This window comes from Phalacrocorax carbo, chromosome 4, assembly GCF_963921805.1.
Source record: "Phalacrocorax carbo chromosome 4, bPhaCar2.1, whole genome shotgun sequence".
Classification (NCBI taxonomy): domain Eukaryota; kingdom Metazoa; phylum Chordata; class Aves; order Suliformes; family Phalacrocoracidae; genus Phalacrocorax; species Phalacrocorax carbo.
In genome coordinates this window covers 40,979,484-41,123,662 of record NC_087516.1, presented here as the reverse complement: position 1 = coordinate 41,123,662, position 144,179 = coordinate 40,979,484, and the positions used below count along the sequence as shown (strand labels likewise).

Sequence of the window (144,179 nt, the reverse complement as noted above, 5' to 3'; positions counted from 1 at the left end):
TCCATCACTGCAGAGGCCAATCATTCCTTATTCTAGACAATGGAACCAGACCAGAAACTATTCTTTGATTTCATCTGTGTATATGAATCCCATTAACAGCAGTAACTTCCATCAGAATGTCATATGTCTGCTGAGGGACAAGAGGGGGTCTTAAGTATTTTTTACATTATTGTATTTTCACACAATCTTTTGCCCCCAAACTGAGACAGTAGAAAACCCAACAGATAAAAGTAATAATGTTTGTTCAGAAAGGCAGGCAATAAACCTCTAACAAACAATGTCACTGTAACCCTTAAATAGTAATTGTACTGCCTAAGGCATCTGATAAAGGATTCTAGTGTTCTTGCTATATTGTGTCAGGCAGATGCATCAATCAACCTCCATAATGGACTAAATTGGGAAATAGGGTACTGGGAATAAACAGTTCTAAAAAGAGGTGAAACTTTGTGACAAGCAGCCTTAACAGACCAATCTTGATTCTAAACATAGAAGCAATTTTAGGGCTTCTCTGGAGGCTGAGGACAATTATTGCCTAAACAAATAAACTAGTGTCTCAGTACCTCAGGCATTCATGAAAGTTAGTTTGAAACACAGTTTTCAGATCTACTAGTGGAGTTTCAGGGACGTTGTAGCTTGACCCATTAACTTTTATTGAACTGTATATGGACATCCTTTCAGATAATCCATAAACTAAACTGGACTAGAATGAGAAAACCGGAATGTGTTATGATTTTAGCACTAATTCTGCTGCCAACAAAAATAACTAGGTCTTAGCTAAGATTGAATATATGTCAGGCTCTGAATTTGAATCCACATGAGCACCGCATGCCTAAGTTTCTTAAGTTCAATAAAAGACATGAACTTCAGCTTCTATTTGGAGTGTTTATTTAAATCTGTATGGCAAGCTGGCAGCAAATTTGACTGTTAAAAAAAAAAAAAAGGCTTATCTGGCCATTTATACTATATTGTGCTGAGTGCCTCAGTGCCTTGTAGGTGAGTATGGAGCCCAGTGCCTACAGATTCATGCTTGCATTCATACTTGCACCATTTACTTAATGGTATCATACTACAACAGAGGAAAAATGTTTCCCAAGAGCTTTTCCTCCATGGACAGTGGTTATTCAGACTCTGAAAACAGTTTCAAATGTCACAGGGATTTAGGTTTCTCTGAAATAGTTTAGCTTGTGGTTGAATTTTACTGACACCCTCTCCCAGGATTAGCTGAAGAGATTTTCTGTAAGGATTAACTGCAATACAAAATTCAAATAAACTCTTTATGTGAATATAATCAGCATTGTCTCATGGCATTATGATTTTAATGAAGTCTTGAAGCTAATGCATAATCTTGTTTATGTTGCACCACCACCCTGTGGCATTCCATCTAATGTGATTTTATTTCAAATGCAAGGCTACATCAGCATGTATTGTGGAGCAACTGCAGTGTTTTTGACGCAGTATCATACTACTCCAGTGGTATGATTTGGTGCTTTTGCTTCTGCGAACAACCTGGCTGATAAGGAGCTGCTCAGTTCTGATGTTGTTCTTTATCAGAAGATTTAAAAATAGTTCCCCAACTCACAATGTAGCACCCTTTCTAAACATTTACATCTGCCTGAAGAGATGCTGCCCATTGTAATACTATTTCCCATACATACACCATTATGTTTTGTGTGCACAAACATACAGTACAGATGGAAAACCAGGACCATTATCTTCCCTCTCTGCCAACCAAAGTGTGGGTAGGTGGCTTCTCGTAACTGAATTTTATTAGTCTTTGGACTTTTCTGATTTCTTGTTTGCTGATCCAAGTGCAGTGGTGTTTTCTTGGAGGTTTCCTTCTTCCTTCTTTGTGTTTGTTCTGGCATTAATGCCATGAACTCTTTATTTAGTTTCCTTAGATACTTCCAGTGTTTCTTTTGCCATTCAGCAGAGATGCTTCTATGTCTTACTGTCACTGTGTCATTGTAGTATTTTGTGTAATTCACGGAATGCAAATTTCCTTTTATTTTATTTCCTTTATTTTTACTTTCTGGTTTGGTTGGTTTTATTTTCTTACTAGCATTGCTCTGACACTTCAGGTCTACATCTCCCTACTGCTCGTTCTTCCTGTACATCTGATCATACTTTCTCTGTCCTTATTTAAAAAAAAAAAAATGTATTAACATGACTAGGCTGAGGGGACATTATTTATATGAATGAGCACCTTTTCTGTATACATTTCTGTTGGATTTCCATTGAGTGAGTACACCTGTACTTCTTTAATAAAAAAAAAAAATTAAATGCTGCTGGTTTTATTTTTTTCAACTCTAGGAAATATCCACCCACATTAAAACCGGAAAGGATCGCGCTGTACTAGAATTATGAAGCAGTACCATACTCTAAGACTGGAGAAAGAAGCCATACTAGATCAAAACAAGACCCATGCAATGCCATATTCTGTCTCCAACAGTGACCAAAATCAGAAAAGAAAAGAGTATGAAAATGTCCAGGTGATATTTCACCCAAGTACTTTCTCAGTCATTTGTGGCTCCCCCAGCAGCTCAGTTAAAAAGGTTTAAAATTTGTAATAGAGGGGAAATCCAAGTTTTCACTTAAAATGCTTTTTAGTGCACTTCTGATAAAATCGCCTATATTTAATTTTGGTATAAACACAAAAAGAGAAAAGCCAGCTATGCAAGGTAATTTATCTGTAGACTAAAACACTGTTTACTTTAATAATCTAGACATAGGATGTTTTCTAAACTCCATTACTTATAGATGAGAAAGGTTTTTGTTAGACAAAGTTTTGTTTGATTAGAATGTGGATTTGAACAGTTTGGAGCTATTTCAAAATTAAGTTTTCATAAGTTGTTTTGACATTTCTTTTCACAGAGTTTGAAGGTACAAAGGCATGTAGCAACCAGAAAGGGAAAAAAGTTTACCTCATGTGTAATCTCATGAGTTTTTAAAGTTTTTTTTTAAGGGAAGTTAGGCTGGTTCTAATTTTATTGTTCATCCCTAACATTACTTACTTAAAGATCTACATGAATAGGTAGCAGCATTGTATTCCTCTCCTACATATAGCTTGTCTTTCCTTCTATGTGACAGTATCTAATATTGTACTACCATCCTGTGAAGTGTTACTGCAACAGGACAAAAAGTCTCCTGTTACTTGGAAAGGGTAGAGCTAAGGAATGCATCATGAATTTAAAAATTAGTTTTGGTGTGAATTTTGCTAAAGCATTCATACGTCTGATGTGTACTGATTCTTCTTATCAGTCATTTAATTGATCTGGCATGAAGAAGGTTAACATTTCCACCTAACCATGATCACTTAAATCTTTCATGCAGCTATGCAGACCAAGCAGTCTGGGAAACCCTGTGGCAAAACTGTCATTGGTGCCAGACTGATAAAGCATTTAGCATTTGTCAGTTACTGGAGAAAAACTGGATAACAGTATATAAATCAAGCACAATATTTTGGCCTGAAAATACTCAATGGAATTCAGTCACATTACTTCTTTTTTTCTTTTTCAAAAATAACACTATTAAACAAATTTTGACAAAGATTAAACAGAAAAACAGGAACTTCATCTCAAGCATTGTAATGTGTCTTTACACTTTATTTCAGAAGTCCTCAGACTATATAAAGTAATTTTTTTTTTCCAGTTGAATCTTGTCATTTCTTTTACACTCTTGTTCTTGAAAATCTTGCAGTGGCTACTAGATGAAGTGGTAAATTACATACATGCATTCAGTACATTTCTTTGGAGCTTCTTCATATCCCATTTTTCTTTAAATTTCTGTTGTAATTTCTGAAACACTTCCAAACAGCTCCTGACAAGTCCTGAATATCATCAGATTGATCATTTTTTAAACCAATTTTCTGTCAATCAGTATCCCGCATTAGTGTAAATCTGCCCATTATAAGCAATGAATTGTGGATTATTTGCTTAGTTGAGCCAAGGACCCACATTTCATGAAGAAACTGGCTGATGGTGTACTGCAGAATCGTATTTTATTCACACATCTCGTTTCCAATCCTAGAAACTTTGCCTACGCTCCCCTTACCTGATGTCTGTGCAGGGGTACAAAGGCATACCTCTCACTTATTTCACATGTAGTAACTTCAGGAAGGTTTTCTCCTTTTGCAATCATTGCTATTTTAATGTCTCTGCCAAATACAATGCAGTTTAGGGAACACCTCCACCCATATCTATGGCCACCAAGTTAGCTATGGAATGGAAGAGACCCTCTATTCCCTTGATAGGTGCTTTCTTGCTGTGGTTATGTACTGGGTGGCTGGGGACAACACACTGCAAAGGACAAGTGAAATTCTTCAGTGGAAAGGTCAAAAAAAAAAAAAAAAAAAAAAGGACTGCTAAAAGAGAGGCATTTTCTTCACCTTGTCTGCAAGGCCTTTCCCCCCTTGCAGACTACACAGAGTCTCCCACCCCCGCTTTCTTCAATGAATGAAGCAGAAGTCTTATGGGCATGGGAGGGAAGCTCAGAAACATGTGGAAAGTAGAGGAGCTGAGTACCCAGACCCCTGCATTTCATGCCAGAATAGGTAGCTGAGCTGGAGGTGTGGAGGATTATTGTCAAGATTGGGGGATCCCATGGAGGCATCAGGGCAGGGCCTGGCAGCCAGGACTCATCCCACCACCCCAGCTAGGAGCAGAGCAGCAAGGGGACAGCCCAGGGCAGCTGGGGTAGCCCCAGCCCTGGGCATCAGGCACCTCCCTGGGGACAGGGATGGGCTGAGGCTGGGCCATTGGCCTGCAGGGTTGCGGGGAGCTGGAGACTGACACTGCTGTGGTGTTGCTGGGACAGGGACTGATGGCCATGGGGGGCTGAAATAGGGTCCTGCACCCTGGGTAGGTGGGGGGAGGTCCTGGAGAGGCTGGGAAGGGACAGTCAAGGCTGTTGGTGCCCTCAGGGACATGACACTTATGTTACCTTACCCCTGCCAGACAGCTGTTTTTCACTTCACATCCCTAGGCCTTCGCATCAAATCCTGCTTGCATTCAACTTCTTCCTCTTTTCTGCTGCCCTTGTCCTGCTATCTTCTCAACTACACCCTATTTCTAGTGCCTGTACTTCTTAACCTGCTTTTCTTGCTCCCTTCTTCCCAAGTTTTATCCAGTCATTGTGCACCTTTCTTTCACTTTCTCCTCTCCCACTCCAGATCCCCATAAAAGTTGCCAGAAAAAAACCCCACAGGATTTGGGAAATCAAATTAAGAGCACTGATGATACATGCTCATTTGCTTTTGGTGTTCTTCAGTCTTTTTTGACCCCCTAAACATTTTCCATTGGCTATACAGACAGACCTGGCTAACAACTTTAATCTTGGTGTCAAACAGCTGGCTTTTCTCAGTTCCCTCATCTCTTACAAGTTATTGAAGACACAGTCACTCCTCTGTCAGCTTTTGTGGAGAAGCTTGGCTCTCTCAGGCTATGCTCATGTTAGCAAATAGTCAGTCAGATCAAACGGGAACAGAGATGAGGATAAAGGTATTTAATGCATACACTGTTTGTGCAAGTTTACCTTAGACTAGCTCTAACCTAGGAAATGAGGAGAGCCCTGGCAGAGTTGGGAACCTCTCCTCCAAGGAAGCACAGACAGTTCCTTTCGCCCACTGTAATAGCTCATGTCACATTCAAACCTTCTGTCTGCATTATAAGAGTTAAAAAAAGCTTGAAACATTAGCTGTGCTTCAACAGTGGGAGAAGAAAGTACACCATTCCTGGGTCCTCCCATTCATCTGAGTGTTAAGAAGCCTAAAATTTCTCCTGAACCCCAGGTCAAAAAGGGAGGAGAAAACACTGCATTTCTGTCCTTAAGAGACAGAAGATTGGGGATGGGGGTGATAACTGAAGGCAGGCAGAGTGGGAAGTAGTGCAAGCACTTCAGAGAGTTCTGAAGGGCTGAGGACTGTGGTAAGAAAGTGGTTCCATACCTCTACCTCGTCCCAGCTTTCACTATATGCTCTCATTTTCTAGACACCTGACTCAAGTCTCTGAAGTCCCCTTTGCTGAAGTGGGAAGTGCTCACAACTGCTCCTGAAGCTGATGGGAGTTTGTCTTTGAAGGTGCAAACTTCAGTGCATGTTACTTTTCCTACCTTAGGAAATGGGGAAAACTTCAGCTAGGTTGTTCATATATGCAGCAGCTGTCTATACATTCTTCTTAAAATCAAATAGCTGAGAACCAAAATATTTTAGTTTAGACAGTCAGCCACAATATCTTAAAGGAACTGTATTTTGATTTTTTTTTTTCTTGCTTAGTACCTCTTCATGGGCTGAACTCTCCAGCCAGGCTCTGCGTTCTTCAACACTGTAATCAGGGACTGCATAATAAAGCAACCTCTTTGAACTGCTTTTGTTTTGCTCAGAAAGCCTGTGCTACAGAGAATGGGAATATTAAGGTTATGAACTACAGCTGCCTGAGGTTGTATGGTAGTATTTCATTACTGAAGTATTTTAATTGTGAGCCAAAATATTTCAGATTTTGTTTACTTTTGAAGTTGAAATTTTCCACTGTTTAATTTCCCTAAATAGCTTTAATGCTATGCAGTCTGAAAATGGTCCTAGGTATCTCACACTGGACACCCAAAATTAATGAAGCTTTTTTTCCTTAGTCTCCCCATGTTACTGGTCTTAACAATAGACATAATAATACAACATCACCATTAAGAAGAGTTGCAAAATTAATGTTAAAGCATGTGATAATAGAGCATAAACTCTGAAAAATGTTTGTAAAAGGAATGGGTTCAAATAAGATTGCTGGAGGATCATAATTCTGGAATCAAGCAGGATTTTGGTTAGAATTTATGTAGTTATTTAATTTACTAAAACTTTGAGTTCATACTACAGACATATTAGGATTCTGTAAAGCTGCTGAAAGAGCACTGCAAATGGAATACAAGTACTACTTCTGAAAACATTGTAGAGCATCTTTATTTAGGAACTCTCTTTTTAGTAAGCATAAACAAAGTTTTCAGCATGCTTCTTGTACCAGAATACAATTGTTCTTTACATATACATTAGTATGGTATTGATACCAACTTACGGTATCAGTATTTGCTAATAATAAGTGTGAACTTTAACAAGCTTATATCTGCATTTCACTGTTTCCAAGGAGGTGGTGGGGAGGAAGAAATATTCTTACCAGCTACGATCTTCAGCCTTTTTTAGTGCTGTCAGGTCAGAAATATTCACCCATTGCTCTTCTTTAGGAGATGAAAATCTGGTGGTGATGCTGATGTGCTCTCAGGTTTGGATTGCACAGACAATCACACTGTGTTCCTATGAGTTTATGGGCGATGTCATACCTGTTCATACGCAAGCAACGTAACCCACCCAAGATACCCCTGGTGACTCAGGAACTTTAAAGTTTGATGATGATGTAACTCAACTTTGGAAACACCACTATTTTTAATAGTGGCACATGCTAGTCTGTTACTGTCGTGTATTAATGACATGAATTGCTTTGTCAGAATTGCCTTAAACATGTCTGTAAGGGATCATTACTGTATGTGTTTACAGTGCTTGCTCCTTGTCAATTGGAGGAGACACTATGGCTTAGTAGGCTCATGCACAGTTTTTATAGGATGTCAGAACAAAATGATTTTTTATTGAGGAAGGGTCAAACAAGTTGTGCTTTTTGTTGTGTCACACTAAACAATATAAGAAGCACGTTAAAAAAGCTCAGGGCTCTTACTAGAAGGCAAAGGCTATGAGAAATGATTTAAAGCTACATTATCCTGTTTCTAATTCCTTTTCTTTCTTCCTGCGGAAATGTAATTGCAAGAGGCTGGGAGAAGGGATTGGAGCATTCGCTTCTATGTCAGCCTTGAAGAGAGTCATAAAGTCTCTTTTATGGGCTTCTCTCTAGCCTAGTTCTACTTTTCCAAATTAGAGGAGACAGTATGACAATCTTAGCTAGCTCTGATCTTACATCTTAATTTGCAAACTCAGCAGCAATATCAGTGTCTAACTTCAGTGGATATGAGGAAATATTTTTGAATTTAAACAATTTTCTATTGACATGTAGTAAAGACCTGTTTTACAATTGTCTGCACATTGCTTTAAAGAACTCCTGCCCCCAAATTTAATAGGTTTTGATAATAAATATTCTGGATGGATATCTAACGTCTGTCTCAGTTAAGATGTCTGTTAGATCTTAGATATAGAAGTCAAATATGCAGCTGGAAGATTCAAACAATAATTTAATTGTGCTGAAATTTTTCTGAATTAGAGCACAACAAACATAGACAGTAAAAATATATAATTCTGTGAAGCGGTTGAGATTTTTTCATAGTAATCTGCTGACAACTGGCTCAGATTGTTTTATGTATTTTGAATAATTTTTAACTACTGTCGCTATGTATAAGCACCCAACAACATTACAGTACCCTGTTATTATCTATTCCTTCACATTTCCTGGCATCACAAAAAAATACTTGAAGCTGCAGCATTCTGCTGCTGCTGTTGGTGTACCTTGGTCATGACCTGGAAGGACCACCCACTCCTGCAAAGAGAGGGTAAGTCTGTCTCTATGCTAATTTGATTTTAGACCTCCTTTGAAGAAAAAGTACATGTATCCTTCAGGCAGCTTCAGTCTGGGCTGAGCTACTTCTGTGATGCAAATTTTGGTCTGCAGAAGCCATTTATAGCTGTGTGCATAAGGCAGAGACTGTTTTGTGTGTTTACGTGTGAAGGAGCAAGGAAACCTTTATCAGTACTTTTGTTTCTTTTCCACTTGAAGAAAACCCAGATATTTTTTTACTTGTATTTGAAAAAATGTCCAAGAAAAATAAAAGCATTAATATTAACCAAAGTGAATCTTTAGTTAATGAGATGTGATTGATCACTCTGAAAGGAAAAAAGTAATATCCTATGACATATAAATCTAAACGTATTGCTTAAAGATCTAAATCATTTTATTTGCCACAAAAGAAGCACTTGTAATTAGGAATGAAAATGCAGTAAGCCAATGAAGAGAAAATAAATTTATTGAAGTGATTTTGCAAATCACAGTTAATTGAGCCACAAACAAAGCAGCAAATAAAGGAAATAATGTGGTAATTGGAACCCTCATCCCTTATTGGCATACATTATGGGTTGCTATCTTTTAGCAGTATTAAATCATTGCATGTGAATGTTGCCAAAAAACCTCTTCATTTCCTTTTAGTGACTTCTTACTGCCCTCAGTTGAAGTTTAATAGAAAAGGAAGGACATGATGTAGTTTTAATGACAGGAAACCCATGGCTTCCAAATGAATAAATTCCATCACTGGCTGCCACAAAGTGTGCTAATTATTTCCTTTGATAAATTAAAAGCCGTAAAAGTCCAAAGTATATAGCATGTGGTTTACAGTTATAGTCTGCCTGTCTGCATTATTGAAAGTTCATATAAACCTCATTATTTTAATTTAATAAACATTATAATTATTTTTTACACCAGTAGGCTCTATAGAAAGCATATGTCAAAGACAAACTTGTCTGACAGAAGGGTAGATAGCCCACAAACTGAATAAGCAAGGAACATGGTGTGTCACGTTGTGATAGCTCAGGTTTTTAATGGTACTTTTGAATAAGCAGATGCTTATTCCTTTACCTTTAAACAAGAGACTAGTGACTGCCTTTATCCTGCAAACGGGTATTTAATTCTGCAAAGTGTGCTTTGATGAACGATACAATCCCTTGTGTTTTAGAACAGAGGCTGAGAGAACTTGGGAAAAATTTAGGGAATTGTGGAGAGGAAAATGGAGACTGTATAATAAACGTTGTAAGGCAAAAAATAAAATCCTATTCTATCTGAAGGAATGAAACAGATATCCTACAGTGATGTAAATAACCAGAACTGTTTTTTCGGTTTGGGTTTGTTTAATTATTTTTCATCCAAAGAAGACCATATCCAGGGAGGGTCTGAATAATTTTAATGACTATTGTACTAACGACATTCAGGCCTGCTCAGTACCTCATGGGATTAGACCTTAACCTTAATAGAAAAAAAATAAAAGTCTGAAGAATATGAAGCAAAAGCAGTTCTCATAGGTTATGGAAATTCATCTTGGGTTATTATTCTAAAACTTGTTAAAAGGCAAATACTTTACTTTCAGGTTCGCCAGACAATCCAGTAAAAGAAGTCTGTTACAGTGCCAAATCTTTTGCTGTGTTCCTGATCGAATGCACCTGACTCCAACTGTAAACTAACTCAAATACGCTCTTAAAATAAAAGAAGAAATTAGCTGGGCTGCATGACTAATTTTGCTAAGTGTATTTTTTCGGTAATGAGACTAGGAGTTTCTGGAGACATGAGACGGCAACAGCGTGCCAGAACAGAAGGCATAGGATCACACAGCAGATCTCTGGAAACAGCAGGAAGATGACCAGAACTAGGTCTGGCAGGACCAGGAAAAGGCAAAATGCCCCTTTAACTTAAAATGCATATTATAAAAAACAATCACAGATACTGTTTACAATTACAGGAATTAAAGTATTTACTGTTTTTACATGGTACCTGACCAAATGTGTTGCAGAGGTGGGTATGCACAGACGTCTGTGTTCTACTGCTGGGGAGCTGCACCCCCCAAACAACTGGATCAATCTCATCAAATGGGTAATGCTACAGCTCATATTGGGGAGCCTCTCTGTGCTGCTTGTTGGACTATGTTTGTCCCTAGCACAAGTCAAACCCTACTGAGTAATAAAAATGTACAGCCAGTCTGATTTGCTTGTGCTAGAGATCAGCTTTCCTGCAAATATATAGGGAATATTGAGACTGCCTGCTATGTATGTGTATGACCAATTAATTTAGTAGCTCAGTATAAAACTAAGGATGTATTTCCTTGTTCTTAGAAGTATATGCCTAAACTTTATGGAGCAAATTCAGACTTGCATGTGCTACAGGGCTGAAGTCAATGGAATTATACCTAGTTGTAACAATGCTGACTTGGTCCTATAACGACTTGATATATCAGCTAGAATTTATCAGCTTTAGAGAGACTGACACCGCAGTGTTATGGGGAAATGTGTTATCCTCTGAAAGAAAAATAAAGGGGAAAAAAAGCATCTGACTTTATGAGAAAGTGCCTGAGTCAACTTCTGAGAGACATTATTCTGCCTTTTGGCAAACTGAAATGGAAACATATTTCACTTTTTGTTTCATGTGCCATACCAGCACCTTTCTGTCACTTATTGTTACATGGTAACAAGAAAATTATTCTGAGGGAAGTAGATAGGGCAAGAAGTTTTCTGAATCTTTTAAGCTGAAAGGAAGTTTGAAAGAGAACTGGGGGAGGTGTTCTAGTATTATTGCAGAAGTAATTGGTGTTGCAAGAAACTGTAGGAGGGTGAATTCTTCCACATTGCAGCATACTACATCCTCAGGAGTACTGAAATATACCATACATTCTAGTTGAAGTATACTTAATTGCAAAGAGTTAAATAAAGTAAATGAAAAATGCCAAATCTCTAGTAATGCTTGCAAGAATATCGCCTTGAAGAACAGGAAGCTCCCTTTACTTTTAGATGTCACTACTCCTCATTATTAATAAACCTATGAAAAAGGGAATAAAGGGCTATAAATAGCATAGTAATGTCAAATCAGCTACAAAATAAACATATCATAGTAAACTGCCACAAGATTCTAGTGTACAAATGACGGCTGTCTAACAATTGAGGGAGACCTGTCACAGACTTGTTTGGTCTGTTGTATGGAATTTGGGAGAGTCATGGTAGTACATTTTTATTTTGGTTATAAAGACATTAGTGTTTGCTTGGAAAATGCAGACACACTTTGAACGTGCAAAGGAATTCTGTTCCCTTTCCCTTCCTTTTTCTTTTTTCATCCTTTCTTTAATTAATGGGAGGAAGATAATATTACTGCTTCTTAAGAGATTGTTCTTGATTTTTCCTTCTGCAGTCATAAGAAATCTGTAAGCTGCAAATGACTTGCATAACATCTATGTTTATTCTCACCGTATTTTACTTGAAAGAATAATTAACTTTTTAATTAACACTGTTGTGAAACTAGCTGTAGAGACCAAAATATATTGTAAGAATTTTCTATAAAATGTTAGTGGGACTTATTAATATTAGCAGCATGGAGTAGAAATATTTTGTTTTAAAGAGCTTCATTATCTCTTTATTTCTTCTCATAGTTGTTCTTCAGATAATGTGTATTTTGTGTCTTTTATAGGCATTGATTTTTCTTTTTGATAACACATTATAATATTTAGAGAGAGCTACGTGAACAGCATTTACATCATGTGCAGAAAAACTCTTGCCTGTAAGTTGTGTGGAAATATAGATAAACCAAGGCTTCTGCACAGTCTTGTAGTTCAAAGGCAACTGCGATGGACATGATATTAAAGGAGCAGATAGAAGGGGAAAGGCGGTTGCTGTGATAATCCTTCCATCTTACCATTTGTCAGGGGTTAAAGAAGGACCTAAGGGAGCTGAACAGGACTATGATCAAGTGGGTAGTCTGTCTCTGGCTGGATTTTCAGTCAAAAGCAAATAGGGGTTACCTCTCTGTGAAAAGTTATTTCAGCGGACTATGAGAAACAGGAGGAGGAGGGGCTGTGGTTTCTTTCTATACCTGCAGGAGGTCAATGTAAGTGACGGTGATGAAATTCTCTCCTTGATTTTTCTGGGCTGTTTACAGCTCATGTGGTACAACACCACAGCATGTGTGAATGAGGATACAACACAAGATCTCTCTGATGTTCTGGGATAGTATAAATGCATGTTCAAATGTTTTCTTTTGTTTAGGCACTAGAAGAGTTCTTCATTTAAAGGCTATAAATCAAACACTATTCCATACTCTAAACACGTCACTGGCATTCCCTGGAGAGTAAGTTGGGGCTTCTTGGTTTCAGGTTAGGAGGAAGCGGCAATTTTTTTCTGGGCAGTGTGACGACTACTGCTCTATCCAGAGGAGCACAGAGCAGGGAGATCATGAGACTCTGGTGTGTTCTGCGACACAGGTCTACCTTCAAAGTATGGTGTGTATTTACCTGTTTAACTCATCCTGCATATCTTATTTTCTGGTCATCCGTAATTATGAGGAAAGAAAGGTTATTTTTTTAAATGGGGATCATGGTATTCCTGCTTTACAACAACAGTGGTCAACTTGAACCATGGGTGTCTTCTAGAGTAATCTGAGTTTGATTTACGTAAACCTGTATCACACTGGTAGTGAGGCTGTGTTAACACAGGAGCTCTGCAGTCATCCTGACACCCATTTTAAGTGAACTGAGACTTAGGACCTGCCTGCAATACTAGCCAAGACCCATACTGTGGCAGGGCAGAAGGGTTCCTGGAGAGCCCCTTTGAACTAGTGTGTCCCTCCTCCCCTCAGTTTCCTGAGAGAGGTGGTGCATAGAACCCAGTCCTAGGAAACTTTTTATGTGTAGCTCATAAAGATTAGCCAGCTTTATACAGGGAGGTTGTTTTGTTTTTGTGTTTTTTTTTCCCCCTGAGATTCTTTACCAGTTGTTTTTCCCACGAACTTGCTTAGTGGTCTCTTATGAAGAAAATCTAATCCTCCATCTGATTTGGGTCTATGCAAAATGGCTGAGGCACAGAAAGAGAGGTTTATTTTGAAGCTGGGACTTCACGCATTGTTGCTGATTGGCAGAATAGGATGTATAGTTAGCACACTATTTTCTCATTTCCAGATGCCACAGCCCACACAGGCCGGTGTAAAGCTGTAGATGTAATTACCACTAGAAAAATGTTAGATGGCTGCATTTGCTGAAACATGGGGTTTCCTATTGTCACAAACTTTTTATCTGCTTTTATCTGGTTTCTGTCCGTATCAAGTGAGCAAGCTACAATAATATTATGCTATGATATATAATGTTTCCGTTGCCATGAGGTGGAAAAGCAAGAGGGTTAAATATCAAATGGTTTGCTTGAAGCTCTAATTTGAAATCCCATCAGGGTCACTTGTTTACTAGCACTAATAGTTAACTAGTGCACAGCCTTTAAATTACTGCTTATTACAGCAGTGCTGTTCACACCACTGTGCTTAAGGACCTGTCAGCATTTCCAGTGGAAAACTCTGTTTTCAAAGGCTTATGACTTTGTCATGAATATTTGCTCTGAAACTTGCCAAATGTCATCTCAGGCTAGAAACAGTTTATATCCTTTATTGGAGACTACTTGACTTGAGTGGGGCATAAATCAGCTTTCAAACTATTTTGAACATAAGAAGAGCTGACTGAAATGTTTCCCCACCACAATTGTCTACTGTATTTAAAATAATGTAAATGAGCACGGTTCTGGGACTCTGGGCTAATGAAGGGGCAATGCAGTGAAAAGAATGAATGTAAAAGTACCTAGACTTCTTGTAGCTTCACAGTGAGTTCTGTCATGGTAACAATACACATTGGCAAATTTCTCTCGCTTTTGCATAAAATTGCCAAGGCTTTGGCCACTAAAACTCAGATTTTCGTCAGTGCGTTGATCCTTCAATTTATTCCTTTATATTGACCTTTTTATTCCCACCTATTAGACCTAACAACACTCGGGCTGAGGTGACTTGGGTTTGATTCTTAGCCGTCTATAGACTTTTTTGTAGCCTCAGACATGTAATAGAGACAAACTTGTATCTCATTCGCCCCATCAGTAATGCTATCCCACAGCTACCTTCCAAACCCTAGTGCCTGGTCAGATGCTAAGGTGCAAGTACTGCTTCAAGACCTCAGCTTCAGTGCTGTAAATGGCACTCAGAATCCTCAAATTGGAGTGGTATTATTTTTGCAGGATTTCCTCTTGTCTTTCAGAAAACAGATACTTCTTTATGCTTTTATTTGCTACTGATCAGTATTCAAGGAATATTTTTTTCTCCAGAACACAAGTCAGAGCTTTTAACGGTGAATTGCACAACTTTCATTTTTCTGTTGACATGGTGGAGGAATTTTCTTCTGTGTTTTTGCTTTTGTTTCTTAATTTTCCTTGGAAAAAAAATGTAACTAGACTCCTAGGTTTTAAACTTTGCTAAATTTTGTTGACTTTTTTTGGTTTGAGTTATTGGAATACTTCATGAATCGAATTAGTGTCTTCCTTGATGACAGGTGTTACACTGTGCTAAAACTGGGCAGATAGCAGCTTCACACTTTCAAAGCTCTTTAAAGTACTTCTTTGTTAAAACTGATGTTTCCAAATCTTTCACGTTGCACTCAAGCACATACACAAAGATTACTGTTTTGGAGATTTCGTTGCACGTTTTTGAGAAACCTCAAAAACCTGTCAGGAAATAGCTAAGTATGCAACAGTGCCATACAGTTAGCTTCAGCTCCATGGTTTGGGATGCATTTTCTGCTGGCCAGCCTTCAGGTTTCAAGGTACAATATTCCCACAACATTACTGTTCATGCTTTCTTGTTCACAGCTACATTGTGTCCTATTCAGCACGCTTATGTCTCTTGCTGTCTACTTGTAGGGCTTTGCCAGGTAAAAGGATGCATATGCTAATAGATTATTTTTCTTGAAGGAAAATAATACAAGCATAAATTTCATCAAATTGTGTTTTACTTATAAAGGGAAAGCCAGCACCTAATGCAAGTAAATATAATTTTATCTATATTTTGCAAAGGATTTAAAGAAGTTACTGGAATAAATATGCATGCAACTGCACCAAATAGTCACTCAGAAAATTGGGTGAGACCACAGTGTGAAGCAAGGCCTAGGGGAAAGTAAATATGACAGCTCTAAAATTAGTTTTGAGATCTGATAGGAATTGGTATACAAGCTGGGGAAAGGCAAGGTCAGATTCCAAATGGGGCAGTAAGAAGAGACTGAGCTGGCAGGCCCATAGCCCTGAATATGTTGGATTTTTTGACATTAGGGTCACTGCAGGAGCAGGAAGATAAGTGAGCAGATTTCAAGAGCTATTTGTTATTTTTCATGCAATAATATATGTAAGAACTAGAAAGTAGGTAGAAAATGCAAAATTGTTCTTCCAGGTTATCCATGCAATCTTTAAACTGAAGAGGGGTATTCCATGCTTGTGGTAAACAGTAGCTTTCATCCACCAAGTTTATTGTGGGTCACATGTAGAGTGATTGAAGTTGAAAAGCTGGATAAAAATTAATTGCAGTGCCATTGCAATGGAAGCTTAAAAGGAGAGGGTGAAAGACCATTCCAAGGTAAAGATGCTCTGAAGTGTCAGGGCTATCGGTGAAGAACACTATCGTTCATCAGTAGTATAAACTAGGATTGCAGGAATATTATTTTAACCCCTTGGCTTTGCCATGAACATCTGTGTAGAATTCATCCACTGAGCTTCTAACACATCATGCACACTCATGTCTCAACTGATCTGAGTGCAATGCTAACAACATTGATTCATTGTTGTGATTATACTCAATGCAGAAAAAAATTAACCTTGAAAAACAGTAAATTTACTTTCCTTCGAAATCTTTGTACCCCATGCAGATGTTAATTATTTCCTATACTATTTCTGTCATTTAGGTGAAGGATCCATGTGTGCTTTCCATGACCCCAACTAGGTTGTTAGCTGCAACAGAGAAACAAGACTTCAGAGGCAGTTGCTAACCTTCACTGAATAGCCTGTCAGCCAGAGAATGATACAGAGCACCTTCAAAAGGTCCCCTAAGTAATGAGCACTAAGGAGGGTTATAATGGGCCCATCATTAGCTCCAGCTAATATTTTGACCTAATGCCCACATATACTACAGGTGTCATGCAGGGCCACCATAGGATTAATCTGCAGGATGTTTTGTGGCTATATGATGACAACACATTTCTTCAGCATGTTTCCCAACTTGTAAGCCTTTATATGTATTTTGTATAATGCAAGTAAATTATGACCTCTTGCTTATATTTTTTACTTTTTTTCCTCAAGCTCAGTCACCCACAGTGACCAATGAGTCAAGCACATAGCCATGCAAAAGAGAAAAATAAATAGGAAGGCACTAAAATCTTGCCCTCTGACAAGCATGTAACAAGATGTAAATACAGTTACTAGGACAACTAGTCCTTCCTCCTATTGTGTGGTCTTTCAACTGATTCCCCCCCCCCGCCCCCCCCAATCGTGGTACTACTTACAATTTTGAAAAAGATGACTTCTGTACTCCAGTTTTGTGTATGTTTTTATGGGTCTCCTGTAAACTCATACACTGCCATCTAAGGACGTCTTGCTTTCACGATAAGTAATTAATTTTGTTCTTTCCATTGGTGTGTTTGTTTCCCACTTTATCAAACTTATTCACTTATTCACTCAAGAAGCTGGACATTCTTGCCTTCGTACTTGATGGTTAAGGATCTTAATTGTTATAGCTGTTAAGGATTCACCTCCTCAGAAGCTACATCTTTTCTTGCTTTTGTGTTAGTAGGTCCTTTATATCACTTCCTAAAGAATGGCGGTCATTTTGTAAGCTGAACTGAGCAAATGCTAATACTATTTCATATTTCTCAACCAGATTTAGGGACAACTTCATCTGACTCCATTTGTTTGCACTTGTCTCCGTTTGGTGTAGACATTTATATTTTATCAACTCATGCAGTCAAACAGCTGAGTGAATTTCATGTGACTGTAATCTGGCTGTCATATTGCAGAAGGCAGCAATTGTAAAAAGACAATTCAAACATCTTTTTGCCCAGTAATACCAAATAGACATCAGAAGTTTATGATCAGCTCATTTAGTAATAGGATATTTAATATAAGAAGGAGGCAATATTTGACTGAAGAGTGTCCACTTTTAAATTCTTTGCACGCACAACAAACTCCAATAAGATTTTTGTATTCTTTTATCATTTACAATAAAAACATGTGTACCCAAAATGCTGGGTGTTATTTAAACCTACAAAGATGAAGAAACAGAGAGTTTGAGCTCATGTTCCAACATCAGTTTATTAAAGCAAAAACATCTAATAAGATGGTAAAAACATATGTTCTTTACAGATTACACAAATTGAAATAAAATTTCAGCTTAGCTTGTAAATGGAAAGCTTATTTTCAGCTTCACTCAAATACAGAGTGCAGGCTAGATGTTTGTGTGTGCACTCATACAGAACGTTTTTCTTTAGGTAACTGTAGATGAACACAAGTTGGTTTCCTTTCTATTCAGGATCTTACTAAGAGACAAGTACATAGTTAATGAAGAAATCTTAGCTGTTGGTTTAAATTCAGTATTACCAAAGCTTACTGTATTTCTGAAAACCTTTATAATGAACATTTAGGTTAACTATGCACATTTGATGCTGAAATACTTGCTAGAAATGGATTCTGCATAGTTCTGCCAATTTAGATAACTTATTAAAGGCTCTATTATTTCGAGGGGTTGGATAATGTTAAGCTCCAAAAGGCCATTGCAAATAATTTCATTCATTGAGAGACAGCACTTACCAGAGAAGAGAAAAGAAAGTATTTTGGATGACATTTAACTTGACTTCATTTGGGCACGAGACCTTGAAATTCTCATATGGGCTTACTGAGTACAAATTAATGTTTTGTTAGTGTTTTCTTTTTCTTTCTTTCTTTTTTTTTTCCTTTCTCAGTTGAGTTATTTTCAGGGACATTCAACCACTATCAGTGAAGCCTTTTTTTCTTAAAAAAAAAAAAATAATCAAAAGAATGAAAACTTTTCTTGAGACCAAACTATTCAGTGCTTAAAATGATAAAATCTGGTCAACCCATGTTTGTTGTTTCTTTCTCTATAGCCACTAAAAATAAATCCTTCAGGAGAACATTTCTTTAGCTCACTTTTTCATTATTTCCAGAGGCAAAAGCTGGCAAGGCAATTTATAATTCAATTTTTGCTAAATCCACAACACCTAATATATATGTCAGGCATTTCAACGGCAGGGTACTTTGGGGATAGGTGATAAATTGTACTGATTATAAGTGCAAGCTGTTCTTCCAAAACATCATATCAAAAAGAAGGCAAGTATTATTAGGAGAATGTAATGTATCTTTAGAATGTCCAGAAACATAAGAGATAATCACTTCATGTGAATATATTCTCCCTTGAGTTTTACAGCTCAATATTAAGGTCTTACCATGTTTTTGATAGCACTCATCTGGAGGGAGGGACCATCATGGGTTGGTAGTCTTTCAGCAGCCACATAGCTCTGAGGCCTGCAATAATTCATTTCTTCCAAAAAAAGGGCTTACTATGAAACCTGAAACATGGTCATAATAATTTTCTGACTATCCTGGGGTATGTGAAAGTATAAATATTATTTTATAATATAATCTTCCCTGATCTTTTAAACATCCTTTCAATGTTTCCATGTATTTTCCTGTGAGATACATGTGACTTTATCTGTTTATCAATACTTCTGAGCAAAACAAAAATGTTCTTCAGATTCAGCTTGGTTGTCAAGCTAATGGGAAAACAAGGAAAAAGAGAATATGTCTTGGGATCTTTCCTCTTAGTTTCTGCTTATTTGAAGTAAAACCTCATGGAAGAAATCTGTTGATCTTCTAAAGATGAGATTGACATATCCACTATGGATAGTTAGAACCAAAAAACAGGGAAATGAAACTGGAGAGTTGAGATTAGTGAGGGTGGTGCAAACCTTTTCACCTTTTTGTCGTTGGTCTGAATTTAGCTTGGCTGGTTTTGACTTGGCTGCTCAGTGGATGCTCCTTGTTTATCTTGCCAACCATAATCTGTATCCTGTTCAGACTTTCTGAGGAACTAACTGTTTTTGTGACTATGGTATTGATTTAGGACCCATCCTATACTATCATGCCATTTTAGGCATATTTCCTTCTCTTTAGCGCCTCAGGAAATTATTTTCTTACTTTAAGGGTGGGAACCCTTATTAATTTTTCTGAAACAGATAAAATTCAGCTTAAGGGCAAGAAAATAAATTTACAAAGTTTATGTACATCTAAAATTAAATAAAGCATCAGTAATAAAAGCAATAAGGTTTAGAGCAGAAAAAGACAGATCCAACAACTCCTGTTCTATTTGCTACTTTTATTTCTCCGTTTCTTCCAGATTGTGTCCTAAGCCTTCTCAGAAGTTCTCCTTATTGTGGATAATATCTGAAATGTTTTGTAGATTCAAGTCAGTATTCCAGGTGATAACGAACACTCTCTGCCAAAATCTTTTTCAATCTTCCACTCTTTGTGGAAGAAGGAGGATTTTCACTGTAAAATAAAAGTCCCCCCTCAGTTGCTGCCAGCTGAAAAAAAAAAAAGTGAAACTTCTCAACATGTTTCAAAATTTTAAAAATATCAGTTTTCTTTCACACTTGTAATGAAAACATAGAATACCTTCTTGTATATTTTAGTCAGTATTACCTGACACAATGAGCCCACTTTTAAACCGAGCCTTGCATAAAAGAATACAGCAATGAAAATGAGGACTGAAATTGAATGGAGGAAAAACTATTGCCCTCTTTCTGAAAGAGAATTTCATATCAGCAACTTAAGGCAGCTGAGTACAAAGAAGATTTTTTTTTCTTTCTCTCTTTTGCATCAATCCCCATCACCCTCAAACTCTCAGTTTTGTCCTTTTGCATCACCTAAACTCATTTAATGAAGAAGATGAACAAAAGTGGAAAACAAATGATGACTCATGAACCAGACCAGCTTAGTATGCACACTTGTCTGAAAGACTGATGAGATAATACCTGCAAAAGAATGGTCTGCTCTGACAGGAAAAGGAGAACCAATGTATCCAGAACACCCAATAGTTCATCTGGCAGTAAATGAGGGGTCAAAATGTCAATCTTCCAGTCCTGCCCCTTGCAGTGTTAGAAATCTATTAAAGAAGTCCTAACGTCTATTCAGGAGTATTATAGGCATTCTTATAGCATGGATGGGAAATTAAAAGTAGGTGGAATTATGGATGGCAAAGAGGTACTCTCAAAGGAAAAATGAAACAAAGTTGGAGAAAGATTGAAAAATACACTGCAAAACAAGTTACTGCAAAATAGAAGGTCTCTGGCAAAAGGCAGGGCAAAAGATGCTTGAAGATATCTGAAGAAATAGCAAGAATAAAGTAAGGAAGAATCATGAAGGTGTTTGCCCTCCTATTTTAGTCTTTCACTTTGAAACTCAAAAATAATTCTGTAAAAAATGCAGAAAAATGTAGGTGAGAATTGCCTGCTCATGACTGATGATACCAGGCAGGCACGGTTTCTGTTTGGCTACATTTCTTGGGCACAGAAGCACACACTGTTATAATACCCTGCTAGATAAAGACATGCTGAAATTCGTAAGGCTGTTTGTTGAACCTAATCTCACACTGGCAGAAGCTGTTACTACAGCAAGCCAGATTGAATCAGCTATTAATAATGCAAAGATGTTGTTGCTTCCCAAAAGAGATTCTTAGCACAGCTTGTAGGAGAGATTAATATTATTCATGTTATTAGAAGCAGACCTAAAGAGGGACATTGTCTACTGTATGAGTAGAAAGGTTTTTCTTTTTCCTGAGGAGCCTTTAAAAGAGCAAAGAAAGAATCCAGAGCAGAGGAGTTAAACTATGCTGTATTTTCTCATTAGTTTCCATTAGAAAAAATAAAATCTGGTCTTCCACTTATACAAAATTTAATTATGGATAAATTCTTGGCCTTGAAGAACGTGGTGGAGAAGGAGGTAATTTTTTTAGAGTGAATGTTTACTTCTGGACATATTTGCTTATGCCCTGATGACACATTATGTGCTAATTAGAGACCCTATGACATTAATGGGACAGGATTGAGGCTGGCGTAAATATACTCAAGCCAGTGTAAAAAGCATAGTTCTCAACCTTCTGGAAAAAGGGAAGTTTTGGTGCAGATGTAAATGTTATTACTTCTTTTTTTTCTTATTCCTGATATTCTTTTTTTTTTTGGTCAGGGAGGGCTCATTAATTAGTCAGTGGACTTTGGATATTTTAAATCTTCTACTCTTCTGTGGGAATTTCTGTACAAAAATCCAGAATCTGGACCGCTGGCAAAATATTTCAAAGAATTTTCTAGCTGAAAAGGTTGAAGAAGACAGCAAGGTTGTATGTTTTTATTAGTCTGACAGTCCTTGAAGCCAGGCAAAGCATAAACTTGATATTGAGACACAAACAATTATTTTCAAAACAAATATAACTGTAACTGCTCCTGATTAGGATAATTGTTAAGCAGAGTGTTAAAAATGTTGCTAGCTCTTTATCTGTGAGATTAAGAGAAAGACAATTTCAACCCTCACGCACGGGCCCCTTCAGCCACTTCAGCCAGTCCCCTAGCTATGAGAGTCTGTTTCTGTACACTCCATAAACCAAGAAAAAACAAATAAAGATCCAGTCCCTTTCTCTCCTCTTCATAGAAATGAAGACAGTGTAGCACTGACCTTCAAAGATTTTACTGAAACATTCTGTGGGTTGCATGTGTACCTTTAAGAGGTGCTGATAGAGCGTAGGAAGCAGTGGGTGAATAAAACAAGATGAGCAGCCCTGAGCAGCATCTGAGTGGTATGATGTAAATGCTGAGATGTTGCTAAGGTGGCTCTTGGGCCTTTAAATGCTTCTCTGATAGAAAAGAATGGACATAGAGTCTGGATGAGCCTAATGATCTCTAAATCTGGGCAGAGGTAAATCTCATCTCAACAAGTTTGATGAGATTTTTAATGATTGAAAGCTCCTCAGGTAATGTCACAGGCCTGAAAAAGAGGTAGGATCAAAAAAGTACAATGGAAGGTCTTCTAAAATTACTTCAATGTAAATGTGATTTGGTTTTTAGTTAGTTCTGTGAGATGTATTCCTCCTAGCTTTCCTTTCACTACCAAATGTTGAGGGGAAAATAGGCACATTTGAGTATGGAACAGCAGGTATTTCCATATAAGATGGTCTCCCTGTTTCACTGTAAAAAACAAGTATTTAGGGCTGAGATTTTTGTAAGAAACATTACAGAGACTGCTCTCATTGAGGGGGTGCAATCAGGGAAAGATAACAGGGCTGCAATTAATTTTATAATGCTGAGGGAATTTTAGTGAAGTTAAAATAAATAAAGTTCTTGGTCACATGGAAGTCAAACTTTCAATTACTCTAAAATAGATTCCGGCTCATTCGATCGAGATGACACTTTGATGTGTTTAAATCTTTGCAGACACTACGTAAGAACTGAGTCAAGGCCAACTACACCCCCTCTATTCTTGCAAATGCAAAAGCAATGGTATCTAAACAGTAAGAAGACCAGCTCTTTCAAGAAGGAAATTTGTAGAGATAACATGAACAGTGGCTGTCATTAAAAGTCAAATGACTACTTTTAGATGTGGTTGGCAAGGGTTATCAGAAGGAAAATATGGCACATTAGATTATGCAACCTACCTCCAGGGTTTTGCTGTGTTTTCTTGTCTTAAGAAGAGAATCTTGTGCTTTCAGACACAAAGAAAATGTTGCAAAAGATCTGATTCAGCAAAACCAGAAAAAAGGTAATATGAGTTGTATTCATCTTACTGTACTTCAACAGTAGTTCCATAATCAGAAATATCTTTGAAAGTATAAACATTTCCCATTCTACAGTTAATATCCTAAAACTGTACACTCATAACTGTACTTTTAGAGTAAGCAACAAATCACATTATTTTTCTATAGTGGTATTTACAAGATACCACTAAAAGCAAAGTTAGTGCTCTCAACAACTTTTTCTGTTCTGAACTGGACATGAAAATGTCAGGAAACATGAGGCAACCCAAAGACAGTATAATTCTAACACTTGGTTTTAATTAAAAACTTTTTCTAGACCTTCTGCCACATGTTACTTGTATATATTATGAGGATACAGGACTGGATAGGAATTTCATTAAGGCTTGTTAACCCAATATTCAAGGCAGTCCAATGTAGAGAAGGAGACCAAACAGACAATAAATAGGGAAGGCTGTGAAGTGCAGGTGAGATTCTTTCAGTGAAGCCAGAGTGATGGCCCTTCATAACATCAGATTCCAGAAAACGATCGAAGACTCTGTAAGGGTAATTTATCCTTTATTTAGTTTCATAACATATTCTTCTGAATGTATAAACCATCAGGAACAGCTGTTTACTAGATCTAAAAAGCTGTCAAACAATTAAAAATTAAACCTTTCCTGAAGAAAAAAAGTTAGCTATTCCCCAAATGAAAGTCCTATGAGTATCTTGGAGTATTTTTTCCATTGCATTTCACCAATGAAGTTCTGTGTTAGTATCCTAAGCTGAATTTCCTGATTGCAAAGTAAGTAATTAAAAAAAATAATTTTGTGTTTCACCTCAGGCTGGTGAATATCATGACATTCTAACTCATTCTATAAATATTCCAGTATATGATGCAGGACTGTAGCAAAAAAAAGTGCTCACTGATGGATTTGTAAGTAGATAGGAAGGTGGATCAGCAGAAAAAAGTTGTTATCTGAGAAAGGATTGACTTCCAAGGCTGCCTGTGAAATAGCTTTAGCCATGAAATATGTGCTAGAACAAGAAAGGAAAACCACCAGATGACAAAATGGGATGGATAAAGTGCATGACACAACAAAACAAAAAGCTTTCCTTAAAACTCCATTGTCATAACATATTCCTCCACTGGGTCCGTGAACAAAACACTTCCCAGGAAGTGCAATGCAAGAGCAGGAGGTCGGCAAAAGTTATAGACGGGGAAGCAAATGCAGCTGCTGCAGATAGAAAATGAGAGGTTCAGAATGGGGTATAGAGCACAGAGCCTGAACAATGTGCTGAGCGCAGGACGGGAAAGTGCATAGGAACGAGCATATTCTGGGGCTAAGCTGAGCTGGGTATAATTGGAGAGTTCTTACAGACGAGCTACTTTAAGAAAAAAATGATGTCACTCTTTCTACATCGCAAAAATGTAGTCTAGCATACCCTCGTGATGGGGAGTGCAGATACAGCGATAGGGCTAGAAGAGCTATGCTTGAGGTTAACTGAATGCCTAACATGTGTGTCCAAGTGGGAGGAAGCTGTGGTGAGACAAGAAATGAGAGAAATAATTCATTTAGTGTCTGGCATGATGACTGTGAATTTCTTTAAAGGCAATTTCTGTGTATTGTGTAGGTTTGTGGGCTTTTGCGTCTGTCTTTATTGCTGCTACAGAGAAGTACATCTCTTTGCTAGGACTAAATTATGATCTCTTTAGTTTTGTGACTATTAATCAAGAGAAGGCATTTGCAAGCCTTTCCCAGCCACATATCCTTTAAGGGTTTTGAAAGCTATAGAATGCAGTTTGTTATCTGTCATTGCGAGGCTGTGCCAAGTTCCATGATGCAGTGAAAGCAAAGTCATATGCTGCAGCTGACACTTTCCCACTGACCTCAGCTTGTTGCACTGCATAAACAGAAGCTATTACAAGTCAACATGGTTCTTGGAGCAGGGTTACTCTGAAAGGAGCACAAGAAAGTTTTCCACGTTTCTGCAAGGTTCAAAGTAGATGATATGCTTTCTCTGTCACATCGGCAGACGAGGCTGTCATATCCTCAGTTCACCTCATAAATAACAGGCACAGAGGATGGTTGTATAAGGCTGCAGTTCAAAAGGATTGAAAACCGGCAGTAGACACTGCCTGTCCTCAACATGCTCACCTTTAGCCATGCTTAATGGTGGGTATATTTCAATTTAATACATGCCTGTTTGCTTGGTGAATCGGCACCCAGCCTTGTGGACAAAGGCTTGCAAGTGGAAGCCACTGGGGCACCGTTTCTGAGAGCATACGCAGACCTGGGAGCAGGTCGACAGGCTTGAGGACCCAGGCAAACCTTGCCAGGGTTGATGGCATTGGTCAGGGAAGGGCATCAAGAGGAATTGGCTGTGGGTTCTGGGGAGCTGCCAGTGATCTGGAGATGGTGGTGGCCGGGGGGGTTGTTTTGATTCTTCCCCCCATCCCTGGAAGTAAATGTGAAGGATTGGAAAAATAAAGCAGGGATTTATTGACAGGGAGCAGATTTACTAGGATAAGGTGGGCAAGGGAGCACTAACCTTCTGCTCCTTCTCCAAGCTGATCTAATTGAAGGGCGCAAAGCTCTTCTCCCTGCCTCTCTTTCTCTCAGGGTCCACAAAACAGACGGTGGGGCCATGGCACCCTGTGCTGGGGCATTTCATTTCCTCCCTTCCCCCCGTGATCTGCCAATGTAAACAACTCCCTACGTTTACCTAAACTGAAAACCAGATCTGCCTCTAATCACGTTGGGTGACTGTTGACATATGTAGAGTTTGATATTTTGATAATATTATATGTCTGTGATAATACTCCATTACAGTTATGTCCTTGGCTATAATTCTTTCAACACAGTCACTTTTGTACAGCCCTTTGAGTTACAGGAAAGCATTGTAAGGCCAAGTTTTGCTCTGATGGTCACATTACAATTCAGAAGATTTAGAATTAATCAGCATTTGATATACCTCCGAGAAAGAGTGGACCATTTATTTCTCTCGCATTTTCTTCTAGAGGAAATTGTGTGTGTGTTTGGAGGAAAGGGGAGAAGACTTTATAATATTTTTTTTTTCCCTGTCCAGCTTTGTTTGTAATTTGAAACACGTACTGATGTGTTGTCATATAATATTATACTCCTCCATTTTACAGATTTTCTGTTATTTCCGTCATCACTTACCTAGGCCGAGAGGAGAACATTAAACCATAACTTGCAAATTACTATGCTGATCAACAGTCCATATTAAGAATCTGTGGTTTTTTTTTCTCTGTATGGAGGAAAATACATATTAGATTGTGTTTGCAGTTTAATTTCTACAAAGTAAGCTGTCCTGTGATTTGAACATCAGGAACTTGTTCTTATATTTTGAGTAATCAAAACCAGTAGCCTACCATATCTTTCGCAAAAGGTAACATCTCTACCTATGACCTGTCTACAGTCTGCAAGTTCACAAATGCTATAGAGGAGGTAATACAATATTTTATCACCTGCCAAAACAAAAGTTTAGACCTGGTTTGAAAATGTATTTTGTGACCTGTAAAATATTTAAGAATATTTCCAATATTTTCTTGAAGTAAAATTTTCCTTTGGGTCAATCAAAACAATTTCATTTATATATGCATGAAATGTGTTGAGGTTTTCCAGTTTTAAAAAATCATATCAAGTAAATTTAAAGTGGCTTTAGAAATAAAACATCCTGACTCTTGAAAATATTTCCACTATTTCTGAGACCAAGATAGTAATTGTGTTTGCAAAGTCATCCAGTGTTTTCTAGAAATGTGTTCTGAAGATCATGGGGATAAACTGTTAACTGTGCCTTTGGTTTGAATCCTAAAAATAGCAAGTAACACCAATAAATATTTCTAATCTGCAAAGAAGGTAAGGAATGAGTGCTTTTTCAGAAGATCTTTTGCCCAGACTAAAATGCAGTTTCTGTAGTTGAATCTAATTCCTAGAAAATTTTCAGGAAGAAGCACCTGACATCTCTCCAGTGTCCAGCATTTTCAAAAGATGCATAGTTTGAGTCTGCCAAAGCATACATTTGATGCATCTCCCTGTCCATAATCCTGAGCCCATAGGATTCTGGGCAATCCAAATGTGCCTTCTTTCCTGCTTGCCCTAATGGGAGATGGAGGTGAACAAACCTACACAGGAGCAACTGGGAGTGTGGTGACTTAATCCTTAATGAGAATTGTTAAGAATGTTTTTCTTATGCAATCTTATCATTAGACTGTCATCAGTAGTCAAGACACCACCATAATCCTTTTAGAGGTAATCAGGATTATGCCCTTTCTTGGTTCATTTAGATTCACTTTACTATTGATGTTTGGCCTCAAGGCAGGGTTATTTCAATGCCTCCAGATGGTACAGTGTCTGCAAACCCACAGAGCACACAAATTCAAGTATCTCCTTGTGTCCAGTTTGGCTTCAATCATCATCATGCAAACAGTATTCACATATATTATAATGCTCATGCTTCTGTTTTCCAACAGGATGGTGGGAGCTCTTCCCTGATCATGTGTAAATGTCTCTCCCGTGCAGGTTTGTATCTGAATTCTCACTATGGTCTATATGGAGGTATTTATTTCAGATCTAAAGTAGGTCTGAGGATGCATGCCCGAACATTATCCATTTCTCCAAAATATCTCTACAACAAGGAGATCCCTGTAAACACCTAAATGCAGGTGAGGTGAATGCCTCTACAGTACTACTACAGTTTGCACTGTCAAAAACTACCTGCAGGTTTGAGATAAAGTTGCAGGCTTCTTATTTCTTATATTGGCCTGACTTATCTTATCTTTTTGTTTAAATTTCTTGTTGTTTTATGGGGAGTGGGAGAGGGCTGTAAAGACAGGTACTGACTGCAGATTTAGGAGCTCAGATACACGTTTTGGAAGCGTAGGACACAAGGACTGAGAGCACAACCTCAGAACAGCTTCTCCTCTTCTTCTTGTCAGCCCACTTAGTGTTTAACCAAAGTGGAAAAGAGTTGACATAAGAGCCAGGCAGGAACTAGACCCAACTGCTGTCTGTCTTCCCATGAGTACCCAAGCCACTGAGATTTTTGGGGAAGTCTCCCTCCCATTTTAATTTTAGCCAGGTCATCCATCTTGGGCCTGAATTTTTCTCCCAGCAGATGTTAAATCAAAACCAACATTTGCTTGCAAGAAGCTTTGTTTTAATGATTCAGCATAGCCTAAAAAAAAAAAAAAGAAAATGTCCCCAATCAGCTTAGTTAGATAAACAAAGAATAAAGCCGTGTTGGGAGAAGGTAATTGACAGAATAGTAACCTGGCTGATTACAACGTCAGCTGCTGGTGTTTCACTTACTAAATTAAATAGTCACAATCTCTTTTTCACTTAGGTGTTCAAACTATAGATGGATCTTTTATTTCTCAATGAACCTTTCATCCTTTTACTGACATTTATTCCTATTTTTATTCAATTAACCCAGAAAGAAAGCTTCTGGCAAGGCAAGTCATCTGTTGTCTGCGGAAAAGAGACATACAAATCTTGTCACATAGCTTTTATTTTTATGGTCAGGAACCCTCGGGCCTAGTATTAAGGCAACTTAGGCTTGTGTGGAACTTTACTGTCTCCTGCACGCTCTGAAATAAGATTACATGATGGAGAAGATCAATTTACTGAGGACATTTAGGCCCAGAATATTAAGCTTTTTGTGCAATCACATCTCCTCTCTAGCTGTGTGGCAGAAAAGCTAGCCACAAGATCCTTGACAAATTAGATATTACCACATCTAACTGTGTATATTTAAGCTTATCAAACTGAATCGTTGCATTGTAACTGTGCTCTTATGCAGACAAGGACTCCATTTAATAAATGCAGTGCCATTTAATAGTAATTAATCACCCAACTAAAATGTCACATTAAGGTCAAAGAGACCAGAAGACAAAAAGAAGAGAACATTAAATTCAGCTGACAAACATAGGAAAGGAGAATATAGAGCCAAAGAAAGTTCTGGGATACTGGCACTGGTAAAACATTTAATCCAAACTTCTTAACTTTCCATTCAGTTCAGAAGTAATCACATTCACTTGGTTCAAAGACAGGTCATTTCTGTAACTTTTAAATGAAGTTTCCTCTTTGCATGTGCAGTGACAGCCCACTGCAAGCTTGGAACTGTTGGTGCATTTTACAGATGTGTTCTCAGTATTTGCTATTTCCTTCCTCCCTGTTCTTATGATATTCTTCATTTGGGTGGAATTTTCCTCAACGTATCCTGAAATAGAAACAGTTTGGAAATGTAGCCTTTCTGAGGTGGAATGAAATAAGTACAGAGAAGGAAAGAATTAAACATCGTCTTCAGTCATGTGCTTTACTAATTTGAGAAGTAATTTAAGAATAAACTCTACCTAAGATTTGCAAATTGTGGCAAAGTTCAAAAGCATGTTGCAGAAGTTTTTGATACAACTGCTGTTGGTCCTAGAGCTAACGACCAGCATCTTAGAAAGCATCTAAGCATCTTAGAAAGTCTGAGGTTTATGGAGTATATAATACAGAATTCAGTTTTGTGTTACAACTGTGTAATATTTTAGCATTCAATAGCAAAAAAAAAATAAATTGAGTTGAATAAAAAGAACATTTGTGAACAACATTCTTAGAAACACTATATAGGGGGCTCTGTTGCAGAGGAAGTGCATTTATCACCTGAATAATTAAAAATGCATGGAGTTCCTTGTACTAAAGTTATGGAAGATTGCAGAAAAGGTAAATATCCATTGTTAACCCCAATTCTTCATGATGGTGTTTATCAACTTCAGTATAAGTGTATGAATAGGTTTATATATGTTTGCATTCTCTCTCACACTGTCCCTTTGCTTTCTTTCATAAACTGTAGAAGTAAGCAAGTGCTATCCACTTTTAAATGATATATTTTGAAATGCCATGGGCTAAATAGACTACTTTCTGTGCATGAAGAAATAAGCTAGTAAAATAGTCAAGCATGAAAATGTATTATTGTCAGCATGTTACAGAATTCAGACAAACTGCTTCTAAATAGACTAGTTCTTTAAAGCATCTATCATTTCTCCTTCCTGTTCCAGAGTTCCCAGCTTCATGTCCAAGAATTTTTGTATTAGTATTGTGAAAAAGAGTAATTCTTCAAAAATTACTCTACACTTGGCAAGTTCTATCTTTATAACATCTGCGTCAGTCCAAAGAATTTTGGCCTTTCCAAAGGTTAAATATTATCTTTCAAAATTGTGTAACTCTGGCTTTGTCAGGAAATGTGTCCATTTTCTAAAATAACCTTTTCTTTCATTACCTTTTACATGGAAAATTTATAATGGGCCAAGTAATTATAAATTATTTGTTCACCTATGAAAGCCCAAACTCACGATATTGAATTATTTGGCATTAATTTCTCACACTTTGCTGCATGAAAGATTTTGCCTTAGTACTGGTCATGGCTGTGACACATCCAGGGAGATATTTTCATGCGTAAAGTTGAACCACAGTTTATACTGCTGGTTACCACGCATAGTTGTACATTTCAGTTTTTAACGAAGGTTTTGATGATGCAAAATTTGAGAGTTCTGTTGTTGGCATCTGAATGACCTCTACAGTTTTTGTAGGTATAAAAATACCACTCTCTTTGGGTTATCTGTGTTTGTGCTGATTTCTGGAAGAGTATACGTCACTGTATTTCCACTCAGTTTCTGCGGGAATCCTACAGACAAGACTGTACCTCTTACTCAGCCCTGACAGTCCTACAATAAAAGCTCTCCTTTGTATGTTTCACAGTATAGATTAAAAGATTATTGTGTTTATTTTATAATCCAGTAGTTTCCAAACTGTGGTCTGCATTCCAACCTAGTGGGCCATCTTTAGTGGTGCTTGGCTGGCTTGTGATCTGCAGCAGATCCTGTGCTCTGGAGGGGCTCCATGAGGGACTACATCCTTCGGCTGCAGTGCAGCACCACAGCCTCTTCCAAACTGTGTGACCCATAGCACCTGAAACACAACACGGTCCTACGTTAGACCTTGCACATGTATGAATGGGCTGCGTTGGGGAAAAAACAATGGGGACCTGTTCTCATGAAACGTGAATAAGTGAGAGGAATTAAAGTCACCTGACAACCTGAACACTAGACATGCATAACATTGGGTGGTCGCTTCTGAAATATAATTCCACTTTTTGTGCTTTTTTTAAAAAACAAACAACCAAACCCCCCCATCTCAGAGTCAGTTCTGTCACATGGAATGGTGTAAAGCACCAACAGATATCACAGGCAGTTGATTGTTCTCAAAACCTAGTTTGTGCTTTCTTTGAACAAACAAACATTTGGCTATATAGCAATTGATAGCTGTGGTAGTAAGTGATCTACCCTTTTTAGTCTGTTTTCAGCAGCTAGAAGACGGCTAGTCATTTTTGTAAGCACATTTCACAGATTATAGCAGAGGCAGTTTAGGAACTTTGAACTAAAGTAGAAGAGTCACTGACATTTACAACTTTTCAGCTCTTCAGCATCTCTGTAATGACTCTCTCTTTCCCTCTACCTCTGCATGCTTCTTGCATTCATCCTCTCATACACTGTGGCTCTGGCCCTTCTCTTTTTCTCTGACTTTGCCTTTGATTGGTTTGATTTCTGCCTTTGATTTCCTTCCCACCCTATTTCCTGCCCTCTCAATCTTTCCAGCTCTTATAAAAGTTTTGCGTCTCCAAATATGCCTTCCATTTCTCCTGGCATTGCAGACCAGTCCATTTCCTCCATTGCCTCTCTGCATGGAGTGCACTTGGAGTGGAAGGGCTTTTGCTCTCACCTCTGTCCTTTCCGGAGACCACTCTCTCACTATCTGTTCCCTCAAGAAAAACTTTGTTCAGCTCCTTGTAGCTCTAAATTGAAACATGCTCTTCTGACAGACTTCTTGGGGAGTAACTAATTCTTGTATGTACACTCTGAGCATGTACGATATGAGGTTTTGTGGAGACTTTTGGTTAAATATGGGTGGAAGTATGTTGCTGTTGCTTGGGTAACCTTGGTGAAGTAAACTGTTAAACAAGTACACAAAAAGAAAGTTGGAATGGGATACCTGCTGTAGGAAAAAATTTAGCTCAGTGGTGAAGTTTAGCAATGCTATAAGCAAAGGTTGTGATGGGAAGCTTTTGCCTTTGCCTTATTGGTTCCAGCAATTCCATCTGTGGAAAGGCAGAGAGATGAGCTCTGCGCGTGTGTTATTTGTTACGAATGGCTTCCTTCCTAAAGCATGCATGTCTGAACACGTGGCAGGGAATAGATGCTTCTTTCTTCATATCCTATGTACTTGAAGCACTTTTAGAAAATCTTTCTTTGCAAAGAAGACTTATTAAGCAAAAATTCTCATTATAAAATGTATCTTCTTCGTTTGCCAGAATGTTTGGCTCTGATGCACGTAACAGTGTGTTGTCTGCACGTTTTGCATTTTCTTGCACAACAGTATGGCTGTGACATGGTGTCTTCACTTTCTGCCTATGATTTGCCTGTGCTCTGCCTGTCTTTTTCATGGAGTTGTTGCCAGAAGCTGGGGCTTCCTAAATCCCAAGAAATACAGAGTATTTATTATTAGTTTATTATATATTATATTAGAAGTTAGTTATTTCTAAATAAAATGTTGTAGCTTGACTGCTACTTTTCTATAACCAAATGTGACTGTGACAGGAAAAAATAAACACTTTTAAAATGAATTCAAGTTTAGTTTAAAAAAAAAAGTCTTGAGCTAGAATCTGTCAGACTTGCCTGCATTTGACATTCTTTCTGACAGTGGCATAAACCCACTGTACAGTTACATCACATTAAATTCCCAGGAAGTTATTTGCTACAGTAGATCTTGGTGTAGAAACAAACAACTGATCCAAATGCTAATTTAGTCTTCACTAAGTGTTTGCACGAGGGCGATTATGTCAGTGCCTTCCCAGAACTAGCAAAAACTGGAGCACTCCCCTATCAGAACTCCCACCCTCCCCATGAGCAAGGCCCAATTTAATTGGGTTTTCCAAGCTAAGATTAATGCAAAATCTGACCATGATGTCATGAATCAGGACAAATACTTTTTAAATCCCTACATGTCCAGCAACCTATTTGTAATGCGGGGAAAGAAGTCTGCTGGCTTGCAACGGGGGATGAATATGCCCTCAGTGGAGTCCCCTCCTGATCCTCAGGGTGACACTGAAGCCTTTGAAAGATGTGCCCCCACAGCATCTGTGATTGGGTTTGAAGGGAGCCTGAGCAAATGCTGTACATATACATGCATCTATGTATATATGTAAACACTGTACATATATACAGTCATGGTATGAGGGAAGCAGGCGGGTGCACTTGCACTGCCAGCAAGGTCCCTCTCTTTCTGAGGCGGTCGTCCGTGTCCCGACCCCTGCTGTAAGGACCGTTCCTTGCTGAGGGCTCCTCACCCCCTCAAGGGACGGTGTTCCCCAGCCTGTGCTTGCACTGGGGCACACTGGGTGTCTTTTATTTGTTTTCTTTCCCAGCAATACTACCCCTCTCGGGGCAGGCACTTTAGTGAGATGGATCGCACTCAGGTAACCGGCAGTTCAAGGAAGTCCTTCCCTGGGTTGTTTACACCAAGGCGTTTTAGAGCAGCCATTTAGCTTCCACCCCGTCCCACCCCGCTGACCAGCTGTAAGTGTAAAGGCCGCCAGCGGGCCCGCGGGTCGCTGATAAACTAAACCCCCATTTGGCAGGCAAGGAAGCCAGGATGATAAGGATGTTGATTTATGTTTTATCTGTCACTACATTTTCAGTAAAGCTGGGCAGCCAGCCTTAACGGAGCGAGGGCTGTTATCACCTCTCCTTAGCCCTTTAAGTGCAGCAGGCTCTTTGGTGTCTCTCGCTGAACGCCGCTTCGTTAATTGCGAGGGTAAACAGGACACACAGCGCCAGCCCTCGCTGCGCTTTGCTCAGGCGGCACTTAGCACAAAACTGGCAGATTTGGGGAAAGGGTCTGCGTTTGGGAGGGACACACGCATGAGAGAGTTCCTAGAAGTATTTGGCATTTCCTAGACTTGTTTCTATCATTTAAAATGTGTGGCATACCTTGAAACAAATGTAATGGCTGGCTTAATTGGAGATAACTTCACCGAAGTGGCCAGAGTTAGCTTTTATGTCAGCAGCGAATGTGCCCTTTAACGCCGTGCGCCTCAGGTATGACTATTCAACGCAGGAAAAATCTGACAACATTAATTACCGGGGAAGTAAATGTTGTGAATTATATGTATGATTATGCACCATTTTCCCCTCATTTTGGAGGTGAGTGTTATTTTTCTGAAAGCATTGTAAGATTTTACACATTATATTTAATGGCAAACACATTTTTAGTTTTGAGAAGTACTGCATGCCTTTTGGGGCCAGTAGAAGTGCCCGCACAGAAGAGGGTGGAATGAGCTGGGATGGAAATGGGAGCATTAAAATACCAAAGTATTCCGGCAAAACCAGAACATGGAAAATCTGAAAAAAACCCAAACCCTAAGCAATTCTTGTTACATCCTATGCTAAATGTTAAAGATACAGCTCTTTCTTTTCCCTCATCCCCTTCTGATTTCTCTTTCCTTTATTTCTCTCCCTCTCCCCAAATATTTCATCTTATCTTTCAAGTCTGTCATTATATTTTTTCCTAAACACAGCTAGAAAGACAAAAAGAAGCTAGTTCCTGCTTGAGGTCAGTGGGAACTTTGCCATTGACTTTAAATAGGTCCAGAAGTGGGCCCAACAGAGCATTTTATAGCTTCCTTTATTTATCTTAGGTTTTATTTTGAGCAATGTGTCTTTTGTATGACTGCATTATTTCCACAGTGAACACCATAATGACCTCGTATACATTATTATATACACACGTACTGAACAAAGCATTATTGATAGTTATACTCTTTTAAACAAGAGTAAAAGACAATTATAAAAGTATAAACAGGAATACTGCTGGTTACTGAGAGACAGGTGATTCAGAGAAAGGCAGTATTTAACGCTTTAGTCAAGGAAGCCCAGGCTGCCATTTCTTTGGTATTGTGATGCCCATAGCCAATCTATTCTTCGTGATGAGAAATAGGGGAAAAAGTAACCATTCGCCAGACTAGAATACAGTAGGAACCATACTGAAATGTTTGAGCTTAGTATCATTAGGCTGGTAGGCCAAGGATAACTGCGAAGTTTGGCAGAAATTTGGCTGATACCCAGGGATATCAGCTGTGGAGCGTGCTGGCCATTTGTTAGACATGATTCAGAGGCACAAATGATGGTAGGGACTATTTCTGTTTCTTGTTGACAGTTATGAATCTTGAGTTCATCTGAAAACTGTGTCCAAGGAATCCCCAAAGAGCCATCTCATGCATAGCGATAATTTATCACAATTACAAGTGCAGTGTATTACAATCATGAGTAGAATAACCAACAGCACAAATAAAGAGATGGCAGCGGTTTGCTGCAAATGTGGCTGCAGCCGTGAATCAGACCAACCAGCCTTTCTCTGTCTTGTCAAAAAGTAAGGTAGACCCCTAGCTGGATAAAGGCTTCAGCTCACAAAGATTAGGCAATGAAGAGGGATCAAAAGCATGTTTTTCTCTTTCAGTCCTCACGAGGGATCAGCTGTACTCAGGACACAGTGGTCTGAGAGAGCTGTGCTTCTACTTTCACCCCAGCCAAAACAGCCAGCTGAACTTATCTATGTGCAGGTACATTGCAGGAACAAGATAAAGTCACTGTTGTGCCCATTCCCTTCAGCTAGCTGAAGTGAAAAATCAATTTTCCTTCCAGTTAGTATGGTTACATTACTTGTAGGGCAGCTTCAATGCTGCTGGGTTTGTCTTCCACAATAAATTACAGCAGCTGCCTGGAGAACATATAACCCATTTATGTCTGGTTGTCACAGTAAAAAACCTACTGATAGGCAAAACAGAAGCATTTATGGAAACCCATTGGTGAGTAGAGGCCACAGAGCCTGGGGCTTAGAGCAGCTGTAGTCCTTCCCTATGAACAGGGGCACAAAGACACTGTCCGGCACCCAAGGAGGATGCCAACATGTCACAACAAATGCAGTAGGATTGGTGACACTGTTTTGCACCCGAATATGTTTCCAGGGATGAAAACAAAATGAAGTCATTAGTTACCACAAAAATATACTGTTAGCAATTAAATGTCACTCTAGAAACCTCAAGGGAAGGAACAACTGTCTTGCTGGGAGAGCAGCCCTGCGTAGTATATTTGTTACACTGGAGCTAGTAAGAAATTTTAGAATATAGTCTAATTTTTTAAATTGATTAATTTCTCAAAAACCATCATGGCTGCTCTCCAGTGTATTTGTTTTCCCAGGTATTTGCTGAAAGCTTTCTGCAAACATATCTTTAGTGTTCATAAATTTGCCTGAATGCATAGTTTTCTAGTGTTTTTATAATTTATTTGTGGCAGAACAAATGCATCTCTTAGAATTTGGATCTTATAATAAATACATAGTCTGGAAATGCCATATATTCTCACAAGAGGCTTTAGTTTCTGTTTTTCCAAGCTTTGCTACCAGTAAACTGAATATTCATGGAAAACGGATTGACAAAGGGTGTCAGCAACATGGAAATAAATCCAGTGTTTTATTCAACTGATTATCCAGCAACATTTTTGGGCCACTTTCCCAATTTCTATTAAAAATAATAAAAAAAGAGAGAAACAAGTCCTCCCATCCATTTATGAGTTAAGCCATTTTAAAAGTCGCTGTATTCCATTACACAGTCCCACACCCACTTGTTTGCCAAAATACAGTTTGCTACTAGCTGGATCCAGAGCAGCCGCCTTGCCCCAGAACAGCTGCTGGTGCTCTATATTTGCAGCTTCCTCTTGCTCTCTGATACTCTATAAAAGTGTTTATATTCACTGTAAAAGTATTTTCACTCTGTTTGCTTAGTGACCATGCACCACAAATATTCTCTTTACCACTAACAATCATGAAATGAAAATGTTTACTAAACTTTATTTAGTGCCAGTACCTAATAAACTATAGAAATGCTCTGAAGTGAATGTGCGCACGCGTGTGCACACTTGCGCATGAACAAAGTATTTGCCTAATTTTTCTGTGCAGCAGGAAGGTGACGATGTACTTTTACTAGGACTACTCTGAGATTGCATGCATTTGGTGTCTGCTGCCTGTTTTTATAACTCTTTGAAGCTTATTTATGGCCTGTGGAAGAACTGACATGTGAACTAGGCTAACTATTTTTGAAGATTTTTTTTTGGAGCCTTGGCCATATCTATTCAAGATCATGTGTTTATGCTGCATCAAAGTGAAGTTGTTGTTTCTCCTACCTCAGATCAGGTATTTGAGCTCGTTTGTCCTGCACTGCTTTAATGCTACCCATCATAAACTGTTTACACATTTCTCCCTGCATTGTCGTAACCTGATGTGTTCTGAAAGAGGAATTGGCCCATAGCTTTTATTATGGTGACACACTTGAAAAAATTTGCTTCAATATTTGGAGGGCAAGTATTTGCCTTCAAAGGAACTCTGCTCCATAAGAGGGAATCATACAGCACATTTTAGTTCATTGAGTTAATTTCCACTACCCTGAGAGTCTGAGACAGACTTGCTGTTCGCTGTTCTGCTTGCAGCTGACTGGTGTTTCTCAGACGATACACAGGATGGCTGAGCAACACTTGGTAGCTTTCATCCGTTCCTTTGCTACTTTCATTTAGTATCTCACACACAGTATGTATTTCCAATGCCAAATCCTCTTTATCACACTCTCAAAACCAGGCTGTGATGTGTTGCCAGCGGGAACAATATGCAAAGGGGTAAACTCTTGGAAAGTAAAACTTTGCTGCTGCACAAAAACTACTCAGATCCAGCAGCAAAAGGATTTATTCTCTAGCTGATCTGTTTTTGAGGCAGGGTGGGATTTAGGCAGAAGAATAGCGATACCCTGTCTCTCTGAACTTCAGGGACGGAGAATCTGATTTTTTACCTATCATTTTGGGTATTTTTAAGCATGTAGTTTCGCTTGGAGTATTTATTCCTTTTCTTGTGACCCTGAAACTCATGACTACTGCCAACACAGTAGTTGGATTTCTTTTATGTTCCCATAGTTTGTGTATGTAACAGATTCTTTGGTTTGGTGCTTTCCATTCATGTATAAGTGAAGAGTAATTGGTATACGGATTCCGTATTTTCATACTTTCTGATAATCTTGCAAATGAAATACATTGGGATTTCTTTCATTATTATGATTTTTGTTATTTTATTAATTTATTTACCGCTGCTAACCAAGTAACTAACTCAGGAACCTTCAGTTGCATTTATGGGTTCAGTTCCTTTTCCTGCTCTCATCAAGTGCAGGAACCAACACTACAAAGGGACAGACTGGGAAATTTTTGTTTCACAAATACACCTCTGTTGCTTCCTGCATTATAAGTGTCTCACACTCCAAAAATTAGAGCCTTTCACCTTGCACAGCGAATAGCTGCTGGTCCACAATGGAACCAAAGATGGTTCGTGCCAGCACTGACAGACCTTCTGCCAGTGGCACTGCCAAACATTTTGCTCTCCTAACTGGATCTCAAAACACAGCTTAATAAAATGCCTGTACTGACAGACAGCTTTAGGCTAAGAGAGTTTATAACATGCCAGTGCAAAATATCTTCATTTTTTTCTGGGATCTCTGTAGCAGAACTGTCCTGAAAGCAATGAATTTTGTGGCATGGAGACTTCTGAGGCTTCAGAACAAAGTCTTCCAAAAAGTCCATGCAAATTGTCTCTACATCCCTTTGTCTGGCCATAAATACCTTCATTTAAATAAAGACTCAATTTCAGTATCTCTTGACAGTGGAAAAGTTGTTTTTCTTTGAAGCACTGAGGACATTGTGCCTGCTCCTGTTCCTCCTTTTATGGTGCACATATAGATGATGTCTGATACTTCTACCTGATAGTCTTCCACAATATTCACATTACAGCAGGTACCCCTCTAATTCAATTAAGACACCACAGATTGGCTTCTGTGCACTGAGGAACAGGGTTCGTGTTTCTCTAGGTTTCTCTTAGTCTTTGGGAAAGTAGCCAGAGCTACCTCATGCACCCTAAACTTAGAGGGGCCTTTGCTTGTCCAAAGCAGTTCAGAAAATCTGATACTATAAGATGTGTGTGGGAGATGGTTTTCTCTCTTGAACATCCCCATCCATCGCTTCAGGAATAACTAACTTTTCTTTTAAACCTGTAGACTGCATATGTTTCAGATTAGTCTCATTTGTGTTTTTGTAGGTTTTATGAGTTTTTAAAAATAATTTTCCTGTTTTCTGAGTAAATTATATGAAACATTGGTCCTAAATTTAATCTATCAAGCTCATAAAGGAAAAGGCAGACATTTTATGAGTGATATTATAAAATTTAGATAATTATCTTGTTTGTTTTAGCAGTTTCTATTTTGGTGTCTGTACAGTTTTCTTCCATTAAAAGACAATTTTTCTATGGTGTACTGGTTGAAGGGAACAGCCAGTGATCACATAAACCATACATATAATAATGCTTATGTTAATCAGTAATACTCTATGTATTTTTAACTGAACTATATTTACTGTATAAGCATAAACTTAATTTCAAGCCTGTTATATGCTTCTCACATTAAAAAGGAAACAAAAACCTCTGCACAGACAGCATAGAATTCCACTAACTTTCATTAGCAATGCTACTTATGCAAGTAGGATATATAAAAGTATGCCTAGAGCAATGAATATAAGGCATATTCACGGCAGCCTTTTCCACTGTCATCTGCATTAGTGCACTGAAGTTCTGCCATTGTGTATATACTGTATGTACAAATCTCTTTCATGGAAGGGGAAGAATATTCTGGGGAGATATCATCATGTGCACGCCGGTTCTTATGTTCTTTACTAGACATCTGCCACTGTCTGCTGTCAAAGACAATATACTGTGCTAGTTTAAACCACTGGTATGCCCTGATGTGGTTATCCTTGCTCCTTATGTGGTTATTCTTGCCTCTTTTTTTTTTTGGCAAAAGCAGCTCCTTCCATTAACTTTGCAGGATAGAACCAAGTACTGGAGTTAAGATCCAAAACTGATGACAAAAGTATTTTATTCAGGAGAAGATGCTGATGGTTTAGCTTCAAACAAAAAGCCACTGGGGTTCTGTTGCCTGTAGGCATCTGTGAGACTATGCACCAAGCAAACAGGATCACAATCTTTCAAAGCTCATTTCAAAATAATATTTTGACTGCCTTGGTCAGACTCCACCCCCTTCGGGCAGGTTTTGGATGACACTTGTTCCATCCCTAATTAGGCCTTCTTTGAGTTATTCTAAGTGAGATATCAGTTGTTATCTCTCTGCTAGTTCAAATCTTTTTTCCTGATTTCCACAGATCTTTCCTCAAACAAAAAACCCAATAAAATTGGCTCAGACTCTGGCTTTGTTTTACCATGTGCTCAGCTGGTGTCCTGGGACTCTGTGCTGGTCAGGAGGCCCAACAGGCCTCTAGTTAAAGTAGCTTCTGCACTGGCTTTATGGGAAAGACTGGTCATTTCTGGCTTCAAAATTTCAAAAAATTACATGGTCTGTAAAACAGAGGTCAAAATGTAAACGAAAACCAAATACCTGGTAGAAATATAGAATTTTTGTCAGCCATGTGAAATCAACGCATCTTTCTGGGGGCTATTTATGTTGCAGAGGAGCTGAGAGAGCAAGGTAAGAGAAGCATGTGTGTTATTTTTCAGTGCAGAGCCTGCATCCTTTTTCCCCCAGTATATATCAATGGATAGAGATTTCATTCATTTGAAACTTGCTAAGTGGTGCCAGAAGGCAACAGAAAATGATAGCAGTGCTCAAGGCTTAGTTGTGTGTGTGATATGCAGTTTGTGTCCATAATTTATCATGCTTAGTTGGAAATTCAGGGTTTAAAAGATAGATTTTAGGACTTTTGTGTTAATCCAAAGACTATGCCAGCGTGGCTTTAGGGTCATGAACTAGTTAAAATTCTGCTAATTCTCCCTTATGGATAGAATATATTATAGCAGACATTTGTGGTTCATACACTAGTAGTTAGGAATAACTGAATAATTCTCAGCAAATATGTGAATATTTTTTCTTGCTTTCTGTTTGAGAATTCTTGATTTCCACACATTCATCCATGGTACAGATTTACTTAATTTTTATTTTTTTTTTAATTTTTCTCACTACTTAATGTTTTAAATTCAGGGTTTTGTCAGTTAGCTTCTCTTTGCTGTCTTTGCCATTATTCCTACTCCCTGGCTGGATAAACACAATAATTTTTAACCACTTTCCTGATCAGTAAGTTTAAATGAAAGAAGTGCTATAGACCAAACAGAGAAGTCTGTGACCCTGTCTGGATTTCAGATTCTCACTACAAGCTGATACCACAGCTTCATGATGAATATAAACTGCCCAAAACTATAATGTCAGTGAGAGGCAGTTCTGGTCTCCCTGCTCCTCCAGGGGCTCCCATGCACCACCCCGGCACCTGTGCCTTGTCCGGTGGCACAAGCACTCACAAAGCCGTGCTGCCCCGTGCCAGCTTGTCCTGCAACTGTACCCATCACCTGCTCCGTGGGGGCCTGAGGAGGAGCAGCCGGAGAGTGGCGTGGGGATTTTACTTTTCAACGGCAGTGGCAGTCTGCTATCTTAAACTGATCATGAGACTGTGGGCTGAGTAACAGTAATAAAAAAATGTAGCTGCCTGCCTCAGGACGTGGCTACTTACAATTTTTCTCCATTACAGTAATTTCTGGTGGTTGACTTTGATATTTATCTTCTCTAGGTTGGGTCAATAACCAGTCATTTAGACTTTGATTTTTTGCAAAGCTGTGCTGCTGTGTTGCCACTGCCTACTTCCAAGCAGCATCAGGATCCCTGAGAAATCGGTGGTCTTTCCAGTACTTCACAGTGAAAAAGTCATGGTTGCCTGTAATCCCGTGCTGGGAGCAAGAGTGCTAACTTCACATATGAGAAATAGGAAGGGGCATTTTTACCTCAGAAGCCAGGGGAAGAAAGGGAATTTAAATGCTGGGAGACTCTGGGACTTCTGTTTTGTCACAGTGTGAGTGAAGCTGGAGGGCAAATGCTTCCCTCCTGCTCAGCCTTGTTATTCTGCCCTCTGTATATCCCACCAGCCTGCTGACATTTGAGCAGGGAGGGGAAAAATGTGCTTTTGGGACCTAGCAGGAGAGCTGACTGAGTCTCCTTATTCTCCAAATGTGTAAATCTGGTATAAGCCAAATCAGAGTGCAAAATTAAAATATTTTCTCTTTTATATGTTTTCTATAATGCCATTTCTTTGAGGATTTGAAATGCCAGAAAGGATTGCCAAGCTTTCATCTAGTTAGCTTACACGCTGATTGATGAGTTTGATAATATGTCTAGTTTAATGATATTTACACTGTTTGTCCAGCTAGGTATATTAAAAGAATATTGAGAAAATAGTAGACGTGCTAAAATCCTATGGTAACAGCTCGTACATTAGTGGTGTTTCATTGTGAACAAAGTCATTTTTCAGCCGAGTCATAAAGTAGCCTAAAAACAAGTGTGGCACTGTTTGCTTCAAATGAGACTGTTGCCATGTGACCACCATTCATCTGACATCATTACTGACATTGCTTTCGTTAGTATGATATCTGATTAAGGCTCCCAGCCGTGGTGGAGCCAGACTAAGTAGCCTGAGCGAGGTGGCTGAGGAAAGTTAATGTGTCAATGTTACTATTGGGTGAGAGTGTCTGCTCAAAGTTTGCTTTGGAGAACTAGGATAGAAATAGTTGATGATCTTTCTAATGGGAATCTTCTGGAAATATCTGAAGATCTGGTATTAATTAAAGATGTGCTGAACTCCAATGAGAGATGTAATCAGTTCAGCAAAACAAAAAGTACCATTTCTGTTTGAGGAAACGTGAATGTGGCTAAGAACTAAAAAAAATAAAAGAAAAAAGAAAATACATGAGTGAGGAGATGCGATTGATCACATATTTGCAGAAACCAATTAATTAAATCTCTGTGTAACGTGTGAATAAATGCCTGCCTTGTCTATATAAATAAACAATCAGCCTTGTTTAGGACTAAATTTCTGTTTTATAAAAAATATATAAGGACTGATGAATTCTTATTACCTTAGCAAAAAATAATTTTCAACAGGTTCTGTAAGATACACTTGCAGTCTTCATCTGAGATGGGATGAGCTCCACTATTACTGCTTTGGCTTTTAAAATCCACAACAATTAGTACTGTATCTAGTAATTTAGAAGACATCCTGACTAGCTTGCTAAAGTAAAAAAAAACACCACATAATTTACTTTATCTCTATGCAATAGGATGATGAAACAATTTCTTTTGGCAATTTGATTTCTAAAGTCTGATATTAACCTGTGTTCTAATTTTGCTTCTGGACAAGGGACTTCTGCTATTGTTGTTCACTTTTTCCTTTTGAAACTAGAATATGGTAGGTTATTTTCCTTGCACAGATATCATAATGCTTGATATAGCTATTATGCTTTGAACCGTTATGGGATTAAGACCCATTTTAGACAGGACTAAGATCCACAGTTAAGACTCCCCAGAGAGCTGAAGCATTAACTTCTCCTTCCTGATGCTAAATGACTGCTCAAGTGAATTGGGAAACCGCTTTACACTGTCAAGGGTGACAGAGAAACATGAGCCCAAATAACTTCCAGTGGGAAGTGTCATTCCCAGTGTAATTTAAAATACAAATTTTACTAAAAAAGAAGGGAGTTAAGGATTTGTCATGGGAAAGATGTGATGCTCACCAAAGACTAGATCACATATAATTTGAAGAAGCACTTTTAGGTCAAGGAAATCTTTAATTCTGATGCTAAATTATCATCTGACCCATAGTGTTTGAGCATTAACTTTGTCTAGGTAACCAGAAGCCAGCAGTTCAGGAGACTTACTGCATTTGCATGGCACTTTTTTTAATAGCACAGCTGTTGGCACCATCAAGTGATAAAGGCCATTACAAATCCAGAATGGAAAATCCCGAAGGGATTTGCTTCAGGCAAAATTTTTCAGATGAGTCCTTTGTTATCCTGTACAAATACACCAGAAGAAGAATAGAGTATATTTCAAAGAAATATTGAAATATTAATTGTATGGATTACTCACCCACGTTCAAAATGTTTAATGGGTTAGACCCAAAGTAAAATGGCCTAAATTCCGTATAATCTGGCCTGTGGCCAGCTGATGGGAAATCCTAAAGTTTTATGTGAGATTAAGTTAGTGCAATTTGGACATTAGTCCTCCAACAGAACAAGTGAAATGAATGGATAGACTTAAACATTGAGCCGCAGTATATTTTTTCAAGAAAGAATAGTAGAGTCTGTCCTATCTTCATATACCTTGTAAAAATGTGATAAAAGGTATTCATTTCAGCCCAAAGGAATATAATAAAATAAACTTGAAATTGTTAGAAAAATACTGAGTATTAATCTACTATAGCCTTTTAAATGACTGTTCATTTACTTTTAATCTTCTTTTCCTTTAATTAGAAAGGGTTGTAAAGTGATAGATTCATTTGACATTAGGATCAGCAACACATTACTTAGATGAAATCACACTTAAGAGTGCTGTGGACTGGACCTGAGTAGCTTAGCTGATAAGGCACTGGTTTGTCATCTACAAGACAACAGTTCAAGACTTCTCTGATTTCTTAAGTCAAATTAATTTAGTTATGTCAGCTATGCTGCCATAAGATGATAATCCAAGCTGCATGGATGCCAGGCATGCTTTTACCTTCTTTGGCTAGATTGAAACTGTGTCAGAAACACTGGGGGTAGATAGAATTCATTTCAGGTGTGATGAGGAAATTAGAACATTTGAATTGCATGAATTATAAAATAAATGTCACTATATATTGGCTTCACTGATTTGACTGGTCTAGGATTTTTTTCCTGCAAGACCTGCTATGACCCAGAGTGACACACTTCAAGCCCACTTGAACTCTGGTTGGATCTAGGATCTATCTATTACGTTCACTTAAAAAAAAACACCCTAAGAACCTACCAAACAAAAACCCCCACCTCTCTGCCTTCTCTGTGCAGGGCTTTAGCGTGCATTACTATCATGACTCAGCAGAGGAACTGGTCACTTTGTGTGTTTCTAGGATCAGCCAGCATATTGCAAACCATTCCTCTGAAGACATACACTCTCCACAACAAAACTATCTCTCCTAGGGTGCCTATTTCCTCTATGGATTTCCACTGTGACAGTAAATCTTTTCAGGAGAGATATGAGGATAACAGAGCCCAAATGCTTACAGAGAAAACACAAACATTGTTGTGCAAAAATGACTCACTCAGTAAGAGATAAATGGGCTGGAATTTTCCTAAGGAAATGTCTTATTAACTTATGTTTTCTGTCTGTACCTCTGTCAGAAAAAGCTGTCATTCCCTGGCCTTCCTCAATAACTTCAATTTCAGTCAAGATGTTGCAGAGAGAGAAAAGTCTCAGAGATGCAAAATACCTCCCAGTTTTGTCAAAGTATGTGGCTGAGTAGGAAAACAAAGTCTTTTATTGGTCCTACTGATAAAAATGATTTTCAGCATGAGCTGTCAGAACACCCACTTATGAAAGAATTGTTATGAAGATTCAAACTACAACATGTATACTGACTGTACTGCTAGCATTGTGCATAGAATGCCATCCCGATAAGTGTGCTGCGTACTAACAGTGTCAAGGAGAACATGTTGACAGAAATCAGCACAAAAGGAGAATAAAATATGATTCTGGAACGAATGGCCCAAATTTATGTAGCATTGCACAGAAATCTGGAAACACTGGTACCATTCAATAATATTAACTCTGGACATAATTAAGCTAAGATAACATCCCTCCCTACTTAATGCTAAGGAGACCTATTTAAGCTTGTTGCAAAAGATTAAGATATCAGGGACAGAAAGAGAGGTGCAAATAAAACTTTGGAAGTAGTGTTGACTGTAGGGATTCTGTCAGTTTAGTCTACCTCAAGTATGGCAACTGATAGCTCAGCTTAGAAGGTAACTGATCTCTTGAAAATGTGCCACTGTCATCTTATTTCCAAGACACCTTGATCATTGTGAAAGCATGTAATTGAAATTCTTATTCACTATTAAAAAATGTGCTTAGTATTAGTCTTCTCATGCAACTTCTACATTGAAGTTTCAATTATATGATTTACTTAGCTGGTAGCATCACTTTGTTTTTTGCAATAGTCTCAGTGATGATCAAACTTCTCAGGAATGATTGTCCACGATCTATCAGAGCTTGTAAAACTTTTACATTTATCATAGAGCAAATAATCTGGTAAGCAGCCAAGCCTTCATTTTCCACCAAAGAATACTAAAAAGAATCCAGTTCCTGGAATCTGATGCAAATGTATTTTCCGCGAACTGCTCTGTATCCATGCACAGTTCAGAAGACAACATCAGAGAAGTTATTTAATGAGTAAAATATTGTTGTTTCTCCCCCTCCCTCCACTAGAATTCCACATATCAAGTTTTCCAAGACACATATGCTCTTTTTAATGACTTGAAATACTTTTCTAATGATTAAATTCTGCTTAGCTGTAGTAGGCTTTTCCAGACTTTTTGGAAACCAATATAATGTATGCAACTGATGCTAGGCTATAAACATTCATTTTAGACCACTTAAGGCAGTGCTTGGAAAACTAAGTTGTCCATACCAGCTTTGTTTAACAGCTTGTGTGATAACCATTCCTAAAATTATATATTATGACTCAATAAAGCCATTTGGCAGTGCACTAGTGCTGTCCAGCTACTTGAAACTGCAATGTCTAAATTAATCAGTTGCATTTCTGCGATACTTCTGAGACATGTAGAGTATTTTTTGCCTTGAAATTCAGTAGGCTGCCTGACATTTAAAAGGTGTTTCTTCAAGATTTGTGAAGTGGAAATCAATTGTTCTATATAATGTGAGAGCACAGCTTTCATGTTGGTAGGGATTTCTGTTTCCTATACTTTTTCATGTCTCAGTAACTTCCAGCTTCAACATATGGGGCCATTTTTTAGCGTGCAGCATAACACTACTCTATGGCACTTTGCATCTCAAAAGTTTCAGGTGGCAACTGTTATGTATACATACAGGTGATCAGATAAAGGCCAGCTTGGCCAAAGACAAGCAATGTCGTGACAAGGTGCCACCTCCAGTGCAACTTCTGTGGCGAGGCAATTTTTCTCAAGCACTCATTTTCTCAAGCATACAATTGTTTGCTAACATGCGAATTTATCAGATCTGCCACATGTGGAAAGTGTCATGCGCTGCTGTCCCAGCCAGCATCTCCTGTGCTCTGTAGCGGCTCAGCTATAGTAGTTACCGAGAAGTTGGACACTGCAGCAAAATTAGGCATCTACACTGTAGACGCAGGCTGGCAGAGGTACTATCTTTCTATGTCATCTTCCCACAGCTGCTGACAAGGAATGTAAATTTGTACGTTGCAAGGGAGTTTCATTTCTACTCACGCACCAGATAATTTAATAAGTTGAAACATTGTCCTGGTTTCAGCTGGGATAGAGCTGAAACCAGGACAAACATTTAGTATAAAATCACCTTATTAATCGTATGGTTTTCAATTTGTTCCAAGTATAATGAAGAAGAGACAGTTATGACATAGAGGAGTTCTCAGCATGGAGATTATTGCATCATCTTCCATCCCTCCCAAAACAATTTGCCTCCTGTGCATATTTGTTCCTGCAGGGATTAGGAGAACCTTTCAGGACTTCACCAGACAGGGGTGGCACAGGAATTGCACATTGATTCTGTAGCCTGAGCAACCAAACTTGCCCAGGATCCTGGCCATTCATCAGAGTTCACATCTCTATGCCCAGTGCCTGCCCTTCACCAACAATTCCTTTATGTAGGCCAAGAATCCTGCAGATCAATCACATGCCAGTTTCCACCTTTTTGGCAGAAAAAAGGGCATTCTGTTATGTTAGGTATGTCCCTCCTTTTTTCTTGCATGGCCAAGTTTCTAGTTCTGCTCTCTTGACTCTGGATCTTCGCTTTTAAACACGTAAAATTCTTCCTGTTTTTCATTAAGTTTTCCTGCTCCATTCTCTGGGTTCTTGCCTTTTGCTCATGTTTCCAACTTCACGTTTTCATTACTTCCTCTTCACCCCACATCTGCTGTTGCTCTGGTGCCTGCTGTTTCTGTCTTCCTGCTTTGGAGTTTTTGCTTCTTCCCACAGGCTGCTCTGGAAAGCTCTTTTTTTAGTAGACTCTCAGCCATTATCTGCTCACACATATGATTAATTTGCTGCCTTTGAGGTATGCAGGCAGTAGAACGGAGCAGTAGTAGAATTAAACTGTCTGGAGAGCCTGGCTGTTCCCTAAGCAAGATTTTTCTTGTGTTTTAAATTGCATGAAAATCAATGCATTGTGTCTATGGGTTCCTGGAACATTTTGACACTTATCAGCTGAAGCACTCCCAAGTTGTCTTATGAAAAGAGCAACTGGACCTGGTGTTGGATTTTGCTTTACCATGCCATTCAAGAAGCTAATGGCATGATATATAAAAAAATCTTTAAGTGATATGGAAGTTTTATGAAAGTTGTATAATTCTCTCATATGACATTTTTTTCTTTTTGTACTTAGCACCATTCAAGTATGCTCTTTATCAAACTCGAAAATGGAATGGTTCATAGTCAGTTACTAGTATTTAAAAATTGTTTGTTTAAATTTGGTACTTGGTACTTCCAAAGGAAAGGACTGTGCATATTAAGGTTTGAAAAAACCCAACAAAACACAAAATAAAAACCTGGACGTAGTGTTTTATTTGCAGTATCACTACTGTAGCTCTTTGGAATATCTTGGCTTTGTCGTGTAGTTTTCCTGCATTTCAGAGGACACCATGAATAAAGACCTCTGCACAGATGAGTTCATCCCCTACTTCATCATGCTACTGTATAAGTCCAGCTGAGACCCTGAATCTCAAAGAAGGATAGAGTAGATCTGGAAAATATTCAGAGAGGGGGGACAAGATTGTTTCAAAGCAAGGAAAGACTTTCTTAGAAAGCAAGAAAAAGACATTTTGGGAAAGAAACAATGGGGGAGGCAGAACATGAAAGGCCAATACAATTGTGACTAGCATGGAGAAAAAAAGACATCAGTTATTTGCTATTTCTTTGAATATTCTATCTGAGAGACATCAAAGCAAACAGAAGGAAAAGCGGTTCTTTGTGCAGTTTGGTAGCTCAGCTGTGGAACTCTTTGCCATAGGATGTTGCAAATGCTAAAAAAAGTACACGGTTTGTGGAGAGGTTTGATTTGTTCATGGAGCAACAAACAATTCGGTGTGACTATACATACAGAAATCACTTCCAGTTCAGGAAATTCCTTAGCTAACATATAAGCAGATTCTGAAGCTACCTTTATTTTCATAATATTTTTTAGGCATGCCACTTTTGGAGACCAGGTAGTGTACCACATGGATAGTAGGTAGTGTACCCAGTATCATTTTCTTGTGCTTCATCACTTCACAGAACTGTCTGACAGGTGATTTTAGGTTGTTCTAACAATCATGCACCTACACCAATTTTTAAAAATGTATTGTATTACACATATTGTAATGTGGAGGCTGAAGGCAAGAAGAAAGGGGAACAAGAATGTTACAGTTTGCATGGGTTTATTATTATGCAGGAATTGATACTTCAAAAGAACTTCGTTCCAGCTGACTGTCTTTTCTTGGCTGCCACATTTCAAAAGCTTGGTTGAAATTCTGCACATTGTAGACTCTCTTGGATAACACCCGTTGCTGAACTCATGCATTTGAGAACTTTTTGAATAGAGGCTAAACTGTGACCATGCCCCAGAAACGCAGACTGCTGATTGTGAGTAAAAGCCCATGTTCAGGAATCTACAGATACAGCTGCTGGGAGGGTATTTCTTCTTCTGGTTCTCAAGACAGATTTGGCAAGACTCATTAGTGGGACTCTGGTAAGAAAAATAGACTTTTCTTGCAGGCCTTTAATCTTTGCAAGCTCTTGAAGAACTTGATCGCTTAGAAAAATTGGCCTTAGAACTTAGTTTGCACTTATTATCTATTTTACTGCTCTGTTTAATTTTGTTTTAATGAGTATGGTTAGATAATGTGAAATTTAGTAGTAATGCAGATTTCTTTTGAAGCAAGTTTTATTTTCGTTTTGATCTTTTACATTTTGCCTGCTCTTTGCTTTGTAGTATATAGCCAAAATCTTTTCCTGTGTGCTCTTTATTGAACAGTTTGGTTAAAGATATAAAAAACATTCAAAAGAAAGCTACTGTGTAAAATTAACAGAACCTAATATAGAAAGGTGTACTGGGTTCAAGGGAGATGGCTTTACTAACAAACTGAATACTCACATAGATAACAAAACCAACTGTACTTATTTTTCCTTTACTAAAAGGTCTGTATGTATAGGCTTTTAACTAATTAGCCATTCATCTTAATTTAGTTTTTAATAGCAAGCTAACATAGAACAGAAAACCAAAGGAGTTCAAGAGCTGTAGAAATAAGAATTAGCAGCTTTATTGCTTGTAATACTTTTTCTTATCCCTGGGGGGAAAAAAAAGCTAAATAAGTCCTTTCCTCTCTTGCAATCTATTTTGAATTTGGGCCAATGTGGGTGTGGAATTTGGGTGGCAGCTTAAAGTTTTAGTTAACTGTAGACCCCATTATTAATCTGCTGTGTGTAATTTGGCACAGTCCTGAGCTAGTTCGGTATGTAGATTAGGAAAGCAAAGCTGGCAGAAATTTAGGTCAAGAGATGGCAAAAAGCATGTGTAATTGTCTCCAGTGCTCACAGTTAATTCTCAGAACAACACTGAGGAGAAAGTTGCAGTGGCAAGGCCAGGCAGGCCCTCACGGGGTGAACAAAGTCTTGAAATGCCTGTAAGTTTTGGGAGGTGAAGGTCATAGGAGCAATATCAGGCCACTCAAAGTCTATGTCATAAACTGTCAATAAAGAGCTCTTGTGTGGAGCAGACCTCATGTTTTCTCTGCCTATGTTTGTTTTTCACCAGCACCCCATCAATTCACAGTGCAGGGTTAATAAAAATCCACACAAGTCTCAAGGTGTTTCCTTTAAACTTCTTTGGAGGTTGTGTAGATGGACAATAATACTCAGCTGACTGAATGCTCAGAGCCCTAGTGGTCTGTGCTCTTTATTGCAGTACATTTTAACCTATATTGCGTATATCTGGCATGATTAAACTGTAGGGCTGCATTTTTTAATGAAGTTTATCTGAACAGAAGTTTTGCGTGTAACATAAATCCCAGAAATCCTTCAGAAGAGGAAGACCTGAATCATCTTAGCCACACTGCCAGCATATCTAATCCATTTTATCGCTACTTGACAGACCACCTCCCAAGTCTGGTTAAAGAGAAGATGAAGCTCTTCCGTCTGATCTTCTGGGCCCTCAATTAATTTTTGTTCAACTTTTTAAATGGATATCTGTGACCTTTACTGTCATTTTTCCTTTTAAAACATCTTCTAGCTGTCTTCAGATTCCATGACATTTTACAACATTGTGTTTGGGCTGAAAATTCTTATTAATAGCAAGGTTGAATGAAGCAAAGACTAATAATACCTTGGAATTGCAGCAGCTATTCATCAAGCTTAATTGCCATCAGGCCTACTTAAAAGATAGCTGATTTACCTATGCTGCATTACACAGTAAAGGAGTATTACATGGAAAATACCAGAAAGAGACAATTTTTTTTAGCAGGTGTACGCTGATCTGTGGTTGAGCTAATTTCTAAGCTAATGAGCTAAGTTCCCATGTTTGATTTTGTTTGCGTTTTTTCCATAATATTCTGAAAAAAGATCAAGGCTTTCCATAGTTTTTATGACATTGTGAAGGTGAAAATCACAAGCAAAAAAACCCCCAATAATAATTAAAAAATTCTTTTACAAGTCAGTTTTACCAAGGATTTCTGTGACCATCGGAAAATTTTGTACATGAATCACAGAAAGCCAGACTGATATTGTTCAAACGTGGCATTTCTTTACATTTCATTATGTTAAGATACAGATAGAACAACTGAAAATTATTTGATCAGTTGTCTGTCAGCTCCACAGGACTCCGTGATGTTTTATCTCCAATTCTAGTCATTTAAAAGGTCAAATGATTTTTTTAAAGAAAAGACAGCTAAAGAAGAGTGTCAGGAAGTGAGATAAGGAAGACCCTTTTATGTTTGAAAATATAACCTTATCTTAAAGTCCACTTTTTATTTAAAAATATAAGCCAGCTCTGAAAAGAACAAACAGTGTTTTATTATGTAAAGGAAGCAAATACAATCTGTGTATTTTTTTCAGTAGAAGAACACAAGCATGTTTTTTTCTAAAGTTGTCAGTCCATCACCTATAATAACAACTGTGCTCTTATATAAGTTTATATATATATTTTTTTTTTTTTCCCCATGAATGGTATTAATTTTCTGTCAAAATGTAGTTAATGAAAGAGAACTAGACCCAAAGTTTTAGGAAAGATGTTGTTATGGACAAGCCATTTCATCATTGGATTCAGAAATTATCCTGTGGAAGAGGAAGTTTTCATAAATTAGAACTAATAAGATCATGACTGAGAAAATTGTCTATACCTCTTTATGAATAAGAGCATCCATTTCTCACAACTGATCATAACACTTTCACTCTACAGGAAAGCATAACTCTTTTTTAGTCTTCTCAACAATGATATTAGACCCTGACCTTAAAAAACTGATGGTATGCCACAACCCAAGCATTACAGTTCAGTATTGATGCTTCTGGGAATAACAGGAAAAAAAAAAATCCTGAGATAACCTTTACAGTATGGGTAGTGAAATATCTGAACCATATGCAGGTTATTGAATGTACTCCCAAACTTCACATCCTGATTAATCAGGAATTACCACAGCTGCACACAGTGTAGGCAACAAAACATAAAACTATTTGATACTCACCTGGTTTGGAATTTATTATGAATTTGAAATGCAGACCTGGCCAACTGAAAGGTTTCCTACACATTTTACAAACTGTTGAACATAAGCTTACTGTAACTGATCTATTTTAAAGCAATTTTGTTAATTCAGGAAGCAAATCTTATCAAATAATTTTCTGGACAACAAAGGGTTCTTTAGAATACTGACTGGCTGCAGAGTTCTTCTTAGATGTTTCTGTGTATTAGTTGCTGAAACATCCTCTTCAACTCCTCAGGCTCTTTCTTGCACAGAGCTTTTGCAAGAAATAAAGAGTCCTTGCAGAGTGATCAAAAGTCCGACATTCAGGATAGGAAAAGATATTTCTGTTAACCTCCTGCATGAGGCACTAATTGTAATCTCCTTTGAAATTCTTTTGGAGATCTGTCTAGGCTGCTTAACAGAAATCTAACATTAGGATACACAGTAAATGAATCAATATAAGCCAATTCACATACAAACAGAACCTATAAAAGCAAAAGCATCTTGCTAGCTAAAGGCTGACCAGCATTACTGCATCTCTTTGTGGTATTAGTGTCAGGGATGGGCTCATCACGACCTCAGGACCACACAATACGTTAGATGCTTTTGGACACATATTTGCATCTGAAAGCAGAGTGGTTCTTGGGATTTAATTATCTTTTGCAGACCCCTTCAGTCTTTTTCTTTTTTTTTTTTTTTTTTTTTAAATTTAGGCTTATACATATTTTGTATTTCTTTCAGCATTAATGTACTGAATGATGAAATATATAATGCCGTACATCTGTCAGTTGAGAAGTGTCTACAGAGTTCTTGGTCATCTCTATACAGGTAATATGGTAAATAGAGATTAATGAAAGGTAGTAGCATTAAGATCTTTGAGGAATTGTGTACCAAAATAGAGGTTGTCTGACAATGTCTGTTTAGGCCCTACTGAAAAGGTATGAACACAGCCAAAAGTACACAGAACTCTGTAATTCCTATTTGCACATTTATATTGTTTCCAGATTGTTTTCTTTTAATGGCTTTTTATGTCCAGTAGAAATAACTGTATTTTTACCCATTCTGATTAAGCTAGTTATGGTTCCAGCCGAATTACTTTCATTCTACAAAAACATTCTGCAAATATTTGCTAGTGTATCACAATAAGTAATTCCGGCAATTAGAATTTTTAGTGTGAAATTCTCATATACTTTTGAGAAATATCTCTTCTTGCAGACAAAATTTTCTTTATTTACAGGAAAAAAAAAAAAGCAGAAACAATGCTGGACTTATTTTAAAATGTTATTGAGTGATTAACCATGAAGCAAGTGTCAGATATTACCAACACAGAATCATAAATAATTAATAATTGGAGAGAATTATTTTGAGTCATTCTATTGCCTTGAAAAGAATTTTCTATTAACCTTGATAGCAAATTCCATCACCTCTTTTTGTTTCCTCTGGGGGGATATTTTTAGATGAATAAATAAGCCACACCTATTTAATGAATTATCCATTACAAATTATTCCCTCAATTCCAGCCGTCAGGTCAAACCTTTATTATTACTTGGGAGAAATCACTTACAATCTGTCAAGCGCTCTAAAATGTTTACCACATGAAACAGGCAGGATTATATTTTTTTTTCTGGAAAAGCAAAAGGAAACATTTCTGCAGAAAACAACAGCCCACCTTCCAAATTGCCGAAGCGAAAGTTAAGGTCTATCAAAAACTTAACTGCTTCTCTGTTTAGGTTAATGTTTTATAGCACAAAAGTGAGGCATTTTATTGAACTCCCCCAAACTACAAATTTAGCGCTCCCTCACAAAAGAATGAAAAAGTGACTTTTGAACCACTGGTATTGGTAACAATGTCCTATTCCTCCTATTGCAGTACATGGACAAGTTAAAGCCTTATTTCCATTCAGAGTTTCTACTTTTTGCATTAGATGTACTTTTTAGATGCATAGCTCAGAACTTCTTTTTTTACTCAAAATAATGGGATATTTTCTACCTGGTTCAAACTGAACGTAATATGGTCCACAAGGTTTTAAACTAGGCATGAAGCAAATGATTTGGCTAAAATAAAACTGACCTGAAGCTTTATGCAAAACTGAAACAAAACTTTGTATCTTGCAAAAATCTGTTTTAAAATAACCTGCAAATTTACTATGTTACTTTTCAGAGAAAAAAAAAATCATATTTGTCATACTTACAACAAAGCTTGCAAAAGAGTCTGTTCTATAAGCCTACAACATTATTTTGGGGGGTTTGAGTTCATTCAGATAAGCATCCAGACTTCTAGATGCTTATTTAATTGAACCTCCCAACCTTTTGAGGTTTGCCCATCTCCAATTTAAAAATCCTCTCTGGAGGAAAATTATCCAGCTGTAAGCTCTACAAAAGCACACCTGGCAAAACAACATCTGCCTGACAATGACTTCGTGAGCCTCAGTAAAGGCTGACATATGTGCACATACAATTGGACCTTATAGCAACAAAGCGTTTTACATATTAGTGTACACTGGGGAGTCCTGACTCCTGAGAGAAAAATATGATGGTTTTTACACTTTAAATTACAGTGAAGCTGTATCCACAGATGGTGCAGGTACAACACGTGCTCTTATACAGCTGGCAGGTAAAGAAGGTCATTTCCATAACTGCCTCCTTCTGATTTCCAGCGTTTGCTCCGATGCAGTTGCAATTTGAGATCAGCATTTTTGGTGGGAGTTAGTTCCAGCTGCTGATAGGGCACTGACTGGAAGCCTGCAAGCTCCAGTACAGATGCAGAGGCTTCTGTTGACACTTCCAGATGATGAAATATCATTCCGTCTCCTCTATTACAGCATCTCTTTCATAAGGTACAGGGCACAGTGTGTTGTGGTTCGGTCAATTAGGAGAGACAGACACTGAGTAAGTTAACAGGGTTGCTTGGAAACTAGTTAGCCGGAGAGCCCGCAGAGCCATTACTATGTACCAAATGGCCGCGCTTTCAGGACAGGGAAAGTAAATCTTATATGGTAAGGTTCTTGAAAATTATCAGAGAAGCTTTAATTCTGAAGAAAAAAGGGCTGATACGTAGCCTGTTCTCTTATGCTGACCTTTGTTTTAAGATTATGACAAAAATTCCAGGAAATATTCATACTTGGCCAAATTCTGAGAGCAGGACATGGCCCAGCTGACCACCAGCATCTAACTGAGGGCGGGATAGAAGGAAGTCCACCTCCACCAGGCCAAGCAGTGGTGCTGCATTGCCTGCTTCAGAGCTGTAGGAGCCTTCTGACTAACACAATCTTTCTTTTTTTCTTTCCAAGCAGTGTATTCATCTGGATACCCAGCCCCAGTCTTAGTTGTCCTCTTTCTCAACCTGCCTGAGAGCTTTGTGCTTCTGGGATGAAGGGAGAGAGTAGTGCATTGCAGAGTTTTGCTTAGTCTTGGAGGACCACTACTGCTTTCAGAAGGGCAGGCCTCGACTTTTTTTTAAGATGGCTTCAGAGGACTACCAGGGAGAAAAGCAGTCTGTGAGAGTTACTGAAATCCTCTGCCTACGTCTAACAGGCCTAATGTAAGCCCAGAGTGTCCTCATCTGTTTTTAAGTTAACCCTTTCCTCCCTCTTGTCACCTGCAGCTCATGGAAATGTTCCTTTATTTCCAGACAGCGAGGGGTGGTTGTGCCATAAGGTAGGTTTAACAAGTAATTAAAATTTTTGCAACTAAAGTAAAGTTGTATAGCCTAGTGATAAGGAAAAATGAGTCAGAGATACAAGTTTGCAGAGTTTGCAACAGGAGGGACAGCAGGTCCTGCTTGGAGGACCTAATCACAATCATTCCCCTATTTCCAAGCTGGTCAATTTTATGTTGACTTTAATCTTTTACTCAGGGCAAGAAGCTGTTCATGTCCGAACCCTGCACTGCACAACATGTAAAATCTGAGCTGCCTCCTCCAAACCATTTCCTACAAAACCTTTTGTTGAGGCACCTTGCTGCCTCTCAGCTCACTTCTATACCCCAGATTTCTCCAAAAATATAGGGCAATTGGTGGGACATATGGTGAGGTGTGACTCCAGTTAGGCTGTTCAACAACACTGTCAGCAGAGATGATGGTCATCATGGGGTACAGCTATCTTCTTATCTAAGGTACTGCTCCTAATGCTGTGCATTACTCTCTCTCCCCTCTTTTCTATATTAACTGTTACATTGTTTTAGATGTTGAAAATTCTGAAATCAGATTTCTTTTCTTGGAAATTGGTATAAGAATTGAATAGATGCAGACTAGACTTTGCATCTGCATCTGGAATCAAATAGTCTTTTGGGATCTGACCTTAAAGACCAAGGCCAAATCTTTTAATGAGAACTTAGGCAGTGTCTTATAGCAACACAACTGACTTGTTGGGAGGTTTGTATAACACCTACCAAACTGAATTTCCATCAGGTTATGGTGTTTACACACTTCAGCAGTGTATATTTTATTCCATTTACTGTATTTCATTTAACTCTTTCTCTGCTGACCAATATCCTGTTTCCATTTTTTTTTTAAACTGGGTAAATTTTTTTATTTCAGTAGTTGAATAAAAATTTTGCAAATCATTAGATTTTTATAAATATTAGAAATAATGGAATAGTTTCAGATTAATATCCCAGTGTCAAAGACTGGGAGTAAATTTGACACAAGCATAGGGGAAAGACTTAGCCAAAAGTAAAGAGCCTCTGTTTCAGCAGAAAGCTGCAAATCTGACTGAGTAGCCAGATGAAATATTGGTTCACTCTGTCAAGAACAATGAAGATTTAAATGACTGTCAACACAGTTTCCAAGGAAGTCTAATAATTGTTAAGGCAGTTAATGGAAAGGATATGGGTGAAAGTCAGGGGAAAAGTAAGGTTAATGAACTGAGACTGATCATGTAATTCACAGGCTTTATCCTGACTTTGTTCAATCCAAAGTAAAGTAGAGGATGGGAGCTTCAGGTGTGAACTAGAAACTCTGAGTTTCTATACACTAGCAGTGCAGGACAGGACAGTTTAAGCAGGCAAAAAACCATCCAGATGTTGGATAGAATTGTTACAGAACACACTGTGAAAAGTTACTGGAGACCTCATTTAGAGGCAGTTGCCCAGCAGAAAATACCTCAACACTTTGGGCACAGGAGCTAATTTTAGGAAGAACAGTGTGATTACAATGTAGGTGGAAAGAGCTATCAGTTTACCTTCCATGCCTATATTTGTACCAGGATCATCAGTTGAACAAGTCTTAAAGATGTGTCTTCTAACAATGAAAGCACCGATACCACTGAGACTACAAATGTTTGCTCTCATCAGTTACTGAAGACCAGGCACCGATTAGCACAAGGGCTGCAATCCTGCTGGCTGTGGTGGTCTCAATACTTCTTTGTTGAAAGGGATCAAGAGAATTTGAAAAGAACTGAGAAACTTCTGGGGTTTTTCCAAGCTTGGAGGAAGCCAAGTGACTGTATGCTATGATTACTGTACTCATGAGGCCAGAGAATGAGAAATCTGAACTGATTGGACAGGACTATGTCAATTAAGCATATAGGAATGTATTTGTTATGCTAAACTACACATTTAAATTTAAATATTGAACAACATTTTAAAGAATGGGTGCTAGTAAATCTATCCTCCAGAATGTTATAATTAAAGTTTTTTTAAATAGTACTTACAAAGTTTATATTTTAAAATGTTTTCTGTGTGTTGACTGGAAGATGTTTTTCAGAGATTTCTTTATGGTAATGTTGAGGTCTAATCCTGTATTTTACTTTTTGAAATACTGTAAAACAACAGAACCCCAGGCTCTGTTTCAGCAGGGAGTTAAGGCGAGGTGCAGAAAAATGGGGCTGTAATAGCTGTGCATAATATTGCCTCATTACCCCTCCACGATTTCAGTCATACCACAGATATTTCTGGATGCTGTTGCAGCGTCTGTGGAACCATATTTCAGCTGTTCTCAGACTTTCCTCTTTCTGGAAGCCTGCCCCTCCCTCAGCTCCAACCGCAAATGTCCACACAATAGAAATCCAGTCTTCCTCCAAGAGATCAAGCCCAGACTAACCAGAAGTTACACCAGAATTTCTCTGTTATTTTTTCACTCCCATCTAAGTACCTTTGGAATTACAAAGTCAGGCATGAATTCATTAGCTCAAAGTAAGACACCAACACTTTTGTGAACTAGCCCTGGCAGAATTGTGTGTTAACATCTTTCCCAAAGTTACTAGGGCCTTCGGCACAGGTATGCCCAAGCTGCAAATCAAAAGGATGTGAAAACTTATAATAAAACCCATTTTAATTAGTCACAACCCCCCCCAAAGATTTAATGAACATTTCCTAGTCTGTCTAAAATTTAGGCAACTTGCTTGATGACAATCAGCAGTCCTGTCACTTTCAGATGTCACCAGCCATCACTTGCTGCTGCATTATTTCAGATTTGAAGTTCCATCTCCTCTTCCCTTACTCTTTTTTGGTTTTAAAAAATCTTCCTCCTGTGGTGTCTAAATGCTTGGGAAAGCATTCTCCAAATGTACAAAACTTATGCAGGAGACCCCAGATTTTCTTTAAAAAGAAAGAAAGAAAGAGAGGAATAAACCTTCAGAGTTCTGCTGAGAATTTGTGCATCTGCATATTTCTGATTCCTGATGCCTGTAACCTCAGTTCTACTATACAGAACTCTACTGGATTCTTATTTCCAATAACTGTTAGTTATCTTATATCCTACTTCATTTTTACAACATTGCACACTAAGCTTACCTTTATGTGGCTCATGAGAACACCTACTATGTAGTTTAAACATGTAGATAGAGTTTGTTTATGTGTGCACCCACAAAATTTTTTTTAAATTAAGCTGCTAAGCCCAAACTGTGTTCACATAAATAAGTTGTTCTAGACTAGTCTAATACATTTTTGCTGAAGAAATCTGGTTTTGCTGGAGGATTTTTTGCAGATTTTCTACAAGAGAACAGAATTTAACTAATGGATGAAAAATAGCAAAACCAGAAATGCTGGATCCTGGAAACATTAATGTACTACCTAAGCAACAGAGAGCAGTTTAGCCTGTACTATATGGACCTATATACTGTGGACCATATCTTTCAAGATAACTTCTAAACTTTCTTGTGTTCTAAACTTTTCTTTGATTCTTGTTTATGTAAGTTGCTTTTCCAATCCTGTCCAAGAAGATGACTGCTCTCCATCTAAAAAGAAAATCTTTCACAATCAGTTAAGGTGATCATTAAATGATACTGGGATGAAATGTAGGGATAGTCATGAGAGTTTAAAGCAAATTGTTATCATTGTTACATAAGGATAAAACCTATGTAGCCCTCATTATATAAGGCACAATGAATCAATAAATTTCTCCATTATCATGATACTAAAAACATACTAAATGCAACATATTAGAATGTGTCATTCTCATCCCTAAAGCAAAAAGACGAGACTAGAACCAAAAGGTGGTACTGTTACGGGGAATCACTTTCCTATGCAAGTAAAAGCGTTATTCTTTTTTGCAAGGTGACATTTTAGTCAGGAGTTCATGAAGATTTTTTTTCCTTAAGAGATTTTTTTGGCTATGTAGTACACCTTGTATAGTCAGGGCTAAAAAACCAAGAGTTTAGGGTGATTTGCAACTATCTGGCTGCAGTTCTTTAGCTTACCTCTGAATAATAGCACAGATAAAAAAAGCCTTTTCTTCTGGATGTCTTATTCTATAGCAGCCTTCCTACATGAAATTTATTTCCTCTTTTTCCAGAACATCAGTACTGACCTTTAAAAGGAAAGTATTGCAAAACTAGCTGGTCTAGAGAAGACACATCCAGCATGGAAAGCTGCTTAAAACTTAATCAATAGCTTTATGTGAAAGAGGGAAGACTGTACAAGCAGAGTCTAGGATAAGGAATAATGCTACTGGAGGGATTACTAAAATTATCATGATATTGAGAGATTTTATTTTGCTACTTTTTTGGCCAAAATTAGTCTTTGTCCTAAGAATTTAACAAATGATAGTGGGGGAAGTAACAGACAAGCAGACAGAGATGATATGCAAGTGATTATGGCTGCTTGCAGAAAAAATGTCTGTGCTTTGATTTAAGTTTTATTTGCTGCGATGGTGTTTTTCTTCATTTCCATGACAACAGCAAAGAAAATAGTATATAAAAAGCTTGTTTTAAAACCTTTGCATTATTTTTTCTTGGCTTGTAATAAATAGGCAACATCAGAGATTAATGGTTATTTTCTGTGTGGATAATTCAGGATTAGAAAAAGTGTGGGAATACTGACCTATTGTTCATTCATCTCAAAGAAATGAACTTTTCTGTATAATTCCTGATTTTTCTCATGTCTCCACTGTTTGCATGCAATTGCTAAAATGAAATGAGTACAAGGTGGGTGGCAGAAAATGCATTTGACAGTGTCTCAGTAATACATATTTACAGAAGGATGAACACAACTCCAGTCTGAATGGGTGTGGGGGAGGCTGTATGTTCATGACTGAGTCATGCAAAAGGGTAGGCTGAATCAAATAGCACTAATAAGGAAACAACTCTCTTAATAGGTCTGGGAAATCAGTGCCTAATTTATATAAAGATAAATGAAAGTGGAATATATGACTAGTAGAGGGTGATAGTGAGCTGTGTTAAGAGATCTCCCTTCCCGTACCATCCTCATCTTTCTTTCTCACCTTTATCCCAGGATTTCAGGATTTGGTAGCACATAGCCCAGCCCATGTGGTGCAGTAAAGACTGCAGGCTTTGGAGTATGAGAACTTGATTTGTCTCCCAGGTTGGTCCTTATAAAAGACAGCTCCTGTGAGGTCATAAAATCCTTGCAATGTGGGGCTTTAAAATGATTGCCAAAATTAGAGTTGGGTCAGTCAAAATAAAGAATCTACTCTAAGCCTGTTCTTGGGGATTGGGGAAAACTGCCACCCTGCCATACCTGCTAATGGTATTAGGTGGACTCTCTTGAAAGAAGATGACATAGAACACAGAATCATGTATTGCTTTCATCAGCAAGCAGCCTTTGATGCATATTTTTCCTAAATCCAGCCCTTAGGTAAGAGAAAATGGTAGAATGTATTTAATTTTGGACGCATTCCATATTTACTTGCAATAACTGCCCTGGGAGACTCATTAATGCTTTAAAGCTTCCTATTAAATGGAAACCTCACAGTATTTTCTTTTTAATAAAATAAACTGAAAGGTGAAAATATTTTCTGTTTGTTTTTTAATTATGAAAGCCTGTCTCAAAAATTACTCTTAATTTGTGTGATTATTTTAGTTTTATGTCCTTTCACAGGCATGTAAATGAATAATGAAAAAAGAGTAATAAAAGCAAACAATAATTATTCATATTGACCTGAGGCATTTAATGAAATGGGAGAGAGTCTAAAGAAACAGATTTCCTATAGCACTACTTTCTTAAGTATACTAAGGTAATTAGCTTTAAGAGGAGATAATTTCAGTTCACTGAGATTGCTCTTTTAAGTCTTTCTGGGAAATTTGGATTTTCCATTGATAGTAGTTTTAACATGTCACACTGGAGCCAGAGTGAATTAAAGTGAAGAGCTACACAGTCTAAACAAACAGTCCTTCCCATTATCAGAAGCCTGACAACGTAACAGCATAAACTATAGTCACATGCCCATGAGTAATGCAGGAACAATTAAAAAACTAACAAAAGCTCACTGCAATCCATAAACAATATTTGGTGGCTTTTATTGAGCTAACATATTAAGTTGTCTTATTTTCCAATTTAACATGTTGCTTTCCTACTGATCTTAAGAAAATAAACAAGAAATATCCCCTCTGTTCTACAATCTTCTATTCTTTCTTCTGATTAAATGGTGACATAGCCTTCTCTAGCAATTCACCATGAAAATAACCGACTAAATCCTCAAAAACCTCAATAAACAACAGAAAAACTTCAGTTCTTTTTTCCATTTTGAAGGATAGTTAGGATATAGACAATATATTTGTTTGTGGGTAGGAATCTTTTAGTACTTTTGTTACATATTGAAAATTTCTACTTTAATCTATGATTTACATGTCCATCCTACTTCCTGGACAGACTTGTGTTTTCATTGTCCCTACAATTTTTTACCCCAAGTAACATAATCCATTCCATTTTTTCCCTTACTATTTTGGACATGCCCCATAATAACTGACATATTAATTATTTTTTCTTGTTCTGAGTCGATATTCCAACAGTTTTGCTAAACCTCATCTGTGCTTCCTCTGCACATCTCCTCTACAATGATCATTTTATTTCCTCTCATGCTACCTTCTAACTAATTAAGAACTTAAAGGGTCCAATTACTGCATGATCTGAGGATCTCCCACTCTTCGACATTGTTATTCTTGTCATAGGATGTCCTCGTTATCTGTAATTATAGATGGAGAATTCAAACACAAAGAGATTATGGGCTCTGACTCATGTTCAGCAAACAAACATCTGACCTTTTTTTGGGCATTGCCACGTCCCTTGCTCCCCGCAGGTGTGTGTTGCTACCCTTCTGCAAGATGCTCCTGTTCCTCTAGGAAACTTACATTTGACCTCTTTTAGTTCACAGGCTTCAATGGCAACTTCAGATAATATCTGGAAGGTGGACTGGAAAGCTTAGGTGCAGGCATGTGTGGCAACACGCCCCAGCGCATACCCCTGCTCCTTCTCTGGCTGCATGGGGGTCGCAGTGGTTTGACCACCACACCATGATAAGCAAGGGGACAAGGCCATCTCAGCAAAATGTGACGAAAAGACAGAGGATGCCATGTGTTTCACAGCATCCAAACAAATCCTATAACTATGGAATCTCTGTCCCTGATATCCCTGTGAGTAATGTCATGCTTTATTCCTTGTGCTTTGGTTAGCCCTCCAGCGGTGCCTTCACCTCAACATCAGATACAACAGGAATGGGAAAAAGCCCTTTTGCCTTTGTTTTTCAAGTGCATGTTACTGCAGACCTTTTCTTGTTTAGGATGTTCTCTTTCCTTGCACCTCTGGCCAAGTGTGAGTTAGAAGGTAAGGTTGATGGCAATGCCTCTTGTGCATCATCCTGTTCTTTGTGCCTACAGACAAGAGGCATTTAATAAAGACAGTGCATCAAGGAGTTCCTTAACTGGATAGTATGCAGAAGGAGTTGTTTTTCCCTACCTGAGCGGTGTTTGAAGGTGACTCTGTAGCACACAGAGTGAGCATATTGTTCTCAACATGAAGTCATCCAGCCTGATGCTGCAGACATGAAAGGATATTAGAACCCTTTACATATCACAGAACCACAGAATCACAGGTTGGAAGGGACCTCAGGGGTCATCTAGTCCAACCTCTCTAGGAAGACCACAGTCTAGACAAGATGGCCCAGCATCCTGTCCAGCCAAATCTTAAAGGTGTCCAACGTGGCCGAGTCAACCCCTTCCCTGGGGAGATTATTCCAATGGGTGACTGTCCTCACTGGGAAAAATTTCCCTCTTGTGTCCTGTTGGAATCTCCCCAAGAGCAACTTGTGTCCATTCCCCCTTGTCCTCTCCATGTGACTCCACGTAAAAAGGGAGTCTCCATCTTCTTTGTAGCTGCCCCTTAAGTACTGGTACATGATGATGAGATCTCCTCTGAGCCTCCTTTCCTCAAGGCTGAACAAACCCAGTTCTCCCAGCCTATCCTCATATGGCAGCTTCCCAGTCCTTTGATCATTCTGGTGGCCCTTCTCTGGACCCCTTCCAGCCTGTCCACATCCTTTTTGTATAGCGGGGACCAGAACTGGACACAGTACTCCAGGTGTGGCCTGACAAGCGCTGAGTAGAGTGGGATAATGACTTCTTTATCTCTGCTGGTGATGCCCTTGTTGATGCAACCCAGCATCCTGTTGGCCTTCTTGGCTGCAGCAGCACACTGTTCGCTCATGTTGAGCTTCCTGTCCACCAGGACCCCCAGGTCCCTTTCCACAGAGCTGCTCTCCAGCCAGGTGGATCCCAGCCTGTGCTGCACTCCCGGATTATGTCTTCCCAGGTGCAAAACCTTACACTTGTCCTTGTTGAACTTCATAAGGTTCTTGTTAGCCCACATATCACCTTGTCCTCTCCCAACTTCAGTGTTAAGATGTATTGTTTTCATAGATGTTATTTGTTGATCACATATGTATGGTCAACTACAGCTCTGGAAAGTGTCTTAAGAATTTAGACCAAAGGCTGCAGAAACATCACTAGGAAGTACATAGAGAAAGAGAAATCACAGTATGTGAATTTCTAGTTCAGGACGTCAATACTGTTCTCAGAAATGGCTGGCCTGGTACAGAGCCTAAAAGCATTGGTTCCTAGGGTTTTTCAAAGTACCAGCACTGGAGAGGCAGAATTAAGTCTCCGATTAATTTATTTTTAATCACTGTTTTTCACTTATAAATGTCAAGGATATGTTTCAGTGTTTTTCTGTTTTGGGCTCCTTTTATTTTTCACTTTGTATTAGTCAACAACCTACACTTGGCAAGAAATTATTATTCACATCTTCTAATGAAAAACAGTATTTAGAAAGGATAAATCAGAGATGAAGATTCTCTTATAATGCCTAAAAACCAGTAAGCTCTTCCGTAGTTTCATTTTGTTTTCCCTTTCTGTAAAAAACATTGTAAGCAACATTAAACTACAGGTTAGTTGTATATTGTTGCAGTTCCATACCAATCATGGCAACCATTTTTAAAAAAGGCAATTAAAATACTAAAAGCCTAAGTGAATTAGGTGCCTACATCCTATTTTAGAATGACCTGAGTATTAGGAGCAAACATTTTACCCGGACTCCCAAAATCAAGACCAGATGCCTTTCTAAATACTATGCTGTAATTCAGCCATATTTTTATTGGATACAGTACAGGAATTACAGGGTGAAATTCCATGGTTTCTGTTATGTAAGAAGTCAGACTACATGATGGTGTGATCCCTTATGTCACTAAAATCACTGAATAACTGAAGATGTCATTCCATCTTATTTGTTCAAATTTCATTTCCTTGGTTCTTTTGGTGTCATAATCCCCCTCGATCTCCAGCCACTGAAGTAGGCAAGATCTGGATTTTTATTCTAACAAACAGGAAAAGAACCCAAAACCTTGGAAAAGTCTTCCTGTGGCATTTCCACCATGCTTTATATGGTTATTTTACTTCAGGAACAAGCTGAAGAGAATGCATATCTCTGTTTTTGCATTCACTTTAATGTTGTTATCACCAGGCAATAAACTGAGGAATTTATGCTGGGTTCATACCTTAAGCATCTGCTTTATCAGCAAAAACAAAATACAGATAAAGAGAAATAGAACCTATTTCTGAAATAGGACTTCCCATGAATTCACAAATTATAATGCCTTCTGAAGAACAGCGGCTTTCCTCATATCCTCAAGCACACTTCTGATAGGGATCACAAATTTTCTCTCGAGCTTTGAAAATCTCTTCCTTTTTATTGGCCAGCATTCTAAAAGCATATTATTTAAAAGAGTCCAAGCGGTGTTAAAACTCTTAAAGAACTCTAATGTCATTAAAACCTCCACATGTTTAAATCACATTCAACTAATAAAGCGAGTTTGAAACAGCTTTTCTTTTTTGTTAGGCAAGATCATTTGAATGGAAGAAAATTGGAGATCGGTCCTGCCTAATGTAGCGCTCAAGAACCAGAAAAACCCGAACACCCTACCAAAAAACAACCCATAGCAATCAGCGTCAGTGGGAAATGGAACAAAACAGTAGGTATACTTTGACCTCACGATTGTTTTCCTTCGGGTCTGTGAAGTCATTAGAAAACTCTAGTACCCTCTGCTGGCCAAGCAATAAATCTGTAGCCGCCGAACAGCGCTGACATGAAATCGAGTGAGCAGCTTGGAAGCAAGAGCCACGTTGACTCGCATCCTGTTAAAAGAGCGAAAAAAACCCCACAAAGCAGCATATAAGAAAGCACTAGTCGGGAGAAAAGTTCAGGCTACTGGGAGAGTACTACAAAAAAGAATATTGCTAACGAATATATTTAATGCTAGAGCTTTAAAAGGATTTTTTAAAATATTAAGCCTCTACCTAAGGATGTTAGCTTTTCAGAGTATGGTGTAGAAGTGCTATAAAATGACTGCAAGTGTACTCGTGCATTCTTCTTATGATTCAGGTTGGGACTCACTGCTGCTAAACAGAGGGAGTGTGGCACATCTAGTACATTGCTTTGACATTAAAAAAAACATATACGTATTTCTCTGAAGTGGAGCACTACCTTCTGTTGCAGAGGTACATGAGCGCACTTTTAAGCAGAAACCAGTGAAGTTAAAACTTTGTTTTATCCATTTAAAATAATGTGTATTTGGTGCCTTACAGTTCACAAGGTTAAAGAGGTAAATGGTTTCATGTATACCACAGGCCTCTGCTAAAAAGAGGACAATAATGATGAGCCAGCCACTTTTGCAGAGGTGGAAAGTAACTAGTTAGAATAGTTAATCTTTCTAGACACATCCCTGGCATTAAGTGGATTCTTCTCATTCAGCTAAAGGCGCAACAGCTGGATTCTGTCATCCCTAACTGGGGCGGTCTTGTTAGTGTAGGATGACCTCTGGAGCACTAACACAGATAATACTGGCACCTCTCTCTGCTCTAATCAACTACCAGTCTGAGCAATTCTACAGGAGATGGGGGCATTAAGGCCATATTATTCTAAACAAAATTCAGTGATGGTAGCAGAGTATTGTGACAGCAAAAGACAGATTCTACCTTTCCCACCAAAGGTTTTTAATGTTGAGTTTGGGGAATGGTCTGTAAAAACAACACAGCTCCATATTTTCTCCCTTTTTTTAAAGTCATGTTTTGCAAAACTAGACTGTTTGTGTCAAGTATGTCTAAGCTAAAACTCTTACAGTTTTACTGCCATATATAAAACTGTTCATTGCAACCACACATAGTTAATGTGCTCCCTCTTCGTCTCTTTCCACATAGATTAGAGCTGGCAGGGAAACAAAAATTTCTGGGCATTTAGCTGGAATGTGAAAGACTCAGGTTCAAGTTACTGTTCTGTCCTGTCCTGTTCTGGAGCAGGGCATTGAATAAGGATCTCCTAGATCTGAACTGACTACTGTCATGGATGGACCAGGTGCTGTTTTGGTGATAGAGCTTTCATATTTTGACCATTTTCAAAGAAGATTCATCAAAAATTGACTACTTCTCATGATGTACATCAACCATCACTGAAAATATTTCCGGTTGTAAAGTCTTTGGTCATGGCTAATATAGCTAGCTATAGATGAAAAAAAAAAACCAAACCCGCAACAAGGCTTTCAGTAGTTATGAAACAGCAAAATAAAGGTAGCTAATTTAATCAGAAGGGATTAAGGGATTCATATGCCACACAGGCATTTGTTGTGTCTCTGCTTCACATTACACTGCAAAGCACAGGCATGCCATTGATAAGAATTCACTGGTGCACAGCATACATTAATTTTATAAGTAGCGGCAATTCTGCTTATCCTTATAATTTATATATGATTTATTAGAAAATAACCGATATCCACAGTGTCAACTAATTTTGGCTTGCAAATATAAAATGTGCATAGTTTGAGTATTTTGGTGTGCTTGGTCTTCTATAGCAATTACAAATGTTCTCAAGATCCTTGGGATCCTGGAGTGTTGCTACAGCACCTTGTGCCTGGATGACATAGAGACATTGGCTTCATTTGTGTTTTGAGAGTGGCTTCAGTCATGTTTGAGAGTCTGCACCTCTGAAATTTATATCCTATTATTGAAATCCTAACAGAAATAGATATCTGCATCTGAAGTAAGAGTATTTACATTTACTGTATTGTCAGTGGAGAGAAACAGTGTGTCTTTTATCCCCCCAAATAAATATTTAGAATGCAAATGTCTAAAGTTAGTTGAGAAATCCCACCTTTGATTTACCTATCTAACAAGAAAAGCACAATGATCATCTGTGAAAAAGTTGGGGTGCTTACTTGCCCACAGTCCATGTCAAAGATGGGGATAAACCCCAGTTCTCCAGAGTAGTTTCGTTTAATTGGAGTAAGCACTGTGTTCCACTCTCTGCTGACAGTTTTGATATGACAACACCAGCTTTATTAGCTATAAAGCTGTGATCCTCTGTTGGGAGACAAATACATTGCTCAGAGCGTGAGGCAGGAGTACAAGGTGTCCACGCAACTGAGGACTATGCCATAACCAACACAGCCGTGGAGGTCAGATGCAAAGTTTCTTTGATGTGTGGAGAATGTTGTAGGAGCAGTGGGAATGTTGTACAAGTCCTTAAGCTTTTACAAGAGCATGGAAATTGAAAGGCTCATCCTTAGGAAATTAATCAAGAATACCGGACTCCTTTGGTGATATAACATGGTCCTTTACCCCTCAAACTAATGACAGCAGATGAAAGATAGGTGTCACCCTGTTTGTGAGTCACTAAACCAGACTTTTCAGAGCTTTAGTTTTCATAGATTTTGGTAGAAAGAAAAAGGATTTCAAGGTTCATGAGCCTATCTGGGTTTCCAGTGAAACTTTTTTCTTTTTCTTGGGTGGGAGAAGAGTGAAGAGAGAGAAAGCATGATTCTGACACAATTTTCAGCAGGTAAAAGGATATAAATGTTAACAAAAACTGTGAGTTTTTTATTTCAAGTAAAAAAAAAAAGTAAGAAAGACTCGTCATTGTGGAAATGACCATTAACTTGTTGCTTTGGACTCTTACCTGGCCTTCATTTTCAGTCCCTTACCTGCTTGATATAGACTGGGGATGTAATCTTGATCTCCCGTAGCCCATATAAGTTTCCTTGCTGCAAAGAAACTTCTTCTCCCTGCACGTTCTTTCAAAAAAAAAAGTATATAGAGCAAATGCAAATAATATAAACTAAACTGTCACAACTTTTGCAGCCTTCCCACTCTGCTGATTAGAAAGATCAGGTTTCAATTATAGATCTCCTAGGGCATGTGGGTTAGTGATTATAGATCTTTTGCACTGCGGTCCCTGATTTCACCCACCTCTTTATACCCGTGATTGCCTCTACTGTTTCTGTTTCTTCCATGAACTCCCTCAAAGCGATTTCTTCTTTTCAGTGTTCCTCAAGCCCTTGCAATGCATTTTCCTGATTGAACGCTGTCAGCAGGGGGAGCGTCGACAGCACAGGAGACTCTCCCATAGGGGCTACTGGGTCTTCATGGGAGGAATGGGGACAGACCTGATGAAGCTGAAAGACAAAAATTTGGCGACTATATATATTAAAGACAGTTCCATGCTGGAAACTGCTCACCCATATGTAAAAGATAGAGAAATCTTTATATTTAAATGGAAAGGGAAAGATGCCAACCTACATACATACTAGAGTTGCCATTAAAAAAAAAAAAAAGACAGCATAGGAAATGTAGGATTGTATTTGAGGTCTTTCCCTAATTTATTTTTCATTATTTATTTTAGATAGTAAAATCTTTTTTGCATTGTTCAATGGTTCTCTAGAAAGTTATCTCTTTGCTGGTGAATTTCAAGGCTAATAAATTGAGATTGACCAAATAAAAAATAAACCAATTTTGAATATGCTGGCAATGAAAGAAAATAACTTGGGTAGTCTGCACTGTCTGGACATTCTGTATCCCCAGATGATTCTCTCCTTTAGTGAGTCATTGCTTTCTGGTAATGTTGATTACCCCTCCATGTACATTTGTGAAAATTTCAGCTAAGTTAGTATGTTGCAATCAGTGCAAATATCAACATTTTATCAACATATGCCTAAAGGAAAAAGGTGCACTGTGGATTCTGCCTTAAGAATCCAGCATTATTGTATATAACACAATATTTTAGCATACAAAATGAGGGATCTTAGCAACTTAGACATATACGCAAAAAAGCAAGTAAAATTCACTGTAAGGTTCTTGGAAGGAGATATATGTTTGAACTTCTCATATGTAATGGGGCTGGGACAAAAACATAAGTTAATGAGTCAATTTAATCTGACTATTCAAGAGAACTAACAGTAGAGACAAAAAAATTTTAAGAATTTCCAACCAAAATTGAAGTTTAGAAACCCCAAGTATTTTGAGGTGATGCTACTTGGGTGCACAAGCTTGTGCAAGGACTTGCCCATCTGTCAGCTGAAGTGAGCAATCTGTCATTCACTTCATGCCTGTAGCTACTTATGAGTCACAGACAAAACATCCATGTGACTGAATTTTCTGGAAAGCCTGATGAGGTAGGAACCTTCTGAATGCAGTTAACTCACACCAATTTTACTGCATTTGGCTATAGTAAATTATACAGAGGAAAATATGGTGCTGGCATATGGTGATGATGGTGGTGCACATTTTTATTATTGCCTAGTGGTTAGAGTGTTCTTCTGCATTTAATTTCTCCTTCAGCTTGTGCGACTTTCAGTTTGCCACCCCAGAAGACAGCCTGTTTCAGTTAAGGAAACACAATGGTGCACTCTTCTCAGATGATCAGTGAATGTTCAGGACCAAGACCAGAGAGAGATCAGAAGACCAAGACGACCAGATCAGAAGATGTCCAAGCTGGGGAGATGGAGGCCTGGCATCTTGCCCTGGCTTCTAAAACTGCTTTTCTATTTCATTTTTCTGTGAAATGTGTCACCACTAGGTCTATTTGCAGGCGTGGATGCCAGCCAGTATTTTCTAAATGCTTTTACTGTATCTTCCTTCACCCCTGTTTCAGTAAAATACTAAGGCACGTACCTAGCGTTAAGCACCATCAGCAAAATTGTTACCAGTGGAACATTCATTTAGGTAAAACTGGGACTGTATTGTCCTACTTCATGGAATTAAAGCCTATATATTTGTGCTATCCCATATTTGTGATATGAGTTAAAATGTCCTCACTGTTTTGTGTGTAGGTGTACCTGCTCAAGGCGGGGGGTTGGACAAGATGATCTCCTGAGGTCCCTTCCAACCCCTACCATTCTGTGATTCTGTGATTCTGTGTCTGATATCATGTCAGAAGTAAAACTTAATTCTACATTTTACATTAATTTCATTTTTACAACTTTTTTTTTGACCAAACAAGGGTTGACATGTACAAGATAATTAGCTCAGAAATTATTTTCTTCCCAGGTTTTGTTTTTCTTGAAAATTTTCAGGGCGTCCTCAGCAAAGTAGGAAAAACTGAATCTTGCCATGCAAAGGAGGAGGCTGTTGTGGGGCTTGCCATTCCTGGCATAGCAAATGTGCAAGGAAGGGTAAAGGATGGCATTAGGACTTACAGCTCGTGTCAGCCTTGCTGCTTCTCTGGAAGAGACAGGAAGGTCCTTCTTCCTCCCCACAATTGCTTCTGGTGCCCTGCAGCTAGAACCAGACAAGGGTTCCAGAGCTTTGGCATCAGCAGTCCAGGTTGTGGGACCATGATTGTTTCAGTACCAGAAGCTGTTGGCTGATGTAGGTGGATCTCTTCTTTGCTTGTTTACATCCCACCCTAACTGCTTCTTGTAGCACACCATCAGAATGTGCCACAACTTTTTAAATACACTTATCCATTTAATTTTATAAATATAGAAGTACTTTTCATTCCTACAGAAGAGCAGAAGCACAGAAGGACAAGAGTGGTGTAAGATCCATAGGAAGTCTCTAGTAAAACAAGGCCCTGAATTCATCTCTTCTAAGTCCTAAAGCAGACCCTTAGCAAGCTGATCCTCTTTCTTCTCTGTATGTCCTTGTAGTTGTGCTAGAAAATATTGTAAAGCTGTGATTATCTTTTTCTCCTGGGCTGCTCTTCTACAACATACGTATATCTTTGGTTCTGCAAGTTGAGTAGTTACATTTTTCAAACCAGTAAGCCGATTGGTATATATAATATTCCTATGTTTAGAAATGCCTTTGAAGACTTGTCCAAAGCTCACAGAAGCCAATGACATCTTTGTTTAATTTCAAGGGAATATGTATCAGGATGTGGATGAAAAAAGAAACTGTGGTTCTGCTTCTGCATTAAGAATTAAAGCAGGTATGCTTGAAGGTGTAGGACATAATTTGCTTGTAGAAGTAATGAAAGCATCTGGGATCATGAAGACTTCACAAAAATGGCTCAGTTTCACACTTTCTGAAGGGTGCACTACTGTCTGAAGCAGTAGCCATCTGAACAAAACTTTAACGTATAGGCATCTTCTCTGAGGACATTTTTTCAGCAAATTTCCTTCTCTTTTGAATTTGGCAAGCCTGGAGAGAAAATGTATCTCACCATTTAAAATACATCTAGAATAACTTTGTAATCTACAACAACATTCAAAAGCAAGTGAAAATAATTGTCTACATTTTGCTTTACATAGGATTGTTTTCATTGGGCCAATGGCTATTATTAACTTTAGAAAAATTGTTTTCAAGTTTAAAAAAGTTACAGCAAACTGAAAATCCTGTTGAGCCAATATAGTAAAAAATGTTCTGAAGTCCCTTGGACAGATTTGCTGCTAACTGTAGCAACACTGTGTTCTGTTAATTAAATAGAATGATTGAATAGAAAGTCTTCATGGATCAATTTTTAGGCTTCTTTTTAGAAAAGAAATGGAGAAAAAAACCCTGTGCTTTAAAGCAATAGTAGCATGAAAAAACATATTATATCAATGTGGTATTATTAACAGAGTTGATTATTTTATATAAAAAAGCTATAGACATGGTTATCTTCTCAAAACTATTATTTTTTTGATCTGTGAAAATATGCTGGTTTTGACAAAAAATTATTAAATAGAAAGAAGAAAGTGATAGTCACCATTTCAAATTCATCACAATCTTTTGGGGTTTTAATTTTAAAATATCTTTATTTCAAACTTTTATTTGCTGTAAGTTTTAATGCAAGAAATCAACTTTGGCAGAAACTGTTTTGATTTGACCCTAAACAATTTTTCTAGGGAAGGGGGAAAAATGTGCACCACTCTGGAGAGTGAATACGTGATGGGCAACATTGAAGTATGCTCACTAAACCCACAAACCTTTCAGCTGCTGGCAGTGGTTCATTCCTGGCAAATACAAGATTACTCCATTGCACCGTGAGTGCAATACTGCTGTGAGACTGCAAAACCAGCTCTGAACTGCAGAACACTTGAATGTGAGTGAGACATTTGCTGATGAGATGTAGTCAGACGGAACTATTATGTTTCTTGCGAGCCTTCAGTACCATCTGAAGTCAGAACTGGTGCAGATTTACCTCTGGTTGAACTGCACTCTACTGTCACTGTAAATTTGCATATTAAGACAACCGATGTTGTTACAAAGAGAAAGAAAATGGATTTCTGGTAAACTATAGACTTCTCTCAAACACTTTGTGCTGCCTTCAGAACAAAGGTCCAGCTTTCAGCATCTTTCTTGACCATTAAGACTTTTGAACATCTTTCAGCTTTCTCAATTACCCATCCATCTCAGCAATCAGCCTGTCGTTACCGAGGAAATACCCTTCGAGAAGAGTATTAGGAAGTCCATTTCAGTGATTATTTTATAAGGAATAATGACCACTTTGTTTCATTAGTGGCTTTCTGGTTCTAATCAGACATTTATTTTTCACATTTACCATACAAGGATGTACAGCATATGTTAAGGGAACTGTGTGTGAGCCATATGCTGTATAAAATGGAGAGAGTGAAAGAGGAAGAGTAAGGTAATATAATAGATAATGAATTCAGCTACATTATATGATTTTATTGTTATGAGGCTGCAAAGATGAAGGAATACTATGGAGCACACATGGATTTTAAACCCCAGTGACTGAGTTTTACTTTTAGTATTCTAAGCAGCAGTCTTTTCCCTCACCCTGATCAGATGACTCAGTAGTCATGAAACAACATAGACAGAAGACTTAATTCTTGTGTATAGTTGTACTGTCTAACTCCAGCTTCAGCAGAGGTGAAACACATTAAGTCCAGATATGTGAAACTGGAATCACCACTGAGACAAGCCTGTGATGTGTTGGCATTGGGATGGGTTTTCTGTATTGCAAAACAGCACTCATAATTTCTAAGTACCAAAAACACATACCCTGGCTTACATTAAAAAAAATGTAGGCTCCAAAATCAGTTTAAAGATTTCTTTTAGAACTTGGCTGGACTTCAGAAAGTGAATTTTCCCCTTGCTCTAATCATCTGCTATTAAGGTTTGAAGTCAGGAAGCATCTTGAGCTCAAATCACTAGAACGAAGGGCTGAAATAAAAATGTTTTGATTTCCTAACCAAGAACCACAATTTTTAAGAGGTGTTCTGGAAAAGAAGTTGCTTGTTGGATGATAGCATGAAATATAGATGGGACATTTCAAGCAATAATTTGCAAATTCTTACCTGAAATTAGACCTACGGAATCACAGAGTCACACCTTGCTAGTATTTAGAGTTTGTCTGGTTCTATGGTCAAAATCCCACATAGTACTGAAGTCTTCAGCCTTGGTATTAATAGTGAAATCTGCATTTGGCTGGGCAATTTTCTGAACTGCTATGAATACAAAAATGAAGAAATTATCAGAATGTAAATTGGTGCAGAGCTACCTACTTTAATCCACACACAGTCTCATCTTAATAATGTCATATTTCACAGGAGTGCTAATTTTGAAAGTTAAATACACAAAATGCTTACACTTTTACCTTTAGGTTGTGTATTATACAGTCATGGTTGTACAGCATATCCGGCCTACAATCTTGCTTACATAGAGTATATGATTGTTACAGCTACAGGTTTTTTAATACCAATATCTAAACACTGTGCTCATTAGGATCCTAACCTGTGCCTCTCCCTTTAGAAGCATATTATCATGGTTGTCAATATCAATAATTTTAATTAAAGTAAATAACACATTCCTGACATGATTTTATGATTTAAAGGAAGTTACTGAGAACCCTCCAGTTCTTAACATATAATTTAGGAACACCTAAATGTACACAAGACCTTACTTATTGGAGAATCAGAGTAAAAGGTGTATAAATCCATATTAGTTTTTCTTTACAACTTTTGTTTCAAGTAGACCAACTAGATTTATTGCTTGACTGTGCTTCAGTAGTCTGACTCCCTGTGGTGATTTCCAAAAGTCTGCAGGCAGGAATACACCCTTACTGCTGCAAAAGATTATGACATCATGGATGTTAAAAAGAGAATGAATGATGTGGTTAGCCATGCATTCAATATATTACTAGAGAGGGGGTTATATGGAAACATGGCCTTTCTGTCAGGTAGAATGAATGAGATATATAATTTGTTTTGTCCTTCTCTTAAGAGAACAAGGGAAGGGAGATAATCTGTCTTAATAAGGGCATGCTTAGAGTATCAACCAACTAGAAAGTAATATATTTTTAAACATCCATATGTGATCCCCTTATTAAATTAGGATGTTGAGCTAAATTTAAAGTATCAATATATAAATCAGTCAGTCAGTTAAATTAGCCAGTTTTATACTGATAAATGGGAGTTAATAAAGCAATTACTTCTTTCTGAACCATAAGGCTCTGGTTTCCAAATCAGTTGTATGAGTTATGGATTACTGACATAATTTACAAGTTTTCATTTGTGTGACTTATACCCTTGATTTCTGAAGAATTAGTCCTTTATTGTATTAAAGGCACAACAAAACAGCATTTGCGTAATATTAAGGTTGGAGCAAAGCAACAAAACTCTCTGACTTCTCAAAGTGTGTTGACACAGTGTTCCTTACTCTAGCTGCTGTTCATAACGTACAGAGAGTTAAGGACAGAATTGTTGCCTTAATATTGAAGGTCATGACTTTTGAATGTGTGTGTCGTGACCTATGTTCTATCCCTGTAGAGTTTAGCCTCTTTTTTTCTCTCACTTTTGTAAGCACACACCAGTAGCAGGCAGTTCTGCACCTATGTTGGCCATTTGCTATGAAAGAGGTGGTATTAAAACTTGTCAGTGTATTGCCACATAACCTTCACATTTTCTATTTTTATGAGGCTCAACTTTGTATAGGTTGACGTCATTGAGGGGTTGGAAATGATTACAATGTGAGCAAGGTCAAGCTTATATAGGGTGTGCCATAAATAAATTTTCATCTTAATTTTTCACACGCTTTTCTCCTTTTAATGCTTACTGCCTGGTATTTATCTTACTATTCTACTCAGACAGAAATAACCTGTCTCTTGGGCCACACAAGTCTTGAAGAGCTGCACAAACTAGCTGAAGTCAGGTAGAATTTTACTAAAGCCCAATTACTTATTTACAAAGCAGTTCTAAAATTCAAGAAAGAGGTAGTGGTCTGCAGATTAAACTTTTTACTATCCTCTACTGTGTTACTAGTTAGGAGCACATAACATCAATGGTGACAGCCATTATGAAAGAGAGTAATAAGAACATTTCAGGAAGACTTCATGATGCATGCTGATGGTGCCTGTGTAGTTCAGTTCACCCAGTGTTTCAAAAAACAAAACCAAAACCAAAAAAATACCCAATCGATAAAATAATATGCTAATTGAAAATGTCACGTTTCTCATGAAAAACATATTTGGTTGGGAAGGAACAAGCAGCAAACTGAGAAATCAAACCTGGCTACATAGTGCCTAAGACATTCCAGATTAAAGTAAGGAATGAATAAGAATGAGACAAAAAAAGCCAGGCAGAAATAAGGGAACCAACAGCCTGTTGAAGGAGAATTCTCGGGGGGGGGGAACCCAACCCCACAAGATTTTTGTGGCCAAGACTAGGACTACCCTGAGATCTGGCCCAAATGTCAGACTCCATTTTACAGACCAGCAAAATTAACAGGGGTCTGGTGAAAAAGTAACTTTAGTCCCCATATTTACTTGATTATGTTTACTTTGCAGGCGATCCAGAAACTGGATTTAGCATTAAGCATGGGATGAACCATTTGAGAGATTGGCTTCCATCTCCCCAGCATATCTCCAGTCAAATTCAACAGCTAATAGATAGGCAGGGCTCCTAGATTCTGTCATTCCTAATGGCATGACCAATTGTGTTGTGAAATGTGGAGTCAGTGAACTTAGTCACTCACTAGGAAGAAATAGTTTTCATTAATAAAAGGAACTTTCCTATGACAAGAATTTAATATTTTTCCTGCCGAAATGCGTTAAAATACTGTCGAATTCTTACCCCAAAATTATTATACACCAGTATATACACAGTGCATTATTTATTTCAAAGTTCACGGAGTCTAGACTTCAAATATTAATGAGCCAAACAATAACTTATGACAGAGGTAGTCAGGTGGTGATCTCCCTGGTATGTGTTTGAGACCAAGTATGGTTTTCAGATGTCAAACTGTATAAAAATGCTTCTAAGGAAATATCATAATGGGTCTTCTGTAATTTTACCAAAGTTTACCCTCAAGCCTTATGTAATTGGATAATATCTGTTATGTAAAACAGCTTCAACCAGAGCAATTTGGCCTGCACTACTGGCATTAATATTATCATAAGACAATAAGACTGCCAGTTATGTTGGTGTTATGTATCATCTGAACCACATGCCTGGCTCACAAAAAAAATAAATGGATTTAAATGAAACATAAACTAACCAAGCACTATTGAATAGGATATATTAAAGCCTCTTAATAAACTTAATTAAAATGGCCAATGTTTGATAGACCTAACAGAAACTGGTTAAACTGACTAAACTATTCCAGTGTTGCTACAGGAGTAGTCAAACTGCTTCTATTTGCACACCTTTCTTTTTGGACCCAACAAGAATGAAATTTATTAATCATTTAAAAGAAACGGGATTTTGGCAGGACTTCTTTTTTCCCTTCAGTCACCTATAATTTTACAGGACTTTAGATAATATAACTTCCCTTAATATACCTTCCTGGATGCTAAAGAAAAGCTATTTGTTTACAGTATACAGAGCCATGCCAGATCTGGCTGGTCTGGAGGCAAGCTTTCCCAAACTTTTGATCTGCAGGCTCTGTTTTCAAGAATGTTGAGATTCATGTTAAAAAAGGAATCTGGTGCACAGAGTCTGTTCATCCCATTGCCACAATTATAAAACAGAACCAGAAAAAGAATAAAGGCTGATACAGGATGATTAAAGGTATGGAATAACTACTGTACGAATAGTGACCAAAAGGACGTCTGCATAGAGCAGGTATTACAAAATCAAGATGTGGAAAAGGTGAATATAAGATGTTTGTTTACTTTTTCTTCACACAAGAACTCATCCCATGAAAACAGTGACAACACAAGGCCTTTCTTCTCTCCCCATATAACTAAATGGTGGTCACAGAGTACTACAGTACGGAGTTGTTAGCCACAGAACACAATGGAAGGCAGAACTACACAAGTATTCGGGTTCAAACAATACTAAACCAATTCTTGGAAGATAGATCCATCAGTGACTTTTAAGCATGTAGGAAACTTCTCAGCGATTGCTAAAAGTTGAGAGATTGTGTCAGATTGTTCTGTATGTGTTTTTTATACCCCTAGATGACCACTGTTGGCAGTGAGGTACTGGGCTGAGGTCCTTTGTGATGACTTCGAATGGCAGTTATACTGCCAGGGTCCATGACTGTTTTGACATGTTTAATTGTCAAAGACTTAAGGAAAGGAAGAATTCTCATCAGTTATGACTGATTTTTACCCCATGCCCAAAACTGCCCTCCAGACTAGGTCTCCCTCTTATTCTGCTGGGGCTTCCTTCCTTTTCCCCATTTCCTTCTTGTCACATACACCCCTTTTAGCATTCTTATTAGGAGGACTTTGCAGAGGGAAAGAACCTAATTCCTGTGTGCTGAATATTGGTATTCTGTATGGCCATGTCTGTGCTCTACAGACAGTAATTTTTCCTTCAGCATGACTGTTGAGCATCAGGCTTGAACTAGATGACTGAGTCTTACTCTCTTCAAACCCTGAAACCTTTGTTTGAACGCAGCCTGTGCTCTCTTTTTACAAGAATGAAGGGGTACCCTACCAAATCTAAAAAAACAGCAAATGAGAGATGTACTCATAATGCCCTGTTTAACCATTTACCACTGTATTATCTGAAGCCACCAGCTAATATTTCACACATTTATATGAGTAAAAGAAGCACTGATAGAGAACTAATGTAAAACTGCATAGCCTTGCATAGTTTTTCCTTCCATGCTAGGAGTGTGATATTTATGTAGTTACAGTAGATCATTGGATTAAAGTACAACTTGTGAGAATACTGAAAACATGGTTGTTATTAGAAGCTGTAAATTGGTATTACTCAGTGTCCTGGTTTCAACTAGAATAGAGCTAATTTTCTTGATCCTGAAGACAAGCTACATAAATACAAAACTGTGCGGTGTGTCTAAACAGGAAAAAATACACCCACTGTATAATTATGATCCCAAATTCTAATGTAAAGGGCAAGTTGATGCTGGATCTCCAGGTCTCAATACCAGTCAGGTAGAGGCTTCAGACACTTCTTTTATTTAGATACACACACACACACACACACACACACACACACACACACACACACACACACACACACACACACACACACACACACACACACACACACACACACACACACACACACACACACACACACACACACACACACACACACACACACACACACACACACACACACACACACACACACACACACACACACACACACACACACACACACACACACACACACACACACACACACACACACACACACACACACACACACACACACACACACACACACACACACACACACACACACACACACACACACACACACACACACACACACACACACACACACACACACACACACACACACACACACACACACACACACACACACACACACACACACACACACGTGTTCTATATAGAGAATATCCAGCTGCTACATTTATCTCCTTGACCAGATAAGAACTACCTTTTCATACCTGATTGTTCTGAGTTAGATATTTGTTTATATTCACCTCTTGCTCTATTTAACATAGAGCACAATGGTTCTAAATGACCACATGATCATGACAATTAATGTAAGCAAAAATCAAAATGCTTTTGGCTTTGAAAAAAAAAAGTTGGATCAAATTCAGGCTGCGTGTACTTAACATTCTCCAAAATGTTACAGATGGGTTGCATGGAAGGCTGATTTTGATAAATGGTTCCAACTCTGAAGCCACAATGCAATACTTGTAAATTCTTTTGAGATGATTAGACCAGTAGTTTAGCATCTATCATTTGAGATAGACTAGCATGATTATGGATACAAATAACTCATCACACTTCCCTGCTGTTACTTTTTCCCTGGTATGGCTGATATTGCTGATTCAGTTGCTCATCCTGGTGAATCTGATGGAATAATTTTTAGTTAAAAGAAGGAAAAATTGATTTTCAAAGGAGCCTTAATCTAAGGCAATAAGTACTTAATTGCCTTGCACACATTAAAGGACACAATCAGGGCAGGGAGAGGGAGGGTTTGTTGATTTTTTTAGTTTGTATTTATGTCTCTCAGATTCTATTCTTAGATATTGTGCACAAAACTGGAAAAACTGCAGAAAATCTTCCTATGCTGCAAAGATGCTATGGAAAATAACCTTATACACTCATTCTTTATCTGGATTACCATGGAACATTTTGTAATGGCAAAACCAAAGTAAACAGTTTTGGATGGTTTCATTCACTTTCCTCTCCCTGGGGGAGCTTGGGTGCCTCTCCTTTTGGCTCTGCCATGAGTTGCCCTCCAGAGGGCTCATTGGCCAGTGCAGGCAGATGCCCTTCCCTCTGGAGGCAGTGCTTTTGAGCACATGGCTGTATGGACCATGCAGGTGCCAGGAAGGTACAGGAGCCCAGAGGGATTTTCTTTCTGCGTGCCAATAGTGGACCCTCAGGTCCCATTCTCATCACCTTTGCTGAATCTCCACTCTCCGCGGAAGATTTATATTCTCTTGACATGGAAGAGTTAAATGAGGGGAAAAAAGACTTTTACACAGCCCTGTAAAAGTCATGTTTTGCTGGCAAACAGCAGCAAACTTGCTAGGCTTTCTTCATTAGAGCCTTGCCATTTAAACCATCAGCGTCATTTTGTGAGGACATCAAACATGTGTACACCAGATGCCTGCAAAGTAGAGCAGCACTAAGGACCTGACTCAACTTAACAATAATCTGCGGACAGCGGGTGTGAACCTGAGCTGGGCCAACACCTCATCAGACTGCATGGCTAATTGATTTCAAAATTAGAGTTGGTATTTCTGAACAATAATCTTAAAAGGCAGCAATAAAATACATCAGAATCCTTTGAGCTAGCCAAGCTTTCATCCAAATGGCTTATTACAAAGAGCTGGCACACCTGAACTTTGGCATAGACAAATAAATCCCAAAACAGTAAATGGAAACCACATTTGGCACTGGAGGTTTGTCAAGAGAAGTTTGTAGTCATCAGGAAACAAGATTTTGGATTTTTTTTCCTTAGTGGCAGGAAATCGTTCACTGGATGTATTTTACTCCAACTGCTGTGATTTATGCAATGAAAATATAGGTAAGGTTGAGGAGAATGATTTTTTTTTTTTTTTTTTTTTTTTAGCATTTCACAATTTTCAGGATCCCAGAAGTGCTAAAAGCACAGCAAGGGTTACAGTTATCCCAACAGTGATAACTTAATTGCATCTGTCGGCCTCCCTCTTTGAACTTTGAACTGCTGGTTTGTGGCATCATGGTCCAAAAGGATTTAGAACTGACTTTTGTGTGGCTACAATAAATTATACCCAAGTATCTGAGCAATGCCTGGAATCTTATCTTGAAGGCAGGATGAGGCATCTCACTTTAAGGGATGGTATAAATTTGGAATACAAATCTTTCCAGGAACTAGCGTTTCAGACCAGGTAGAAAAGACTGCTTTTTCCTTTGTGATAGGTTGAATTATAAGCAACGCAATAATATGTAAATAAACTCATTAATCTCCTGAAATATTTCATTAATAAATGGCTCCTCAGAGCCACATAAAGATAGGACTAAACAAATCTGTGTAGTCAGAGGCCGATCTGTGAAGTATCTGAAATCCATTTGGACTGCTTGGCTCTTTCCATTGTTTGTAAATAGTTTTATACATTTGAATTTGATGAATAAATGTAATATTCTAGAGGCAATTGGAGCTTTCATCACTAATTGGTCTAAGTGAAGTGGTACCCATTGCTTGATTACTAGCTTTGTGTTTAAAATTAGTGGTTAAGACTTACCATTCTGACATTTTCAGCTTGAGTCTGTGATAACTGAGATAGTTCTGTTCCCAGTTTTGAATAACTGATCTGTTCCATTTATATTCCTGTTAGTATGGTGCCAAGCTTCACTCAAAATGTGAGTCTGGATGGTATGGATTACATCTTCACAAACAGTCCTAAGACAAGTACAACTGCTGAATTCTATATTACTTTGCCAACAGATATAAGCAGTCTTTTAGGTACTCATCTGACAGATGTAGTAAGCTCAGCTTTAGACACTTCAAAATATGGATTTTTCTTTCAGTTTATGTCTAATTAGCATTTTCAGCATGGCCTGATTCTCATCTCACTTACAATGTGAGTTTCCAGATGTATCCCTGGATTTTCACTGGGTTATTCGTATGAGCAAATTGGTCTGTGATATGCCAACTTTCCGATTATACAGGGCCCAATTCAGTTATACATGTTTAAAACCAGCCTAATTCTATTAGCTGTCAATCTGTAGTGTTGTGAGAGGATAATCAGAGCTGGAAGATTCATCTTGCCCTTATGAAATATTTTGCTGCCCACACTGTTACATCTCTTGATCTGGCCAATATATTATTGTGTCTCCAATGGGCTAGGCATGTGAGAACACCTTTTAGTCATGTACAATATTTTAGCCATGATTAATTTTAGAAATGGTCTTCAGCTGCGCAGGTTTGGGGGTATGTGGGGCAACTCACATTTTGACCCATTAATTAACTGCAAAGGTTGTTCTTTTCAGTATTTCAGTCTAGTAAAAGGTGCTGAAATAATGGAGTTGTTTTTATAAAATAGCCTATCTATGTTATGGGCAGCTTTGGTAAAATAACTCGGGTTTCTCACATCCATACACATATTACCATCTTAATTAACATTAACATTGCAACCAATTACTTAGTTGTTAATGCTCATCCACTTGTTTTTCTTTAAAATAAAGCATAAATTAAACTAAATATGTAACATGCAAATAAAGACTAACAGGACAGATTCAGACCTCTCTTACGTCTGCTCAAACTGACTGACTTCAGCAAGGGTTGCAGAGGTGCAAATGAGGGCAGATTTGCCTCTAAATTTTTGCACTGCTCATAATGACGCTTCCCTTTGCTTGTGTAGTATGAAATTAAGGGCTTGTTTTTGTAAAATTGAATAAGAGTCTGACATTAGTAACTTAATTTCAGCACACAGCTCTTCATGTTTTCCTCCTACTTCTACATGCATGCGTATGCAAAGCAAAAGAATATATCAAAGTGACACAAACAGCATAACAAAAATCTGTCTATGAAGTCCTGCGCCAGCTGGTACTCTTACATGTTTTAGATTAGAGTCCAGAGAGTACTAAGGCTGGACCACCGCAGGAGAAACAGCTAGGGGACACTGTGAATGTTCCCATGCACAGTATTAGACTAACACCTGGGTCAAATTAATCTAGGCTTATCCACTGTGAAAATTCACAGGCTTTAATGGCTTTTCTTACCTGTGAAGGGGTGGTCTAGTTATAGGACTTCTGTACAGAGTCTGATGCAGAGGGGCAGATTTCAGATTTTTGTGTGTTAATGTTAAAGGTCAAAATCTAGAGTAAGAGGCAGACAGGTGGGAGTTACCACACAGCAAACAGAAAAATACAGCAAAGGTATGAATTCCTCAGTTTTCCTTCATTTTTGAGTTTTGAAAAGCAACTCAGATGCTGCTGAATCAGTTTCAAAAGAAAACTGTTCTTATTGCTGTTAGGAAAAATAATAAAGAGGATTCCTGCTGCATTCTGCAGGCTTATTTTATTCTAGAAAAAGATAATGAGACATGTGTGATGCCTGTGCTTCTGTGTAGTTAGTTTAAAACTTTTCCCCTATTTATAACTTACTGCTCTATGCAAAGATGCTTCATTATGAGAAGGTTCTCTATATTCTCAAAGTTTGGTCACGCTGTATCTTCCTTTGATGTTAAAATATTGAACAGGATTGTGTTGTACTTGAAGCTTCTTCAACTAGGACACAGCAGAACCAATAGAGATTATATGGACCCACCCATTTACAAAATAAAAGCTTGTCTTTATCATGTAGTTTTAAGAATATGCTTCAAATACATCAATAGTCCCATTAACTGTCAGAGAGGTAATCAGCAGGTTTCCTAGCTTTAATGCTGCAGTTAAAATAGCTTTGGATTAGGGTTTGTTTGTTTGCTTTATCCATGCATTAGTCTTTGATAACAATGCTACAAACAAGACTGCGCTTGTCTTCTGTATGGAGATGGATGAATTGGGTGCCTCCAAAACAAGGCCAGGAATTCAACAAGATAACATGAGGGAAATCAGAAAGTAACTGGAATTTTTACAGGGCTGCTTCTATACTGTTAATATCCCCTAGGGTTATTGGACTGTTATCTGGAGCAACTCGCTGGCTTGGTGCTTTCATTGCTGAAAGACCAGTGGGTACCTCAGTGTTCTCAGCTGGCTCCCCCAAAAACATAAAGTGTTTTAACATGGCCCACCACAGCCAACAGCAAGCTGTGCTGTGGTGTAATGTTACTGCTTTATCTGTAGTGATAAGGCAACAGTCTTGATGCTGTAGGAAGATTGTTGCCTTATCATTACATGTAAAGCACAAATATTGCCAGTAAGGTTAATGTCTATTAAATTTTATACTTAATCTGACATTTGCATACATATTTGTCTGTCAGTATATCAAACATAAGATTTGGTTTTTTATTTCCACTTTCAGATGAGCTGATCGTTAACCTATCAATACAAAAAGTAGAAATGAGGCGGAGGGACAGAGAAAATGAAGCAGTTCCAACAAAACAGTAATCTGAATAAACTGCTTAGCTGGAGGGTAGGCAGAAAAGGCTAAACAAATATGTAATGCTTTAGAAGAATAAAGATTTGAGGATTGTAAATTATTACAATTTAATATAACTCAAAAAATAACTTGAACATTTAAACCTGTAATTGCATATAGAAACACATATATGATACAAACTGGTTAATTAATGTATAATTGCCCAGAAATTGACTCCTAAAAAGAACACTACAGGACCCTGCTACCATTGCTATAATACAGAAAATTTGGGAGGAAGGAGAATTATTTGGTTCTCAGGCAGGGAAGAAGAGAACACTCAGAAAGTCCTACAACCTGACAAGCACTGCAGACCAATATGAATTATTTGCACCTTGGCATTCAGCTGAGGTGATGTGGCCCTCTGGGAAGAGAATGGAAGACCTCTGGAAATGCATAGCTAAAAACATCAGCATGTTGGTCTTTTGGTTGATTTCTAGGGCTTGGCCCTTACAAAGTTACAAATAAAAATCCCAAAGGAAAAGGATGGAGCAGACATGACAATGGTTGTGGAGAAAATAATTTGTATACTTGAAATAACATTAGAGGGATATGATATATGGATATACCACATGAATAAAACATTACATCAGGCTGGAGTCCTTTTTTTTTTTTTTCCCCAGATGTTGCTTTGCTAAATCATATGGGCAGTTTCAGAATACATAATACACAAGGCACAGACTTTTAAAGGCAATGATGATATAATATTAATACTTCTGGTACTTCTCCAGTGTGTCTGCTTGGCTCTGCCTTGACTTCACGCTTACGGGAGTCTAAGAGACATCAACAAAAGTTAAAACTGCATCTCTCCCCATCATTGACTACATGTAAGTGTCATGGTGTGGCCTGACCTCTCAAAACAATGTCACCAACCTACTGGTCTAAAGAAAAGGGTAGACCTTCAGAAAGATGGTGTATTAACTAAAGAGATAATGACTTTTATTTGGATCAGAAGGGCCAAACTGTCATTTAGACACTTAAAAATTCATTTTTCTACCAAATATTCCCAACTATGGAAAAATATCTGATAAAGCTCTGCTGACTTCAAGGAAGCTGTGTTATTTTATGCCAGCTGAAGATGCTGATGGCAGTCAGTGATGAAACAGGACAAAGAAGGATTGTATAGTTTGAAAGTAGAGTAATGTAAAAAGAGACAATAATAAGGACACCAAGTTATCTGATGTGCAGTATGAGGACAATAACGTCAAGATTAAACAACATGCTGATTAATATGCCTAATTCTAAGCATATTATTTTCAGAATTGATTTAAATTTTCTAGTTACCACTTTATCTGTCTTGCTGTGGAAATAAATCTATGCCATTTTTCTCCTTTTATAGCCTCATTTTTCCTTCTTTGTCCAGCATTATCAAACCATGCCACAAATTCAATTACGCTGTTGTGATGCCAAAACCTGTGGTCCTGGCAAAATGTATCATGCAGCATATCTAGGTAAGTGAATTAAAAAAGCATCTGAGCAGGTATCTGGTATGTGTCACAGTTCATTCTTCCATAATAAACTATGTTCTCCTTCTCATTCATTTGTCAATCATAGTAACTAAAGATTATTATTTGCTGTATGTACGTGACACCAGCAATTTGCAAAGTCTGTTGGCAAGAAAATCAGGTTACAATGACAGAGTGAGAAATTAAGCAGAAGTCTGATGTAATTAGCTACAACAATCAGTGCTCTAATTTCTGATTTATTGTTTCCTGTTTTCCTGCTGCTTTCAGTCCATGCATACTGTATGTGCTTCATATAGGTCAAACAATTGCCTTATCAGTCCTGGCAAACCAAGAGGTCAGAGTTAACAATATTTATTTAAACATGCAGGATGCTTCCCACTGCAATTAGGAAATAATGATTACTAATAGGCCTTTGGTGCTATTTCCTCATTTATGCAACTTTGTAAAGAAATAAAGGCAGTAGGGAATTCAGATTTCAGACTTCTTCATAAATATTTCTTGCAGATAGATTTACTTAACTAGTAGCATTTTGTTTTGTTAAACTGGCCACATTGAAGTCCACCAAATGACAATCTGACAAGAAGAAACTGATGTGAAATATTTACGTGTATAAGTTCAATATGAATAGACATGTGGCATATTTTACATTATGTACTGCCAGATCTCAAAAAAACCTGATTATCCAAGTCTTGGTCCCTCTAAAACCAATGAGAGTTTTGCTCCTGACTGTGATGGGATTATGACTTGGCCCTATAAATTTGTTCTGGCTGCCTTTTTCACATTGTAGAATTCAAAGTCTTTGGATGAGCAATCCCTTTTAGCAATTCAGGACTGTGCATAATTTACTCTTACCGAGTCCTTGCAATTCCAATAAGAATTCACAACTGCTTGTTTTGATTTGAAATCCGCACAGTAAATTGTGCATTTCACAAGAAATATATTTACTACATGTATTCAACCATTCTGGTAACAGACACACTTTCATAAAAAGTGAAACTACAAAGAGGCCCTCAGAGGTCATCCAGTCTGGCCTCCAAACTATTCCTAAAAATAAACTAGAACTAAAACATTCCTGACAGAAGCTGGCTTAGCCTATTATTTTAAAACTCCAGAAACTGAGATCCCACAACCTCCTTATGTAACGTATTCCACTGTCTACTGCAGTACCCTTATGGAGAGACAATGGGGGGAAAATTCCAACCTAAATACCCTTGCTGCATATTAACCCCATTACTTACTTTCCTTCCTATAGTAGACAGGGAGAGTAATTTAATATCTTTTTTCTTTGCAGTAATTTTTTACATAGCTATGTCACATCTCTTCTTAGTCTTTTCTTCTCTCAAATAATCCATTGTAGCTGTTGTTCCTTGAAATTCACATTTTCTTGACCTCTGATCATTTTTTATTCTATACTGAACCCTGCCCAGTTTTGATAGAGCAACTGCAAAACTGGATGCTGTACATACAGTTCTTGTGTTTATACTTCCCATTGTGATATTTGCTTTATTGAAATGTTAAGACAATTTTGACTCATGTGATACACTATAACATCCAGATCCCTTTCTGTAGGCCTGCTAACTAGCAATTCATCTCTCATACAGTATTTGTGAAGCTGATTGTTCCTACTTAAATGTTTTATTTGTCTTCATGTAATAGCTTTCTATTTATTATGGCTTCTTTCTCCCATTTTATTTACTTATTTTGAATTCTAACCTTGTTCCCCAAAATGCTTGCAGTCCTCCCAGCTTGGTATTATATAAGAAATTAATAAACTTACTGCCCGTTGGAGCACCTAAGCTATTAATGAAATGTCTGCATGGCACCAGACTCAAGACAGATTTCAGTAGAACCCTACTTGATACAGCCTTTCAACAGAAAAGTAGAAAAGTTATTTCCCTGCTTGGGTTTTTTTGGTGGTTTTTTTTTTTTTTTTTTTTTTTCCCAATGAGGTTAATATGTATGCAAAACACTATTGGCTGTTTTAATGAAGTAAGGACACAGTACATGATTTTTGGCTTTTACTTATTACTGGCTAACCTTTTAAGTGCTTAGAAATAGATGCTTTGTTTATTTTTCAGTGTTCTGAAGTCAGGCTAGCTCTTCCATGGTTCCTTGGCTGTGCCTTTCCTCACTTTTGGGAATAAGCACCATGTTTGTCTTTTTCTGGTGCTCCAGAACCTCCAGATTCTCTAATTCCTGATGATTCTAGGATTACTTCACCGCTTAAATATCTGTGCGAAGTCTTTATATAACTCACTGCAGCCTGAGGTTTTACCCTGTTTTTGTCAATGCTAATCACAGATAATCTCAGATAACTACTTTTGGTGAATCATTAAACATTTTACCCATCTTCGCATTATCTAGCGCTGCTAACAGTACTGTTGGCTTTTCATCCCTGTTGACTACCAGGATAATTCATTGCTTACAAAATTTAGCTGCTAGGAGAAGAGCCAGCTGCTCAGGACCGCTGGGCAATACTCATTTGTGATGGCAAGTTCTGGAGTCAGCTGTCCAAGCTCCAGGGCAGTGCTGGAAAGGAGGAGTCATGATTGCAGCATAGAACAGCAGCAGATTAAGGATGCAGGTAATATCAAGGGGCTAATATTCTATGGGCTGAATTTATATCATGTGGTATCTGCTGCCTATAGAGTTGTGCGACATTGCTCTACCAAAGGGTGCACCAGAACAGAGGGAAAAGAAGCGATGGAAGGTGAAGAATACAAACATGAAAACTGGCAGCAATATGAATTGCTAATATTATTTTCATGAAATAGGAAAGGAAGAATACTTCAGCTAAAGAATATGCCACACAGAATATTTTTGCAAAAAAAAAAAAAAGACATTTTGGGCTAGGACGACTTGGAAAGTAAGGTTTAAACTGAAATAAGGGGAATCAATGGATGGATGGAAGATGGTAGAAAACTTCAGAGATTAAGTATTACTGATCTATTTGAAGTAGTTTTTATAACCAAACTTTAACTATTTTCTGTTTTCAGCTTCTTAGCCCTTTTTAGTTTGAATGAACTAAAAAGGGCCTCTTACATTTATTTAGAGGATTCTTGGAGTGTAAGTATGTCTCCTGTTACAAGAAGTGCGTTATTCTGTGTTTCTCTGCAAAGGCTCCTCAACAGAGTGAGGACTGCACTTTCATGGTGAAGTTTCTTTCTCCAGCTGAAGAGAACTTACTGTCAATTCAGACTTTCTAGGTATTGTTCTCTGTAATTTATTTATTTTTAAAAATTTAATTTTAAAATCCTTACTTTTCTTCTATTGTTTTCATAATTATTCTTCTCCTTGAAGTATACTGCTCAGGTTGGGTTACAAAGTTGTAAATGAAAGTTGCCCAACAGTTTTTCTCAAAGTTTTGTAAAATGGATGAACACATGGGCTGAGAACTTATTTATAAGCTAACATTACCCAGACTGAATTTTTCTTTTGGCTAGTTAATATTCCCTTAGGGTTTGGTCTTGTTCCCATGGCTATCAATGGGAAACCTTCCATTAAGTTAAAAGGGTGTGGAATCATGTCTTTAAAAAATTGTATTGAAATATGACATGGTTATAAATGCTAGGAAAACTTCCAAGAGTGATCTTTCAATGGCCCTAAGAATACAGGGCTGATGCACGCCAACACGTGCTTTCTGAAAGACGACAATGCACTGAAATGTCACAAAATCTTTCCCCATTGCCCATCCTCCTGAAAGTTATGGAAATGTGGAGTGCTTCTCAGGAAACTCATGCATTCAGGATGGCTAGCTGTCCATGGGGCATATGTGTTTGGTTAGATTCCAGCACAAGTTCAGGAGCTTTCTATAGGTCATAGAACAATAGAATCATAGGATGTCCTGAGTAGGAAGTGACCTGCAAGGATCATCGAGTCCAACTCCTGTCCCTGCAAAGGACAAACCCAAAATTCACACCATGTCTCTGAGGGTGTTGTCCAAGTGCTTCTTGAATAGCGTCAGGCTTGGTGCCATGACTGCCTCCCTGGGGAGCCGGTTCCAGTGCTCCAGCGCCCACTGGGGGAAGAACCTTTTCCTAATATCCAACCTAAACCTCCCCTGGCACATCTTCCTGCTGTTCCCTTGGGTCCTGTCATTGGTCACCAGAGAAAGGAGATCAGTGCCTGCCCCTCCTCCTCCCCTTGTGAGGAAGCTGTAGACCATGATGAGGTCTCTCCTCCATCTCCTCTTCTCCAGGCTGAACAAACCAAGTGACTTTAGCTGCTTCTCATACAGTTTCCACTCTAAACCCTTCACCAACTTCATGGCCTTCCTCTGGATGCTCTCTAGTAGCTTTATATCCTTAATATACTGTGGTGTCCAAAACTGCACCCAGCACTCGAGGTGAGGCTGCACCAGCGCAGAGCAGAGCAGGACAATCCCCTCCCTTGACTGGCTGCAATTCATTGCCTGATGCCCCGAGGACTCGGTTGGCCCTCTTGGCTGCCAGGGCACACTGGTGGCTCATGTTCAACTTACTGTCAGACAGAACCCCCAGGTCCCTCTCTGCAGAGCTGCTCTCCAGCCTCTCATTCCCCAGTATGTCTGTACATCCAGGGCTGCCGTGCTCCAGGTGCAAAATCCGGCACTTGCCCTTGTTAAACTTCATACGGTTGGTGATTGCCCAGATCTCTGGTCTGTCCAGGTCCCTCTGCAGGGTCCCTCTGCCCTTGAGAGTATCAACAGCTCCTCCCAATTTTCTGTCATCAGCAAACTTTAGTATTCCATCAAGTCCTGCACCCAAGTCATTTATAAAGACATTAAAGAGTACTGGCCCCAAGATGGGTCCCTGCAGAACCCCACTAGTGGCTGGCCACCAACCCAATGTAACCCCATTTACTATGACCCTTTGACCCTGACTCGTCTGCCAGTTGTTCACCCACTGCATTATGTGTTTATCCAGCTGTGTGCTGGACATGTTGTCCAGGAGGATACTGTGAGAGACAGTATTGAAAGGTTTACTGAAATCCAAAAAAATTACATCAACTGGCTTCCCTTGGTCAACTACGTGGGTAACCTTGTCATAGAAGGAAATTTAGTTTGTTAAACAGGACTTTCACCTCGTGAACCCGTGCTAGCTAGGACCAATGACTGTGTTGTCTTTCAGGTGTTTTTCAGTAATTCCCAGAATAATCTTCTCCATAATTTTACCAGGCACAGAAGTGAGACTGATGGGCCTGTAGTTACTGAGGTCATTCCTGTTGCCCTTCTTGAAGACTGGGACAACGTTTGCCAGCTTCCAGTCAACTGGGACCTCTTCAGATTCCCAAGAGCGCTAAAAAATTATTGAGAGAGGTCTCAATGATTTAAATCAATCATTCAAGATACCTTGAATGCTGGGGTCTGGGTGCCCATCTCCATCTCTCAGCTGAGATGTGAAGATTGGCAATGACCTGACCTCAGGCTGGAAAACAACATGAGCGTGCACCAGGAAACCCACACCAGCAAAGAGGGAGCTGTCATACCTTCCAGTCTGCAAGCTGAAGGAGGTAGGACTCCAGAGCACAACAGACTCAGTTTAAACACAAACATGTAACAGCAAGCTAAAGCAGTGCTTTAGCTTCTCTCTTTTTTCTGTTCTAATATGCACTGTCCGCTATCATTTCTGGTCATTTCTGAAGTTTCCACTTGTTTCTGATTTACCATTACTACATAGAATGCTTATTATTTTGGAAACTTATTATTATTACTTATTTCTCTTGCGTATCAAAGCAATTCGTAAGCAGGAAGAGCCTAATTCATCATTATTCACACATCAAAGTTTGGGTAAAGAGGGACAGTGCAAATAAAGCTTAGTTGTCAAATGTATGTGTGTGAAGATACTGTAGGAAAATATCACTGTTGCTTTGCTGGATATCATTCAAGGATATAGGAAAATATCTTAAAGCTTCCTGGCACCATAAAATAAACCACTATAAGAGCCAATATACTGCTGAAGAATGTTTATTTCCTGTGACTGACAGTTCTTTACAAATTAACTTCTTAGCCAAATGTTCAGCTAACATCAATCATTATAGCTTCCCAGAAGCCAATTTACATCACCATACTGTAGATGAAGATAGGATATCATAAAGATAAAAGACACACTGATATAAAAAGTCCTTTCACCCTGTCAGGCTGGTCAAAATGTAAGGCACTGTTTTCTGCAAGAAGAGCTTCTTGGCCAAGCAGTGCTGTCAAGAAATTCATTGCTAAACCCCCTCTTTTTTATTTTAAATTGGTTCTACAGTATGTTTTAACAACTTTGTTTTGGTTTCTTCATAGTGCAATGGTCTGTGCCCTTGGGTTTCTTGTGCTCTACCATCTTTGTTCCCCAAAACTGAAAATCCTGGCACATTGGGTAAGAGCTCATTAAACAAAGAAATTTAGGAACGCATATTATCAAATTAAAACGTCTATGAGACATTCCTGTGACTTTTGTCACTTTTTAAAAAAAGTCAGAAGTTATGTAGAGAAAAAACTGTAAAACTCTCTAATTGCTTCTGCTTAAGACTCCTGTGGGTTTTCTAGAGTCAGGATTTCTTGTACAGACATGCACAGAGCAGAGCACCGGGGAACAGAGGAGGAGGAGCTCTGAGCAAAAAGCCGATCTGTTGCTTTCCACATGCGGCCCAAGTAGGAAGTTCTTTGGTCCATCCTGAAGAACCTCAAAGTTACAAAAGCATATATTTAACATTTTGAAATGAAACTCCAGTGGGAAGAATATCTCAAATCATATGCAGCATTAACAGCATTGGGAGTGTCACTGTCATCAGATATTATCATTTCGAAGGACAAAGATCCACAAATACTATTGTCAGTTGTGTCTTAAAATTCAACTGACCAAATATGTAGTGTTTTTACTGCCATGGACTAAAAGTGCCAAGAATTAATATTTTGGCTTTCATTTAAAAAAAGGAGCACCTATGACTTGCTGACTCTACTGTATTTATGGTCTTGGTTAAAGTTGAAGCTAAACACATGCCTCCATGCTCTGATGAATTAGTAATATTTTTAAAAAGAAATAAGTAATTATTTCAGCAAAATTAACAATTTCTACATTTCCATTCATAGCCAGTTACTTGCAGCAAACGTAAATCTAATGCGACACTTTGAGTATAGCACTTAAATTAAAAGTTTGTGGCTGATAATCATTGCCCAGACTACTAACACTAGATATTAGTTTAATTTTCTACAATTTCAGGAAAGTGTCAACCCAACAGTATTATGGTCTTCAATGATCCTAATATTTATGTCCACTAAATTTTTAGTGGACTAGTTTTTTGGGGCTTTTTCCCCCCAAAAAGTGAGTTAATGTTACTTATTTGCTTCAAAAGATTAATGCTGATTTCTTTACCAGTTAATTTGGGGGTAGAAAATATAACTTGGGCTCAGTCCCCCTTGTTTGATAATTTAATACCAATATTACTTACATTATTAGTTTTACTGGTAAATCAAGGAGCAAGTTGTCGGAATCCAGCTGTGACCCCAGGGCAGGAACTTTCTGCCGGCTGTCACCTTCTGACAGTTTGGGCTGTTAATTACCTCCAACAGTTGGAGCACAAGCACCTCTCTGTCTGCCAGCTGGCAGCCTCCGCCTCACACTGGCAGCCTGAGAAGATTTAAAACCTGTAACAAAAGGCTGCTATGTAAACAGTTCATTGTATAATACACAATGGCAGCAGTAGACCCACATTGGGAATCAAAGGTAGTCTCTGCGCTCATGAATAGTTAAGACTGGAAATGGTACAAGCCCCTGCTTGCCTCTTTCCATCAGTCAGCAGACAAAACCTGAAGTCCAAAGTGAAACAGTACAAGCTAAGGCTTCTCAGACTCTGAATACTGGGATCTAAGTGTCTGAATTGTTGCGCTACCATTGAACTATACCGATTACTTTAACATGTGAAAATAACACAGCAAGGCTTTAATTGCCTGGTGACATGCCAGCCACCAGCCAAGAGGAACTGCAAAAATCATCTTTGTGGTTTTCTTCTCAGAAAACAAATGCAGACTTCATGAGCACCTTCTCAGGTCCTCAAGAGGCCTTAAAGTGGCACAAATGTCCCCTGGAGCTTTAGCTGATATATATCAAGGAAAGAGCTCATGATTACACTTCTGAGGCAGCAGTGTTGTATATAAAACTTGTGCGCTACTCCAAAGGTGTGAGAAGTAGGTTCCTCATTCCAAATTCATGAAAGGATTTCAATATGGCTCTAACTGCTCAGAACGTGCAGATAAACCAGTGCCGGTGCCAAGGCAATGGGAAATGCCCAAGAAGTGCTTGCATTTCAGCTTCTGGAAGAAGTTATTTCATGTTTTTACTTGCCAATAATTTAAACTTAGAAAACTGAACCACCCTGAACAAGTGTCAGAGAAGGTACCCAAACCCTTTTGTTAGCTTCAGCTGAGTGGTTAGAGCACTTGCTGGGCGGCAGAGCTGGATTGCCATCCATCCCAAGCCTGAGAAGGTTCAAGCCCTCATCTCTCTTTTGCCTGGAAGGCAGCTTGATAATTTCCAGGTGAGTCTGGGCCACCAGAAACCTAGAATTGCAAAACTGATGAAATCAAACTGAGCAAGAAAGAGCATAACTATGGACCAGGATGAGACAGTCTTCCCAGGCAGCAAGGTGTTCTGGATCACATCCTAGTTCTTTGTAATTCTCAAGTATTTTATGTGCTGGCTGCTTGGTGCAATAAGGAGAGCATTTCCATAACAGAAATTTGGGGAGTTTTACAGTCCTGAGGTAACAACAAAATCACAAGTTATCTCACAATTTCCAATTGTGTGTATATAAATTTGAATTGAATACATATAGGTAAGGAATATTCCCTACTATTAGGTTTGAATATCCAATTTAAGAGTGTTCAGACTTCCGCTATCTCTCTGTCACACTTAGGTAAAGGATATTAATACTGGTGTTAAGCCAGATCTTCCTGGGGCCTTTAAATGGTATCGTTAGAACAGCTGAAATAATTCTTTAACTGTAAAGAGCAAGTGGAGCAGTAAACTTTGCATTTCAGGATAGGAAATAAGTGAAAAAGTAATAAAATTATTGCTGTGGAAATGTTTTTGATTGATGATGATAGAACAGCCTTTCTCTCCTTGCCTCTGCCTTAATAGGTTTTTACTCAGAGTCAAAATAATCTATTCATACCTTGGTATAAGTATTACTTCTGACATGGAAATGAATTTTTATGTCAGTAATACACTTTCCAAACATGTCACAATATTGTTTATTAAATTTATTCTAAGAAATATTACATTTTCTGTCCTTTGAAATGACTCCTAGAGAAAAGGAACAACTCTTGACTTACAGAAAAATAGTTACTATTGAACTAGTGAGTCCTAGGGATTTCTACAGTAGAAGTGAGGCTGAGTTCCCCTAAGTAGATACAGTTCCCAGTATTTTCAAGTATTTCACCTAGCTCATCTTTCAGATAGACTTCAGTACAGAGTTGCTTTTGAACATATTTCAGATCAGGCATGGAAATAGCTCTACCTCCTCCATCCCTCGCAGACAAAGGGACGTTGGAACCAGGATAAAGTAGTTCAGGAAAAGGGGAGACTGAACTATCAGCTTTGCAAAAAATAACAATAGCAGCCCAACTACCACCTGCCTGGTCTGCTGACTTCTAAATGAGTCTAAGTGTACTAGGCCAGAGATGTCCACATTATTTTAAAACAGGAAACATCTGGGAATGGCTTTTATATCACAAGAGAAAATGCCATTTCACTACTATACTTGCAGTTTGTGTATTTCTGACAGCCGTTTCAAAGCCACAAGCTTAATGAGTCTTAATCTCACAATATCCATTTAGACCAAATGGCTCCTGAGGTAGGATGTACCAAATTGTGGTTTGGGCTACGATGGCGCTTCCCAGTATTTACACCAGTACAAACAGGAACAAAGTTTGGTCCGGTGACTCCAACGTATAATACTGGAAGGATTCCTAAAATGCATCTGTATTCTAAAATTTGAAATTTAATGTACAAGAAAGACAAAAGTAACCTTAAATCTGTGTTTTATATGATTTATACATATGAATAATTGTTTATACATTCTTTGTACATTACTATTGGAGGATGCTTTGCAAACTATGCCGAGTAGTGCAACAAATTGCCAATATAAATGCCTTTACCACTAGCTGAGCTAAAGCAATGTCCATTTCTTTGCATTCTCCTCTCTAAAGTTGTGGCAAACCTTTTGACGGTTCCCATTCCTGCAGACAGTTCCCCCTCTTGCAGTTAACTGCTTCACTGCTGGCCCAGCAGTCACATCTGCCCTGTGTTGCCATATCACACGGATGCTCCCTTGAAGCTGGGGAAATGTCAGCAAAACATACCTGGTATCTATCACCAGCAGTCAAGTTATCAGATAACTGACTGGAGCAAAGCCATTTTAAAGTAATTTTACAAAATTTTCTATGGTTTTCACAGATCAGAAGCATCCTGATGGTATTGCTATTTTTTTTTTCATTTGAAGAAAATTCTATTTTATTTGGCAATTAAAAGTCCAAATATAGAAATATGTCAGTGCAGTTGTTTTTATCATATTTTAACATATTATTTAGCATACTTTCTGGAAAGAATATTTTTTGGCAAATCTATTGCCTTTTAGCCATTTTACTTGTAATAATCATTAAAATACAATTTCTTTTGCTTGAAGAATTTTTTATTCCTCTCTCCTTTCCAAAATATATTTAATTTGTTTTCTGCTAGAATGCTTCTACTAGAAAATCTTTATGGCCACTTAGGCTGTTTCATTATTTCCTTGGAAAAATTCATAGTATTTTATTCATTATGTTTTGGTTTTTTTTTTTCTCTTTTTCCTAAAACAACCAGAAATCACATCTATTTCATAGATATGGTGCTGGGTTTTTAAGACGCTCTGATGTTTGAGCTCTTTCAAATTGCTTAAAATGTCAAGTTTCACATCCTCATTCACATAATTTATTTTCTGAAGGTTGTTTTTAAAATGATGGCAACCCCCTGTCTCCATCCCTTCCTTTTGCCCTGCGTGCCTTTCAGCTATATCTTTGCACAGACATTACGTATTTGCTATATTCCTGTTTCACACCAGTCACTTCATGCAGCTAATTTTGTGCATGCGAGCAGTCCCACCTAACTCAATTTCTTTCCTGAAGTTCATTTTGGCATTGCTAATGATGCAGAACTGTCAGCAGAGAGAGCGCATGTATTCCTTGGTGCTTACTGTCCAAAGCCCATCATAACCTGTAGAGTGACAGCCCTGCAAAGTGAGTTAGCCTGGTGGCCTGATGGTCCTGTCTGATCAAGACATAAAATTCTGTGCTTGAGATTGGAGGAGATGTGGCCTGTGGGGCGGGATCCTTCAATTTCCCTTCTTTTTGTGATTTCCAGCACCATAGAGCAGAGGGAAGTGAAGGAGGGAGAGGTTCAGGAGGAAGAGGCATTGCTCAGGCTTTCTTTGATCTGCTCCAGGTGAAGCTTTTCTGACCCAGGCAGAGCAGATCAAAGAAAGAAGCCAGAATACAGAGCACTTGAGTATTTCATGACTGTAGAAAATACTGCCACAAAAGTGCCCCTTTTTTATTTTGAAAATGTGCTCACCTTACATATAACCTGTCATGGCACTTATTACTAAAACCAGATGATCACAAACTCTTGATTATTTTATATACGTCCGTCAGGAAGGCATTAGCTATATAGTGTCTCAGATAAAAAAACTGTGACTGGTACATGTAGAGCACAATAAAACCAGCAGAAACAAATGATAATAAATTGCATATCTATTTTATTTCTAAAAATATATTTGCTTAGAGAGATTCTTATTTCAAATCTTCAGTAATCCAGTGATTAGCAGAAGATTTCCTTTGGTCATTAGTAAACACTCACTGCCTTAATAATTCAGTCAAAGGAGGCAAACAAGCTGATATATTACCATCTCCTTCAACTTGCAGTACTGAGTAGTCTTTAAAAAGTAGAGTGCTATACCTGAATAAGGCTTAAATCCCGGTCGCAGATATATGTTGTACTCAGCTATGTGCTGCATGCTTTATAGCCATAATTAGATAACTTTCTGCCCCGAAGGGGCCTCTAGCAAGGCCTTATCCTTGTAATTAACTCCCCGCACTGTGAGCAGTCCCACTGATCTCCACTGATTCTTTGTGGACCTTGTCGGGATTTCTCACAGTGCTTGCGCGTCACGTGTGGGATGTGCCTTTGGGACCAGCCACCTTGCTGAAAAGTCACCATAGCCTTGCTTATGTGGGCTGCTGGTTATTTTTTCATGCCTGGAGCTAATGGGCAACACCAGCAGCAGGACTGAGTGCTGGTTCCCCTCCGAGTCAGAGAGAAGGGTGCCATCTACTGAGGCACTCACATCCTGTCCTGCAACACACAGGCTTTTCTTGAAAATCTGTCAGCTGTGTGCCTAGCTGGAAGGTTTGCAAGACCACAGTAAATGAGATGAAACTCATTAAAAGGAGCATTTCAGGAAGAGCTGCGTTTGTTCAAATTACTGTGCTATTCCATTTGCTGTGTGCTAAATAAGAGTGAGCAGCTTTATGATGAACATGGTCTGACGCAAAAGATTTTTGGCACATATGCTTTAAAATAACAAAATTCATTATAAAACCCTACCATTTACTCTGTTATAGGACGGAATGAACTGAATAGTTATCATGTAGTCATTTCGGTTTTTAACCCTGAATTTACTCTGTGTATTTTTATAGAATCTGGAGTTTCTGTTAAGCCTTTTGTTAAAACCCACTTCATGCTGACAGCTAAACAGTGAATTATCATTTTATGCCTTGCATGGAACCTCAAATCCATTATCCTGGAAATAGACTACAGAACTATTTCTGATAATACTTTTATCTGATAGTACAAAATCCTTCACTGTGACATGTTGTATAATGAGGGTCACAAATAAACAGCGTATTTTCCTCTTGCAAGAACATTTTTGAAAGTTGTCTTCAAGCACTTTGGTCAGCATGTTTGTTTCAAAAGCCAGATCTGTATTTTGCAGAACAGACTCATTTCATTATCTGTTGGTATCTGTCTTCTTTAATGAGAAATGGGCACTAAAGAGACTGGAGAGACAGAGCAAATACCTTTCTATGTGACTGTGAGTAAATCACAGGCTGTGTGTAAGCCCAACACATGCTTTCTGTTCATAATCCACAGGGGAGTGTACTAATCATGTGTTTTTACTGCAGCTCTATGTATCCAAACATTTGACCAGGTAAAATTATTGGAGATGTCAGGTAAAAAGATATATTTGCTGTTTTTACTTTCACCTCATCTTAGAACATAAAACCCTGTAAATAAAAGCTAATCTTGGCAAATCATGCAGAAAAAGTCAAAATCAAGTTGTCAAAGTAATAAACAGTCCAATACAGCTGACAGGTTTCTTTGTTACAAAATAATATACACATGTCAGCTGTAAAAAAGATAGGCTGAGACCTAAATGCAGTGTTTTTGAAACAACAAGTATGAAAAGTTCTTGTTCTCAGGATCCTATACAACTGAGCTATGATAAAGTTCAAAAGGAATTTTTGATGTTTTTTTTCTCCTAAATGTTTTTCATCAGCCTACCCTGATCTAACAATTTATTGCAGACTGATAGATAGCAAAAGCAGAGAGGAGCATTGGCCAATAGCTGTACTGGCTTTTAGGGATTTTTTTCCTTTTATCAGTGAATGGCAATTGTGATTGGAAACGGTTCAAGCTTATGCTGTTTGTGCTTTTGTCATTCTTACCACCAGATTATGAAATAAATGTATATTTTCCAATGCAGACGTAAATGCCATGACTGTGTTTGGTACCAAGAAGTATTTATGGCAGAACAAATTGTTCTCTGATGGTTTTGGACAGGTTTTACAATCAACAGGTTAAGTTAACAGGGTTGCGAATTATATCTGAATGGTATTTATAAACAAGAGTCAAATTTATGTATGCAGGAGGATGCTGAGAACTTTGAATAACACTGTCAACATGTTTACTGCCAATACAGTCTTCCTCTTCCCCTTCACTACTCACTGGTAGAATTATTTTTTTGAGATATATAAGTCTCTAACTAGGTACGTGTGGATTGATTTAAGCTTCCAAATAAAACAGAGCACTGCAGTCGTTATTCCAGAGGTCACCCACTGGTAAAAGTACCTTTTTTCTGATCTTCCTATGGTATTTCCACTTCTTTAATGAAGCTAAACAGTGCTCAAAATATTTAAATCTGAATAAGTGCCTGGAAAATACCAATTTAATTTGGAAGCCGTACGGCTTAAGTGTTTCTTGGTGTTTAATATCATCACCTATGATTTTGCAATAGGTGACTGAATACTCTTTTCTGAAAGAGGATTGAAGAAATAAGAGTTGAGCTTATCTGTTAAAAAGTTCAAGTGGATTTTTTTTTCTTTTTGTATTTTTGCTTTTTGTATTATTGCGGTTTGCAGAGCTTCTGAGCTCCCTGTGGGCCTGTTGTGACAGTCACTGAACAGAAATGCAACAAAACGCAGTGCCTATTCAGTGCACCTTCTAACGATCTGTTGGGTCGGGAATTTTTTTGACACTGACAGCACCAAAATTGTGAAGAGTCATCACAGATTTAAGGCAGTCTGCTTGGGCTACCTCTAGAGAAAGATGCCAAGATGCCATAGTCTGACCATTACCAAATGATATTTTAAATAAATTGCTTTAAATTTGTCAATAATCAGAAAATAATCAGAAAATATTGTCCTCACATTTCCTAGTTAAACAGGAACAACATGTGTGTGAACTTTGTGGCCTGTTGCATGCATGGAGGTCTACGAATCATGAACTCCAGCTTTTATATTCAGTCATTGTTTGGCTTTGGGCACAGAATTGAATCACTCCATACTTTTTGTATATTTAAGAAAAGGGAGAGATGGCAACAGTGTACTTACCCACCTCCCCTTTTAAGGGATGATCAGTTAATACTGCTACAACACTTTGAAGATAGGCTTTCCAGAACTTAAATATGATTAGGCATTTATACAGATAATAAAACATCCATACTTACCTAGGATAAGATATGGGGGATTTACAATACTCAAGCTTCCCGGCATAACTAACTGCTTGAGATTAGGAGGGAAACCTTTCCTATGGGCAGGTTATTACTCAGGGTATTACTTTTGGTGGTTATGGAGTAGTTTACATGTTTCTTTGAAGTATCACACACTGATGGCTGGAGCAGGATACTAGGTTAAACAAACTGCTCGCCTCAATGTGAATGGCAGGTCTTAGTCTTCTGTGTTCCTGGATCCTCCCTGGCTGGTGGAGATGAACTGTTTTGCTTCTATGTGTCTCAGTAAGATGCACAATGTACCTGGCTATGGCTACACCATATGGCTAAGACAGGTCCCATCCTGTCAAGCCCTTAGGTATTTCAGTTTTTCACATTTGTTGTATGAAATTTAAAGCTTGTGGTTCTGATATGGTTCAGTGGATGTAATTAAAATAAGAAGAGCCTTACTAATTAAAAACCCGTAAAACAACCCAGATCCATTTGACGGACTAGAGCAATTGTAAAATGACCGATTCTGGTGACAGATTTGGGGTTGGGATATCTCCACTGACAGGACCAGAACAGCACACCTGGGTATCCTGCTGATAACACCCCAACTCTCTTCTAGCCATTTCCTACCCATTTTGGGGGGGGGGGGTTAAACACCAGCAGGTTGCAGAGAAGACCTTAGGACACCTTGTGTCACTGACTGCAGTGCCTGTGAGCTGGTGACTTGCCATTGTGGTGCTGGAGGAGGCAATGCAGAATCTGTTTGAAAGGCGTTTGCTAAGACGTACTGAAATAGAAAAATTTCTGCCAGAATAAAGTCCTTTGTTAGACTATTTTGAGCAAAAGCAAAAATAAAGCAATAGATATGAGCTTACTACTAACAAATAAGAACATTCCTCCTTGAGAAAATGTAGTTTGCAGCTTTGCCCTTTTATTTTTAAATACACACAACTACATGCAGTGCGTGTGTGGTATGCGTGCGTGTGATTGTGTAATAACTAGCTTAAATTCAGGCCTGATTATTTTTTTAAACTTGCTTATCAGGCAGCATGTCTCATTTAACTTTTATTTAGCTCATAGTTTCTGCTTTATTGCCTTATGTTCTTCAAGTTCACTGCACATTTCTCTCTTCACCCTTTTTTCCCCTCTTGTTATATACTTTTTATATATAAATATATATATACAGAGAGAGAGAGAGCAAAATAATCGCTCATGAGAGATCTTGAAACCCTTTTCCTTCCCTAAGCAGCAACAAGAGATTTACATTTATAAATAGGGAGCCGGGGGCTGGGAGGCAGAATGCTAACACACGACAGCAGTGAAGTTAGGCAGATAAATTTTTCAGTTCTTTTATCTAGTAAACATCCTAATGATCAACATCAAAGGCTGAAGAAAGAAGCCGTTCTTCTCTTTTGTGCCAGATTGAGAAAGAGTGGGCTCTTTTACATCTCATATGGGAGATATGAGGAGCCTTTGAATGGATCATTGCTTTTTATGAGTAGTAATGAGGTGAGAAGTATTCTAGTGTGTGGCACAGGCCTTCATTAAAAGCGTGAAACAGAATGGCTTATGGTTAAAAGGAGTAATTTGTTCTAACATACTTGCTAAATTGTGCTGTAACCATGCCAGCTCACTGGACTACATTTTCCATGGGATTCCCGAATCCATTTGTGTGTAATTATTCTGCCTGTACGGAGTTCAGGGATTTTTCCAACGGCCTGTGCTAACTAGTTGACAACACTCATTCCTTTACTGGAAACTTCTCTAAATGCTATATTTTAAGAGGTGTGGAAGAGCCCCAGATTCTGTCACTCAAGCCTATATTTCCTCAGAAGAATAAGAACCATCAAAATAGCATACAATAAACATAACTGATCTGAAGCTCTTACTAACACCGTGGAAAAGCAGGAAAACTATCCCCAAAGTGTCTGTCCTCAGTCTGCCAGGATTTTATCAGAGAGGTCCCTGCAAACCAGAGGCAACTAAAATGCTACATACTGCTGTGTCTTACAGTAGCCTGTTTGAGCAACCTGGCCTCCTAAAGCACTGTTCAGCCACTCCTCACATCACAGCCTATAGCAAGCAACGATGGTCATCACTTTGGAAAATCAGCCACTTGTATCCTGGCGCTGCTGAGAAACGATAATTATGCATCAGCACAGATAACACAATGTGCAAATTCATTTCTAAGTCCTCATTCCTGTCATGTTGGAAGAGGGGAAACTTAAATTATATGTGCAGGACAAATTTCTGCCCGAGTAATTTTTTTCAGAGGGCAGAAAGCGGTACGGTCCCTGGGCACCACACTCGAACTGTGAGGGACTGGGATAAATTACACTGGCAAAGGAACAGTTTTTCCAGCACAGGTTATATGCGCAATAGGAGTCCTTTTGTCAGCAAAGCGCTCATAGCATACAGATCTGACCTTTAGGCATTAAAACCACGCAATCTGCTGAGGATTATGCGTCCAGTCGGCGGCAGAATAAGGAAGAGAATGCAGACCACAGCCTTCCCCTGCTCCAGTCACAGCGTCGCACCACCGCTCTGCTCTCTAAACATTTCTGTTCCCAGCACCGACAGAGAAACTGCTTGATCCAGTGTAGGAGTAACAGCTGATCGGGAGTTTTCCTACAAAGCTTCTTTATAAGGAATTGTTAATTCATCTAAATATAAAAATGCAGAAATGATCAGCTTCAATTTATGTTTTTTAAAACAAAAAAAAAAGAGGGAAAATTAAAGTAGACAATATGTCTTTTTTAAATTATCTGTACTCATTTTAGGAGAAATAGCAATATCTAAAAAGAATAAAAATCTTACCAAAATATTTTAATTAACTCAAGCCAAACTTTTGTTTGGAATGCACATTGATAAAAATTTATGAGATTTCAAGTTTTTGCCCTGAGTCAGAGCAGGAAAATGTTTGAAATCTCAAAACCGTCTCATTCTAGCTTTGAACTAAGGGAAGGGATGAGACTCTGTGCGTGTATGTGTGCGGGTGCACGCGAGTGTGTTTGGCAGCAATTAAAATATGAGAAATGTGCTTAGAGCCATATGCTTCCTCAGAAACTGATAAAGGTTGCATGTGTATAACTGATGGAGAATTTGTCCCATAATGTTAAGACAGCTGAGTTAAGTACAGTTGTTTCTTTAAATCAGCTTCCTCTTTCTTCCTGTACAAATCAGGACAGGCTAGTCCACTTTAACCTATTTTAGATTAATGATAACATAGATAATTTTGTGAAGAGCACATGAAATCCAGTTTTATTACTATTTGCCTTCTGAGTGCCAGTCGCTTAGAAACCTGAAAAACAGATTAATTAATTTCTCCACATATTTTCCATCCATATTGTGAAATATGGAAGACTTCAATATTTTATGTTCAGTAGCAAGTGCTGGGGTCCTTCCTCATAACTGTGTTCACAAAGTTTTCTTTTAAAATGTTAGTGAAAATAATTTAAACTCCTTATTTCAATGATGTGAAAAAAATAGAATAAAGCAGAGAAATACAGTCTGCTTTACTTAAACGGCCACTCCCCCAGAAGTGTATGTATATATATGAGTGTGCATGTATATATGTAAGCATAGTGTATATATATTATGTAAGTGTATATATATTATTATATAATGTATATGCATTCCACTGTTTGAACAAGTTACAAAAGACAATGTTAGACTTTCCTATATGTTAGATTATTTTTCCTACTTTTTCAGGCAGAGAGGCTAAGTGACAGGACAAAAATTGTATGTGGTATGGCAATAGACATCTGGATATCGTAAGAGTCCAACCAGAGACTATATTTTGTTCCCAAGTACAAGTGAGGAAGCTCATCTGGGTTCTCACAACAACGGTGTGAACTCAGGTTGTTGTGAAGGTTTCCAACAAGGATGCCTCTGACAAATGTCAGCTACTTGCTTATTGGGAAGATCTGAATGTCCTGACATTGAAAGATCTTCATGGGATGAATAACAAGATAAATATGCCTTCAAGCCAGATTACTCGGAATGCTTGTATCCACACGCTCTAAAGTTATGGCATTCACAGAAATACACGGTTGCTGTGTTATGAATCACAATTTTTATCATACATTTTGGCACTGATGCCTGTTCCATTGTTTTAAATAGAGTTTGAAATGAGATCTCTATATTTTATTGATATCTTGGAATGTAGGTGTGCAAAGCCAGGTTTGGTCACCTTGCAAACACCATAGAGTTTGAGCTGCAACTACAGTTAAAATGCATTTGAAACAAAAATTGACTCGAATGTAATGTTACAATGCTGCCAGCGTTGCCTGACCTTCCCCTTTCTCCCACTTCAGCTGCAGATTGGCTTTGAAACCATTTGTTTGAAATAGTTTATTCCATGACTAGTTGCTTAATTGGTAATTGCTTACGAGGCGGAGAAGATAAAGATGAGCAAATCCAAATCATTTGAGGCTATTTGCGAAACAGGAAAATGCAACACACCATAGATACGGCTACCAGAAGACAGAATCCTGACCACAATTTGGAACCAAGTTTACCCATGGGAGGTATGAAGATCTAGAAAATGTTGGTCCCAATCCTGCCCTGATCTTCCACACAGTATTCCAATATATTTTTGTTACACATAAACTAATATCTTTGTTTGAAAAGAATTCTGATAAGAGGACTGTAAATGCTGTTATTAATGTGTTCTTTATTAGCACTTATTAAAGAAGCAGGAATACAAGCATTATAAAGAGAGTAAGTCTTGCCCCATGCCTCGGTTTCTCTTTACAGTGTGGGTACAGGTCTCAGCAGATTTCTATATCTGAGTTTCACAGAGTTCAAATGACTCAATGGTATTCAAATCCCTTATTAACAGACAGAATCTGAAAGGGATATGGTTGTGTATATATAGCTGCTTTGTGCAATATCGTCATAAATTACTCCAAACATCTCTTGATTAATCTCGAGCCAAATTATCTTCAATCATTTGTCTCCATATTTCTTGCTTCATGGGACCTAGCAGTGATGATAAAAAAAAGCAGTATCAGAAGGTAAAAAAATCTTACAGTGAGTCTAGTCTCCATGATATTTTTAGGAACCTGTGTCAAGGTCCCATTATCTTTATCTATTTTTAAAGCATCACACAGAAAAGTGTATATGTCCACTATGTTTTTCTCAGGCAGTTCCATTACAACCAGAATCCTGCTTCCTCCCTATTACCTGAGTCCTGCGCATGACCCAGAATCAACCTAGCATTCAGGAAGAAATTACAGAAGGCAGGGATACATGTCCTCTTCATTCTCTAATTTACGTTATTTTTTTGCACAGCACAAGTTTCTCAAGAAAAAGATTGCATTCGTTTAAGGTGACTGATCACATACTTCTGCTGAAAGTTTTATTTATTTGCCTTCTTCCCACGTCTCTTGCCTTCAGACACAGGACAAATCTTTATCTGGCAGGCCAAGCTCTATTCAGGCTTTCCAGGGCTGCTTTTTGGGTTTTGGGCCCCAATGCTGTGCCATGACTCCTGCAGGGAGCCACAGCCTTGCCTTGTGTTAACATCCATGCGCCGCCAGAAGCTTTGATTTACTTGCCCAAAATTTCCCTGCCCTCTGAAAGGCCCGAGTATGTGCTGAAAAGTCCATTTTGCCAGTGTAACTATTTGCGGATATAACCAATTTAGTAGATTTTGGATGAGAAGCTTCATTTCTTGCCCTTGTCCTCCATGCAGGCGTACAGGGTGTAGCTCATCCCAGTTAAGAGCCATGGGGTTATGGAACTATATGCACTCTAGCAATTCCCGGCTTCTAGATGTTGTGCATTTATGAACCTTAATGACCTGCTGAGACAGTACAGGGAAAGGGTAAGGGGACCGGAGTAAGAATTAGCACATTGGTGGTTTCAGCCATAAATAGGTTATCTCTATCCTGGCGCTAAACTTCTCTTTTCGGAACTTATAAAACTTGCTTGGTATAAATAAATTCCATTTGTCACTTCCGGAAAAAGCTGAATGTCTGTCCTGTGGAATAGGATGTTTCTTTATTAAATTTAAGATTAAACCTAAACCTGTTGCTGAGCGCTCAGAGGTGCCAGAGGCTGGAGTTGGGTAGACAACTGACTGCAGCAATCTCCCTCTCTAACCCTCCCAGGGCAAGAGACTTGAGCTGTCTGAATGGAAGCTGCAGGTCAGGACGTCTTCTTCCGTTTTCTGTGCTTAAAGATACATCTAAAGCAAACAAACCTTGGTGACTTTGCATGTGGGCAGTACTGAAATGTCGCCAGTGTGCTATTCCTCTAATTAGAGTCCCCAAACTGTGGAGTGCAATGAGAAAAATAAGTCATGGCGCTGACTAAAAGTGTGAGATGGAAATGTAGCTACAAGAAATGGAAATAATTCCAAAAGGAATAATTTTCCAAAACTATTGTTCAGTTAACAAATACGAGAAAAATGTGACAGTCAGTGAAAGGGAAAATTACTGCTGCTTTTTTTTTTTTTTTGAGGTCTTTTAACATTTTATACCACTGCACTGTTCCGACATAGAACACAGCTATATAAACAGTTGCATTGGAAGAGCTGAGCAGGCAATAAATTGGACCTGGGGTAGAGAGAGTAAGTAGATGAAACCAGGGGAAAATAAGAACGTCTTTTTCTCATTTTGCTGTTGAAATAATCATAATTTGTGACCAAACCTGTGCTTTATGGAGGTTTAACGTCCTGTCCCAGGTTTATGCACATCTCAAAACAGCAAAGCAAAGGAAGATTTCCTGGTAGGGACAGTTGGTCTGACTGTGTCCTATAGCAGCAGGGGACAGTAGGGATACAGTGCAGAATATTGAAATGTAAGAAGTACTGTATAATGTTCTGACCTACTGAAAGTGAAATACATGGGCCACTGCTTAAATTGCCATTTCCCACGAAGGCTGCACTATTCTAACGTATTTGCTACCATTTTTCTTTTAAAATGCCTAGAGGAAATAAATTTTTATAAAAATGACAGTTAAGCCTGACCCTCTGTCCTTAAGCTCCTACTTGTGCCTTGGAGATCCAGCACATATGGTACAGTATGCTACAACCAGCTGCTAATTGGGCTCCCTGCAAACATGGCTATTAAGGTCAACTGAATCAAATGAGCACAGCTCAAGCTTTAAATCCAAGGAATATACGCCCTTCTGCTGATTGCACGCAGCTCCCTTTGCTACTGGTGAGGGTAAAATGGACTTATCCAGAAAGAATAGGCTCCTGGCCAGCTTTGTTATTATTCATAACACTTCGAACGTTATTATCCACTTATAAGTGCATTTAGAGCTATACATCAGAAAGTGCAAGGCCCATTCCTCAAATACTTTGAAACAAAAGTATATATACTTTGAATTATATAACATATAATGCATACTGAATTCATCCTTTATGTTCTGTCTTGGACTTCTTTTCAGTATATTTAGATGAAAACAAACTGTAAAATTAGAAAACTAGAAATTATAATATTTTAGAGTGTATTAAAATATTAGAAATCCTAGCCCTTCTGTATTGTGAGAACATACTTCAAACAGTACTGTGTTAATCTTGTTGATGCTGGCATATACCAACAGAGTACTACTTTTAGCAAGTTGAGTGGATGCAAGACAAAACTTAGGACAATACAACAGCACTGCCTAATAACAAAAGTCTGCTAATCTTGACAGTGGCCGTATAGCGTATTTGGGGTTTAGACTGTTGTTTTGTGAACACCCTGCCAACAGAGCATGAACCTTTCATACATCTTAAGCCTGACTATCAAAGTCAACAGAAAATCTCCCATTGCTCCCAAATGTCTATATTAATAAACTGTGTAAACAAAACATTCATGGATACCTCACTGAGTCTGAAGTCTTATGGAACTGTTGCTGATTAAGGAGTCTCTTTACTTAGCATTTGTCTTTCACATTTATTTTTCAAAGTATTTCCGTAACAGGCCAATGTGACTGAAGTTTCCTGACCCTCTGCCAATCACAATATAACCTTCAAAGGAAAGAGATAACCTCCCACTGAAGTGAGCAACAAAGAAACGTTCTTCAGAGGAAAATCCAGTAAAATCCAAATAGGGAGTGCAAAACTGAAACTGTTTCTGAGAGCCAAATACTGAGATTGATTTAACTCTTTAACTGGTTAGCCAGCCCCATAGCGAAGGGGCTGATTTAAATCAGAGTTCCACCTACCCAACCATGCTGCATGGAGCAAAACCAGGGTGAGATAAGACCTTCTGTGGCAGATGCTTTGAAAAGCGGTGAGAATCAAGGATCTTTCAGATAGGACTGCTTGGTGTTTATCAAATGGGAAGAGCTGAGATAAGCAGGACCTTGATCCTTGTTTGCATTAGAACTGAGTGAGCAGTGAAGCTTTGGTCCCTTGAAATATTCTGATACACTGATATTTATTTTCATCCCAAATCATAATGAGATGTGTAGCATCATGTTTTGTAGTTTGGTTTTGGGGTTTTTTTGTCTTTTTTGAATGAATAATTCCAAATGAACCTGATTTTGAAATGATGGATTGTTTTGACTGCATTTGCTTGTCATTCTACGTCCCCTCATGAGTGTGGTAACCCAGATCCCTTGTGCCCCAATTCTTTTCATGGCTAGGTTTTCTGTCTGGACGGCATTTCTTTTCAGGCACTGGATATACCATATCTTGATCAAAGGAATGACTGCAGAGAATAATAGAAAAAGTTGCAGGAAGTCCTACTGCTATGACAGCACCTATGACAACGATGCATCACCATTTATAACCCTCAGACAAAGATGATAAACCCCCCCTGATATGAGCAACCAAAACAGTGTTCTACAGCAGGAAATTTAATTGGCAGAAAATAAAAATTATTTTTTAATGCTTTACACAAGTTTCACAGAAAGGGTAATTTCCACCGAGCACGGTTTTTTATCTATGTGCCTTCTCTCTAGATGAATTGCAAAATGATGCTGTTTAACTGGTGAGGAACTCAGGTTATTTCAAGTGTTATAGTCAACAGTGTTACCAAATCATCACCAGAGGCTTTGTCTATTTTCAGCATTCATTTTTACTTTTTTTTGTGAATGACATTTACATAACTTCCTAGAAACTCTACCTTTTGGGCTGAAAGTTGAAACTCTGTCTTTATTGCATGGTGGTCAGTTCTTTTTTATTTTGTTTAAATTCTGAAGGGAACCAACTCAGAATCAGGCTGTGGATGGCCCTTGCACAAAGCATAGGCAACAACATCTTTTCTGCTTTTGAGTAACTTCCAGGAGCTTGTGCATTCATTTGGAATATGTGTCTGCAAAGAGTGCTCACACCCTCACTGCATTCTTTGAGTGGAGGAAGATGACTTTGAGTCATCGCTGTTAAATGCCACAATAACCCATCATTGTTTTTACCAACACCAGCCTTGATTTACAGATGTGAAACCAAAGAAGAAGCTGCTGTCCTTCTTGCCTAATATTCAGCCTAAGATTCTAAGTAAAATGCTGTGTTTCTTCTCATGAATCAAATGATGTTTTATTTGTGAGGGTCCAGTGCTTGCTGAATTCTGGAGCAGGAAGAATGGGGAGAAACTGTACAATAAATGTCAGTTCAGAAGTTAGCCAACTGTGGTCACAGAATCATTATCATCTCGATGATTATTTTTCGAACTGCAAGTTAGTCACATTTTATTTTGCACACTAGAAATGCAAATTCATTTACTGTTTTAACAAACTTCCTCAACAAATGAATTCACTTAAATTTACCAGCTTTGTGATAGGAAGGTTGTCTCATCCTCTAACAGAAGCTAACAAGGCAGATTTAAGCTGAGGCAAGAAATACAGTGTTATGACAAATGTTTAAAATTAAATATTGTCCTTTAATTTTTTTCCTTGCTCAGCTTTCACGAAGACCACTTAAAGTTCTGTTTTGCTATTAGAAGCAAGGGAATACAGAAGGAGAAAAGGGGAAGAAATCCCAGCTCGTGTCTTTAAAGCTCTGGAATGGTGTAAATTATTACAGTGGTTTCACATTTTCATGGGATCAAGGCAACAACAGTAAGCTCATAAAACAGATACCACTAATTATGCAGAGGAGAAGTCATAAAGTCACTGGTGGAAGCATGTTTTATATTCATGAACACATCATTAAAATTTTAAGACGCACTATCAAATTCTACATTTTAATACTACACCCAACAGCATTAAACCCTCCCAACAAGAAAATCAGATTGTTTAATGATCGTGTTTGTCACACAGGTTTTATATGTCTGCCGTTGAAGCAGATGTGAACTTTTCTGTTGCTGGACAGCTTTTATCACCGGACAATTAAGAATAGTTTTTATCCAAACAGTTTATAGAAAAATTAAATACAACAAAAAGAAAAGAAAATCACCAAAAAGTTAGGAAGGTTTACTTGCAGAAATATTTAAATTTACCCAATCATATAAAAATCTTTTTATAGCATTGTCAATTTGTTTTTACTTCTCCTGTATTTTCTTTTTTAATTAAAAAGTCATTTTAAAGTAAAAGGATAGTGATTCAGGCAGACTACAACCCAGCACACAAATATAGGTATTTTAAAGGAACCTTTAAATTACGTGTGGCTTTAATGTAGCCATTTAAAATAAAGGAAGATCTAAACAGAGAGATCTCAGGTTCGGCTGCTTGGCTGAATCTCTTGGAAGACTGAAGAGTACCCCAAGTGACTTTCGTTACTGTCGTGAAGTGACTGAGGCCACTGTGAAAATACACATATGAATTTTAAGGTTCCAAGTCCTTCAGTATAGAAAGAGGTGCAACATATGGTAAATGGATGGATTCTTGTGGAGACATTGACAGCATAGGCGACACTTTCAAAGCTGATTCTTGTAACCTACAACAAAGACTGCTGTCTGTGGGTTTGGACTAACAGATGCAAATAGCTGTGCACTTGTACATTCACACTTGATGTCCCTCCCATACCTCTGGTGTGGAAAATGCAGTCTAACTGCTCCATTCCCCTTCACTTCAGAGTGAACCATGTTGCTTCTAACTTTTGGTACCTCTAGAAATAACTCCCCCTCTAGAAAAGCAGGCACAGTCAAGTAAATTAAGGGTCATTCTTATTTACCAGAGTTAGTAACTAAAAACTCAAATATTTAATGTTGCATTTAAAGGACACGTTTTTAATATTTAAGAACTGATTTTTGTTAAAACCTTATCAAAAGACCTAAACTGGTCTACCTCTAGTTAATTACTGTATGATGCCCAGGTACCAGCTAATACCATAGTTAAACATTTATCTGACAAGAAGTCAAGTGAGAGTTTGAATTATTAACATAAAATTGCTAAAGTGAATTCTGTTAGGACTCGGTGAAGACTTCTACCTAAAAAAAATCAATGGCTCAATGTGGCCTAATATTAGGCCTTTTCTCCAGAGCCAATATTTGGGCTACACTATCTGCCAGCATCTTTTTAATGAGAAGCACACATCTAAAACCTCTCACAGCTCTCAAAATTTAGGAGTAAATATTTTTAAATTAAAACCGTATGCTAAGCAGTGCAGATTTGCTGGTGCAGATGTTATTTTTGGCTCATTTTCTTTAACTGATTCGTAACCAATATACTTCAGCCTATGTTTCCACATTTATTATTATTATTATTATTATGAATACCACAGATGTAGTGAAAGATGTTAACAGCATAATATCTCAAGATATTTTAGGCAGTTTTCTACTTAGCAGCAAAATTGCCATTAAAATTCTGTGAATAAGGTGTATCCTCAGGACGCCATAAATAGCAGAAGTGAGAAAAAAGAGAAAATGGAGATAAAGATGACTTAAACAGACACTGGGGCAAGAAAGACCATTTTTTTTTGGTGAAATTCTACGCTCCACCTCTCCCAGGAGGCTCACAGAATCCTTTGGCATTTAATTCCTTATTGCACTATGTAGTTGTGCAAGCACAGCACAGTCATGTCAGCTTTTGGTTTTTTTTGTTGATGGTCCTCCCACATTCATTCTAATTATTTAGGATTCTTGATAATGTCTATTTTTTCTTGTTTAAATTCTTGCCTGTTATACACAGTGTCATTCTTTTCTGGAAGAAACTGAAGCCTCTGGTGAAAGTCACAGAGTTTTCCACACTCTGCTATTTCTTAATTAACTCAGAATTAGTTAATTCTCTGGTTATGAGGGACCCTGTTGTCAGCTTTATTATATTGGCCAATGGTTTATTAAAGAATGGATCATGCATTTTTTCCATAAATTGATCTAATTAGCCTTGTTCTTTCAAATATTGGCTATTCTTGGGATCTTGAAACCACATTATCTCAGAAGAATATGGGCATCTTCTTTGGTCGTGGATGGAGAAATGCTAACATACATTTTGGATTTTAAAAATCAGTATCATCTCAGGTTAATACTCAGAGCGGACAGTATGGTGACAGAAGGCTTAAAGCACAGAGGTGCTGTTCATGCCATTTACAATGGTTTGTTCAGATATTTTCCTGAGAGACAAAAATTGTCAGTTCTTTCAAGCATGAACAAATTTTCTTTTTCCAGCTGCATTTAAATAAGGTGAACAAGTTTTGACTGTGTATGATTATATCATTCTTACTGTTGTGAAGAACTACTCTGTAAATAAATATTTTTAATTTGCATACCATTTGCATACCCAAAATTTACTTAGAGAATTAAAATACTAAACAACTATGACACTGGGCAAAATTATTCTTTTTTTTTAAGCAAGCTAAGAAATATGAAATTTGAGAATAAGAAGCTCCTCAGCCACAGACATGAAGACAAAATAATAGACTAAAATCAATTAATTACACATGAGCTTACACAGGAAGTCTGAACATAACTTAAGAAAAGTGTCTGGACACTAAGGATCCAATCCACTAACCATCTAATTTTGTGTATTACTATGATAAGTAAGCCCACAACTGCTAGGGAACTGATCAAGGCTGTAAACAGCAAAATGCAGCTTTTGCAGGACCAGTTATTTTGGCAGAACGGCATAGGGTTTGTGCATTTCTGACTTTTATGTCTTGAAACATTTTTGTTTGAGGTCTTTCTGTTAAGTGTCGCTAGATATATCCTTGATGCTGAAAGTGTAACTTCATAACTATTCAAAATTTCTTTAATTACTAGCAACCTATAAAGTAGAAAAACTAAGTTGTTCTGGGGTTCTTACATTTTTTGAGATTATTTTCCCAAAATTGTGGATGTTTTGCAGAGTGTCACATTTTTTTGAAAAGAAACAAATCTCAAACCCGCAGGTCATTCATTTTATTGCCCTCTGGAACAAAACAGAAACATGTAAGTGACGGAAAATATCAAAACCAACATTTTAACTGAATTGTTATAAAAGTCTTGATATTTTGGTGAGAAAAGATTTAGGGAAAAACCCTTTTGAATGACATGTTTACAGAATGTAAATAACCAGAAGGATAAATATTTAAAACAGATAATTCCCTTTACCAAATCTATTAATGACACCCTGCTAGAATCGCTGGCTAATCAGTCAGCAACTAACTCTAGGCATAATTTATCAGACAAACTTCACTAAAAAAATTTTGTCTTGTATATTGCACAAAACCAAACTCTCTAATTGGGATTAATTGCTACCTTCATCAGTTTTAGCAAGGTCACGGATTAAGCAGGCTTGGAGAATGATCTGATCTTTCATTAAACTTCTGCTTCCACTGAAATTTTTAGGTGTCAAACTCACAACTGTGGGTTTCGCAGGAAATTGCCACAAAGTTTTGATGCTGTATGGTGTTATCCATGCCCCACTTTACCTAGCCGTGAAATAGTCAGACATTAACAGAATAGTTGTTTTGAAAAACAATGTGAAAATCACATTAACATGCAAATTTTTCCATGTTTTGATGATTTTTATTACAGAATAGGAGCTAAAGCTAAAAAATCAACCCAATTAAAAAGAAAAAAGATAGAGCAAGATTAATTTTTATGTTTATAGTGTTTATAGGAAGAAAAGGTTTGAAGTTAATATGGTTAGCTGAAAAATTTGTATAAAAACTTTTTTTGTATTGAAAACTGGTTTATGATTTCAACTTTTCATGAACATGCCCCTAAACAAAACATTTTCAGCCAAAAACTTGTCTGGTTTTGGTTATTTGGGAGGAAGGAGGTTGAGGAAGAATTAAAATTTTACAATATGGGTCTAGAAGTGCTCTTCTGCACTTGGTTATGTATATTCAAGCCATATCTCCCTCCTGGCATGATTTGCAACACAATAATGGAGCAATGTTGAGAAACCCACGCTATTGCTCTCTACTTAAATTCCCAGAATTGTCAGTCTGGCAGCTCTCACAGTACAACATTTACATAATTTTTAAATTACAGACAATTATACAAAACCCATCCCCATCAAAGGATAAGTTTCCTTCCCCACCCTCCCCCTGAAGTCAATAGCAAAGCGTCCTTTCTTAGCAGTGGAAACAAAAGTGTCTTGGTTACACTTACAGAAGAGCACCGTATGCTTAAAATCATTATATATTTGCTTTTGCCTAATACTATGGTATTTGAGAAAGTATGTTACTAACGGGCATGCTCTAAACAGTAGCTACAATGTCTCTGATGGTAACCACTGTTCAGAGAAAGCATATATGACGACTATTTATAGAACGCTACAAAATAAACAAATAACGATGGATTTGGGAGTCTGTAAAATCACAGAATCCTGTAACTTGAGATGAAAAGAGGTTTACCAAGAAAATTGTTGATGGTTTGGGGTTTGGTTTTTTTTTTTTTTTGTGATGCAAAATCGGCATTTTCCTAAATGAATGTAAACTGTAATTGTCAAACAAGGAAACACAGTTTCCCCAGTGCCTCCTTTCTGTTGCCATCAACCCTTCAGCTATATAAGAATTACATTCTTTACAACTGTTAGTGTGAAACAACACAGGATTGCTCTTATCTGTCACTGGTACTGTGATTTTTTTTAACCAAATCGTAGACAGATGGATAGACAGATGCAAATACAAATGGCTTACCGCTCATTTCATTTCAGACAGCAATGTAAGCATGTGTGCATATGTGTATATAATATACAATGTTTATGTGTAGGTCTACATATGCACACTTGTATTGTGACTGGCGTTTGGCATGTAACTCTGAGGCAAATGAGAGGGAGAACTTGATTGCTTTTTCCATACTTCTATATAATGATTCACAACAGTCTTTAGTTATAAAAAGCTAAATCCAAATACTTTTTCTTTTGCTAAAGCAGCTGTCCATACGAAAAAGGAAAACAAACAAACCCAGCAACTTTTCTTTGATTTTACTGCAGGGTACATGCTCAGTTGCTCTTCTTGTGATGAATAAATAATGCCCACAGTGCTGTGTAGCAGTGGACCTTGCCCCTTTTTGTAGTTAACCAGTGAAAAAGGCTGCATCTGCTTATTCTCAGACATTAATACAGCTAAAGGAATAAGACATCAGAGGCCTGCGATTGAGAAGGTCTTTTTAAATTTACAAAGCATTTGCTCCTGAATCCACCTCAGCCAGTTTGGGGAAAGCGCTTTTGGCACCAAGTCACCCTTCAGGGAAAGACTGATAATGATCACTAAAGACATACTATGGGCTCCTGCCTCGCTCACTTCAAAGGCCTTCTCTCTTAATCAACATTAAATCATCATTTTGCCTTGGATATAGGGACAGCTGTACACAATCTATTTGTTTTAAAACAGATTAGGAATGGTTTTTCTGCCAGAGTATAAGCTGCACGATAAATGTCCTTTAAAGACATAACTAGGAAAAACATTGGTCCCTTCATTAGCTAGATCCCGATATTAGCCAAGAACACACAACATCGTCCCAGGACTGGTTCCTTCTTCAGTTGTTTGGCAACCCCCGAGAGCACTCAGGAAATACAACAAGTTAAAAAAAATCAAGTGCCTGTTGATCTTAGCTGTGCATTCTGGTGAGTTGTCGTGAACAGCAATAGTCATAGTAAATAGCACAAAATTTTCTAGATCTTCTGCTTTCTTCTTCCCTTTTTTTAACCTTAGAGTTGCCCTATTTCATCCACTGACAGTCTCACAAGGTGACAACAAAGGCCTTTTATTATCCAATTAAAAGCTGATAGTCAGATAGTTGTTAAATAATTAAGTACAAGCCCTAAATTACAGGTGAAAAAATCCCTCCTCTAGATCTATACTGGAGACATTTTTACGTCGTTGCTGAACATCTCTCTACAAGCTGGTCTTCGTACACGATACAGATGCACTGACATGCGCATAATTTAAAAGAAAATGCTAGAAACAAGGCATATTTCCAGAGTAGGACAGTATGTATTGGAAAGCAGTCATTCCAGAAAAAGATTTGGGAGTCAAAATGTGTACCCAAATGAACACCATTCCCAGTATAACTTTGTGCTGAAACGAACTACTCAGGTTTTGTATGTGTAGAGAGAATATTGATAATGGAAGACTGTAATGAGTCCTACTCTCTACTTTTAAGAAGATATTGAAACATTAAAATAGGCATATAAAAATATTACAAAGAATATGCCTCATAGTGAGGAAGTTAGAATGTTCAATCTTTATTATTTTTCAAAAATACCAAGAAGATTGACAATCAACCTGATTGTATGTCACTAGTTCCTTCATGGAGAGAAAACAGTGTTTGTAACCCTTTACATATTAAAGAAATACAAAATGAGTTTTAGAGAGTGGAAGCCAAAGTGAGATAAATTCAAATAAAAAATGAGGTCCAGCTTCTAGGAGGGACCAGTAGAAAAATCTGTCAAATGAACTGGTCCCTTCTGCACTTGTTCCCTCTCTTGCTGTCTTTAAGCCAAAACCAGCCAACCTTTTGTGGGGGGTGTATCTTAACCAAGCACTAGCTGCTTTAATTCAAACTGTACTCCATTCAGAAGGAGCTGACTGAAATATAGTGCCTTCCAAAATAAAAGTGGGGTAACTAGACAGGATGTTCTAACAGCCCGTCTTGAGCTCAAGCTTTCCTCTCATGTCTTTGGTTCAAGTACAGATGCCACTGCATGCCTAGCATTTTCATGCAGCTACCTTAACTATGAGCATAAATCACAGGCCTGTGGATTGGCCTGCCTATGGGTGTCACCAGTTACACAAACAGTATACATATACGGGGTTGGGACTGTTGTGTCTACACAGAATGACAGTTGTGCCCACCTAGTAAGAGGGTATCATTCATTTCTAAAAATGCCCACCATTTTTAAGACCTTTTTGTAGATCCAAGAAAATTTATTACTAAAAAGAAAAATTCAGGGTTTTTAATGCTTTTATGATAAATCACACTTTTGCCTTAACCACTTAATCAGAAAGAAAGATGTCTGTTCTTGATGTCCTTATGACAAAACTCAGATTATTCTACTCTAAAAGAAGTCTAAACTGATTAATATTTCTGTCTATTATATATACGACTGTGCATTTTTGTGATAAAGATAATACACGACGAGCCAGCTTGCCAGAAAAGTAGAACCCAGCATCACAAGGCAGACAGTACCACTGACTTCAGCTTTTACACTGTGTTTATCCCATAGTGGATAGAGAGTAAATGAGAAATGCAGCTCAACTTCTTTATGTAGATGCTGTCATAAAGAATATTAGACTTCCAAGAGGCTACTGCCAGGCATGGGAATAAAGGGAGAAGAAAAGGTGACTAAATCAAATTTTAGCTAGCAAACAGTACAGGGAAACAGCTAAGCAAAGGGTGATCAGGATATAAATGGAGTAAAAGCCAGGTAGATTTTTGACAAAAAAGGATTAGAGGTTGAGAGGAGAAAATCCTGGTGCTACCGAGCAGAAGAAGCTACACCAGAAAAACTGTATCCTAGCTGGAAAAGGGCTTCGTTCACTAGAGCAGTGCAGAAGTATTATTTTGAGTAAAGAGAGGCCTGTTCCTTGTCCTCCCTGAGAACCTATTTCTTGGTGGATGAGAATGCACCAGATGATCTAGCTAGCAAGCAGGATGCAAGGAAGGAAAAAGCATATAAAATGAATCGTATGCATTTGAAAAATAACAGAATGCAAATCAAGGCAACATAAATTAAAGAGAGAGGGAAAGTTACTCCAGGGGTTTTATCCCCCTCCCCCCACAGGATACAAGCTATTTCCTTTGACTTTGCAATAGTAATTTCAGAATGCTACTTCTGGCACTGTCTGAGCTGCATGTATTTTCAGCACTTGGCAAGAAGACTTTTAGAAGATAGAGGTTGTTTTACTTGGGAAAGGGAATTAGACTTCTTGCACTGTGACAGTAAATAATGCATTTCTCCACTGAGGTCACCATTGCACAGACAACTAAGTTTGGCATTTCTTAATTTTTAGCTCCTTGACTTTGCAGCCTAAATAAATTTCTTCTCTTCATGGAACAACTGTCCACATGGAGTCCATTTTTATTGTGCGCGTGCTCGTGGCTAGCTTCAGGCACAGGGAGCACGTACAGTCCAAGAATGGACTACATGTGCATAACACATTTCAAAGAGTACAGCTCCTGAGAGGTAAAGAATTCCTTACTAATGTGCAGTATTGAGAAAATTAAAGGTGGAGTTCTCTGATCATTGCCAATGCAAATTACTGACGTTTCATAATGTGCAGTGGATAGACCTGGTTCTGATTTCTCAACAACTTTTCACTTCTAAGTAATTCTGCACAGTAATTTGAGACAATTATTAATTTGATATGACTGAAGAGTTGTGTCCCTTTATAAAATACATCAAGCTGACTAAAGATTCAAAAATTAATTTCCAATAAAGTGCACCAGCATATTATATTTCTAAGATAACTGTATCCTATGTTACATAAAGAAGCTAAACAGCGTGACCAACAGTAACGGCAAGGGGAAAGGTTATGGCTTTAATTTATGAAAGCAGTTATAGGACATAGGAATAGCCATACTGGATTAGATCAAAGCCGCAGTCTGTAACAGTGACCAGTAGCAGATGTTATGGGGATATAAGAAAGAGATGGTAACCCCTCCTTTCCTACACAATCAGACACTGTAAGTTTATACCACCAGTCTTCCCTGAGGAGGAGCAGATATGCAATAAGGTAACAACTGATGGATATCTTTACCTGTTTATTGACAGAATTCACTGTTTTCCAGAGTTCTGTTTCATGCTGTGAAAGATTACACTCTTGTGACACAAGAGGAAAAGAGGTTTTATATATCGCTGATATTCACTGAGCAAAGAATATCATCCTCTTCAGAGGAGCTATGACACTCTGGGTGCCAAGATCAAGCAAAAAACCCAAAGTGTAAATCTGAGTTCATTCCTATTATATCTAACAAAACTGCTGAGATCACTGGGTGTCTGCCATCTTTCAATGTCAGTATATAAAACTCACAGACCCAGCCAGATAACTGACCCTTATTGAACTGACAAATTGTAACTTTGATTTTTAGTTTTATCTAGTATTAAAGGGAAAGGAAAAACTCAATGTAAGAAAAATAAAACACCTAAAATGTGTGCATCTTTAATCAATGAGTGGTGTCATTTCTTGTGGGAAGAGACATTTGGGATAGTTATACTGGGACATAAAAAGTATGTTTTTAGAAGTTTATATATTTAAGGGCTTGCTTCATCAGTAACTATCATTCTTAAAAACTGGTAAACTTAAAAGGATTCCACCTGACAGTTCCGCTTTCAAGTAGTGGCCAATGGCTGCCAACATGCAGTATCACAAGGCTTGGGAACTCAGATATGTGTCTGTCAGATACAAAGAAGAAAAAAGGAGGAATCAAAATCATGCCTAAACTGTACCTAGTCTGGATCTTGTTGCTCCTTTAGAGACCTGACAAAGAGAATCTGAGCCCACAGGTTTGTTCATAGGAAGCTAAGGCTATTCTGAAAATTGTAATAGGAAGGTCAGAGCCTCGAACGGCAGTGGAATAGCTTGAATTCATTGGTATATCTGGGTGCTAGCTTAGAGGCAATATCAGGTCTTGTGTGGAAGTAATACAGCAAAGTGAGTTGGTGTTCATGTCTTTCAATTTACGTGCCTTCCTAGATAAGAAAGGGTTAAGCATGAGTTAGGGATGCATGTGAAAATATATGGGTGAAGTCGGAAAAAAAATTCTCATCTAGCTTGAGCCACTCCATCTGTTCCCTTAATTCAGTGGCAGACCTTGACTGGACCCTGGGATCTGCTAGTTCCACTTCATGCAACTCCTCTCTGTAAATTAAGTTGTTGGCTTGTGTTGCTGAGGGTTTAGGAAGGTGAGTGATGACCTTGGTTTGAGTATGTTTGTATAGAAACATGTCACTGCAGGATGATCTCTTTCCTCCAGGGACATAGGGTCCAATACTAACCATTTGTTAAGAAAATACCAAAGCTAAACATATCCAGTGTATGAAAGGATCCAACGCCCTTGCCAAGTGTAACTTTCACTCATCTTTGAAACATCAATGTACGCTATATTTTAAAGGTTATTTTTAGCACTTGTCTTTTAAACTGTTTCCCATCTGATGTTAACATCTTGCAACTTTAAAACGAATATGAGTTATTTTTATTATTAAAATGGGAAATCTCTTTATTATATTGTAGTATGGCAATATGTTTAATATATGTTTTAAAAAGGAGATCTAAAATAGTATTTATTCTCAAGAATGAGGACACGTAATTCCAGAGAAGCCCCACAATGCTTTCAAGTTCTATGTTTCTTTATATAGCAAAGATTAAAAGTAAAATTTTAAGGAGGATATAGTTCTCCTTTATTCCATCTTCCCTGAAGATTTTCCCAGCAGACATCTACGTTCCTGAGTTCTGGTGCACGTGTGTCTTTGTTCGGAAAATTGGTTGTGGTTGTTCAGTTGTCTGAGAAAGTTCTGTTGTTAAATGACAGGAGTTCTCCTGCAGCATTAATTTTGAAACCAGATAAGGCATTCAGTTAGATCGGTAGTTTTCCTTAGTTTGTGAGGTCCACAAGAGAACATGAACAGATAAATTCAGATTAGAAACACATTTTTCAAGCCAGGTAGTCTTAAAACTGAATTTCTAACTGTGGATTTAGATTCGAGTTTCAAGCATCTGAGTCTGAAAATGTTGGCCTTGTTTAATATCCCTATTCAGGACTGATTAATGTCCAGTCAGGATGTTTTTCCATACAGCCAGCCTATAAATGTTACCTTTCTAAAGTTCAGCCCATACTTACTTGGTATATCTTTAAATAATTTATCTTCCTTCCCTACACTTTTAAAATATTTCAGCCTATTTTGGGTTGTGAAACAGTTGTGAAACCGCTGATTCAGCACTAGAGCTTCTCCCAAGTATGAGGGGTAGCTGGTGCAGGGGACAACCTTTGCTTAAACAGGAAAGAATGAAACCTTAGCACCATCAGAGTCAATGGGAGCTTTGCCACCAGCTTCCCTGCGGCCTGGATTTTACCCAGGGAGCCACCTTTAGTCTGAAGTGGTGTAAATCAAGCGTTACTGCACCAAAGTCTGTGAGGGTGCAGAAAGCACAACCAGTATGCAAAGGGCAATCAGACCAAGAACAGCCAGAAGAACTATGAAAAGCTGGTCAAGGGAAAGTACCTGTATTAGAGGAGGGTGTATTTTAACGTTTTCTCCCCTGCAAAATTTTCTTAAAAATATGTTTCAGGAAAGGCAACCCTCTGTCATGTGGAATCATTCCTACTGGGTATATCGTAGAAATTAAATTATAAGAATGCTGTATATGTGTTTTTTTTTTCTCTCCCACAATGAATGGCTAAAGAAATTACCTAAAACTGATCATGAACCAGTTCTAAACACCTCTTTTCCTCCACATATAAACAATCTTTATGCCGTACCTGAACTTTTATAAATTCTCAAGTCCTGCCCGCTCCAACATAAACAGAAAACTACGAACACATTTCAGTTGTTCCTCTCTTGCAACTGTGCCCTTTAATTTCATCTATTTAAAGAACTGTATTAGTTAGGAATGACTTAATGTAAGGAATGCACTTAAGCTCTTTAGCTGAAAATAGTCTTTATTTACAACCAATTTTGTATAATTTTTTTAGAGGTTGTCATTCCATTACTTTTCACATAAGTCAAAGAAAAAAAGAAATGTATTTGAGCAGAAGAGTGGGAATTAAAGGTCATTTCATTAAAAAAAAAAAAAGCATATGCTTTATTTTGGGCCAGCCCTGAAGAACAGAATAAAAGGTTGGACAGACATCTGGAGAAATGCTCCAAATGTTTTCTGGGTGAGAAAACATTTTTAATTTAATAAATTAATAAGCTGTTAAATAAACAGAATAAAACGTTAAGTGCATTTTGTTCTATACTGAGCATAAAGAGGAGAATAACAAACCCTTTTAACAGCAGCCAGGATATTATTCCCAAAATAACTTCAAGAGATGCAAAAGCCTGCATGGTTAGAGGGCCACAGCTAAACGCCCTTTGGTGTGGGTAAAATGCTCTGCGTGAGTTAGGTGCAAACCACCTGTGGCCCCTCCATCCAGAATATAACTTCACTTTGTGACAATTATCAGACTGTAACAGAAAGAAAGCAAAAGCTTTAAAACCCTCTTAACACCAGAGAGGTCTCTGAATTTGAGTTTTTCCATCAGGAAGAGAAGTGTACATTAAGGGGTCATGTGAAATCCAGAGTGGTGCCAGCCAAGCTCCAGAGGTGTGTGCTGGGGTTGGTTATCAGCTTGATTTTAGTTTTAATTAACACAGTGGCCTGGGAGTTGCAGCAATTTAGGAGGTGGACTCTGCTCTGAGGAAGGCTTGTTTCCAGTCAGAGAAGTGGATGTGTGCGTGAGGCAGCCACATCTGAAGCTGCCTTAGCTTGAAGAGTCAAAACCTAGAGATGGGGGCTTTACTCTGGTGGAAGAGCAGAGCCCTTCATTCTCTACTGAGTCAGTCAGAGCTCAGATTTCAGTATCCCTCTCTACCCTACCAACTGTGGACCATTTTCCTTTAGCAGAAAGTTTTGTTAGTTTTTCAGCATCAGAGAGGAGACGTACACAGAAGTCTCCCAAATTATAAAGCTCCTCACCATTTAGACTAGCAGCAAATAGTATAACCTGGCTAAAACTCAAAAACATTAGATGCTGAAGATGTACAAGATCTATAAACACTTCAGACTTTTCCCGTGACAGAAACTCCTCACTTAGCAGGAAGTCTCCATGCACTTGATCACCATCCCTACCCACAGAAAGAAAGTAGTTCCCCACTTTAGATCCCTCCAAATTGCTACACAGGTGGAGCATCTTTGCATGGCAGCTAGAGAACAGCTGCTCCTTCTGTTTTTCTATTTCTTGCTCTGTTTTCTGCTACTGCTTCTTGCTGCAAGGTCTGAGGAAGAATGAGATCCTCCTGGCACAGTTGTTAAATATAAGACATGAAGAATTATTTGAATTTATTTCCCCTTAGTCTTATTTCTCCAAGAGCTCAGGTAGAGAACAAAGTGAATGAAACAAATGATATAATATGGTCTACCAACAAGTATTTTGAAAGAGATGATAGTACGAAAGATCAGCATTATCTGCTCTTCTTTCTCTAAGTTGTGTGAATCTGGCATAATCGTAACAGATTTTTAATAATATGTTAGCTTACCTCAGTTTAACAACCAAAAGCTTCCTTTTCTTAGGGCCTCTTACCATGTGCTTCCAGACAGAGGAGAGGTACATGGGCTAAGCAAAGCCTGTTTATATGTGACACTTTAAGTGAATTTACAAGCCTGCTTGAAGACTTACATGAGCTCTTGTCTATAAGAGGTTCCTGTGTGGCTTGTCATCTGCTTGTCAGGTATGTGTATTTTTAAACTGATTGATGCAAATCTGAGGTTTCAGCTGCATCTCTATCTCTTGTGGGTTTTTGCTTCTCTTTCTCTTGATAGCCCAGCAGTAAAGCAACAACTCTTAAATTCAATTAATTTCTTATTATGTTCATTGCTTGCATCGTAACCTTGCTGAATAATTTTTTGCCTTGGTTAGTACCAGCATCTGTAGATTCTGTGTATTTCCCATAGACCCAAGGCCTGAGCAACCAGGGGGACTAAACAAAGGGGCTATGGCAGGAAGAATATCTAAAATATCTTCTTGCTGAGTGTTTATTAATGCTGACCGTAGAGAAATATGAGAAAAACAAGTTACATGCTGAACACTTCAGAGTTTATTTAAACATTTGGGATTAAAGTGGTATACCTGTGTTTACTGCGTCCTTTTTTATTTTTTTGTTAAGTAAAGTAGCTTTTTGACTTGCACAATTATGTTACCTCCAGATCCTCACTAGAATTAATTGTTCTGGTAAGCAATGAGAAGCGTGACTCTGTACCACTTGCAGACAGGAAAATAATGGTTTCAAATTTTAAACCGGATTTTGTCCAAATGTATTTTTAGTCACATTGTTGAGGGAAAGTCTGCAGATGTCAGTCAGTGTTCATGTGCATGTCTGTGACTATATTTCTATTTTATTAAGAGTTTAGTATTGCTTCTCAGTATTTCAAAGCTGTAGGCAAAATGTTCATGAAAAAGACATATTTCTATGGCAAGTACGTGACACTGTAAGCAGAAAACAGGCTGAGCTTTCAACATCCAGATTTGGATTACAATTTGGCAAAAATTGGTAATTTATTCTCCTTTGCCTCCTTGCAGAGATGAAATTAATATGTGAAATTTTGGCACAGTTGGTGTCAGAATTTGTCACACCACTTTCCCAAACTGAGGTGTTTAGGTTTGTATTTTGATGAACTTGTTCCCTAACCCAAATTATGAGAATGTCTCCTGGCAGGCTATCTGAGTTTTTCCACTGTACATTGATTTTTTTTGGTGATAATTTGCTGTCTCTGTTAAGATTTGTTTAAGAAAACCCCACAGCAGTGGACTGCCTAAAGAACAGGTACTTCCCTGCCCTTTTCCTTTAGAATTTAATTCAAGTTCAATTTTAGTTTTATTATTTCCCATCCCTGTCTGGCAACCCCCCAGAGAAAAGCTGGCATCCGGGGTTGTTCACATGGTAACATAACCCCAAGATCGCATTGCTGCAAAGCGGAGGGAGACAGAGCTGAGGGAATGAGTGAGAGCTGGGGAAGAAGGTGTTGTGTAGTGGGAAAAATCAGACCAGCTTCCTCTGAATTTCTGTTTCTCCTGGACTGTATTGTGGCGTTACATATGCAGAACACTACCACCACCACCACCACCACCACCATTGAAAGAAGGAGAAAAAAGTAGGCTAGATCAGGCGCACCGGTTGCCATTACCAAACCGAAAACAGCACTTTGTCCTGCCTGTGCAGTCCTGATGCTTTGGGGTAAAAGTCTTAATGGTCAGTAGTTGAACCATGATGGTAATGACACAGAGGATTCATTGCAGGAGGTTTTGGTGTTCAAACAAAAACAAACCGTGGAAATTATATATGAGACCAACGCTAAAGAGATGTTAAAGTTGAAAAATCTAGGGTTTGAAAATTAAAACACCAAATTTATACACTCGTATCTTTATGCAACCTGAACTCTATAATCTTAAATCTGTTATAATGCGTATGTGTGTTATGCTGTGATTTTTACTTTTGCTAACTTACAAGATGTGAAAATGAGCAGTGTAAAATTTATAGCCTAGTGGTGAGTTCCACATATGCAAAGAACTCTGCAGCATAGAAATACTTGGTCTATATTTGAAACAATGATCTCTTAATTTAAGGTATTTTTGATTATGTGACTTAAGATTTAATTTGAAGACTAATTTTCTTCTGAAGTCCCCTGTAGAGTCACTGAAATTTTAGAACTTGAAAACAAAATGTTAGTGCAATCAGAAGGTGAGTAGTAGTTTAAGTCTGTTAATGCTTTCCAAACTCAGAAAAGTAATAATATCAGCTATCTGACTTCTGTAGTGATGACAGAGTGCTAAATTTATTAAGCACAACAGAAATTATCACAAAGCTTTCCAATAATGCTGAAATAATAATTGAAAGTAATTTCTCTACTGTGTGGCATGTTAAATAATGGTCTTGGTAGAAAAATATGAAGATAAGTAAGAGAAATTAACTTAGTACAATGCTAAATCAGTGTGTCCTATTAATCTTACAGAAAATTGTACCGAAAATTTAGAGGTTTTAATGACCAATAAGATATTTTGTTTGCTTCCTTTTGATTCAACACTTTCTTAGTTGAAATTGATAGCTATTGAATAGCATAAATAGTGTGTGTAATAGTAGTTTATTTGAGGGGTTTCTATTGCCACCTAGTGGCTGCCCCCCCCACCCCTTTCCTGTGCACTATCTTGAGTTCTCGAAAGATTTTTGGTTGTCTGGAGCAAATGTGTTTGTTTACCAACAAGTGAGGGAGAGATGCAAGTGATTTAGTTTTTTAGATGTATAAAGAAGAAAGGCATGAAGTTAATTTTCCTCATTATATGTACTACAACAAATTCTTTGAGTAACTAACATCTCCGCCAGCTCCGTAAATTAAGACCCACACAATATCTTAGTAACGAACACTACTTAGAAAAAGAGAAGCTGTACAAATGTGGGTTTTGTTGTTGTTGTTCACAGCAGATGATATGGATTTGAGGTGACTCTGTCGTGCCTGAGTTTTCATCTTCTGTAGTTCTCTGATTTCTGTTGAATTGATCCATTTTTACCCCTGGAGCAAAACCTCCTTCTACTCTTCTAAAAAGGCTGAGAGGTACATGTTGGTCTTGACAAAGTATGTTGAGATAAAAGTGTAAGAAATATGAGGCCTTCAGTTCACTTGACTCTTTCTTAATAACGGTAACTATAAAACAATTTTCTGAGCTTTTGCCCTTGCACACTTACACCTGAGAGTTAAAACAGAAAAGAGTGAGAGTCTCAAAGCCTCTTACTTATGCCAATATTAAGTCTGAGGGTTCACTGAAGCCAGTGGAGGTGCTCATCTCTATGGAGGTAAGATTTGCTGTAAATAGAATTAGAATCAAACCCACAAACTTGAATAAAGTCTGGAAGTTTTTCTTTGTATCTGATCTCATGTGGATAGTACAGTACTGTAATAGAGTTTATAATACATAACACCTGTATGCAAGAGCTCCATGTATCAGAGTTTCATTTCTCCATGAAACAGTTTTTCAAAATATCCTTCCTTTTGAATTAAAAACTTTGTTTTATTAAAATTGCTAATTTTTTTTTTGTTTCAGTATAGGCTAAAAAATGAGATTTTATTTCTTAAGAGTTCTATTTTAATGACAAGTAAAAATTATAAGCATTAATTTTGCCTCCGCTGCTCAAACAGAAATGGTGTGTTCTGAGTGATAACCACTCCTCCTTTTAAAATAAACCACACAGTTTTGTCTTGGCAGACATTCAGCTCTAGAAGACTTATCTGCTTGTAAAGTTTTCCTTTGCATACATGGTCACTCAGTTTAAATACATTTTTAAAGTATGGAGCAAACTACAGAATGGAAAAAAGTGTGAAAGCTTTGATATATATTCTATCTTTACTGTGCGTGTAAGGAGTTAACTCTCTCTTTCCTGGTGAATGACTCCTCTAGACTTGGTATGTCTTTTCAGAGTCACAAGAACTGCCCATCTGAAACTTAGACTTCCTGCAATAGGAGGCTTTTCTGAATATTTTTAATGTGCAAATTGGTTGGGAAAAGGAGGACTGCTATGAGCCTGACGTGAGACATGCATTCGTTTTCCCATTCGGTCAAAGCCTTCCTGTGTAACCTTGGCCAGTTCACTTAGGCTCAGATTTTCAGTTATTAAAATACTTTAAGAGGTACTTTTTAAATACCCTTCTGCCTCAGTCTTCAACCTATAAAATAGCATGCTCCACAGTAGCACTTCTTTTCCCTGTCTTGTGCTTATTTATGGAGAGTAAAGGATGAGCAAAGCACTTACCTGGCTTTTGTCTCTGCAAATCCCTCTGAAAGACTGCGAGTTCTTGGAGGTTTGGTCTGTCTTTTCACAAGAGGATCTACCTCAGTTAGGATGAGGAGGCCCCATACTGGGTTTAGGCTTTGAGTCACTGCCACGTTTCAAGCAGTAAAATAAAACAGGAAACCAATGTGAATGGTCATTCTTCAGACTCAGTGTGGCTTATTCACACTGAAATTTCTAATCGCAGAATGAGCAATTACAATGATTGCAGCCTGAAAAATGAACACAGCTGATGGAAGAGACAGTAGGCTACGGCGAGTGTGTCAAGGCTATCTGCCAATCCTGCATCTATGCTTGCTTGACAACTCCAGGACAGCAGCTAAGCTAGTGTCCCTGGGAACAGCAGTATCTCCAGTGATTCCTGATGGCAAGTTGAGCCAGTAAGAATGAGCAGTGCTTTGCAATTCATGTTTTCTTACTTAAATGTGTTTGATCTACCTACCCAGATATGCGTGTATCTGTGTGTTGATATACACACACAAATATTCGAATCAGAAAAAGGTTGTCCGAATTCCCAGTTCACAGGGCAAATTTTCAGGGTCTTGCTTTATACTTGAATATTTTTGCAGTCTTGCATTATTTCTTGAAGTGTCTCAAAGTTAATCATTCCTATAGGCTTTAGTAAGCAAATAAATTTAAAATTAGATTTTGTTTTTACTACTTTTATTCTCTCTAGAGGCATTTTTCAGCTGAATACCCTGTCTATGCTAATGCAATAACTATCTTTGAAGCACACCCCAAGTGGTTTATTTATATCATATTCCAGATTGCATACTGTGGGTTTTTTTGCTGAGTGAATTTAAACTCTAGGAGTTTTTAAATATTGTTTTTTAAAGGGGAAACACAGCTTCCACATACAAGTGTTTTTCTCAAATAACACAAGAAAAAAACCCTATCAGGTTATATGTTTATACTCATCTGTTGTGTTTTAATATGACAAAAAGTACAAATACCTTAATTTTAGGAGTGATAGTAGCCAACTGCATAATTTGCCTGGTTAAAGACAGGAATTAATGGAAATTTGAAGTCACCTTTACAGCTCCGTAATGTGTTAAGTTTCCTGAGTGCTCTGTGCTGCCAGGTTAAGCTGTGGTTTACAGGGTTAGGCACTTGTGCCAGGTAGCCGGGATACTGCTCCCACAGTGCAGTTGCACTCCAGCCAAATGTAAACTTTCCCAGTGCAAGCATTGGAGTGGCTGTGTTTAAGCTACAGAAGCCTAAGAAAAATTTCTGTAAGGACTTAACATAGAAAAAACTTGACAGCTAATTGATAGGGTGAGAAGGTCACAGGGAAATGCTGGTCACTTGGATGCCTGAGATTGTAAATATCTTTCTGAAATGTTATGGCGTTCGTACGGCTGTAGTGAGTGAGCAAAAAAAGAAAATGAGGCATGTGGGAAAAGATTGAAACGGTCAAGGTACAGAGAAGTAAGTGCTCCTAGTTGCTTTCCAACGGGCTCAGTGATTAATGACGGGTTTTTCTGAGCCTCTGCGTTGCTAGGGATATAGATGCTCACCACAGCAGCCCCCTGGGATGAACTGAGGTGAGTTCAGGAGTTGTGCCTCTCTGCATAACAAGATGACTGGGTCTTGTTCAGGTTGTCACCAGAAAACCCCCGGTACTGTAACCAGTACCATATTGGGTGTCACAAAGATTTTCTTAATGGCTTAGGATATTTTGAGAAATGGGAAATTCGATCTTATTTAACAAAACTAGACATGATGCTGGAATTTTGCTTCTCTGCTGTCATTCTGGACGTGTAAAATCAATACTAGAGCAGCTTCTGAGAAGTCTGTGTTACCATCTGGCAGTGCGCAGTTTATTCCTTAGGTAGCTCTGGGCAGCACAGTCTTACTACAGTTCATTTGGGTTTAGCACATTTGCAAGCGCCCAGGTAGATGGGTACCTTCCTGGCCTGGACGCAGCGGCTCTGCATGGGACATCCCCCACTCTAACAATGTATCAACAGGAAAAAGAGGGGTTGCATGCTCATCATCCTTGCCATGAGCTGGAGGCAGGACAAAAAAGTGCTGTCAGGCATCGGGCTTCTACCTTCTCATCTTCTCTCAGTGCTAACGGAGTAGTTGGTACATGAAGACTTCCATTCAGCAAAGCGCATAATTTAGGTGAGTAGCCAGGTGAGTAATCCCTTTCCTCCTCAGTGAGGCACAGCATGTGTTTAAATCCTATTAAAGCCTGTTGGACTTAAACACATACTTAAAGTTTGGTGCAGTTGAAAGGCAGATGTGGAAAATGAAATTGAAGAAACGCAATTCTGTTTGTTAGTTTAACAAAGGGCTGACCGCATGCCCGCTGTGTGTGGATTGTAGCTGTCCTATTTTACCTAAAAAGATGTCCCAATACAGACAGGTAACATATACAATGGAGGATTACCACTTTTTGCAGACAGATTAGGATTTAGTTAGATCCTAATTGTTTTTATTCCCCAGAAGATTTGCCAGTTGCATACCGGGCACAAGCATGAATTTTTCCTCCCACAAAGTATGGGCCCAGTACAAGTATTTGACAAAGAGAGAGAACTGTCAGTCTACTCTGAAGGTAGTTTGCATTTGGAAAGGATATTTTCTGGAAACTCATTCTCCAGGTAAATTAACTCTCCTAAAAAAAGCTCTCAAGCACTAAGTTTGAGAAGGAAAATGAAGTGCAATCCCAGGCTCAAGGAAAAGTTTTTATTTTAATAAATATTCTTAGTTTAAATAATAATAAAAACCCCCAAACAACCAAAACAACAAATGAATGAAAAAAAAAGGCAAAAACAAAGAACACCAAAAACCCCCAACAACCACCGCCACTTATTTTCTGAAGCCCCCTCTAGGAACAGCAAGTCATGCTGCTGAGGTGCAGAAAAAAAAAAGGCAGCAGTGCTATCAGGCCCCTTGGGTACTGTACTGCGTTGCTCTCTGATGGCACACAGTTCATGTCCTGACCTCTGGAGGGATGGCAGGGGTAAAAAAGAAAGAAAACAACTCTTAATGCTAAGGAACGAACATGGAGTTCAACTTGAAATATAGGGAAGACAGTCTTTCAAAAGTTGTAGCTGTATTTAGCATCAGAGTTCATGAGATCCACATGTCCCATCTTCTTTTTCTACAAATCCCAGAGGGGAAAAAACATTTATTATGATAGCCTGGAAGGAAAAAAAATGTCTGTTCATCAATTTCCCCCTTTTTTAAGAGATAACCACTGACTCTACCCGTATGTTATCTTTATCCTGAGGCAGCAAATTTATCATAATTTATTCTGGTATATTCTAAATTTACCGTGTTGATTACCACTGTATAAACAATGTCTGGCATTTGCCTCAGCCAAAGAATTGAGGCTGGCGCTGATTTGGAGTAAAGATCTGTGGAAGAGCTTCAATTTACTGAAGTGGCTCTAATATCAGTACAAACACCAGAGATAGATAGCTAAGGATACGGTGGTTTTAAAAGGGGGAAAAAAATAAGGATTCTTTTCCTATGTAATGCTAATGAGGCACTTACTGAAATGTATCTGTTTGGAGAGAGAAGTCCAAATGGCACAAGGTTAAAAAACATTAGAAAGTGCTCTGCAAGTACAGCTGACTGGACTCTCTCATGGAAAAGCTGCTCTTAAGGCTTCTTAGGGATCAGTGGGTAAGGGTTCAGAAAATCTTTTTGCAGTTACTGCATACAACTATAAGTAACATGAAAGCATTCTCCTAAGATTGGACTAAAACCGGTCCTAATCTTGGAGACTAAAAAGGATTTAAAAGGAGGACAAAAAAAAAAAGGGGGGGGGAGTACCTTAACTGGAGATAAATTTCTATTTACAGGAAAAAAACCCCAATATTTGATCAATTAGCCAAACTACGTATTTACTGAAATGTAACTGAGACCCCATACAAGCAGGCAGATTGAGTAAATCTTGTGTCTGTTCCCTCGTGCAGTTTCAAGGTGACTCTTTTGTTCACAGCTCTTCAATCATAATTCTAATTTATATGATGAATTCTGAAATTAAAGTCTAAATTATGAACAAAAGTTAAAAATAACATGATGAGTTTTTTATAAAATAGCATATTCAGGATTTAATTTCTTTTTATCTTTCTTGATGTTCTGTTTCTCTGTTGTCCTGTGCAGCATGCTTATTCCAGAACACCACCACTTCTGTATTTAGACTCTGGGTGAACTAAGCCTGACTTTAATGAGGCTGGAAAAATCTGGGGTTTTTTCCCTCTGTGAGACATACCCAGACAAGGTACAATGTATATATATCAATTTTATTAATTAAAATTTAAAAGGCATTAATTACAATGTTCAGTAGCTTACTCCTGGTTTAATGATGTGTTTTGTGTTGTTAAAAAAAAAGAAAAAAAGACACCAACATGCCATTTTGGAGCTCTAGCTTGTGCATTAGCTGATTAAAATTAAAAATTAGCTCCTGCTATGTGTGGAGTGCGTACTGCCAAGATCTGTGTGAATGTGAGAGACTTTGGGCACGAAGTGTGCATACAAGCTTAGTGAATGCATCTTTGGAAGCCTCTTGGAAAGTCTGTATCCAATATGCTGTGTTTTTGTTTGGAATTTTTTTACCTTTGCCTAACAGTGTTAAGGAAATCCAGTCATGAGCTATGTTGCTGATTTTCTGAGTTAAGCTAGAAAGATAATTTCACATTGTTTTCCTCCAGCTTGGCACTTTCTACTGATTCTGTTGTACTCTGCTCTTCTCTTGCAGAGAACGCTTAAATTTAATATCAAAATATGATTCATTGTTAAACAACAGCAAAGGAAATAAGTGAGGTTATTTACAGTGACATCAGTAAATGTACTTTCCTCTGTTTTCAAAGACGCAGTGTATGCTAAGGGGAATGAGGATGTTAAACATAACTTCCACACAAGAGATGCAGTGTCAGAAAATTCTATTTGCCCTTAGACCACAACTGCCCTGAAGCTCATGTGTAGTTCATTATTGAAGTTACGCCAGTGTCTTCCTAAACCCATGACATTGGTTGCTTTGTGGATCAAAGTGGACTAGGCAAAATCCTGCAGGACCAAGTATTAGAATGTATTTTTCATGCCTCAGTACTCAGTTCTGTCATTTCCGCATACATTCGGCATCTCTGATCCATGGTACACGCAGATAAGCAACACAGTATATCCTCCAAATAAGAACAACAGGAAAACATGGAGAACTTGGTATGAGTAAAATAAAATTAAATTCAGCAGAATTCCAAAGTGTCTTTTGTGGTTGTTACCCTATGAGTAACAAACTCACAGGCTTGACCCAGCAAAGCGCAGGAGCACGTGCTGACCTTTGAGCATGTCATCTCACCTGCAACATTGCATGCTTGAAGGTAAGCACTCTGTTTCAATGTTTTGCTTTCTTGGGGTGTATAAAGTATGGTGGCTTTCCACTTTAAATCCAAAGAATGTTGTTCGTTTTGGTCTTTGCTCTTTACGAGGCTGTATTCTGATATGGAGCACTCTGCATGATACTGCAGTAGCATGAAATCTGACATTTTTTTTCCCTAGTACCTGTCAACCAGAAAATGATATTATTATTATTATAAGAGATGAAATTGTATGGGGTTTGACTTTGAATTATTTGCTGGTATGCTGAAAGCAAGCTATAAAACCCTATAAATTGTAGGCTAAATCAGCCTCCCATTTCTGTGCATATGCAAGGTAGAAAAGAGAACAAGGATGTCAGGGCTTTGCTTTGGCAGTGGGTGACTCCTTTGCCCCCTGTAGCACAGTTTTAAACATCTTCACGTGCAGCAGGACAGAAGACATTTGGGACAGCAAAAGGCAGCCCTGGGAGGTGTTCATTAATTGGTCTGCGCAACCTTCTGGCACCTTTACCACAGTCTGCGTAACAACAGTACTGATCGTGATCTTTAGCCTGTCCGTCTGAAGCACAGATAAAAACGAGGGTGCATCTCTGCAAAGGTAGCTCCTATATCAAGCCAAATGAAAATTAAAGGATTTTTGCTTAAAGTGACAGTACCCCGCACACAGCAGAGGTTGCAATGTTTGATAAGCCATATACTGTGATTCTTTTGCCCTCCTTCTCCATTCCTGAATCTTAAACTTCATTTTCTGTAAAGCCAGCAGTTGCTGTGAAGGATCCTTCTGACAGTTCTTTTCTGTGTTCTATTATGAGAGGTTTCTTTACACAGTCTCACATATCCACTTCTTATAATGCTAAGTACATGTTTATAGGAATTGATTTTGACGGAGCAATTTGAAATGCTAAATTTCTCTTAATGCCATCACAATCCTCTGGGACTTGAAGACAGAGACATTTGGTCCTACTTGATAGCTTTTGAATAATATCCTCTTTGAATATTGTATTTGGGGTAACTAAGGAAAATACAATACCCCCTTCTAAATGGCTTGGAGGGGTTTTTTGGCTGGAAGACAGAGACTGAGTCTTTGCTAATGTCTTCTTTAAAGCACGGCATTGTGAAATACAATATTTTATTGGAGTGTTCATAACAAACACACTCTGCCAGGAAAAAAAAACCTGTGCTAATCCATTTTGTGGTATAGCAGTTTCTTCTGTGGCTTTAGCAGCTAAGCTGTGTTATGCATACTTCAATCTGGAAAGCAGTTTGAGATCATTCAGAATGGTATGGTTAAAAACAATATGGTTAAAAAAATTGCAGATATTTACACTCCATTTCATGTACTGTCATGTTCCTAGTAATGCCATGAAGAAAAGATTGAAGTTCTTTCACGAAGTATAACATAGTCTAAAAATATGTGTAACATTGTCTTGTAATTTAGTAATTATTACAAGAATGTGCTAGGCTTCATACCAAAGAATATACTCTCTTTCCCTTCACGGGCTGCAAGGTAGGAGACAGGCTAATAAAGTAGAGAAACTAGTAAATTTAAGACATAAAATAGTATCAGACCCACTGCTTTTGATAGGGCCATGTAATAACTTGTTAGAGACACAGAGACTACCTAGGAGACTTTGCTTGTCACAGAGCCACATGGTGTTGGGTGAGATGCAAGTGGTGATCACTTCTGCAGGGCCAAGAATGGCTTTTTCCAGTATAGATCATGCTGTTTTGTGTACATTGGGCTTGGAATTTGGGTGAGTTGCTCTGGCCCAACTTCTCATGTGGACTCATGGTTGCCTTTTGGGGATGGCACTGCCCCCTCCCAGGAGTGCACCAGCCAACATCTCAGTCATCTGAGTCAGTGATAATGACTCAGGGAAAGGGCAGTAAAATTGTGGAGTGATTGTGGGTTTATTTTGCTATTGTGTTGGGATTTATCCTGGGGAGGAGGGGAAGAGTGAGGAGCTCCCTGAGAATAACCAAAGCCATAGCTCAGTTAAAAGTACTAAGGAACGTGTGCCAGAATATATGTTGAATGAAATACACTGCAGAACACAATGTTGCATGAAGAACTCCTTAACACTTTGTTCAACTTGGGAGCAAAATAGATGTTCAAAAAATTGGTTGCTTTCTGCATATAAAGTAAAAGCCACCATGCTCTGATGCACTGTAGTGAAAGTGGTAGAGACGGTAATACTGGCATTTTGGGGAAGAAATTGTTACCAGAAGCAGTGATGGTCTCTAGTAACTAGTTTTATGAGATCAAGAGTGAGAGAAATGTCACAGCTGTCTCCTAGGAGGCTCCTTTACAACATTCTAAAAAAACATGGAGTTGATTTGGGCATCCAAAAACTACACTGGGTACTTCTAGTACAAATGGAGGGGGGTGAAAACCGAAGATGCCATAAATAGAATTGGCAGTCAAACAGCCTACATTTCCTGTGAAGATTGCTCCTTACGTGAAAGCCGAAGTTTCCCCACACCTGCTTTACATTGCTGACTTATTTTCTCGGAGGTTTTTTAAATTTGGTCACTGAAGTTTAAGGAGCTGAACTTCTGAACTGGCTTGCTGGGACGGACACCAGGCTCTTGAAGGTAGGAGTTAGGTTTCCCAGAGTAATATCTGTTTAGTTTTATCCATATATTGCAAGCTGTTTCCACTACGATGAGTCTAAACATAAAAAGAAAGAATTATCTGAGTCTGTTTATATTTTCAGCATTTAGTTTAAACACGATATTATGATGTCTTTGTGTCTAAAGTAAACACTTGCTGCTTTGACACTGCAAAATGTGATGCTGTAAACTAACTGGATCTTTTCCAGCTCTACCTTGTGTGCCTTGGTTGGCCTAGAACCAGATTTTAACATTACTATTGGGACTACATTTTCAAAGTAATAAACAATTAAACAGTAGCAATGTGGTGGTGAGGAAATTTTTTTACTGTAAGACTTCAGCTGGCTCAGGTTTCTGTTTCCAGTGATTTTACAAGCAAACACTAAATTCCTTCTTTTATTCTTTCCTCAGATGACTTGCAATCAAAACAGAGCAGAAAAAGTTCAATATCATAATTTTTATGCAAGGAATTAAATTTTATTAATGATTTAATTCCATGATTCTCTGTCAATTAGACAGACCCAGACTTTTTTTAATCGATGGTCTCTCAACAGTTGTTTTTATCATACCTTCTGTTGATGGAAATATAGGACTGAGGCTACATACTAGACAGTCTAACAAAACTGTTAAGTTGCTTTAGTTTGATTGCAGGCAGCATAACTATGGCCTGCAACAGCCATGGAGCAAGGAACAGTAAGTGAGAAAAAAGCTTTGAAGGGCATTTTGTTAGGAGTATTCACTACTGACTTTCACACTGTAATAAACGTGGAATAGGAAAACATATATGAAAAGCTGTACCCATTCTATCATTTTGTGCATTCTTGGAGACTTACATTCAAGGGTGTTATACCCTTTCAACTAATATTTTGTCTCCCCTGTATCTCAAATGGAAAGCTAGATGGCCTCCAATATATTAAAATACCTATAGGAGGGTTCTGTGTAGCTGCCACACAGTGTGCTCGAAAGGTAATATTTGGACTTCAGTCTTGTGATGTGCTAAATTTAAGGGTAACTTAATATCCAGTCAGAATAATGGATGGACTCACAGTAGAGAGTATCCTTTATTTCAAAACTCACAAAGGACAAACATAAGAGCAAAAAGACAGAAAAAAATTTTCATTGTACAGGGAGGAAAACCTTACCATCTCAAAGGTCTCATCCTGTACTTTGGATACGTTGTTCAGTTCTGGTGGAAATATTAGGCACTACTGGGCAGAATGCTAGAAATAGTGAGAACTGGTTTTTCTTTGGATTGCTAATTTCTTTGCTCTGCATGGGTTTCAGCAGTACGAGCCTGGAGGAGTGTGTGGTGTACCAGTGGTGCTCCCAAACCTGCAGTACGTGGACCACTGGCCTGAGCTGCAGAATGGGCTGAGATGGTGCCTCTGCCTCAAGCAGAGTTCAGAGACATAGCTGCTTTCAGGTGTCCTCCCTTAGTTACAGTGTTCATGTAAATATTACCCAAGTTATTTTATTTCCTGCTCTAGCTCATTCTTACACTTGATCCAGTGACATGAAATTTTAGCAAGTTTCATTCTTGCACAGCTGTGATAAAGTAGTGCATGTCCTTGTAAACTGAGATCAAGACTGTCCCACAGGTAAAAACGGTGTAAGATAATCCAGGAAGCCCCTTCCCTCCCCACTTATAAGTAGGCTTTTTTTGTACTGCTTTCTCACACAACTTTCCAAAGCATCCAACTGTAGCGTCATAATTTAAATCCTCGTGCAGTTGACGTTCTTTCCACTGACTTTAAAGAGCTTTGGATCAGGCCCTAAGTAAATAACGAGAATTTCTTCCACCTCAATTTATGTTTAATTTCCAAACTAATCGGTTATGTCTTTCATCTTTATTCTTTATATTCTTTTCATGACTCTGCTTGTTATTTTAAGGAAGCAGTAATATATACAGCATCTATATACACAGAGTGCAATATATATATATATACTCCCTGAAGTCCAGTGGATTGTCTTGGTGAAGGGATGAATATATGACTGTAAGAAACTCTTTAGAGTTCATCCAGAATACATAGTTGCTCATTACTTTGTAGCCTGGATTCAGTCAAAGGTGTATTTAATAGTAATTTAAGATTTTCTTTTTTACCAGTGCAAACCATAATAAATGATTTGGAAAAGATGCACATTCAGGGAGGAAAAAAAAAGCCCTCTGTTAGTATCCATCTTGCTGCTTAAGTCTGCAAAAATGAGGAAATGTTAATATATGTTCAATAACAAGTTAAAGAATAAAACCAATTATCTCGTCTACTGACCAATGCAAAGTTGTTTCCAACTGTAGATTTTCTAGTGTTCGGTCCCAAAACTAAGTGCTTTTAATTCCATTGCTGTGCATGTGTGCATTTATGCAAGGGCCTTTCAGTACAAAATCACATAACACTAGAGATATTAGCTTCTCTCTTCCAGTTTCCAAATTAACTGTTGTCTATGAATGATATCATCACTGGCATGCTGTCTGTAAGCTGTTTTTGCTATGACATGAAGTGCTTTGCATCATACCATACATTCTGTCACACACTAGCTTTCATTTTCATTTCTGAGTGGAAGGATAAATATTGCCTTTGGAAAGAGTGGCAGCAGAGGATAGAGCGTGCCACGCATCAGAGAGTGCTGTGGATGTCGTGCACTAATAAAGCATTCTGTGAGATGTTGGCCTGGATGCACCCCACCTACCTGTAGGGGTGGAAGTCTCTAAGTTAAAACAACCTTAGCTGAGACAATGTTACCTTAACTCAACTTTAGTTAATTCTGAGCCTTACAACCAATAGAAAGGCATCCCCAGAGGGGAATTTGGATTCCAGGTGCCTCTCCCCACTGCTGGTGGTAGTTAGCTGGTGTTTTGGCAAGGTGGGTTTTATTGGAATTTTATGATACTGAGAGAGGAATAATATGACTTCAGGAAAAAAAAAAAAACAGTATCTAGCCATCATCTGTGTAAGCGACTGTGGCCAAGGCATACTTAGGGGACAAATATGAGAATTATAAGAAGGACTATTAAGGTGGTACATAAAATCTGAAGTATGTATATGTATTGGCTGTAACTTAATGCATTCTTTCATTTCTGTACTAACCTTACTTTTGGAACAAATTAGGACAACTTATTAGCCTTTCCCCTTCTTTAAATGACATGGCAAAGTGGTACATGATGCTCTTTTTCAGTTTTTTTTTTTTTCAATTCATGTATATGTTTTAACAACATTTTATTGAGTACTGCCAAGTATGTATTTTCCTACTGCCAGCAAAGCAAGGAAGAATAAGGACCAGAAAAGCTGTGAGCCAGAGTACATATGGAGCAATGATTGTGGGAATACGCTCTTTGGATCTGAGGTATGGGTCTCTGGGAGAGGAGAGCAGGGAAGAAGGAATGCTAGCAAGTGTACTGGCTCCCTAAAAAGGAGGAAGAACATAAGAACATGTAATGCCGCTTCTCCTGTAAATGTAATAAACAGAGGGAAGAGGGGTGGAGGGATCGTTCTTTCTATTTATTTTAGCTTTTAACATGTCGTGTTAGTTCATATAATATTCTCTTCATACAGATCCCAAGAATTCAAACTGGGTCACTTGAAGCTTATTTTAAAAAGGAACAAAACAACAACAACAAAAAAAACCTCTACCAGATTGTGAGGAAAGTGTTTAATTTTCAACAGAATCTAGTGCATGATTCAAAAGAAGGAACAAAGAAATCTACCGGAACAAAAAACCCCACCTAGCTATTCTGAACCAAGTGTGCGCAGCAGCCTTTCCCCAAGTGCGCCCCTGTGCAGAACCAGCCTGGGAAGGAACTTCATCGTAATCCTCTTTGGTCAGTTCCAGGCTGCTCTTTGATTTCAAAGTTAAGCCAAATTAAGGGACACCTCTGCTGAAATGCCCAATGTTTTAATGTTTCTCTTCTAATGTCACTGTGGTCTTTCTATGGATAGGCTTCACAGCTTTATGTGCTTTTAAAGTTGTTAATGAGTTGATAGTTTCAGCTTATGTATTAATGTACATAATAATCAAAAAGACATAAGCTTATGTATTAATTGGCTGAGAAATACTGTTGTTACTTATACAGCAGCTACCTGTTCTCATGATCCTGCTAAAATACAGCCTGTTTTTTACATGCAGGTCTCGCTGCAGGCTGAAAGTGCTTTTGAAATAGTTCTGCTCTGTGGCTTGCGTGAGTTGCAATATTTGCTCTTCTATTGAGAGTGCTCCAGTTAAATATCTGGTGTAATAATCCAACAAACATGTCCGCATGATGTTATGAAGTTCTGGATAGCTATAGCTATAAACACAATTCTTTACGCAAAGTAATTGAAAATTAACATGGACAGTGACTGACTTAGTGAGAAAATCCAGGCATGAGGTTTGAACAGCAAAAGAATTTATCTGTTTCAGTGTATTTATTCATGTAATTCTGTAGTTTCTGTTACAAACCCAGAAGCTGGTGTTGCCTTCAGATTCAATATGAGTATGTCCATTACTGTTTAGCTAGTGAAAGTAACTGTAGATACTGTAGAGAAATTTTTAACCTGTGATCCTTCTCTTTGAGCACATAGTCTGTAACTTACTTTTTCAGTCAATAGAGAAGTAGATGTTTGAAATCATGCCCTACAACGACAGTTTCTGTAATTAGCTATAAAAGATAACCTAGACAACAACTCTTGCTGCGGATGTACCTGTGAACACATAACAAGTATTTAAATCTGATCACACAGTTCCCATCTTTGTAGGTTAAACTATTAGAACACAAGATACAACCAACATTTGCTGTTGTAACAAGGAGTCTGGGTGAGGGTTTATGTGTTATTTTAAAACTGAGGAACGGCAGACTATGTGAGGTAATGAGCTCCAGTTAGAAAGTAGCCTAAGTCTGCAGGACAGCAAAATAGCAAAAGCTAATCTGTCCTGTCCCAAGAAAAATCTTTGGTTTTCTGGAACGTACACTGGTAGTTGCACAAAATGAATTTGGCTGATGTGTAGGGCCACTATTTAAATGTCTCCTGTACTTATTTGAACTGTTTCTGGGAATGCAAATAACTGCTTGTAACTCAGGTATGGGCCAGTAAGCAAGGTTTAATAATTATTTTTAACTCTCTTGTGTACAAATTCCTTTGCCCAAAATAATGTCTGAGATTATATGTGTGAAGTTAAGCAACCAGAGAGGGCACAACAATGGCAGGAAGCCTACTGTTACTCATCTACAGTCTTGTAGAGCTCAGCTCTACAACTATACAGCCTTTCTGCACTTCATACCAAAGAAAAAAATGACACGTGACTATATTACCGTGAGGGACAGATTTTCAAGCTAAAACCCCAGCCATGAGAACACCTTCATGGAAACCTGTAGACATTTCCAAATAAGAAACTTGATGTTCAGGTGCCTTTTCCCTAAAGCATGCAGGATTCTTCAAATCAATCACAGTATCCCCAGAGCCAATTTGACCAAATCCAGAGATTGGGCACTTGGCTTTGCTTCCCTAAAGATAAAATGTCTTTTTAAAAAAAAAAAAACAAAAACAACAAAAAACAGAGGAAAGGGTAGGGAGGATACGCTTCTTCCCCTTTCTTTAAATGCACTCTGAAAGAAAAGAATCTTGGAGAGGGGCAGGGTGATGAGAACTGAAGCCAAGGAGCTGGTTCTGTGCTCTATGGCAATACTTTGCTGTGGGCCTGCTCCAAAGTGGACGAGGCTGTTGTAGCTAAGGTGACTGTCTCGGAATTGTGCTTATCGCACACTGGAAAGAGATGAAACAATAGGGGGACAGGAAAAAATAGGCTCACAGTGACTGCTGCCTTGAGATCCCCCTTTTCGGT

General features: G+C 38.2%; 1 long non-coding RNA gene across 1 annotated transcript; it reads right to left on the bottom strand.

The window, feature by feature from the left end:
• Window positions 1–70,247: 70,247 nt before the first annotated feature.
• Window positions 70,248–130,611, bottom strand: LOC135313269 (uncharacterized). Its single transcript, XR_010372886.1, has 3 exons — window positions 130,387–130,611; window positions 75,515–75,664; window positions 70,248–70,447 (listed from the first exon to the last, which is right to left on the bottom strand). It is a non-coding gene; the product is annotated as an uncharacterized LOC135313269 (long non-coding RNA).
• Between the last annotated feature and the right edge of the window lie 13,568 nt (window positions 130,612–144,179).